The 121,007-nt window shown below is 34.8% G+C and overlaps 8 protein-coding genes and 3 pseudogenes across 8 annotated transcripts; 3 read left to right on the forward strand and 8 right to left on the reverse strand.

Moving 5' to 3' along the window:
* Nucleotides 1–9,993: 9,993 nt before the first annotated feature.
* On the reverse strand, nucleotides 9,994–10,726 carry LOC115976790 (dirigent protein 22-like). Its single transcript, XM_031098313.1, has one exon. It carries the CDS (start codon nucleotides 10,694–10,696, stop codon nucleotides 10,139–10,141), a length of 558 nt encoding a protein of 185 aa, XP_030954173.1. The 5' UTR covers nucleotides 10,697–10,726; the 3' UTR covers nucleotides 9,994–10,138.
* A 13,670-nt stretch (nucleotides 10,727–24,396) lies between these two features.
* LOC115976867 (dirigent protein 19-like) lies at nucleotides 24,397–25,098 on the reverse strand. The gene has a single exon (XM_031098412.1). It carries the CDS (start codon nucleotides 25,095–25,097, stop codon nucleotides 24,540–24,542), a length of 558 nt encoding a protein of 185 aa, XP_030954272.1. The 5' UTR covers nucleotide 25,098; the 3' UTR covers nucleotides 24,397–24,539.
* Nucleotides 25,099–28,874: 3,776 nt separating this feature from the next.
* LOC115978072 (dirigent protein 22-like) lies at nucleotides 28,875–29,776 on the reverse strand. Its single transcript, XM_031100100.1, has one exon. The coding sequence runs from the start codon at nucleotides 29,726–29,728 to the stop codon at nucleotides 29,150–29,152; it is 579 nt and encodes a 192-aa protein (XP_030955960.1). The 5' UTR covers nucleotides 29,729–29,776; the 3' UTR covers nucleotides 28,875–29,149.
* A 4,070-nt stretch (nucleotides 29,777–33,846) lies between these two features.
* Nucleotides 33,847–34,637, reverse strand: LOC115976931 (dirigent protein 22-like). Its single transcript, XM_031098541.1, has one exon. It carries the CDS (start codon nucleotides 34,595–34,597, stop codon nucleotides 34,013–34,015), a length of 585 nt encoding a protein of 194 aa, XP_030954401.1. The 5' UTR covers nucleotides 34,598–34,637; the 3' UTR covers nucleotides 33,847–34,012.
* Nucleotides 34,638–41,229: 6,592 nt separating this feature from the next.
* On the reverse strand, nucleotides 41,230–48,509 carry LOC115994899 (annotated as a pseudogene).
* A 1,892-nt stretch (nucleotides 48,510–50,401) lies between these two features.
* LOC115978083 (transmembrane ascorbate ferrireductase 1-like) lies at nucleotides 50,402–58,014 on the forward strand. Its single transcript, XM_031100112.1, has 4 exons — nucleotides 50,402–50,620; nucleotides 56,043–56,091; nucleotides 56,183–56,382; nucleotides 57,531–58,014. Exons 1-4 carry the CDS (start codon nucleotides 50,477–50,479, stop codon nucleotides 57,855–57,857), a joined length of 720 nt encoding a protein of 239 aa, XP_030955972.1. The 5' UTR covers nucleotides 50,402–50,476; the 3' UTR covers nucleotides 57,858–58,014.
* A 9,212-nt stretch (nucleotides 58,015–67,226) lies between these two features.
* On the reverse strand, nucleotides 67,227–70,156 carry LOC115994911. The gene is made up of 5 exons (XM_031119252.1): nucleotides 69,769–70,156; nucleotides 69,551–69,654; nucleotides 68,718–69,448; nucleotides 67,779–67,995; nucleotides 67,227–67,511 (listed from the first exon to the last, which is right to left on the reverse strand). Exons 1-5 carry the CDS (start codon nucleotides 70,154–70,156, stop codon nucleotides 67,227–67,229), a joined length of 1,725 nt encoding a protein of 574 aa, XP_030975112.1.
* Nucleotides 70,157–72,751: 2,595 nt separating this feature from the next.
* On the reverse strand, nucleotides 72,752–73,354 carry LOC115981773 (annotated as a pseudogene).
* A 3,361-nt stretch (nucleotides 73,355–76,715) lies between these two features.
* On the reverse strand, nucleotides 76,716–79,778 carry LOC115994920 (annotated as a pseudogene).
* A 16,278-nt stretch (nucleotides 79,779–96,056) lies between these two features.
* On the forward strand, nucleotides 96,057–97,520 carry LOC115978094 (transmembrane protein 45B). The gene has a single exon (XM_031100121.1). The coding sequence runs from the start codon at nucleotides 96,234–96,236 to the stop codon at nucleotides 97,173–97,175; it is 942 nt and encodes a 313-aa protein (XP_030955981.1). The 5' UTR covers nucleotides 96,057–96,233; the 3' UTR covers nucleotides 97,176–97,520.
* A 17,277-nt stretch (nucleotides 97,521–114,797) lies between these two features.
* On the forward strand, nucleotides 114,798–119,126 carry LOC115978102. The gene is made up of 7 exons (XM_031100127.1): nucleotides 114,798–115,205; nucleotides 115,341–115,417; nucleotides 115,561–115,695; nucleotides 117,330–117,384; nucleotides 117,559–117,646; nucleotides 118,461–118,559; nucleotides 118,668–119,126. The coding sequence occupies exons 1-7, from the start codon at nucleotides 114,871–114,873 to the stop codon at nucleotides 118,800–118,802; spliced, it is 924 nt and encodes a 307-aa protein (XP_030955987.1). The 5' UTR covers nucleotides 114,798–114,870; the 3' UTR covers nucleotides 118,803–119,126.
* Nucleotides 119,127–121,007: the final 1,881 nt, after the last annotated feature.

The following is a 121,007-nucleotide window of genomic DNA, read 5'->3' on the forward strand; positions in this document are numbered from 1 at the left end:
TGTTTATAAACTATTCGGGTTTGCTAAAAAAAAAAAAAAACTTATTTATATTCGTTTATTAAGCAAATAAGCCAAACTCAGGTTAAAGAAAAAAAAAACATTTATATAATTAAAGGTTATTTACTTTTATATATAAAATGATTTAGAAAAAAAATGATCTAATTAGTGACCATTAATAATGTATCATGTGTTCTCATAATCAATCCCTTTAAAAACTGGAAATAAGGTTGTCTATTAACCAACTCTTTCAAATTTAGTAAAAGTGTGCACCTCATGTGATGCATTGCAAGTTGGAGTTTACAAGTCACTCTCCTAAAAAATTGGAAATAAAATTATCTACCAACAACCTCTCTCAAATGTCACAAAAGTGGGAATGGTGTGTGATATGTCATGTGTTTGAATTTTTGAAATCATATTATCTATTAACCACCTTTCTCCAACTTCATAAAAATAAAAACTTTGTATAAAGAGTTTTGATTTTTTTTTTTATATTAAAAATTTAAATATTTGAAAGTAGTATATTATTCTAATTACAACAAATCATGTCAATAATTATAAAGAAATTATAAAAATTATTATTTTTCATCTCATTAGTTTTTTATTTGTGCATTTGGCCTTTATTATTATTGGCCACAATCTTTCCCACACTATTTCTCACAATCATTCTATGTTGTAAATTGTGAATAATTATTTGTCACTTTTACATTGATTGAATACTTTTTGCTTCAAAACCCAAAAGGTTGTGTCCTAAAATTTTATTATTATTGTATCGAGTACCTCAATGATATGAACATGGGCCGCATGGGCCAAGCTGGAATCGCTCAGAAAGGGCTTATGGTATCCGATGAGCGTCCTTAATAAGTCGTACCAAATTCGCTAGGCGAAAATGGGTAAATACCCATTAAAAACAAACTATTTAGTTAATAGGGTCTGTTTACAAACTATTTATAATTTTAGCAACTCGAGTCTCAGAGACTCGATTTTGGGCCCTTAAATCGACTCTTAAAGGCTCGATTTTCATGGGTTGTTCCTCTCTGATGTGGCAGTTTATCCAGGTGGCGTCTACATGGAAATCGAGTCTCTAAGACTCGATTTCCAACCCAAAAATAAAATATTAATGACCACAACCCAAAATGCAGAACCAGCGGAAAAAAAAGCAGAAAGAAAAAAAAAAAAAAAAAAAAGAGAAGAAGAAGAAGGAATGGCGACACAGACAGATCCAGGTCGCACCGCGACCCAGGTCGCCGCGCGACCCAGGTCGCACCGCGAGACCCAGGTCGCCGCGCGACCCAGGTCGCCGCGCGACCCAGGTCGCACCGCGACCCAGGTCGCGCCGCGAGACCCAGGTCGCGCCGCGAGACCCAGGTCGCCGCGCGACCCAGGTCGCGCCGCGAGACCCAGGTCGCCGCGCGACCCAGGTCGCGCCGCGAGACCCAGGTCGCCGCGAGACCCAGGTCGCCGCGCGACCCAGGTCGCACCGCGATCTGGGTTTTTTTTTTTTTTTTTCTTTCTTCTCTTCGCGATGCGATCTGGTTTTTTTTTTTTTTTTTCTTTCTTCTCTTTGCGATCTGGGTTTTTTTTTTTTTTTTTCTTTCTTCTCTGATGAACGCGTTGCTGTGGATTTCCTGCTGCCCTTGTGGTTTTTTTTTTGTTTTCATTTTAAATGTAAATCGAGTCTCTAAGACTCGATTTTCATGTAGGCGCCACGTGAGAGAGGAACAACCCATGAAAATCGAGCCTTTAAGAGTCGATTTAAGGGCCCAAAATCGAGTTTCTGAGACTCGAGTTGCTAAAATTATAAATAGTTTGTAAACGGATCCTATTAACTAAATAGTTTGTTTTTAACGGGTATTTACCCATTTTCGCCAAATTCGCTAGGTAATGTCTGTGGGCCAAGTCCCTTTCATGGCCAGAGTCAAGTCAGGGGCCCAGGGCATTTAAAAAATTAAAACCTGAACCACCTTCCCAGTTCATGTCATGTCCATAGTTGGATTGGAATACTATATTTATTTATTTATATATATATATATATATATTTTTTTTTTTTTAAGTTTAGGTGAGGGAAGCTACCTTGTATTGGGTTCAAGGCAAGCCACAAGTCTCAGAGGAGATTTACGCTAGGCTTATAGATTGCTCACTAAAGAGGACTGTTAGTAACAGAACTCAAACTTAGGCCTTTTGGGCAAAGAGTTCGAACCTTACCAATTGAACCAACTCCCGTTGGTTGGAATACTATTGCATTCATAGAATTTTTTTTAGGGAGAATTGTATTCTTGTCTTAATTTATTAGAAATTCGAAAATATTACTTGCACAATATCATTTGTGGGTTTTAGTTAGTTCAATTAGTAAAGTTTTTTGTCGTTGAATAAGAGATCTAGAATTCTCTTTATTTACCCTAAAAACCAATTAATATTTTAGTTTGATAATAGAAAGATCTTTTCTAGAGTTTACGGGTATAGGTTAAAGCTGTCTCTCACACACACACACCCCCCCCCCCCCCCCCCCCCCCCCCCCCCCTACCCACACACACACACACACACAAACAAAAAGTACAGTAACAACTACACATGTTACTTTTATAGCATAGAACAACAAAACTTAACCCACCAAACTTTTAAAGTAATCAAATGTGGCCGACATAATATAAAGCCATGATCTCAATTCTCAAAAGAGAGGAGAACCCAAAAAGGGTCACGAGTGAAGATCAATAAAGTAAAACATAGATAGACACGGTTATGTACTCAACTGTAGCTTCACTTGTCCTAGGATTGTGTCTTATAGATAAAGATTATTACAAATCTAAAGTTTTACTTAGTTGTTTGTACTACGTTATTATTAGTATTATTTTATATAAGATAAAAATTTTACTCTAACCTAATCTAAGTGTATACGTGTGTAAAGTTCTTTCTTAAAAACTTGAACTCGACCTTTGCTCTCTACACATTACAAGTTCTTATACTTATAGAGTGATTATCACACTAATAGTGTGTAGATGTTTTTTTTTTTTTTAGAAAGAATAGTGTGCAGATGTTGGTACTACGTTATCTAAATAAAAAAGGACATGTATATTATTAAATATGATAAATAAAATCTTAATGGTAAAATATACTTTCTCAATGTTATTTAAATCTAATTCTCAATGTAACCTATAACAAACTTGAATGCTTCATTGCCTTGGATAACTGAGGGTCTCCCTCATGTTGATGAAAACTTAATTTTGCTATTATTATAATATCCTTCAAAGAATGTAAGGGTACCATTGCACATTTTTGGTACGATAACTCCATTAGTATAAGTGCTTGTGAGGTATGTGGAGGGAATAGCTGAGATTCAAGTCTCTAGGAGGAAGGTTCACACACATATACATTTAAATTAAGCTAGAGTAGAATTTCTATTTTCTAAAAAAAAAAAAAAAAATTGCAAGGGTTGGTAATCAATTAATTAAGGGTCAGACCAATTTCTTGTTGTGAATTCGGATGCATAATGCAAATTGTGGTCTTCCTAAAGGTTGATGCGTTATCAATCAAAGGCCGTTGCCGACGATGTATTGGAGGATGGCACAATTTGGACAGAGTGAGATCACGGGCCACTCATGACTTACAATCATGCCAATAGAAGCATGAGTGGCTGAAGCTTTTTGTTGTTGAAGCCAAGTAACTTCCAATAGGCGCTTTTTACAAAGCCCATGCTCTTCTCCAATACCCTTTTAAGATAATTTGCATCAATCAATACCAAATATCAAAGGCATTCAACCCTTAAAATTACTCACATTAGTCAAATTAAAAATGTGTAAATTTACAAAATTATTACAATTATTGGGTAAATTTATACTGACACTATTCGCTTTGCATATAATTTTTTATTCTTTATTTACGTATCTCAAGATTGAAGGAAGAAAATGGATAGTGATTATTGTGTATAAAAAAAGATAAACAATTAAAAAAATCGTGAAAAATTGATATTTTAATATAATGTAGTGTAAAATAGATAATCTGATATGTGATGTTTTGAAAAATAAATATGTAAAATAAAAAATATAGTTTCTTATACTAAAATAGAAGAGGTGATTTGAATGCTCTAAGTTCAATAGAATTTGTGAGTCTATATCCATGAATTCTTTACTTACCATTAGTCCATTACCAAGTACCAACCCCATTCATTCTCAAAAAAAAAAAAAAAAAGAAATCCCCATATGCAATTGCGACCTCATATTTTTGGTACCTTTATGGTCATTGGTCAATATGTCGAAAAATAGGAGAAAGATCACGTCGGTTACCCTTCTTTTTGGAATGACCAAAATGTTACATCAAGTTAATTAATACATTAGAATAAAAAAAAAGTTAATTAATACATGGCATATGTAATTGCCTAATTGGTGCAGGACAATTCAAAGACAGCAAAAAAGGACAATTCAAAGACTCTCTTTCAAGCCAGGGATCAAATCATCAAAGTCATCTTCCTCCCTTTTACACATCAATAACGACGAAACACATTGAGAGGAACTGATCAGGAAGATAGCGATGGTTTGCACTCGCAAGAGGAACGGAAATGCTGTCTGAATTTTTATTTTACTTTTTCTCATTAAAGAAATGTTGTTTGTTCTAGTGCATTTCTATTTGTATGCTTTAAAAAAAATGGTGATATATTTGAAAGAATTTATTTTCTACTGAAGTAAAAATATGAGTAAATTACAAATTATACCTTTAAAGTTTGAGGATGTTTAGATTTTATATTCTGAAATTTTAGATTTTGGAATTTATTCTTATTCTTGAAGTTTAGGGGTATTTAGATTTTACCTTCTGAAGTTTGGAGGTGTTTAGATTTTACATCTCTAAATTCTGAAACTTTAAGGTATAAAATCCAAACATTTCCAAAATTTAAGGAGTAATATCCAAACATTCTTGAAATTTAAAGGGTAAAATCCAAATTATGTAATTTCAAGGTGTAAAATTCAAACGTCCCTAAATTTTAGGAGTGTAATTTGCACTTTACTCTAAAAATAATGAAGCAAATAAATAGATGAAACTTATAAACAATGATCCTAATCCAAAACCTATCGTTAACCAAATAAAAAATTGCCATTAAAGTAGTCCATTAGCATATCTTTGCCAAATCACATTTTAGACATCTCAGGATATGATTATGAGTAATGAGATGTCGAGCCTGACTCAATGAGTTAGTTTGAGTGCGGTTAGGACTTAGGAGTTGTGACTTGGTTTGAATTTTGTTTTATTTAATGCTTCTATTATAGATTTGAGAAATTTTGGTGGTTTGTAAGTTTTTTTGGTTGTTGGGAAAGTGATTGAAAGTAAGTTGTTTAGGTACTTAGAAAGTGATGCATTTTTTGGTTGTGTATTTGGCTGAATTTAATTTGTGCATAGACTCTTTAGAGATTGATAGAAATTTGGTCCAATTTATGTAGTTGATTTTATGGAAAATTTTGAATAGTATTGTGGGTTTTTTTTTTGTTTTGAGAGAGAGTTTCAACCTATGGCGTCCACTCCAGATAATAGCTCTTTATTATTAAACTAAAACATTAATCAGTTTTTGGTGTAGAATTGAATCCAGATCTCTTATACAACCATCAGAAACTTTACCAGTTGAGCTAACTAGAACCTACAAATAGTATTGTGGTTAGTTTAATTTAGTATTAGATTTTTTTGGGCCACATGGCAATAAATGTGGCAGTTTAGGTGACATAAAAATAATATTTTGATTATTATCGTTAGCTACGTCAATATCTTCAATTCACCATTTAATGATGGAGATTATTTTGATATAATACGAAAAAGTTAAGAATTAAAGTTGCATAATTGAAACATTAAGAACCATTTAAAAACACAGAGTAAATGTTAAGGACCAATTTGATAATTTACCCTAATTTCAATAAGCTCTTGACCCGCAAAAAAGTTTTACCCTATATCTTTGTATGGAAAATGCTAAAGTACAAAATTTTACTATCCTAAAGTTAAAAAAAGTGATTTAACAATGAACATAATTTATAAAAAATTAATCATATATATATATATATTTTTTTTTTTTTTGTAATTAGTGATCCATTATTTTGTACAACATACTTAACAAAATTTGTAATATTTCTAAAATTGCTCCACTAGCATACGATGGCTTTTAGTTTGCTTGTGTAGCAATTAATATCCAATGACTGGCACCTTAAGTTTTAATAAGTCATGCACGTTTGCTAGGCTGGGTTTTCTGGGCAAGTCTCTCCGAGTAGGAACAGGAAACATAAAATCAAGATGCAGTCTGAATATTTAACCAAAAATCAAGAATAATAATAATAAAATGACAATTAACTAAGTTAACCATTGCATGGACTTTTTGGGATTTCTTTTATGACTGAATTTGGTATAAGTATGGCAAATATTACTGAAAATAAACAAAATATTGCAGTACTCTGTATTATTCAATAAAACTAAACCCCCCTAAAAAGCTCAAAGTAATCAAAATTGGCCAACATACTTGAAAGTTATACCTCAAAAAAAAAAAAAAAGCATACATAATATATGTGGGGACCGGCCCAAAATAACAAGTTGGGCCTTGGACCCGTCCGAGGACCCCAGCCCATCCGAGGAGTCAACATGATTCAAGCAATCCATGTTCAGGCGTCACAAGAAACAAAGACGACATGTCCGAGGAGGAATTTCTCCTCGGATACTGAAAATTCAGAGCAAATGAATATTCCAGCCATTGAGACTCCTATCCTGGATACATGAACAGGAGGGAAACACGAAATATCTAAGCAAAAGCTGCCATCGTCACATTGAATGCACTACAGTTACTCTCCTGGCCGCATTAATGTGGAGAAGACTCTTGAACAGTGCTACATTGGCTACCGCAACTCACAAAGAACTGAGAGGGGTGTCTGATGGGACAGGTGCTCAAGTAAGAGTTTAGATGATCGACAAGTGTAAAGCCAAGATGATAAGAAGAGGCCTATATAATGTGTAGAAGTCCCCGTAAGAAGGGGCATGAAAAAAGAAAAGAAAAAATATTATTGTATAAAAAGTAATCCTGCTGCATCTGTTGAGATCCAGAAATCAGGTTGTATCCCTATCATTCTGGGTGATTTTGGAAGAGAATGACTTTTCGTTCTTATTCATATATTCCCTCAATTCATGCAGTATTCCGTTGAACTTATTTAACCCTAGTTCTTAGATCCCTACTCTATAAAAACTCATTGTGTTGGACTTTTTGGACCGGAACTTGAACATCGAGAACTGGGCAACCAAATTGTTCCCTTACAATATACTATAATAAAGCCAAATTACTTCATAAATAAAGAAAGTAGGTTGAAACTACTTACTCTCTTCTAAAAAAGCTAATTACTTCATTGTTCAAAAAAAGAAGAAAAAAGAGAGTTAAATTACTTCTATTAGGTAACATTTTACATATATAATATATTATAATTTAGCTCTCAGCTGTAGGCAATCAATTATAGGTGCAGTTGGTGTGGAAACTGTGGACACCCAGTAGCATAAGTAAGTGCATTTTGGTAATTGTTGTGCCTTTTCTAAAAGCATAGCACTATCTTGCCTCAGTCTTAAATTTAATACCACCACCTCTAATTATACATACCAAATTGTCATTATGCATTGTTTAATCAACATCATCCTCCATCAAATTTTAAACAATAAAGCTAATAAGTATTGAGTAATGACAAAATAAAAATTTACGATAAAAAATTCCTAACATTCTTAAATTAGCTACCTCCTCTTACATTGGACCCTACAATCTCTAATTAATTAATTTTTTTTTCAATAATTCATATATGAAGAGATAAACTAATTTAAAAATATTTTGAATTTTATTATATCCCTAGAAGGACTCAAGGTTAAATCCAACTATCTTCTTTTAAAAGAACAAAAAATTCCATCAGATTACAAAAATTATTGACAACTATCTTGATATATATAGTTGAGAATATGTAAATCCAATTGTAAAAGAAAGGCCATTGTGTGTTTTTCTTTTTCTTTTTTCTTAGAATTTTTTGTTATAGGAGATCTGCCCAAGTTAGTGTTTTGGGGATTGAAAAATTTTCGGTTGATGGGAAAAAAAAGTTTAAAAATGTAAGAATTCTTAATCAAAATTTTAAATATCATAAACCTTTTAAGTAATCATATATGATGTGGATAATCAGTAATATAGAATTGACTCTGTCAATTCAAAATTATGCGCGCACACACACAAAACGACAATAAATATGACAATTAGCCTACGATATAGACTTTTATTTTTTTTTAGCAAATAATTTCCATCCACCGACGCTTTAAAGTTTAAACTTTTAAGTGGTGCCAGTTTGCTAGGCTAGGTTGTCAGTATGGGCAAGTCCATCTCAATTGATGGAGATGAGGCCTGAAATATTTACAGTAATGTTTTTGTCATAACTGATGAATGATCGTCGGTAAATGATAAAAAAAAATGATAGGTTCTTGGAAAATTGTTCATAACATTATTGGCAAATTTAACCAAAAATTAATAAATATAATAACAAAATGACGATTAAGGGTGAATTCGGTTTAATTTTTTGATATTATGCTTTTTGAAAAAGTAAAGGTTTTTAAAAATGTGGTATGAAATTGGGTTTTTTTTTTTTTTTTTGTAAAAATTGAGTGTTTGATAAAAACTATTAAAAAGTACTTTTTGAAGAAGCCGAGTGTTTAGCTAACACTTATAAAAGTGGTAGTTTGAGAGGTATATTATCAAAAATGACAATGTATATATAAAGAGAATTCTTTATTTTAATTACCTCTCTTAATGTAAGTTATGGACACAATATTTTTACAAAAATTTTATAATAAAGTCTAAATGACAAGTTGTTAATAGTGAGAAAAAAAATGTCACTAGTAGATTTAGATGAGAACTAATAACAACTTACTAGGTAAACTTTATTATAAAATTGTTATAAAAATATTTTGTTAATAGTATTATTTTTTTTTTCTAAAGAAAAATAGTACTAATTTAAAAAGTTAAGAGATATAATAAAATGCCACAAGATATTCACAATTCTAATTAAAATTGATCTTTGTAAAATAATCTTTTATTAACATTTATCATTTAAATGAGTTGTTCTAGGATTATACATGTACTCACAAATTTTTCTCTACCATATACTCTATTATAACATCACAGTTATAAAAAAAAAGTTGTGAAATAATCTGTATTCCTACTCTTATATTTTCTTCCACGTTGTTTTACCCAAACCCAAAACCTTTTTTTTTTTTCCCTTTTTTCTTTCACTTTTTTTACATTCACTCATTTGCTTCTTCCTCATCTTTTTTGGATATCTCTTATTTTGCTGAAAACTAAAAATTATTAAAAAAAAATTCCAATTACTGTTTATACTTAAAAACACTGCTGGTAAATAAAAAAAAATGAAACGCAAAAATGTGGACTAGTAGATCCAAACGCGCACTTATTTTCCTTTTTCTTTTACTTTCCTCCACACAAAGCCCCACACATACACGTCTCTCTTTTTCTCTCTCGCTCCCTCTCTCTACTCCATATTTTCTATTTATCAAAAACTCTACCGAATTCAAAAGGTTTTTTTGAGATTAGACATGTAAGACGCAAATAAAATAAAATAAAAATTAGAGAAGAGAAGAAGAAGAAGCAGCACAGAAGAAGAAGAAGAAGAAGAAGAAGACGAGATGTCGCAGCACAGCAGAATAAAGGAGCATAAAGAACTATGGGCAATTTAGGAAAAAGAGAAACCCACAATGGTAATATTCTTGTTTTGAGAAAACGCGTTTGTACGTTTTGCAATTGCTGCTGTGCCTAAACGTAGGAATCCTTTGAGCTGGAAAATGCACTTTTTTATAACGCACATTTGAAAAAAACCAAACACGCGTTTTGAGTTTTGGGTTAGAAAACGCGCATTTTGGCCCCTTAAAGTCAAACCAAACGGGCATTTTGGGATTTCTTTTTTGACTAATTAAAGCAATAAACTGGTATGAAAGTATGGCAAAAATTACTGAAACTAAACAAAATATTTCTCTATTATTGTTATTGAACAAGAGAAACCCTAACCAAGGTGGCCAACATACATGAAATTTACACCTCAAAAAAGAGCATCACAGTTCACAAGAGATTGAAGTTCACAACAAAAGTTGAAGAACATCAATAGTGCAGCACATAGACATTGTACTCAACAATGGCATCTCCAGTCTTGGGATCAAAAGTATGAGTCCTGGCCTGAGCATAACCCCTAGAAAACCTGAAAAGCCCACTGCCTCCAATAACTGGCATCTCTCTCATGTTGTTGAACACTGAGTTCCTGCCTAGCACAGTAATTGTGCTACTATTATATTTGCCTTCAATGAATGCAAAGTTCATCACCATTAATAGACTCACCTCTTCTTGTGAAGCAGAGGCATAGAACCCTTGTGCCCTTCCCACCAATTTGGAGCTCACTTTTGGTCCTAAGGTTAAAGGGTTATCAATCATGCTTACAAAACCAAAGGTTGATGTGTTTTGGGGTGGTCTTACAACTGGGACTGAAGTGGCGTTGCGACCACTAACTATGTCATGCCAATAGAACTGAAAGTGGCTTAGCTTTTCTTCATTTAACCCAAGGAGCTTCCTGTCTAGGATTCTTCCAAAGCCATGATCTTCTCCAATGACCAAAACTGTGGAGAGCGAAAGGATGAGGAAGAAGACGGTGAATTGGGAAGCCATTGGAACTCAACGTTAGTATACAAAATTTGGACTTGGTTAATGTCTCTATTTATAAAGTGAACAAAGGCCTTAGTCTTTACACTGACCAACCACAATATGACACGTAATTTGTACGGAGGACTTTTGTCATCCACATGTTGAAAAACAAGTTTATAATTCTTTTTTCGTCAACCAAATTAGGTGGATGTGGAGGACTTATTAGATATTGGGAAGGGCAGTTGAATTATGGGCCTTAAAAGAGGGGTTATTATTAGCATTGAGCTTCAGCTTGTGGCAGTTGAAGTGGAGCTTGATGCAACCGCTGTTATTTTCCGAGTTTCTAGTAATTTTGATTTATTTGGGGGATCTTTCTGCCCTTGTTGATGATTGTAGGGACCTTTTGGTGCAAATCTCTCATACTAGATTGTTTCACTGCTACAGAGTGAATTTTTGTGCTGATGCCTTGGCTAAATTGGGAGTCTCTTTCAATTCTTAATTTCGTTTTGTTTCTCCTCCCAATTGTTATTCTCCTGCTGTATTTTGATTATTTGGATTTGTATTGTAATAGACGTTGTAATTTAGTGGCTTCAGCCTTTGCTCTTTAGTTTCTTTTATATAAGTTCCTTTTTACCAAAAATAGAAAGAAAAAAAAAGTTTTACTAAGTTGTTTGTAATAAGTTATTTAAATGAAAAATATGTTAATATAATAAATAAAATCTTAATGGTAAAATATACTTTCTCAATTTTATTTATACATAATTCTCAATGTAACCTATATAACAAACTTAAATAGTTCATTGCCTTAGATAACCAAGGTCTCCCTCACGTTGATGAAAACTTAATTTGGCTAACATTATATAATATCCTTCAAAGAATGCAAGGGTTGGTAATCAATTAATTAAGGGTTAGACCAATTTGTTGTTGTGATTCGTATGCATAAGGCTGTTGTTGACGATGTATTGGAGGATGGCACAATTTGGACAGAGTAAGATTCACGGGCCACTCATGCCAATAGAAGCATGAGGAGCTGAAGCTTTTTATTGTTGACGCCGAGTAACTTCTGATAGGCTCTTTAATAAAGCCCATGCTCTTCTCCAATCCCCCTTTTAAGTTCAATAGAATTTGGAAGTCTATTTCCATGAATACTTTACTTACCAATACCAAGTACCAACCCACTATTCAGCAAAAAAGAAGTACCAACCCCACAATTCAATTGCAAGTTTGCAACCTCATATTTTGGTACCTCTATGGTCATTGGTCAATGTGTTAAAAAATAGGAGAATATCACGTCGGTTACCCTACTTCTTGGAATGACCAAAATGTTACATCATGTTATTTAATACATGGCATATGTAATTGGTGCATGACAATTCAAAGACTCTCTCTTTCTCTCTCTCTGTTTTTTTTTTTTTTTTGAGAGGCTCTTTCTATCTCTCTTGAGTGAAGAATAACTTTATTTGAGAATAAAATTCAACCCCAGGGATCAAATCATCAAAGTCATCTTCCTCCCCCACGGTCCACACATCAATGATGAAACACATTGAGAGAGAAACTGATCAGGTAGACAGCGATGGGTCGCACTCGAATGAGGAACAGAAATTGTCTCTTTTATTTAATGATAAAACAAATGGTGATATATTTAAAAGATTTTGTTTTCTACTCAAGTAAAAATAATGGAGCAAATAAATAAGTGAAACTTATAAACAATGATCCTAAACCTATTGTTAAAAATAAAAAATAAAAGTTTTTGCAATTAAAGTAGACCATTAGCATATCTTTGACAAACCACATTCTTGACATCTCATGATATGATTATGAGCAATGAGTTGGTGGGTGGCTAGCTAGTTGGGTGGGAATATGGGATTGTTGAGCTGGATGGAAATGAAGGAAGACATCATATGAGACTCTAACTACATGGCATCATTATAAAAATGTCATGTCAATAATATATAAGCTAAATGGCTAAGCTTTTCTTAATTTCTTAAGCCATTTAAGTTAAGGGTTCACAATGTCAAGATTTTCTTCAATGGCAAAAGTCAAAACTATGCCAAGGAATAAAAGATGAAAAGGTTTATCTCTTACTTAATTATGAAGTGGATTTATTAATTAAGTACCAATTAACCAATTATGTGATCATAGTTTTCACAATTAATGCACCACTAATTAGTAAGTTACCAAATCAAAAAGCAATAAGCATAATGCAATGAATACAACGAATACAATGATGAAGTGAAAAATTAATGAAAAATGACTCAAAAAAAAAAAAAAAAAAAAACCATTATAGAGGCACTCCTAACCCAATAAGGCAATTTACCATAGGAAAATAACTTACAAGTCTAGTTTAAGTCAACTGAAATCTCTAGATCCAAGGTTTTTTTTTTTTTTTTGGTTCTCGTCGAGCCTTACTCAATGAGTTGGTTTGAGCGCTGTTAGGACTAGTGATTTGGTTTGAACTTTGTGTTGGTGCAAACACAATAATAATGGAAATAACACAATGAGAAACTGAATAATACTTCTGAATATTATTAATGTAAAAAAAAGAAATTACACAACACTATTTGGACTGAGGTGTGGCACTCGCTCTCTTTAAGGAGATTCAAGCCCTTGGTTGGCTAAACTTTGTAACCGATGCAGACCTTCTTTGACTTGTCTTCCCCAAGATACAACAGCCTAACAAATGTCGTATGGCTAGAACAACCTCTGCACAAAGTGTTCAAGCCCAAAACTCCACCAGAAAGAACACCCTTCCTTGCCAAGAACTTCTCTATTTTTTTAGTGTATTTTTGCAGTAACTTGGATTGGGTTTGAATGAGTCTATTTATAGGCTCAATGGGCCTCATGAAATTACTACCCAAATTAATCTGATTAATTAGGTACTTTATTCTGATGTAGTGGGTGTTAAAAGATTAATTGTTGGATATTCATTTCCATTTTTGATACCTCCACCCTTCACCTCTTCCTTGTGCACGTATCTAGCCCAATATCTAAGACAATTCATGTTAGCCCATTAAAAAGAACAAAAAAGTCTCTCTCCTTTTCAATGTGGGATTAAACATTTTCACTCCTCATCTTTCATATTCACTCCCACATCTTTACATTTATGTTGTAACATTTATTCATTTTAATTATTTAATATTAAAATGCTCCAACAAGCCTCCACTCATTTTAATATTAAAGTTTTTAGTTAAAGAGAGATTACCAGGCAAAGATGGGTTACTATGCATCATGAAGGTGTGCTCTGCATTGAACCTTCACTTAGTAAAACAACGATCTCAACTCTAGAGTCGTAGTGGTCTCCGACTTGAACTAGGACTGTTTTAGGAAAATTAAGTGTCATTGCTTACACATAACAACCTAGGTGTTGACATGAGTTTTTATAGCTAGCACTTTACGGTTGTGTGTTGATCCCGGTTTCATGAGTGTATTTGAAATTAAGTCCAAATCTCATAGGGAGCGGCCCCACCCCCACACTCGCATAGGTAAAATTTTGTCAAAGGTGCTCCTGTAATTCTAATTCCTCACTCATACGAGCTACAAATTTCATTAAGAGTTTTTTACTCAATCTCTCCACATTACAGGATAAATGCACTTACATCATAGGGATGAACAATTAAAAAATTATTTACAAAATAAATAATTAAAAAAATAAATAGTGCATTTCTTACGACCATCGTATGATTCGTTTTTCCCATTGAACCCAATTCTCAAGATCTCTGGTCCTTGGGTTGGGTATCCTCATACATGGCTCATGATTCTATGGACTTTAGTCTTATCCCCCTCGATGTATTCTAGACTCTATCTTTTGCTAAGGCCTTGGTAAATGGATCTGCAAGATTATTATTAGATTTAATATAATCCACAGTTATGATGCCACTACTCAAATAAGATCGCATGGTATTGTGCTTTCTTCTTATAGGTTTGGATTTACCGTTGTAGTAACGGTTTTTAACTCTACCAATTGCGGTAGTGCTATCACAATGAATTAATATAGGTGAAATTGGCTTTTCCCAAAGTGAAATTTCATATAACAAATCTCTAAGCCAATTTGCCTCTTCACTAGCTGAAACTAATGCTATTAATTCAGCTTCCATTGTTGAATTAGCAATTATTGTTTGCTTTTTAGATTTCCAACAAATAGCACCACTACCTAAGGTAAAAATATAACCAGTGGTAGAGAGAGAATCACCTGACAAAGTATTCCAATTGGCATCACTAAAAGCTTCAATCACAGTAGGGTACTTTTTATAAAATAAGCCATAGTTTTTGGTACCGATTAAATATCTCATGACTCGCTTAATAGCTAGCCAATGATCTTTATTAGGCTTGCTAGTAAATCTGCTAAGAACTCCTATTGAATATGCAATGTCAGGTCTAGTGCAATTAGTAGCATAGCGCAAATTACCAATGATGCTAGCATAATTCTTTTGATTAAAAATCTCATCATCATTATTCACAGGAAATAAATGAACACTAAAATTAAAAGGAGTAGCTACACTTTTGTGATCATGAAAATTATATTTTCTCAATATTTTCTCAACATAATGTGATTGATCAAGAAATATCCCATCACATGTTTTTGTAATTTTCATGCCTAAAATAAAATTAGTTTCACCAAGATCTTTCATATCAAAATGGCTTTTAAGCATATTTTTTGTCTCATTTATAACATACATATTTGAGTCAAAAATCAACATATCATCCACATAGAGGCTAATAATAACATGTAAATTATTCTATGATTTAGAATAAATACATTTATCACATTCATTTGATTTATAACCATTCTCAATCATGCAGGAATCAAACTTTTCATGCCACTATTTTGGTGCTTGTTTTAAGCCATATAAGGATTTAGTTAGCTTACATATCTTGCTTTCTTGTCCAGGCTCTACAAAGCTTTCGGGTTGATCCATATAAATCTCTTCCTCTAGGTCCCCATTTAGAAAAGCAGTTTTTACATCCATTTGATGAATTTTCAAATCAAAAATTGCAGCAATAGCAATTAATAGTCTAATAGATGTTGTGGGGCCCAATAATTCATGGACCAGGCCCATTTGCCCTTAGAGAGTCCAAAGGCCCGAGCCGAGGAGAACTGTGGCCCAAGCTCTACAATACAGAGCACAAAACAATTTTGGGAGGCAGCCGAGGACAGTTCAGTCCTCGGCAGATCCTGAATCCCACCGGAATAAAAGGGTAAAACTGGTATAGAGACGAATTTGTAAGGAGATCCAAAATATCTTGGGGAAGTTATCCTTACTACCCTTCCAGATAAGACCCAACACCTGACAGAGCCGTACTCTGCAGCCTTATCAACCATCCCCAACAATTCTGGGATTAGACTGATGGGACAAATATCAGTCTTGTAAAGATTGACCCTACACGTGGACGAATGACAATTAACGCAGACGAGTATAAAAGAAGAAAGTAAGTAAATCTAGTGGGGGATCCATCCCACCTCCGAAAAAGAAAGACTACATGGGGGAGAACCTCTTAACAACACCGGACCTCACTGAAGAAAGTCCGTCGTTGGGTAAACGGGATAAGGCCTCAATGGTCCTCGGATCAGCTCCGAGGAGTCCCATCCCATAGGGTGCGACGCCTTAGGGCTTAAATGTTCAAGCCTAACTCCTTTTCCTATAGGAATCCCTCCAAAATCAGGATCGGAACATCGCCCCGCGACCAAACCCAAGCTTTTCAAGCCCACTCTCTACAAATCATATTGTGAGGGATCTTTCGTGTGTGAGCCCAAAAATGTTAATGGGCCGCAAAGGAATCGTGTCCCTACAATTGGCGCCGTCTGTGGGAAAGCTTGCGCGTTGGCGCAGGTGGCGGTGGAGTCAGCTCTCTAGCAAGCAGAAATTCCTGGGGCCTCCTCCGACTCCGGCGACATACAGTTGTTGCTCCGGCATAAGCTTCTGCTAGGGGCTACGCCTTACAGTGCCAAGTAAGGCTGTCCAACCCACCCGGCCACCCGCCCAACCCGCCTAACTCGCCCGAGTTCGACCCGCCGCTACCCGATCCGACGTCTCCGGCGGTCGGACGCGGGTCCGAAATCTCTAACCCGATCCCACGCGGGTCGGTTGCCGGTTTTACATTTCAAAACCCGTGACACCCGACCCGAACCGAAACAATCATCCTCTCCGGCGAATATTACGAATTTTGGACCAAATCTAGCGAGATCCTTCGAGATCCGGTGACGTTCTGGTGTTCCTCAGCTCCGATCCGGCCATCCTTGGTCTTCCTTCGCTCAGATCCGGTGTTATTTGCTCAGATTCACTCAAATCTGGCAAGATCTACTCTAATCTTTAGCTCCGATTTGCTCAAATCCGGTGGTATTGGGTTAGATCTGACTTAGATCTACACAAATCCGGCTATTCCTGGTTAGATTGGGCTCCGATTTACTCAAATCCGGCGATAATCCTTTAGATCCGGTCGGCTTCAACTCAGATTGACGAAGAGAGATCTTCTCCTCCGCTCGCCGTCGCTCATCATCAGACTCGACCGACCCGACCGTTCGCTCCCCTGAGCCCGACCGACTCGACCCGTGGTGGTCGGCGGTCGGTTGCGGGTCTGTTTTTGTTCCACCCGACCTGAGCGGGTCGAGTCCGGGTTGAGGCCAAAAGCGACCCGGACCGACCCGTGGACAGCCCTAGTGCCAAGGCCGCGGGCATCTCTAGGGGCTTCCGGCCTCAAGCCAACTTTCCCTGCCCTGGTATAGGGGCTTCTGGTCGAAAAGTAAACCGAATAAAAGAAATTTTACAAGTTTTGGACAGAACCAAGGCCTTGCATGGTCCTCGGACTCAAGCCTATGGGGAAACCAAGTACATTAAAAGATCATAAGTTTTGGACAGAACCAAGGCCTTGCATGGTCCTCGGACTCAAGCCTATGGGGAAACCAAGTACATTAAAAGATCATAAGTTTTGGACGGAACCAAGGCCTTGCATGGTCTACGGACTCAAGCCTATGGGGAAACCAAGTACATTAAAAGATCATAAGTTTTGGACAGAACCAAGGCCTTGCATGGTCCACGGACTCAAGCCTATGGGGAAACCAAGTACATAAAAAGATCATAAGTTTTGGACAGAACCAAGGCCTTGCATGGTCCTCGGACTCAAGCCTATGGGGAAACCAAGTACATAAAAAGATCATAAGTTTTGGACAGAACCAAGGCCTTGCATGGTCCTCGGACTCAAGCCTATGGGGAAACCAAGTACGTAAAAAGATCATAAGTTTTGGACAGAACCAAGGCCTTGCATGGTCCTCGGACTCAAGCCTATGGGGAAACCAAGTACAAAAAAGAAAATCTTATAAGTTTTGGACAGAACCAAGGCCTTGCATGGTCCTCGGACTCAAGCCTATGGGGAAACCAAGTACGTAAAAAGATCATAAGTTTTGGATAGAACCAAGGCCTTGCATGGTCCTCGGACTCAAGCCTATGGGGAAACCAAGTACAAAAAAGAAAATCTTATAAGTTTTGGACAGAACCAAGACCTTGCATGGTCCACGGACTCAAGCCTATGGGGAAACCAAGTACTATGGCACGTAAACCTCAAGATCCATCCGAAAAGAACTCCTCGTTAACAGTTGGGTCAATCCCTTAATTGCACGGGCTCTCCGGTCTACCCTCGGATCCCCCGTACCAAAGGGAATGATGCGCTACGGTACAGCATATTACCCGAAAGCACAAAGTCCTTCGCTACTCGACTATCATCTCAGACGAATTGTTTAGAGTTTATCGTTCTCGGGAATTGGTCTAGCGTGCATCGCGCAGCGCTCAACAGCTATCTCGGTTAGTTCCATGAATTTAATCTATTGAGGATTACCATTGTTATACTTGATAATATTTGCGAGTTTAAACTAATAAGGGTTTGTGTTAAAGTGTTCTTCTGCCCAGAATACTGTTAAAGGCAGGCTTAGACTTAATATTAGACCCAAAGTGGTTGTTGCAAAAAAAAAGTATGTATAAAGAAATAAACACATCTTTTATTAAGACAAAAGAACAGTACAGTGTACAATAAAAGCTGAAACAAGCTTACATTAGAGTTAACTGCGTAAGCAAAAGAAAAGTACAAAAGAGTGAAGATGATGCCGAGGAGATAGCTCAGAGGAGAGATTGGCTACTGTTCCAAGATGTTGTCTAGGGAAACTATTCCTCGACGCTTCTACATGCCCATAACTCAAGCAGCCAAAGAACCTGACCTCAGGCTAACACCATCTACAGAAAAGGTGCAGGAAGCCGGAAGTTGGGAAGCCCCTGCAAAAATTTGCCTGCTACAAGGCAGACGGCGCTGATGGCGGAAATTCCTTCTTCGAACATACCAAAAATCTGGCATGACCAGAGCCTGCTTCGAATTTTGACTAAAAGAGGGAGGAACCCCATTTTCCTCCTGTCAAAATGGAGGACTGGCTCGAATCTGTGCCATCCTTGTCCATACCGTATCCCCTTGAGGATGCGGTGCCTCTGAAGCACGCGGAGACCTTTCACCCCCATCCACGCCTCAAACATCTTGCTTTAAGGCAGTGGCACTAGAAAGAGAGATCGCGGATATGGAAGAAATATGGTTCTGAGGAGAGCAGGAGAGTTTATGTGCAAGTGAAGTGATCCCCTATTCTATTTATACCCAGAAGTTAACCGGTGGCATTTGATTCGTGCAAGTTTCTAAGGAACGCTACGGATGAAGCAGACTTGGCTCAATTTCCAACTTCATCCTCAGCCGTAGGATTTGAAGATCCTCGAGAAGGCGCACCTCGAACACTGGGACGCCAAAAAGTACCGCGTGACCAAAGACTACGGAAATGCCTCTTAATTTCTGGGCCTGGTAAATTCGCGGCCCAGGCCCGTTCTGCATGGAAGCCCACGGACTATGGCCCACACCAAGGAATAACCGTTGCCGAGGACAACTTCCTGCTCGGCAGCTTATGAGACACCTGAGGAAAGAAAAAAAAAAAAAAAAAGGGAGAGCATAAAGTTTTGGACAGAACCAAGGCCTTGTATGGTCCTCGAACTCAAGCCTATGGGGAAACCAAGTACAAAAAATTATTATTATTACAAGTTTTGGACAGAACCAAGGCCTTGCATGGTCCTCGGACCCAAGCCAAAGGGGTAAGTATTACTTTTTATTGGTCTGCCTTATTGTGCCAAGCACTTCTATTAAAGTTATGGCAACATCTTTTTATTATTAAGTATTTTGGTCTTAGTCGTCATTGATTTAGATGCTATATTATTGTGCCGAGCGGCGCTTGCAAATTTATAAAACAGAGACGAAACATGCAAAATGAAATAGAAACAACTTTTATTAATATGAAAAATCATTACAATGTACAAAAAGGGGCTTCAACAAGCCAATACAAAAGAGGGGCTGCCGAAGCAGCACTAACATCCACAGTACAAATAAGTAAACGGTCAAGCGCCTTTTAAACTTGTCTTCAAAGTCTCTCCAATCTCTGCCTCATTGTTGCTCATACTAAGAAAGGAACTCACTTCAAAAAAAAAAAATGAAGAAGAAGGAAATAGTAAGGAAGAAATCAATGAAGAAAATGGAGGAGATGAATGAGGAAGATGGAGGACATGAGTAAGAGAAGGAGGAGAAGAAGAGGGGGAGAGATGAAGAGACAAATGGAGGAGCAAAAGAGGGAGAAGGACAGCACCAGGGCGGAACTGGTGCTGGGAAGACTATAAGAGGAAGGCGGAGGAGGGCACCAGTGAGCAAAGAGAGGGAGAAACAGAAGCACTTCGCCCCTGCCTCAGCCCTGACTCCTAACACACTGGTGCCATGTTAGGTACGCTTGTGAGGAGCCGGGTGGTGCTGATATTGGGTGTTCTCGACTCAGTCACGCCGAGAATTCGACGTGACGAGCTCCTGCTTCGGATTTTGGCTGAAATAGAGGCGGGACAGATCTTAAGTCTGCACCACCCTTGCCCTGATCGAGCCATTTCAAGCTTTATCAGAACATGGTGTTTTGAGGAGGGGCATGGTTCCTTCATCATTCGTTATGGTAGGCGTATACTGATATGGTGTATAACAAACGGGCTAAGCAGACGCTAAAAGAGGCTACGAGTTTCAGATCTCAGAAGGAAGGAAAGGGGTCTGCACGAAAGTGATGGCCTCCTGCTTGCCTTCTTATAGGAAGGGCAAAACGGAGGGTATTAAATGCATTCTAGTTTCCTAAAGAATCTGAAGAAAAAAAAGGCGTCCGTTCCATTTCCCCACCTTATCAGATGAACCGCCGGACATAAATGAGCCTCGTAAAAGGGATTCATTAAGGGCGCGTCTAGGACAGCCAAGCGGCAGGAGTAGATCACGAGCAGATTAAACGGAATCCCTTGAAAACCGGCTAACTTCCTGGACAGGTGGAAAACCGCTCACATAAATGCGGGGTTGAACTAAATAAGCCACGTTAAGGGCCCGGGTTTGCCAAAACCCTCCTTCCCAACCCGGAAGTCGGATAGAAGGGTTTTGAGGGGCTATTGTGGGGCCCAATAATTCATGGACCAGGCTCATTTTCCCTTAGAGAGTCCAAAGGCCCGAGCCGAGGAGAACTGTGGCCCAAGCTCTACAATACAGAGCACAAAACAATTTTGTGCTTACTATCCTGAATCCCATCGGAATAAAAGGGTAAAACTGGTATAGAGACGAATTTGTAAGGAGATCCAAAATATCTTGGGGAAGTTATCCTTACTACCCTTCCAGATAAGACCCAACACCTGACAGAGCCGTACTCTGCAGCCTTATCAACCATCCCCAACAATTCTGGGATTAGACTGATGGGACAAATATCAGTCTTGTAAAGATTGACCCTACACGTGGACGAAGGACAATTATCGCAGACGAGTATAAAAGAAGAAAGTAAGTAAATCTAGTGGGGGATCCATCCCACCTCCGAAAAAGAAAGACTACATGGGGGAGAACCTCTTAACAACACCGGACCTCACTGAAGAAAGTCCGTCGTTGGGTAACTGGGATAAGGCCTCAATGGTCCTCGGATCAGCTCCGAGGAGTCCCATCCCATAGGGTGCGACGCCTTAGGGCTTAAATGTTCAAGCCCAACTCCTTTTCCTATAGGAATCCCTCCAAAATCAGGATCGGAACATCGCCCCGCGACCAAACCCAAGCTTTTCAAGCCCACTCTCTACAAATCATATTGTGAGGGATCTTTCGTGTGTGAGCCCAAAAATGTTAATGGGCCGCAAAGGAACCGTGTCCTTACAGATGTAATTCTTGTTATCGGAGAAAATGTATCAAAGAAATCAAAATCGGCTTTTTGTTTAAAGCCTTTTGCAACAAGTTTAACTTTAAACTTATCTATTGATCCATCCGATTTCAACTTTTTTCAAAGGACCCATTTACAACCTATGGTCTTACAACCCAGTGGAAGATCTACTAATTTCCAAGTTCTATTAGAAATTAGAGATTCCATCTCATCATTTATAGCCTCTTTCCAAAATATAGCATCAGGTGATGTTAAAACTTCTTTTAAATTTTGGGAATTTTCCTCAATGTTGAAAACATAATAATCAGGACCAAAATCCTTTTCAACTTTAGCTCTTTTATTCCTTCTAGGTTCCTTCAAAATTTTCTTAATTTTGTAAATGTGAAGCAGAAGAACTAGGTTGTGACAAAATATTTTCTTCACCTCCATTATTTTTCAATTTAAAAAGAAATTTTTCTTCATGAAAAATTGCATCACCAGATTCAAAATTTTTTTTTTCAAGATCAAAAAATCTATAAGCTGCACTATTAATCACATAACCAAGAAAAGCATAGGTAGTAGTTCTTATACTTAATTTAGGTATTTTAGGGTCAGTTAGCCTTACATAAGCAAGACAACCCCATACTCTCAACTATCCCAAATTTGGCTTATGTCCTTTCCACATCTCAAAAGGTGTGGTATGTGACTTTTTACGTGGCATCCTATTCAAAACATGACATGCAGTTAAAATAGCTTCACCCCAAAAATGTAAAGGTACACCAGATTCAATTAACATGGCATTTGTTAACTCAATTAAAGTTCTATTTTTTCTTTCAGCTGCACAATTAGAAGCAGGTGAATATGGTGCAGTAGTTTCATGGATAATTCCCAAAGACTGAACAAATGAGTTGAATGCACTTGATCCATACTCACGACCTCTATCACTTCTTATGCTTTTTATTTTTCTACCGAATTGATTTTCAACTTCTTTTAAAATATCTTGAAATTTTTCAAAAGCATCACTTTTATTTTTCAATAAATAAATAGTTGTATATTTTGAGAAATCATCAATAAAAGTGATAATATATCTATTTCCTCTACGAGTTAAAACTCCCTCAAATTCACATAAATTGGAATGAATTAACTCAAGCAAATCGGTATTTCTTACAACACTTTTATGAAGCTTTTTTGTAATCTTAGCTTGATTACAAGTTTCACATTTTTCAAAATCTTTTGACAGTTTTTGAATTAATCCTAAACTACTCATGATTTCCACATATCTACTATTTACATGACACAAAGGAGCATGCCAAAAATTAATAGAAGAAAGCATATAAACTGAACCAGTAGATGCTTTATTATTCTCAACATTCAATTTAAACATTCCATCACAAGCATAACCCTTGCCCACAAATAATCCATTTTTAGTGATTATATAATTATCAGATTCCATAGTTTGCTTAAAGCTAGCCTTGTTAAGCAAAAAACTTGACATCAAATTCTTCCTCATGGACGGAGTGTAAAGTACATCTTTCAATGTTAGCACACGTCTAGAAGTGAATTTCAATTCAACCTCACCACTACCAAGAACCTTAGTTTTGCTAAAGTCACCAAGCATAACGGTTTTTTTTTCTTCAAAAGGAGTGTATAACTTGAACCAATTTTTATCATAACAGACGTGCCTATTAGCACTAGAATCTGCCCACCACCCTTCAACATATTGCACCATATTGATGTCTGTAATCATAGCCACTAAAGGCTCTTCGGTTACGTTAGCTTGTAGGACAGATTCACATTTCTGAAATTTGCAAAATCGATCAATTTGCCCACTCTTGCCACAGACAAAACAGGATCTATTAAATTGATCTTGTGAAGGGTGTCCTTGGTTCTTATTGTAATTTTTATTCAGGTTTCCCATTCCTTGAGGTTTATCATTATTTTTAAAGGCTCTCTTTTTAGGCTTCAATTGACCATTTCTAGGAAAACGATTTTTGGGCATATTATTATTGGCTGAAATAAGGTTTACCTTTGTAGTGGAATTACCATTGCTCTCTTGTGTCATGAGTGCATCTTGTCCTCTAGCCTCCTCCTCCACACGGATGCGTGTGATCAAAGTCTCCAAGGATGTCTCATTTTGTTTGTGCCGCAAAGTCTTTTGGAACTCTTTCCAAGATTGTAGTAGTTTATCAATTATGCCAGCTACCATCAAATTGTCTCCAATCTTTATGCCTTCGGATCTCAATTCTGCTACAATAATTTGGAAGTTTGACTTGTCTACCCAGGATACAACAGCCCAACAAGTGTCGTATGGCTAGAACGACCTCTGCACAAAGTGTTCAAGCCCAAAACTTCACCAGAAAGAACACCCTTTCTTGCCAAGAACATCTCAATTTTTTTAGTGTATTTTTGCAGTAACTTGGATTGGGTCTGAATGAGTCTATTTATAGGCTCAATGGGCACTAACTCTTTTAAGTTTTTGGGATTTCTTTTTTGACTAAAGCAATAAACTGGTATGAAAGTGTGGCAAAAATTACTGAAACTAAACAAAATATTTCTCTATTATTGTTATTGAACAAGAGAAACCATAGTGGCCAACATATATGAAATCTACACCTCAGAAAAGAGCATCACAATTCACAAGAGATTGAAGTTCACAACAAAGGTTCAAGAACATCAATAGTGCAACACATAGACATTGTACTCAACAATGGCATTTTTAGTCTTGGGATCAAAAGTATGAGTCCTAGCCTGAGCATAACCCCTAGAAAACCTGAAAAGCCCACTGCCTCCAATAACTGGCATCTCTCTCATGCTGTCGAACACTGAGTCCCTCCCTAGCACAGTAATTGTGCTACTATTATATTTGCCTTCAATGAATGCAAAGTTCATCACCATTAATAGACTCATTTCTTGTTGTGAAGCAGAGGCATAGAACCCTTGCGCCCTTCCCACCAATTTGGAGCTCACTTTTGGTCCTAAGGTTAAAGGGTCATCGATCATGCTTACAAAACCAAAGGTTGATGTGTTTTGGGGTGGTCTTACAACTGGGACTGAAGTGGGATTGCGACCACTAACTATGTCATGCCAATAGAACTGAAAGTGGCTTATCTTTTCTTCCTTTAACCCAAGGAGCTTCCTGTCTAGGATTCTTCCAAAGCCATGATCTTCTCCAATGACCAAAACTGTGGAGAGCGAAAGGATGAGGAAGAAGACGGTGAATTGGGAAGCCATTGGAACTTAACGTTGGTAAACAAAAATTGGACTTGGTTAATGTCTCTATTTATAAAGTGAACAAAGGCCTTAGTCTTTACACTGACCAACCCCAATATGACACGTAATTTGTATGGAGGACTTTTGTCATCCACATTTTGAAAAACAAGTGTATAATTCTTTTTTCGTCAACCTTTATGTGGTATGACCCGCCCTCCCCTTGGAAGACTTGGCTTTAAGTTACAGGCAGCGCCAAATTAGCTGGATGTGGAGGACCTATTAGAAATTGGGAAGGGCAGTTGAATTATGGGCCTTAAGAGAGGGGTTATTATTATTTTTTAGCATTGAGCTTCAGCTTGTGGCAGTTGAAGTGGAGCTTGATGCAACTGCTGTTATTTTCCTAGTTTCTAGTAATTTTTATTTATTTGGGGATCTTTCTGCCCTTGTTGATGATTGTAGGGACCTTTTGGTGCAAATTAAATCTCTCATACTAGATTGTTTCACTGCTACAGAGGAATTGGGAGTCTCTTTCGATTCTTATTTTCGTTTTGTTTCTCCTCCCAATTGTTATTCTCCTGCTGCATTTTGATTATTTGGATTTGTATCGTAATAGACGTTGTAATTTAGTGGCTTTGACCTTTGTTCTTTAGTTTCTTTTATATAAGTTCCTTTTTACCAAAAATAGAAAAAAAAAAAAGTTTTACTAAGTTGTTTGTACTACGTTATTTAAATGAAAAAAGACATATATATATATATAAATATAAATATATATATATATTAATATAATAAATAAAATTTTAATGGTAAAATATACTTTCTCAATTTTATTTAAACCTAATTCTTAGTGTAACCTACATAACAAACTTGAATGGTTCATTGCCTTAGATAACCGAGGTCTCCCTCACGTTGATGAAAACTTAATTTTGCTAACATTATATAATATCCTTCAAAGAATGCAAGGGTTGGTAATCAATTAAGGGTTAGACCAATTTCTTGTTGTAATTCGGATGCATAAAGCAAATTGTGCTCTTCCTAAAGGTTGATGGGTTATCAATCAAAGGCTGTTGCTGATGATGTATTGGAGGATGGCACGATTTGGACAGAGTGAGATCACGGGCCACACATGATTTACACTTTTGCCAATAGAAGCATGAGGAGCTGAAGCTTTTTGTTGTTGAAGCCAAGTAACTTGTGATAGGCTTTTTATATAAAGCCCATGCTCTTCTCCAATCCTCCTTTTAAGTTCAATAGATTTTGGAAGTCTATTTCCATGAATACTTTACTTACCAATACCAAGTACCAACCACACAATGCAATTGGAAGTTTGCAACCTCATATTTTTGGTACCTCTAGCTCTATGGTCTTGGTCAATGTGTTGAAAAATAGGAGAATATCACGTCGGTTACCCTTCTTCTTGGTATGTGTTTAGGAACTGAGTCTGCGTTTCTACGTTTCACGTTTTCCACTATATATATATATTTTTTTTTCCTTGCACGTGAACAGTAACCTCACATGGGTTTACTGTGCAGGACAAAAATTACTGTTCATACACTATTTATTACTGTTCACAGCACTGTTCACATACTAAAAAATATTAAAAATGGGTCCCACGGTACTATTCACACATTTAAAAATTATTTTGCTACAGTGTTTTCAGTTTTCAGTTTCAGCAACAATAAATTCAATCCAAACGGACCCTTGAAATGACCAAAGTGTTCCATCATGTAGTTAATACATGGCATATGTAATTGGTGCATGAGAATTCAAAGACTCTCTTTCTCTCTCTATTGAGCGAAGAATAAGTTTATTTGAGAATAAAATTCAACCCCAGGGATCAAATCATCAATGTCATCTTCCTCCCCCACACATCAATAGTGAAACACATTGAGAGAAACTGATCAGGAAGATAGCGATGGGCACTCGAATGAGGACATATTTAAAAGATTTTGTTTTCTACTCAAGTAAAAATAATGGAGCAAATAAATAAGTGAAATTTAGAAACGATGATCCTAAACCTATTGTTAAAAATAAAAAAATAAAAGTTTTTGCAATTAAAGTAGACCATTAGCATATCTTTGTCAAACCACATTCTTGACATCTCATGATATGATTATGAGTAATGAGTTGGTGGGTGGCTAGTTGGGTGGGAATATGGGATTGTTGAGCTGGATGGAAACGAAGGAAGACATCATATGAGACTCTAACAACATGGCATCATTATAAAAATGTCATGCCAATAATATATAAGCTAAATGGCTAAGCTTTTCTTAATTTCTTAAGCCATTTAAGTTTAGGGTTCACAATGTCAAGATTTTCTTCAATGGCAAAAGTCAAAACTATGCCAAGGAAAAAAAGATGAAAAGGATGATCACTTACTTAATTATGAAGTGGATTTATTAATTAAGTACCAATTAACCAATTATGTGATCATAGTTTTCACAATTAATGCACCACTAATTAGTAAGTTACCAAATCAAAAAGCAATTAGCATAATGCTATGAATACAACGATACAATGATGTGAAAAATGACTCCAAAGAAAAAACCATTATAGAGGCACTCCTAACCCAATAAGGCAATTTACTATTGGAAAAGAACTTACAAATCTAGTTTAAGCCAACTGAAAATGAGACAGAATAGAAAATGAGACAGAATTACAAGATTTTACAAGAACCAAAAAGTATCATAAAAAATAGCAGATATACTCTATTGGGGTCTGAGATCTGGATTGCCTAAAAGTTCAACCACATTCCAAGCATCACTTTCCAGAGTCATGTTTATAAATCCTTCAGCTACTGCTCTCCTGACTACACATAGAGCAGCTTTTGCTTATCCTAGCAAGGGGCTACTTGGATCCGTTTGTTCTTTCTATGCCATTATGATATTCCCATTCTCATTCCTTCTCACCACTACTATTGAAAATTTGTCATCTCTAATGACAGCATCAAAATTTAATTTGATCCAATCCTTAAGAGGTACACATAAATCCAATTGCAAAAGAAAGGTCACATAGTTTTTTTTTTTTTTTTTTTCATAATTGTTTGTGTTTTGGGGATTGAAAATTTCGGTTGAGGGGAAAATTTTAAAAATGTGAGAATTCAATTCAGATTATGGATAATGATTAATATAGAATCGACTATATCAATTCAAATTATGCACACTCAACATAAAAAATGACATTGAAAATGACAATTCAACAATACTACTATTCAAACTTCATAAACAAACAAAAAATAAATCAATTAAATTACAATAAAAGCTAAATAAGTAAAACTAAATTCTTAGATGGTATCTTTACATTGTACGGCGGGTTATAGGCAAATTAGCCAATGATAGGCTGTTTCTTTTAAAGCAAACAGTTACCACACCGTCACTTCTGTTATGGAGTCTGAATATACATATGTATATGTGGGGATTAGTTAACTGAAAAATATATTTTCATGAAAAAAAATTCGAATGGCAGAATTTTAAGAGGAATATCTAAAGAATAGCATCTAAGTATTATACTTAAATTTTGCCCTATATATATTTTGTGTTCCAAAGTAAATGATAATGAAAAGTGATGAATTCACTTACAAAATTGTATTATCAGTTAATGAAAAATGATGAGTTCACTTACAAAGTTGTATTATCAGTTATATTTGTAGTATTATTGAAATATTTAATTAGTAAAGAGTCTTATATTTTAATTCACATTTTTCTATATATATTAAATATTTGGGGGTCTAAGTAGAAAGGGTTTGAGCCATTAACAAATCATAATTATGTATAAAAATATACATAACCAAAAAATTAAGAAAAATAATAACAAAATGTCTATTAAATAGTAAGTTAATCATTACATGGACTTTTCGGATTTCTTACTTGACTGAATTTGGCATGAACGTAGGACAAAAATTACAGAAAATAAACATTATATTGCCCTATATTATTGAACAAAAGAAAGTAAGAAACCGCTAACCAACCCCACTTAGCTTAAAGTAATCCAAGTGGCCAACATACTTGAAATCTACACCTCAAAAAAGAGAGAATCACAAGAGGAATAAAGTTAACAACAGAAAGATCAAGAACACATCAATAATGCAACACATAGACATTGTACTCAACAACGGCATCTCCTGTCTTGGGATCAAAAGTATGAGTCTTGGCCTGAGCATAACCCCTAGAAAACCTGAAAAGCCCACTGCCTCCAATAACTGGCATCTCTCTCACGCTGTGGAACACTGGGTTCCTGCCTAGCACAGTGATTGTGCTTCCATTATATTTACCTTCAATGAATGCAAAGTTCATTACCATTAATAGACTCACCTCTTCTTGTGAAGCACCTGCATAAAACCCTTGTGCTTTACCCACCAGTTTGGAGCTCATATTTGGTCCTAAGGTTAAAGGGTTATCAATCATGGTTAAAAAACCAAAGGTTGATGTGTTTTGGGGTGGTTTTATGACTGGGACTGATGAGGGATTGCGACCGCTAAGGATGTCATGCCAATAGAACTGAAAGTGGCTAAGCTTCTCTTTCTTGTACCCAAGGAGCTTCCTATCTAGGCTTCTTCCAAAGCCATGATCTTCTCCGATGGCCAAAACTGTGGAGAGGGAAAGGATGAGGAAGAAGATGGTGGATAGGGAAGCCAAGATAGGAAGAATTTTAGCCATTGGAACACAATGATGGTACTATGCTCTCAATGGTGGTACATAAATTGGAGTTGGCTGATGTCTGTATTTATGAAGTGAACAAAGGCCTTACTCTTTACATTGGCCAACCCCGATATGACACGTAATTTGAAGGAACGACTTTTTTTATGCAAATGTTGAAAAACAAAGGTGTGTTATTAAGACTATACAAGTCAGTCTTTTTCGTCAACGTTTGTGTGGAATGACCCACCCGCCCCCTCGGTAGACTTGGCTTTAATTGTTGGAAGAAGTTTCTGGACAAGAATTTCTCACAAGATGGTAAATTTGCCAATGACAGATAATAAAATAGTGACTAGTGTTAGACCCATATGTTTGTTATAGCAATAAATTATAAAAATATGATGAAAAAGTTTTAATTCTTTAATTAAGTCTTGTGAATCATGTTTGCCAATTTTTAAGGTTTGATATGTTCTAAAAAGTCGGTTTAGAATATAAATTTTAAATGTGCTAAAATACTCTAAAGACTGGTTTATTTCTATTTTTTTGTAAGGCCTTTATTTTGGTAGAAAGAGGGGGCCAGGTATCAATATTATTTGATATATAGGAAGCTTTAGTATATCCAGAAGCCATCATTTTTTGGTAAAGCTTAGAACAAAAGGGCCTAGATTGCATTCCCTAGGCGCACCTATTTTTTTGGTAAATCTTAATTTGTTAAATTTTACTATGTATGAGATTTTATTATACTTATATTTAGTTCATAAAACTTAATATGTTTCATATGGCAATCAATTTACCATTTTCTTTTTGAAAATTATGTTCAAATCACATTCTTTGAATCACATACTTTTCAAAGAATGTGATTTGAACACAGGACTTTTTGATTTAACGATTTTGGAATAATTTTCATAAAGAAATTTAATATGTGCGAAGTGTCAAACAATATATATAAACCATACCACCGCTCTTGGTGATAGGGTAACCATCCATTTGAAATAGTTTAAATTTATTAACTTATTCAGCTAAATTTTTTTCTCTAAAAGAGCCCCAATAACACAACAGCTATAAATGAGGATTGAGGATTTAAAATATTTAAAAGTTCAAACCCTTGAAAAAGCTTGTTACTATTGAAGGAGACATTAGTATGCGAGTAATTTAACTATTTTACGTGGCAGACTGTAACTGATTACTTGTAACTTTTATATAAACTTCTCATTTTTTTTTTTTCATTATTCACAATTTGTTATTTGAACAGTTGTAACAAAAATTGTGATTTTTTATATGATTTTAAAACTTTTGTTAGTGCGCTATATATCATTCCTATTACAAATACATAAAAAAATCGCCGAATTTTTCACATCTCACTCTTGTAACATTTTAGAAAATAATCAACTGATCCACTTAACACAAATACAAAAGGATATATGGGTGTGAAAAAAACTGGAGAATAATTCGGTGGCTTGAGACTTTTCGCTGTTGTCATTCTTGGTGGGGGCTGTGGAGGCTATTAGAGAATAGAAGACCATAATATATAGACAACAGTTGGACTGGGAGGGGCGGCCTAGCTTGGGAAGGAAGGAAGAAAAGACACCTCTTTTGGTTTTTGCTCCATATGAGATGTCATGATGAGTTGTGACTTGTGAGTTGTTAGTTGTTAGTTAGGGGTCCACTGCGTGTGCCTGCGATTCTGAATTGTCTTTCATGATTATTGATAGCTAGTCACATGTATGGAACCATCTAGAGCATATACTATTATCACGAGGAGTGAATGTGATGTTAGTTTATTTCTTTTTGTATTACATTGATGCATTTCCTTTCCGTCCTTTGGAGGGAAGGAAAACTTCATCTTTACTTCATCTTCATTGCACCTTCATAGTCCATCTCCATGATAGATTAATTATTTTATTTTTATTGGAGGTCCATTGGAGCTAATAAAAGGTGATTTGTTTATTTTAATCCATAAAAAGTTTACTTGTAATTATATTCCAAGCTAATGATCTTCTTTCTTTCATATATATATATATATATATAAATATATATATATATATATATATATTTTTAATTCTCATTTCTTTTTAAGCATATTTCCTTTTGATGTAGACATGATTCGATAGAAGTAATCATAGGTCGATTGAATTCAAGTTGGGCATCAACTCACCACTTGAACAAACCTTGTAAAGAGAAGGATGCCTTGTTTATGGATGGGTGATCAAATGTTGCATAGGTAATTGGATTATGGAAATTTAGTTACGGACTTACGGTACCCAAAAAAAAAAAAAAAAAAAAACTTCCTGCACATTTTTGGGAACCGAATTAGAAGCAGCTCATCATTTTTTTTTTTTTTTTTTTTTTTGGTAAAAGAAAATAGGAGTTAGCCAAGTTATGCCAGCCCTGGGACAAGGTGCTCAGGTTAAGACCTACATGTAAACTCTTATGGATGTCCATCAACGAAGGACTGCTAGTAGCGGGACTCGAATTTAGGTGGGTTAGACAAAATGCCCAAGCCTTTCCAACTAAACCATTCTCGTTGGCAGAAACAACTCATCATTTCCTCATGTATTCAAAGATCTTTGATTCAAATCCCATTATATAACTTTTGTGCCAAAAATATTCAAAGAAGTAACTCACAAAAATTTGCCAACATAAATGATCAAGAAATGAAACAAATGGCAGGATCGAAGAACTAAAAATCCTAAAATGGACAATCCATCCAAAAGGTCTCAAAACCCAATATTTTTCTAAGCTCAAATTCCCTTTCAATGAAACATGTATTTTGGCAAAGGACAAAACTTAAGTACAGTACTTTAGGTGCTATTCCTTAGATTTCTCCCTTAAAATTCAGCCATATGGCTATTTAACTAAAAAAAAACACTTTCATTCAATAAGAAAAAATCCAAATGGCAAAATCTTAAAATATGAACCTAAGAAATAGCATCTAAGTACTATACCTAAGTCTTGCTCTTTGGCAAAACCCTCTATTTGTCATATTTTTAAACAGATTTGCTTGTTTTTCCCCCTTTGTCTAAGTCTGGTACAATAAATGAAGCCACTATTATTGTATGCACATAGATTTACCATTCTTGACTTAGATCAAAGAAATCCCTATCGGTAATTAAGCAAAAGATCGAGCTAGGTATGATCTTCTCTTCCTAACCATGGTTTTCAAACTCAAACTGCTCAAAGAACTAATAAAAAGAGAGGTTCAAAGTTTTTAAGGTTGGATTGGAGTTTGACCAAGGGTGAACCGCGATAATGTCATAATTATTTTAGTAATTAATTTAAACACAAATATAGATATTAAATTTATAAAGTTAAACTATATATAAGGGAATTTAATGATTTTCAAGCTTATTTTTACAAATTAAATAAGAAATTTTATAAAAATAAAATAATAAAGCATGAAAAAAAATTAAAAGTTATGATTAATCTTAGAGTATAAAAGTTGAATATCTTTTGAAGGATTTTAATTATAATTTTTTTATATTCTCTTTTAGAGATGGCTAATTAAAATATATAATCTAATAAAATATTATGAATATTTATTATAGTATAAAATAGAAGCAATAATGAAAATTTATTAATTTAGTAGGATAGAATTCTGTTAAGTTTACTTCAGATATATTTCTTTTCTACGTAAGTGAATCAGCACCCAAGCATAACCTAGTGGTTGGAGTTTAATTTTAAATCAAACCCACTTGTGCCCTATTCTAAACCTATAACAAGTTTATGAACACCCCTGGGATTAGATTCCAGGTCATTTATAATAACAAATGAATTTGTTAACTAAACTACTTTTCACCCACTAAATTAATATGCATAACAACTAAAAAAAATTTTGGGGATTGAAAATTGAGTGATTATAGGGATAACATAAATTTTATTGTATAAGTTTTTACAAAATGATGCATTATTAAGCTTGAAGACCCAACCCAAATAAATAAATAAGCTATGAGACAAAGGGGAATGTTGGACATATTAGAGCTAATTGGGGCCATGCAAATTTTAAAGCCCAAACTTGTACTCAGAGTAAGCAACCTAGTCCCCTTAAATTTTGGAGGAAAAAGTTAGAAGCTAGGCCTGCTAAGCTTGCAATAACACTTTTCTTAATTTATTTTATTTTATATTGTATATTCAGAGAAAAATAAAACATAAAAATTTATATTGTATAGCATAAGCGAACCCAAGCTCTATATTATTCATATCTTCATCTTCTTTTTACCTTTTTTTATTTGAGTGAGTGATAGCTATTATTCTTGCCACAACAGCAAGTAAAAACTAGAGGCAGAGAGCACAAAGAGTTAATGAGAATTAATAATGCAACACATAGACATTATACTCAACTATGGCATCCATTGTTGTGGAATTGAACGTGTAAGTCTTGGCTTGAACATAACCCCTAGCAAATCTGAAAAGCCCGCTGCCTCCAATCACAGGCATCTCTCTCACCTTTGTGAAAACCGAATTCCTCCCTAGCACAGTAATCGTGCTACCATTATACTTGCCTTCAATGAATGCAAAGTTCATAGCCATTAATAGAATAACTTCTTCTTGTGACGACAATGAATAAAACCCTTGAGCCCTTCCTATCAATTTTGAGCTCAATTCAGGTCCTGCAGTCATTTGATCATCGATCATGTATGTTGCACCAAAGAATGTTGCGTTGAAGTTGGAGGCCGGTGGCACTATTTGAATTGCAGTAGCGTTACGGCCACTAACAGTGTCATGCCAATAGAAGTGAATATGGCTATATTTCTCTTTTTTGAGCCCAATGAGCTTCCTGTCTAGGGTTCTAACATAACCGTGATCTTCTCCGGTGGCCAGAATTACGGAAAAGGAAGAGAGAAGAGAGAAAATGAAGAGTTTTGGGATTGAAAGGGGAAGCATTCTAGCCATGGTGGGTACTAAAATATGGTGTCAATGGCTGCTCAAAGTGGTGCACAAGTTCTGAAGTTATCCTAGGTTGATGTCCTTATAAATGGTGTGTATAACTTATCTTGTACAATTATTAGGTTTCTTTTCGTTGTCATTGTAAAATGACTAGGCAATCCTACCATTTCACTATGTATAGTAATATTGAGATTTAAGTGTTTAGCAAGTAAATATGACTGGTTTCCAATATAAAATTTAGAAAGCTTGAATTGATCCTTCTAGAAATATTTTGCACCCTTGACAAAAACAAAATCCAATGTAGTTTGTTGCACCTAACTCTTGCACTAAAATGACGGCACCTCTATCACCAACTTTTGGGCATGCTGTCTTATGTGGTGGGCCTCACAATAACCCCCTACACTGCACACAATCGACCAAAGGGAACAAGTTTTTTTTGCTCCGGTGAGCTTATGAACCAATCAGTTGTAAGCCTGTAAATCAGAGCTTAGAAACAAATGAGTCTTAGCTTAGAAACTGGGATCAAATCATAGTTTGCAAGATGCTACAGTGAGCCACTTTATTTGCTTCATGTGGCATCATCACATCTATTGAAGTAATTGAAGCTGGGAGAGGCAGTCGACAATTACACGCAAAAAAGTGCAGATTTGTCATTTCCTTTATTTTCTTAATATACAAGTAAGCTCGTGACATCCAGGAGGAGGAAGAAGAAGAAGAAGAAGAAGAAGAAGACACCAAGGAATGTGTCTTAGAATGAGTTTTTAATAATCGATCAATTACTCTTCTTTTTTTTTTTTTTTTTTTTTTTTTAATGAAAAATTATCAAGTACTTGAATACAAATTGAAAACTATAACTCTTGAAATAAAAAATCATGTCATTACTCTTGAGAGTAAATACTCATTGTCACGTGAAAAGTAGGTCTAATCATGAATTTATATGTGAATGCTCTGTAAGATAGGAGAGCATTACTTAATTATGTCATTCAAGGAAAAAAAAAAAAAAAAAAACTTCTCAATTGAGTTCTTATTGTGGCTTCAAACTTCTAACCACAGTTATCAAAACTGAACCAATGATTGACCCAGTTCAAAAACTAGTTTATTGGTTCATTGGTTCAACCCGTGATTTATTTGTTGATCTGTAAATTTATTAATTAACTAATTAATGTATTTATAAATTGAAAAAATAAAATAAAAATAGGTCATTCAACTAAATTATAACTATACAAATACATGACAAGACATAAATTTGGAAAATTTCAATAGCTAAATGGATTATTTGTGTAAATTATCCAATATCCAAATCGTATAGTCCAAATTACATATCTCATAGGAGTTCAAAATAAATTAAAACATTTCTAGTAAATATTTATATGGTTAAATTTGTTTCAATAATATGTGAAAATGAAATAATTATATTATATAGATAAATGCTATTAAGTCATCTATTCTTATAAATTACAAGTTGAAGTTTACATTACAATTTTGAAGTAACCCAACAAGTAATAAATTCTAATTGCACAAAGAAATAAATTCCAAAATTAAATAAAATCATATTATAATTTATAAATAATATAATAAAATTATAAAAATAAAAGCTTATAAATGAATGAAGAATATTACCTTGACTTCGTCGATCAATGGTTGAAAGCCTAAAGTATTTGAAAGTTCATATAGATTTTTTTTTCCTCTTTTGGATAAAGTTCAAGTAAATAAATGATGCCAAAAAAATAAAAGAAGACAAAATAATTTAATTGAGAATGGCCCATGTAGTGAGGCAGGCCGCAGGTAGACTGTAACTGTAGAGTAGAACTGGAAGCTTTGGTTTATAAATTAAAAAAGTAACTCTCACAATTGTTTTCTTGTTACTCCTTCATTGTTATTTACTTTTTAGTTTTATTTTTGAACAGAGTTTCAATATATGGGATTCGTTTGTCATGATAGTACTTTATTATTAAACCAAGATATCAATCAGTTTTTAGTGTAGGTGGAGATTGAACCCTATATTTCTTATTCAATCATCAGAGACTTTACCGGTTAAGATAATTAAAACTGTTAGGTTCTAAAGTTTAGGATTTTATGTATTTAGAACTCTAATGTGTATTGTTGGCAAACCATGATCAAAACAATGTGTTTAGAAGTGTTTAAAACTAGCTCAAAGTTGTATGTCAATGTAAAGTTGGAATCGAGTTTAAAATAGGAAGCACTGTGGCTTTCGGCCTGGCTCGATCGATCGAAACTTAGGCTTGACCGATCGAAGCTCGGGCAGATTGCTTTTCTGCAGATTTGTCCAACTCAGCTCTATTTGTTTTAAAACGTTTTTAGGGTTTCTTATTTGTCCTAAGTATAAAAGGCAAACCCTAACCACGTTTTAGTGTTGCTCATATTTTGCGGTTTGTGTAAATCTCTTGTGTGATCTAGAGGAGTTTTCCTTTACACAAACTTAGGGTTTTCAAGGAGGAGATATTTTCTACACATTGATGATCAATTCAGTTGCTGCCATTAAAGCTTAAAGACTACACAAGCGGGTGTGTTTGTAGCTGGTGGGAATCCAAGAAAGAAGGAGTCCGTGGATTCGGAGCTTGCACGTGGTCGTGTCAGTAAGTTCTACTGGTTGGTAGCAATAAGAAGTCGAGCGTGGGGGCTTGTAAGTCTTATTGTATGAATTTCGATTCTTTCAAGATAGTGGATTTAAGTTTACCTTGAGGATAGCTAGGTTAAATCCTCCCCAGGTTTTTACCGGTTTGGTTTCCTGGGTGATCATATCTTGTGTTATTTATTTTCCGCTGCTCTGCATGATTTAATCTTTATTATTGTGATAACCTAGACTTGTTTAATTGGACTAAGTAACAACTTGGCTAATTACCTAGGTTTAATCAATTGTTTAAGGGGTCTAAAAACTGTCAAAAACCTACTAATTATTATTTACTTTATAATGGCACTCAAATTTGTTAAAAAAAAAAAAAAAAAATTTATAAAGGGCACTCACTCAACCAGGGCAAAACTTTATTTATATTTTAATATAAGAATCTAATTAAAATATCAAATTTTCTTGATTTTTCTTCTTCTTTACACACGACAATTATCATCCACTCTCTGTCTTTATCCTCGATATATATAAAGAAAAAGAATAAAAAATTAAATACAAAATAAATAGTGTTAATGTGTATTCATGATGTACATACCTTCTTCCCTGGTCTATAATCTTATCCTCAAAAAAAAAAAAATATATATATATATATATATATATATATATATATATATATATATATATGGGTTAGGTTTTTGGTCCCAAGTATCATCACCTTGTAAGACTATTAATAAGGCAATAGCTAATTTGTTATACAACATGTAGGTTTTTGGTTCCAAGCAATTTTTTTTTTTAATAACTTGTTATAAGATGGTAAATTGTGGGTAATGAATAATCATTTATTTTTCATCAGGCATATTATATATGAAATTGATAATACACTAAAGAAAAGAGTTATATAATTGCAATTTGAATATATTAAAAAAAAATTATAAGCAAAATTTGGTGTTCAATGCCCCTATACCATATGGCATATGTTAGTTTGTTTAGACTCCGGATAAGCAAATTTAGTGTGCGTTTGGCTGCCAATTAAAAAGTTAGCTTATTTTACTATTCAGCTTATTTTTGCTACTTTTCATGGGTTCCATTGCATTTTTTGGTACTATTCATGAGTTCCACTGTACTATTACAGTACTTTCAGCAAAAAGTTTTCAGTTTCAGTAAAATAAGCGGATCCCAAGCAGACCCTAACCCATTTTAAGTTGAGTAATTAATTAATCAAATTATGCATAGGATTTGGTTAATGAAAATAGTACCAATGTTGTGTATATGTGTGTGTCTATATATATATAACCAAAACTTAAAGAAAATCTAATTAGATTTCAATTGGATTATCAATTTTGCACCACGTATCCTATCTAATTGTTAATTTTTGTGTCAAGTGAATTATTGAGTATAAAATCGAAGAGTCTAAATTTAATTAGATTTGAAATTAGATTTCAATTGGAATCCAATTATGCACCACGTGTCCATTTAATTTTTTTCATTTTTTGTGGCAAGTGAATTATTGGGTGAAAAAACCGAAGAGTCTAGATCCAATTAGATTCTAAATCATGCGCCATGGGATTACATAGTAGTCTATATATATATATATATATATATATATATTAATAGGCAAAACTTAGAGAAAATTCAATTAGATTCTACAATTGAAGTCCAATTTTGCGCCATGTGTCCTAAATTATTTATTTTTATAGAGAGATTTTATTTCTTAATTTTGGAGTTAAATGTGAGATCACATCATAAATATCCATCCAAGAGAGTTATTGCGTACAAAAACCAAAAAGTCTAAAATTAATGAACATAAAAAAATTAAAAAATGGATAATTTACATTTTCTATCTAATAATATTCTTCCAAGACTTTTTAAAGAGGTAAAAAAAAATATAAGAATGACTATTAATAATATTTAAATTATATATATAAGAATTATACTATGCATTTTAATGTATATCTTTTAAATATATCCATGCATATGCATGGGGTTACAAGCTAATATATATATATATATATATATATCTATATATATATGTGAAGTTTAGAGAAAGTCAAATTAGAGTTCCAATTTTGCACCATGTGTCTAAATTTATGTAGGGACCGCACCATAATTATCCACTTAAGTTTTTTAATCTTTGTGATAAGCGAGTTAATGAGTGCAAAATACTAAGAATATAATATTAATGAACTATAAAATAAAAATAAAATAAAATAACTAATCACATATACTCAATACAAGTGAATTATTTGGTGAAAAAACTGAAAAGTCTAGATCCAATTAAATTCTAAATCATGCCTAATTTTGTATCATGTGTCTCATCTAATTTTTGTCTCTTATAACAAAATTCATGATATTTTTAAATTAGTTTATCTCTTCATACATGAATTATTAAAAATTAATTTATTAGAGATTGGGGGGGTCCAATGTAAGAGGAGGTAGCTAATTTAAGAATTTTAGAACATTTTTATTGTGTCGTTACTCATTACTTATTAGCTTTATTGTTTAACATTTGATGGAGGATGATGTTGATTAAACAATGCATAATGACAATTTGGTATATATAATTAGAGGTGGTGGCATTAAATTTAAGACTGAGGCAAGAAATGAGAGACCTAGCCAAAAAACTATCATATGTGGGCATTAAATTTTAAAAAAACTATAATACATTTTTTAGAAATATGCCTGGGCCCCAAAAAAAAAAGCTTTACCTATGCTATCATTTAGGCCATGTTTGGTAGATTGTAATAGATACTGTAATGTAATAGATATTCCTATAATATAACTATTCGGTTGTTTGGTTATGTTTTTATTACAATGAATATTTATTCCCTATGAATAACTATTCTTCAAAATGAGGAATAATTATTCCTTATAAAAAATATTGAATATCTATTCCTTTACCTTAGTAATAATTTAAAAAAAAAATTCCTAAAAAGCCATTGGTTGCCACATCTTCAAAAGGAAAGAAAATAAATTTTCCTTGTTGTTAATTATTAGCTTTATTTTGAACATCCTAAAATAAGTGTATTTTAGGAAATTTGACTTAAAAATGATTTCATTACACCTTTTTATACTCTCTAAATTGTGGATACATATTCAGAATTTTATTCATAAATGGTCACCAAACTAATGAACAATAATATTTATTACATTCCAACTTAATGTATTCCTTGTAATACTTAGTATTATTTCTATGTAATAATCATTGCAGTGTACCAAACGTGCCCTTAGTATTGCTGGTCTAAATAAATTATATATGATGCATCCAATGAAATTGAATATTTTCCAATACAATAAAATTTCATTTATTCAACCTTAGTCCTACTTGGTCATTTCCAATGTAGTTACCAGAAAATCTAGTGTTTATGCCTGCTCCAATTTCATGGAAAAAGCTTTTCCTGTCAACCAAAAGCATTTGCATTGTTACAAATGCAACCTGTTGTTCTTTTGAAAACTAATTAATTCAGGTTGTTGCATTTGATGCTTTCAAGTAAGATGTTTATTTAAGGTTTGATATCTTTAATATGTGGGCAAAGTTAGATCCAGTTTTGCATTGCTAATAATTCTTATTTCTATGTCAGTTGACAATACAGGTTCTTACTGCTGGAGCTTTGCGTTGTATCTGTATTTTCACTCCATTTTTTGCTTTTCAAGCATATGGATACTATAATATATGCCTAGGACATGAACTACATGAAATGAGGCCCTGGTGCAAAGCAAAAGTACCTTTGCTGTACAATTTTATTCAAACTCATTATTGGTATGTTCATCTTTAACTAATGCTCGAAGTTCTTAGCTACAAATCCATGTATATAGGTGAAAGATTTTGAATTTTCCTTCTCGTCATTGATAATTGCTTCAAAGCCATCTTAAGGATGAGTGCTTGCTTTGCTTGGTGCATTGCAGTTATTTTTTAAATTTCTTTTAAGCTTATTGATATCGTGTTTGTTATAATTTTCTATTGGATGATGCAAGATTTGTATTTGATCCAGAAAATTTTTTATTGGAGTTCCACAATGAAGCTTTTCATGTAAGGGTTCCACAATGGAGCTTATCATGTAAAAGGATAAAATTTTGAAAAGAGTAAACTACCGAGAAGAATGTACGCGGCAGAGTACGCCCAAATTAGATATGCCCATCTCTTAGAACCAGGATGTACCATTAAATGTGAGGCAAACCAATAAAGGGGAGGGCTGGCTGACAGGAAACGTGTAGCCACCTGTCAAGAATCAGTCATCAAATAACAACATAAGAAAGGAATCCATCATCAGATAAAGTGAAACATGAAGGTATTGGGACATTTAAACCATCTTTAACTAACACAAATTCTTCGAATTAGCAGGAATGTAATTGGAAAAGAAAAGAAACTAGAGAACGGCAAAAGGCTGAACAGAGTACTACTTAACAGCTCTATTGATAAACCAGAGTGAAACACCCTGCTTTTATATCCAAAAGCAGAACATTTTAAGCAAAGTTTATATTTTGATGAGTAAATTTTAAGAAGGGGAGTTTCAAACTTAAGCAAAGAAACAGCAGCCAGCAAATTTTCTAAAAGCTGTATACTTGGATCAGGGTGAATGGAAGAATAAATAAATATATATATATATATATATATATATGTATTGTATAGGTGTGCATGGAAGAATATAATGTGAGCCACATAACCGATCTCGTGAAGCTTTTTTTTTTTCTTTTTTTTTTTCAAAATTAACCAATACAGGTCCTTCCAATGCATGTACATCCAGACACATAAAAACTTACATAGTGAGATAACTTTTAGGAGTTTTTAGGAGCTTTTCAACCCTGAAGTCTTTTGAAAATTGTGTTCAATTTCATCAAAGCCAGGGCCTTATTGATATCAGGGCAGGTGAATGATGTGAATAATGATCTATTCATGGAACTGTACACCCCTTCCCCGCCCCCCAACTCATAAAACTTGTATAATGAGTTTAACTTTTAGGAGCTTTAATCCCTTCAAGACTTTGCAATCCTTTGATACATTTTTTCTTTTCCTCTTAATATTTATTACCTAACAAAAAATTTAGCTTTGATTCCATAAATTTGCTAATTCCCACTGGTGAGTAAAACTTGGTGGGAGTAAATATCAAAATTCCTATCTGTCTAATGAAAATTTTATCGTAAGCCACATGGCCCACAAACGCCTTCAACTTCTTACCAATAGGGTTACCGTTTCCATTCTTAAAATAATAATGATCCAATACAATAGGCAAAGTGACAAAATTTTCACAAAGCTGAAGTTGACGAACTGTATAATCTTCAACAGATTAAGGAATATTACATAAGTTATAGGATGAATGAGTCTACCTGCACATGCATGACAAAAAATGCTGTAGCTGCCATAAATCCCAACTGCAGAACAAATGGGAGAACAGAGACAAGTATCCCAGCTTTGCTAATGGATCATTTTCTATTGGGAGAGCAATGGGATCCACTATATTCGTATGCTTCCTCTGTCTAAGGTTGTGATTTTCTGTTATTAGCAATCATTAGTTGAAAGTGTTATTTGTTTTTGTACTGCAAACAGAGCATAACACCTCCCAAGAAAAAGAGTTAGCTCATGTGCATGATTACAAACACTCAGCAAGAACTATTTATTATATGATGTACCATATCTTCCCTGTCATTTCAATGAAAGTAATACCTTGTATCTTAGAGTAAGATTTCTCTGGCAGGCGAGCTATATTTGATCTTGGAACTGACTCTAGAGAAAAAAACAGAGCTGAAGAATTCTTTTCCTCTATAGAAGCTTGAAACCCCAGGGAGCAAAAAGCGCCTTCAGGCCTCGACTTTGCATAGTAAATAATTGAACAAACCGCCAAAGACAATATAGGGGATGCGAGTAAAAAGTTTGGCAACTGCTTTAATTGAAAATATCTTAAGAAACCTACTCCCCTGGCATCAAAAGAAACAATCAATATTTGCAAAATTTAGACACACGCATCTTTACTTTAATTCTTTCTTGTTTTTAAAAATTAATATCTTACAAGTTACATGATAAGCTTCATTGTGGAACTCCAATAAAAAATTTTCTGGATCAAGTACAAATCTTGCATCATCCAATAGAAAATTATAACAAATACGATATCAATAAACTTAAAAGAAATTTAAAAAATAACGGCAATGCACCAAGCAAAGCAAGCACTCATCCTTAAGATGGCTTTGAAGCAATTATCAATGAGGAAAAGGAAAATTCAAAATCTTTCACCTATATTCATGGATTTGTAGCTAAGAACTTCAAGCATTAGTTAAAGATGAACATACCAATAATGACTTTGAATAAAATTGTACAGCAGAGGTACTCTTGCTTTGCACCAGGGCCTCATTTCATGTAGGTCACGTCCTAGGCATATATTATAGTATCCATATGCTTGAAAAGCAAAAAATGGAGTAAAAATACAGATACAACGCAAAGCTCCAGCAGTAAGAACCTGTATTGTCAACTGACATAGAAATAAGAATTATTAGCAATGCAAAACTAGATCTAACTTTGCCCACATATTAAAGATATCAAACCTTAATAAACATCTTACTTGAAAACATCAAAATGCAACAACCTGAATTAATTAGTTTTCAAAAGAACAACAGGTTGCTTTTGTAACAATGCAAATGCTTTTGGTTTACAGGAACAGTTTTTTCCATGAAATTGGGGCTGGCATAAACACTAGAATTTCTGGTAACTACATTAGAAATGACCAAGTAGGACTAAGGTTGAATAAATGAAATTTTATTGTATTGGAAAATATTCAATTTCATCATATATAATTTATTTAGACCAGCAATATGATAGCATAGGTAAAGCTTTTTTTTTTTTTTGGGCCCAAGCATATTTCTAAAAATTATATTATCATGTGTCTCATCTAATTTTAATCATCTTATAAAAAAATTCATAATATTTTTAAATTAGTTTATCTCTTCATACATGAATTATTAAAAATTAATTTATTAGAGATTGGGGGGTCCAATGTAAGAGGAGGTAGCTAATTTAAGAATTTTAGAAATTTTTTATTGTAGATTTTTATTGTGTTATTACTCATTACTTATTAGCTTTATTGTTTAACATTTGATGGAGGATGATGTTGATTAAACAATGCATAATGACAATTTGGTATATATAATTAGAGGTGGTGGCATTAAATTTAAGACTGAGGCAAGATAGTGCTATGCTTTTAGAAAAGGCATGTCAATTACCAAAATACACTTACTTATGCTCTTGGGTGTCCACAGTTTCCACACCAACTGCACCTATAATTGATTGCCTACTGCTGAGAGCTAAATTATAATATTATATATGTAAAATGTTACCTAATAGAAGTAATTTAACTCTCTTTTTTTTTTAACAATGAAGTAATTAGTTTTTTTAGAAGAGAGTAACTAGTTTCAACCTACTTTGTTTATTTATGAAGTAATTTGGCTTTATTATAGTATATTATGTATGCTCTTTTTTTTTTTTTTTTTTTTTTTTTTTTTTTTAAGGTATAACTTTCAAGTATGTTAGCCAATTTTGATTACTTTGAGCTTTTTACGGGGGGGTTTAGTTTTATTAAATAATACAGAGTACTGCAATATTTTATTTATTTTCGGTAATATTTGCCATACTTATACCAAATTCAGTCATAAAAGAAATCCCAAAAAGTCCATGCAATGGTTAACTTAGTTAATTGTCATTTTATTATTATTTTTCTTGATTTTTTGTAAAATATTCAGACTGCATCTTGATTTTATGTTCCCTGTTCCGACTCGGAGATCCCTGTTCCCACTCGGAGAGACTTGCCCAGATAACCTAGCTTAGCAAACGTGCACGAGTTTGGTTTAGTTTTTTGAAACGGGGCTTTTTGAAAATGTGGGGTTTTTAAAAAGTACAGTATGAAATTGGATTTTTTGAAAAAATTGAGTGTTTAGTAAGAACTGCTAAAAAGTGCTTTTTGAAAAAGTTGAGTGTTTGGCTAACACTTATAAAAGTGGTGGTTTGAGTGGTAAATTTCCAAAAATGACAAAATGTGTATATATATAAAAGAGTTTATTTCATACTTAGTATCAACTTCTTCTTAATAATAATAATAATAATAATAATTACTTCATGTTAATAATAAATGACTATCTTAATAAAAGATTTTGTAAAAAAGGACTTAGCTTTAACGTTTTTCTTTTCAAAAAGTATTATGTTCACTACATTTTCACAATAATTTTTCATAATAATGTAAAATGCCGTTACTCAAATATATTCTATCCTTTTAATATATTTATTGACACCTTGCCCCACACCCAACCCAACCCATTTCCCTTATCTTTTTCTTTTTCCTTCCGTTTTTCCTTAGCCACGAGTGCCAACTTTACACCTTTTGTGACGTCCCAGCTCAATTCAAGAGTAAAGAAGAAAAAAAGAAAAGAAAAAAAGGTCAGATATTTTAAGGACCCACATGTGTGACCCCACCTACCCCACTCCCCTCATAGCATTCTCATTAAGAATGTTAAATATTTTAGCATTTACCACTTCAAAATCCTACTTTATCAATTTTAAAATACCATTTTACAATTTACCAAACATCAAACATTCTATTTTTTTTACAACTTCATTTAAATATTATTATTTTTAATTTACCACTTTCTCTCTCTTTCTACCACTTTCTTCTCAGCCCAAGCAACCCCAATTAGTCACCACCACCATAAACCATCAACATTCAATAGCAAACCCAGACCCATGGCCAACCCACTGCCACCACAATCAGCATCCATCCAAAAATCGACCCCATAGCCACACAAAAAAAAAAAAAAAAAAAAAAAAGTAAACTAAACTAAACTTGAGAGAGAGAAGCCTCACTGTGAGAGGAAGAGAGGGAGGCGGAGGATAGAGTGGTGAACAAAACCCACAAACCCAAGACCCATGGTGACCTGCATCAAACCCAGAGACCCACGCCTCAACCACAACAACCCACCTCAGTCACCACCCACCCAGAGACCCATGAACTCAAACCCACAAACCCAGACCCACAAAATCGCCAGAACACATTAGGGAGAGAAGAGTGGGTTCGGTATGGGTTCACTCAGAGGAAGAAGAGGCTGTGTTTGTGATGTTGGTTCGGTCAGAGGGAGTAGTGAAGCGGAGATGGGTTTGGCGGCGTGGATTGAGGGAAGGGAAGAGCGGCTTGGGTTGAGGGAGAAAAAAAAAGAAAAGAAAAGGAGAGGAGGCAGAGGCAGAGGCGTAGGTGTGGGAGAAAGAGTGAACCCAAAAAAAAAAAAAGAGGGAAAACCAATAGAGATAGGCACAAAAAGGGAAGCGGGTGGGAGGGAAAGTGAGTAAACAAATATATTTTTTTTTACAATCTTGCTACAGTGGGCTGCTAGAGATAGCTGTCCACTGTAGCCGAATTGCAAATTTTATAGGATTTAAAAGTTTTGATAGAGCGTGCTTTTTAACATTTATAGCATTTAGCATGCTAAAATTTAGCATTCTTAATGAGAATGCTCTCAACCACACATCTCACAAGAATCCTCACTCTCTTGGCCGGCCTTTTTTTTTTTTTTTTTTTTTCATACAACAAACACTCCTCTCTATCACTCTCTCATCTCCTTCCATGGTACACACTCCATAACACCACTTCCACCATCATTTTCTGGAAAGGATCACTGGAAAACTCCATAAAAAAAAGGTAAGGTTCACTCATCTCTAAAGGAGTTTATTTTAGATCGGGAAGATTCACCTATTATTTTCTGTGTTTGTCATTTCAGTTTTTAGTGTATTTTGTGGTTAGTGGGATGAGGGTAATTTGGGAAATTTCTTGCATTTCCAACGGTAATATTGATCAAAAGTGCTTTTGCGTTTGCAAAAACTCAAGAAACCTGTCCGCACGTTTTGGATGAATTCTTTGCATTTCAAAATGCAGCTTTTTTGAGAAAGCACATTTTGAAACATTACCAAACGCTTGATTTATTATTTTGGTTTCAAAAAGTGCTTTTTGCCGTCTGAAAGCTGAAACAAATGGGCACTTAAGGTGCTAGTCATTGGATATTATTTGCTACACAAGCAAACTAAAAGCCATTGTATACTAGTGGAGCAATTTTAGAAATATTACAAATTTTATTAAGAATGTTTTACAAAATGATGGATCACTAATTACAAAAAAAAAAAAAAAAAAATTATGATTAATTTTTTATAAATTATGTTCGTTGTTAAATCAATTTTTAAAATTTAGGATAGTAAAATTTTGTACTTTAACATTTTTTATACTAAAATATAGGGTAAACACTCTCGAACTTTAGAGGTGTAATTTGTAATTTATCCATATTTTTACAAGAGTAGAAAACAAAATCTTTTAAATATATCACCATTTTTTTTAAATCATACAAATAGAAAGGCACTAGAACAAACAACATTTCTTTAATGAGAAAAAATAAAATAAAAATTCAGACAGCATTTCTGTTCCTCTTGCGAGTGCAACCCATCGCTATCGTCCTGATCAGTTCCTCTCAATGTGTTTAATCTTTAATCGTTATTGATGTGTAAGGGAGGAAGATAACTTTGATGATTTGATCCCCGGTGTTGAATTTTATTCTCAAATAAAGTTCTTCACTCGAGAGAGAAAGAGAAAGAGAGTCTTTGAATTGTCATGCGCCAATTACGTATGCCATGAATTAATTAACATGATGTAACATTTTGGTCATTCCAACTATCCAAGAAGAAGGGTAACCGACGTGATCTTTCTCCTATTTTTCAACGCATTGACCAATGACCGTAGAGGTACCGAAAATATGAGATGGCAATTGCATAAGCATAGTTGAATATATTCAAAATTTATAATGAATATATCTTATATATATATATATATATATTTATAATTTTTTATAAATTTTATTAAGTTTTTGCATATTTTATAATATACGATACAATATGATACATGATGCAAAAAAATTAAAAATCGATTCACGATATGATTCACGTTTTGACAACTATGACAACAGCTATAAATGAGGATTGAGGATTTAAAATATTTAAAAGTTCAAACCCTTGAAAAAACTTGTTACTATTGAAGGAGACATTAGTATGAGAGTAATTTAACTATGTAACGTGGCAGACTGTAATTGATTACTTATAACTTTTATATAGACTTGTCATTTTTTTTTCATTATTCACAATTTATTATTTGGACAGTTGTAACAAAAATTATGATTATTTATATGGTTTTAAAAATTTTGTTAGACAAAAATTATATGTTGTACCCGACATATATGCCGAGTACTGTGGGACCGCCAGTGTGTGAATGACCCAGCATATATGCCGGGTACACCATATATCTGCTCTTTGTTAGGCGCTACCATTCCTATTACAAATACATAAAAAAAACCAACTAATTTTTCACATCTCACTCTTGTAACATTTGAGAAAATAATCAACTGATGATTTAACATTTGATAAGCCCCCACAACATTTTTAAAAATTATGACGTCACAGATGACATAAGCTGCTAGTCTTTGCGGTCCGAGTTGTGTCTAGGTTCACTATAATCACTATATATATATATATATATATATATATGAAAGTTACCTATCTCCTCCACTTATATTATTAATAAAAAAATTTGGCATTGATGTCTATACCATCTCATATTTGAGACGGTACTGTAGCATGTTGCAAAATTTTGACACATTTGAAACACCTCATGAGGCTTGAATAGTGGTGTTTGGTGTGTCAAATGCCAAAAACACACAAAAAAAAAGTTTGGGATAATTACAGATTACCCACCTGTGGTTTAGCCCGAATTTAACTTACCCACCTGTGGTTTCATTTTTAACACTTTACTCACCTAAGGTTACTTCCATTTAGTCTCTGTTACCCACCTCTGTTAAAAAAGAAGGGTAAATAAGTTTTTTTACTCTCATTTTATGTCTCTCTCATCCCACAAGATCGAAATGGGCTATTTTAAACCTAGGAATATGCATCTCTTTAAACATGGCTCAAATTAAAATTTTTTCAAATCCAGAACACAAGAAGACCACCATAATCACCTTCATTGTGAATGTCAGCCTACAAAACAACGAAGAAAATCCAAATTTTGAAGAACCCAAGGTTTCAAAGGAAAACAACAAACCCACAAGAAAAAAAAAAAAATCTCAATGCTGAGAGCATTAACCCCCCCCCCCCCCTTGCTGCCGCCATAAGGCAACCTTGACCTCTCTAACTACGTTCAACCTTAATCCAACACCTTCCACTGACCAAATTCATAATTCAAAAAACCCATCACCACCAATAACCCACTATCAAACATTCAACACATCAATATCGTCATTTTGAAAAAAAAAAAGGTGAGATTTTCTATGAATTGATTTTGGGTTTTGTTCAAGACCCATACCTTAATCCATGATTCAACCCCCAAGTCAGCCTTTATAAAAGAACATATGAATACCTTAGAGCCTTGGGTTTGAATCATGGTAGGCCAGATCAGAGAGTGAGATAGAGAGAGAAATCCAATCGTGGATTTGGTGGTGCGGTGGCGGCTCAAGTTGGTGATTATATCTTGATAATCGGTGTTGGGCGGAGCTCATGGATCATGGAAAATGGAGGGCAGAGAGTGAGAGAGAGATTGAGGGAATTGGAAAGAGAGAGACTAGTGACTTCTTTTTTCCTTTTTGTTGTTGCGCAAGTTGCCAATTTTGTGGTACATCTTTCAGTTTAGATGTTCTTGACTTTATCATAATTATTGATATGCTAAGATGTTCATATTGTATGTACTCATGATTTTCAAGCAAATTAGTAGATCTACCTCATGTGGATGGGAGTGTGTTTTGGAAGAGAGGAGTGTTTAATCTGTTTTGGGTTTTGTTTTTGATAAAAAATGTGTTAGAGTAATGTCTGAAAGCGAGGTAGGTTACGGAGTAATAACGGAGTGAAACACATGTGGGTAAAATGTAAAAAATGAAACCACGGGTGAGTAAGTTAAATTCGGGCTAAATCTAATATGGATAATCTGTAATTATCCCGAAAAGTTTGTTAGAAGAAGTATTGAATTCTTAGGTATGAGTAGAAACACAATATAGTTTCTCCCATACATCAGAAAGTCGACAGTAATAATAGCACAATAATATCTCAGATGAAATATATGCAAAATATTGAAAGGTAAGTAAACAATGAGTGGTAGAAGAGAAGACACGAAGTTGTGGGGTACACCCTAGACCCCGAACACCAACAGAATATATTTAGCCTTAAGAGATTGCTTTCACTTCCATGTATAGCTACTTTTCAAAGATTTAGGAGACAGAGGGGATAGAGTTTTTTGGTTCAGAGAAACATGGTACTTGGTGTAAGCGCTATTCCTTTCACGTTTGTGGCACACGTGCTGGCAATTTTGGGTCTGGTTTTTGTGTTGGTTTGGACCTTACATTTCAGAGGTGGTTTAGCATGGGAAGCTACCAACAAGAGCCTCATCTTCAATGTAAGTTTTTCTAACTCTCTCTTTCTCTGTCTATCTCTTTTGCTTCTTGGGTCGGTGGTTTTTGTTGGATTTCTTGAAGGGTTTTTAACTTTTTATCACATACATACATATACACTTGTTATGATTTCCAGTACTAGGTTTTGTTTGGTTGTAATTTGTGGGTTTTGTAGAATTGTAGAAGCTCTCTCTCCCTCTCCCTCTCTCTCTTTCCCTCTTCTTGGTTCTATAATTTTCGTTTGGTTTTTGGGTGTTTTCCTGTGAGATTGACCATGTCTATCAAAGGGTTGTGTTTGTTTGTTTTGTTTTGTTTTGTGTGTATGGCTTGGGAAATGACGAAATGTTGTGTTTCTTGGTTTATTTGGGCGCCCCTGATTTTGGATAGTCGTTAACATGTTTAGTATTAAATTTGATTTTTTGATCTTTTTATTGTTAATGAATACTATCTTAATATTTTACTTTTACTTTAAGCTATGGTTTAATGGGTGACCTAGGTTTTATTCCTCATGTTTATTGGCATTTGGAAATTTTTCTTGATTCTCTCTCACTGTGAATATGGTATTGGATGCCACTCCAATTGGCTTGGACTGTTTCAATCTTTTTTAATCATATATATATATATATATATATATATTGTGGTAACAAGCTGTTTAATATCAGTAACTAAATGCACTGGACAGCTAAGCCAAGCACTATTTTTTGTTTTTTTTAGTCTTTAATGTCATTATTTTGAATTTTAGCTAGCTTCTAGTAAAGCGGTTCACACTTAAACAAAGTGTGATAGGTTGATTCTTAATCAGCAATACCAACTCTTTTAGATAATAAAAAATTAGTACGAACTTGATGAAATGAAAAGACTCTTTCTTGAACTAGGGTTATATTTTCTAATACATGGAAAATTACTTAACATTTACCTATAGCTTAAACCAGTTAAAAAAAACAACATCGAAAGTTATACCAATTTGATTAGCGGTATTTTGGATATTAGTCAATACTAGTGTATCGTTTCAAGTTCACCATTATTTTTTACTATTTTATACAATATACAAAGTTAGCTACTTTTTACTAATTTATACAATATACAAAATTATATTTCTAAGAGCATCTCCAATAGATGCTCTATTTCAAATTTGTGAAGAAAAAAAAGCTCACTATTCACGCTCCAGGCATGTCTAAACCCAAAATTTTTCCAATTTTTTTTTTGAAATTGCTACGGTAGTTCTCTTAATCTAGAGAACTAGCAACTCCGAACTATTATTTTATCTTAAAAAAATATCCAGCTGAATAAAAAAAATATTCTTCCTCTTTCCTCCTCTCTTTTTTGTTCATCTGTCTCTCAAACGGTAACACAATCAAAACACAAACACAATCTAAAATCAAAATAGAAACAATAGATCAAGAATAGGGGAAAATACAAATTTAATTAGAACAACAAATCTAAAATCAAAACAAAAACAACAGATCAAGAGCATGAAAGCCTATCTAAGCTCCATCGTAACAACAAAGTGAATGAGAACAAGAAAAGAAGAAAAAAAAGAAAAGAAAAAAAAGATAGACAAAGGCCACGTCGGCTGTGTGTGAAGTGAGCTGAAAAGGAAAGAAAATAAAAGTAGAAATAGAAGTCAAAAGATCATGCTAGAGAGTGTTCTAGAATCAAGTAGAAATAGAAAAAGTAAAAAAAGAGAGCTAGAAAATGAAAGAGAGAGTCCGGACTCTGGAATGAACTAGAAAAAGAAAAAGAAGAGTAGATAGATGAAAGGAGTGGGATACGTGTGTGGTGGAGAAAAAACCAAGAGAAAAAAAAAAAAAAACGTATGGATGACAGATGGTGTGAAGGGAAAAATAATATAAAAAATAAGAAATGGTAATTAAGAAATGTTACCACAATATTTTCACAATAAATTTTAAATAATAGATTGTTATTAGTTAATATTGGTGAGTAAAAAAATAATTTTAGCGGTGGATTCAAATTAGAACTAGTAACAACTTTTCACATAAGATTTTGATTGATTCTTGTGAAAATATTACGAAAAATGTTGTGAATATAACATTTTTTATTGAAAAATATAATTGTTGGGAATGAATATAAGAAGAATAAATGATGATAAAAAAGAATAAAGAATGAATGAAGAAATTATATTTAAATAAGATAGAGAAAAGTATAGAGAATTTATTGAAAAATGTATTTAAAGAAGTAAATAGGTAAAAATTAAATATCATTCTTCAAACAGTACAAAAATATAAAGAATCGGCTTGAGATGTTCTAATAACTCAGTATATTACTTTGCCAACTTTTTATATTTTTTTTTATGGATTTATCAACATAAATATATAAATGTGAAAACTATTAAATAATCAAACACCCATCAAACTCAATAAATGCTAATCCCACGTGTCAAAAGATTAGTTACACCAATTGAAAATATCATTTGATGCTTTGAGAAAATCAAAAGAAGTGTACTCTTTTGACCAAGCATACAAGTTACTCAGCATTTACATTGAAAAAGCAAAACATAAGTCCAGGGAAGAGTGGAGTGTAAAGAACGAAGTTACAAAACAGAAGAAGCAAATCATGTGAAGAATAATGAAGTCAAAGTCTCGAGGAAGAGGTGATTCTAACTTCATTTTTTTAAGTTATTGTGCATTTTTCTCTTTCTTTTTGTTGGGTTTTCTTAACATATTCAGATTTGCACCATCCTACCCTTAAAAAACTGCCAAAATTACCAAAAAAAAAAGCATTTCGTGTTTTGCCCGTATCCATTTATAGGTCGAAACAGCTGGATTTTGTCAGGACGATCAGTATTTTTTCCGTACAAAACAAGAGGTGTATTTGTACCGGTGCAAGCTGTTTGTTTGGTAGTAGTGATAGTTGCCTAGTACTAGCACGTACCTACCCTTACCCTTCAAATAAAACCCACCTTTCTAATTGTCTTTTTTTTAAGAATTAATATATATAAATATATATATTTTTTATGGGAAGAATTAATAATTTTTATTTGAATAAAATGAGTATCACTATCATACGCATGATTTTAAAAATCAGTACTTAAAATTGGGTACGGTAAAAAAACCAAAAAATGAGTTAATTACTGATTTTATGATCGGACCGATAATGTCATAAATAATTTAATTATTTTATATTTAAATTATATAAATAATTAATAATTTTTTAACATACTAAAACTGAACCAATATTAATAAATATGTTTTCTTAAATATATATATATATAACATCTTTTTAAAGAATTTAACATAAAAATGCTACAAAATAATCATCCTTATCATAATAAACTTTCAACAATTTCACTCAACAATTTCAGTCTGGCCAAGGATTGAACCCCAAAAGACTTTACCAATTGAACTGAAATCCACAAAATCTTTATTTCTCAGTTCATTTAAATTTTTTTTTTTTTTTGCTCCCTGGTGTCTCCTCTCAACATACACAGCCACCACAGCCGCCATAGACCACCACCACTATTTACAACCCAAATTTAAATAAATTAATAATTATGTATTACACTTTAAACATATTCAAAATACAAATAAATTGAGAGAATAAATTAAAATGATAAGAAGGTGCTAGGTGGAGAAACGTGGGCTACAAATCAGATAAATGCCTCCAGCTCTAAGTTCTTACACCTTCATTTGCTTTCTCTTCAATTTTTTACCTCTGAAGTTTCCGCTTGAAACTTCAGCATTTTCTAAGCAATATTCATGAGTTTTTTTTTTTTCTCTTGGACAATTTTCGGCCTCCATTCACTTGGTTTTTTAGGTGTACCTGTACAGGTTTGTGCGTGCATTTCCTTTATATTAGTAGTATTTTAGGTGAACTTGTACTGGTTTTCTGGTTTTTCTTTGAGAGAGTGAGAAATACATTCCGGCTGAATTTTGATTTCAGCCGGTATTTGACCGAAACTGTAACGTGAGAGAGAGGACAGACCACCACAGCAAAACCGATTCGACCACGTCGGTTTTTGGTTCTCAAGTTGAACCAGTCGGTTTGCACTATTTTCTGATTTTTAAACTATTTTTGGTTTTTTATCATAACTTAACCGAATTAAAAGCCAATTCCCTATTGACCTAGTCGGATCGACCGGTCCGATCCAATTTTTTAAAACCATGATCATACATATCTAGTGATCATACCTCTCTAGTACAGGTGAAATTTACCTAAAACCTTTGCTATTGTTTTTTAAATAAATAGTAATTTATAAAGTACCCATGTGAGGGTCATTATTATTATTATATTATATATATTTACGACATAAAAAAATTATATAATAATTAGACTTTAAGGGTTTTTTTTACTACTTTGTGGGTATGTTAGGAAATTAATGTAGGACACATAGCAAGCAACCTACCCATATTGGAATCGAAATAATTAATGAGGTTTCGAATTCCTTCTTCACATGAGCTGTGAGTCTTGTGCTTATCCCATTATCTATTTTAGAGTGATTCTGAACACTCATGTGCTATAACATGCGTGTGGTGCCAAATGAATATTTAATTATAGACTTATAGTTACAGCTAGACGTGTATTCGTGATATTCTTTGGAAGTTTTAAAAAATTATTTTGGCTTTTTTTTTTTAATTCACATACCAATACTTTGCATAATTTCATATCCTCCAGAAATTTTGTAGCCGAAAATTTTTATGTTCTTTTTCTCGGTCTATTCGATGGACTGAAAATCATGCACAATCATCATTTTGGTGGTAAATCACAATCAATTATCATAAATATGCATATATATCATTTCCTTCCAGCCAAACAAATACTTAATAAGAAAGGAAAATGGGTAAAGTATCATTTATATATGTTAATATAAGTTAGAGTGCAAAACAGATTCCCAAATTTGAGTTGTCCTGATCTCTCGCAAATACATACATGCATACATACATCTTGAGCATATATATATATATAAACATGTTAAACGCCATGATGGTTAAAATTAAGTATCTTTTCCACATGTTGAATTTCTTGATCTTTTTTATTTTTTGAGAAAAGAATCACTTGATCTTCCCATGATATATATATATATATATATATATGGCAAAACTGAAGTACAGTACTTAGGTGATGTTCTTTAGGTTCCCCTCTTAAGATTCAACCATATGAATTTTTTCTCATGGAATGAAAATGTATTTTTTAGTTAAGTAACCACATGGCTAAATCTTAAAAGGGGAACCTAAGAAACAGCACTTAAAGTATCGTACCTAAGTTTTGTCTATATCTATATATATATATATATATATAAAAGATATATTTGCTAAATCATTGATTATTTCTGTAAAAAATTTGTGGTTGATCAACTAAAACTTTAATTTTATGCAAAGTATACCTTTTTGCTTGACTTGATTTTTATGTACGTTTGCAATTTCTATCAAGCAAAAAAAGCCTCACAAGTCCATTAATTTCTCTCTACAGCTACATCCTTTGCTGATGTTGGTAGGCTTCATTATCATAGGGGGTGAAGGTAATTTACAAATCATTCTATATAGAATAAGGTTACTTTCTAAGATTCTCCTACATGCATAGTAATTAATTTGCCATTAATTAAAATGCAGCCATTATTAGTTACAAGTCACTTCCTTTGAGGAAAGACGTGAAGAAGAAGATACATCTGGTGCTTCATGCCATTACTCTAGTACTTGGTATTTTGGGAATTTATACTGTATTCAAGTATCATAATGAAAGCGGGATTGCCAATCTCTATAGCTTGCATTCCTGGCTTGGAATTGGGATTATTGTTCTCTTTGGTATTCAGGTAAAACTATTTGCCCGGGATAAAAAATATATATAGCACAAATCTTAGGAACTAAAGTGGTAATTACACTTTTATTCTATCATCCATATGTTACGCTGTAGTAAAAATATTGTAGGGAAAAATTAACATATGCCTTAAAGTTATTAATTTATAAAATATTGTTAGAAACTTTTTATGAAAAAATGAAAATAATTAATTAATTTTTTTAAAAGCTTTTTATATTTTTTATGAAAAATGATATTAAAAATTTTCTAAAATAATTTATTAACAATTTCTGTAAAGACATCTGTTAATAAAACCCAATATTGTAAAGCTTCTTGGCTTCTTGCTTAGATTTTATTTTTGGTAAATTACATTTTTGGTCACTAAAATTATTTGTTGGTTTGATTTTGATCCTTTCAATTTAAAAATTTTGGGTTTCAAATGGAATTTTAAAAAGAGAACTTTTGATCAATTCATATAATTTTTTTTGTTTATGTGACTAATGGGAGACTAAGACACCCCCACTTTTTAGGGACCAAATTGAGCAAACTCCATATTTGAAGGATCAAAATCAAACCAACTCCATATTTGAAGGATCAAAATCGAACTATCCTAATTTCAGGAACTAAATTATTTCATTTTTGAAATTTGAAGAACTAAATCTAAAGTTTTTAATATTGAAGAACCAAAATCAAAGTTACAATGATTTCTGAGTGGAGTTGTGGTGTGCTTTTGTGTTAGAATCATTTTCCCTCTTCCTTGTGTGTGTGTGTGTTTGTTTCTCAAAAAAAAAAAAAAAATCAAAATTATCCTCAATTTTAAGACCAAAAGTATAATTTACCGATTTTCTTTTCTGCGAGGAAAAGAGAAAAGATACTTGATAGAATGTGATATACATGTTGTGCCTAAAAGGAAAAGAAATGTGCTTGGGCTTGGAATGTAGGGTCCAGTCTTTAACTTTAATCAGAAGGCCATGTTTTAAGCAAGGCCCATCACAAACTTTGTTGTTAATTGAAGCTCAGTTAAGTGGGCTCACCTGTCCTAATTGTAACACCCAGCATAATATTCAAGTAAAATCTCATACAAATCGAGTTGTTTTTAATGTAAATTTCATTAATTTTCTTCATGAAAACCAGCCTAACAACATTGAGAAAATTAATTTGCAGTGGTTATATGGGTTCCTGGTCTTCTTCTACCCTGGAGGGAGTATTGGGCTTAGGAGCGAGTCTGTTCCTTGGCATGTGGTATTTGGACTGATTCTGTTCACATTGGCAGTGGGCAATGCTGCAATAGGATTCTTACAGAAACTTACTTTCCTTGAAAATTTAGGACTCGCAAAGTATGGCTCAGAGGCCTTACTTGTCAACTTCACTGCAGTTATTACAATATTATTTGGAGCCTTTGTTATATTATCTGTTCTTTCTCAGTCTCCAATAGAAGATGAAAATAACAAAGTCACTAGTTCCTTGAAGTCAATTTCACTAGTTCCTTGAAGTCAATTTTGGGTGTGTTATGTGTGTGAGACTAGCATAGTCATATTGGATGTGTAAATGTAGGTTTCTATTATATGTCTTTTATTTTTGGGCCCATAATATGATGAACCAATATTTTTATTAATACTAGTGAAAGTCTCATGCGTTGCATGCTTTAGTCATAAATTCTCTCTCTCTCTCTCTCTCTCTCTCTCTCTCTCTCTCTCTCTCTCTCTCTCTCTCTATATAGAGAAACAATAGCCAAATGAGTTATTATTACATAATTTTAGAATTCTTGTTTCTAACTAAATGAATGATTATTATTATATAAAATGCATAATTTTGTATATTTGTCTTTATACGTAATATCTCTAATTAAAATGATCAATAAAAATTTTTATAATTAATGAATAGGGTGATTTGAACTCAAGCAATTAAATCTTTTCTGATACTTGCATAAATAAGGTTAACCTAAAATAATTAATTCAAATTTAAGATTAAAAAATCGATTATATTTGTACATGTAAAATAAATTTGATTTTTTAATCTTATTTTGATATTTAAATAATCTGTTTTAGTGTTGATTTTATTCAAATGGTTAACACCTTAACTTATACAACTTGAATAATGGTTAACACCCTAAATCATATGATTTAGTGTTTGATCGCGTGACCCACGTCTTGGAACTTATCAGATAAGGGCTGGAAGTCAAGGATGAGATGGACAGCTCTTAGCTATCTGTCCTCGCTCACAAACACCTCGGACCTCAGCACCTTGTTGAGATTGGGGATGTTGACGAAGTTAAGATTAGGCGCTACGTGCCTTTTATCTGCGAAAACAGTCGAGATGCAAAATCACAGTTTGAGAGATGAACCCTCAATTAGAAAAGAACAAAGTGTTAGAGGAATTTAAAAAAATAAAAATAATAAAATAATTATTAAAAAAAAAAAGAGCGAATCACTAGACTAAGTCTCGTGTAAAAAGACCTAAACCTAGGGCACCTCACCTGGTTCTCCCTCCCAAGTTGGGCAATGAAGACCGTCTTGACATTGACCAGAGGCGATTAGGTAGTCATCCTTCACGCCCTTGTTGGACTTGGGAAGACATGAGACGAGCCTAACAACTGAAGACCTAGACTTAAGGTAGTAATCTGAGTCTACCAATAGATGACACTCGTATATCCAAACGACATTGTGCTAGGTGAGGTTCAACCCCATTTGCTTGTTGAGAGCGTTTACACTACCCAGAATCCTAAATAGGTTAGGTACGCATTGGTGGGGGCACAGCCTATGGGTAATCAAATAATCCCCGATTAGGTTATCCATGGGAAGCCTCATTCCCCATTCTATGAAAGCGATTATGGGAATGATGATCTCCCCTTCATTCCTGTGGGTGAGCTACTCACTTGGAGAGCAGTATTGCAAGGAAACACCCTGGGGAATGTGAAAATAGCCTATGAATAAGGACAAGGGTCACTTCAGGATCTCCTTGAAAGTCTGAAGATTTGGAAGGTCTTGAAAGTTTGAAGGTTTAGGAAGTCTTGAGAGTTTGAAGATTGGGAAAGTGAGAGAAATAAATCCCCCAGGCGCCTTATATAAGAGGCGGGTTTGGGTGGGAGTTATCCCACTCAAAATTTGAGGAGAAATGCCAGCCGTAGGATCTCTATCTCACCGTAAGACGTGGGGAACAAAGCGTTGCCTGGAGCATTTAATGAGAAGTTGTGGACTCTGAAGTGCCATAACGGTTGCGGGGCACGCGAAGTGACGTTCTCACGTGTGGAAGTCAAAGAAATGTGTGGAATTAATTATCCAAGGTCAAAGCCCCACTTTTTTCCTTAGATAAGAGAAAAAACCGAAGTTTTGAGGGGCAATTATGGGGTACATGAATTTGAGTAAGGTAATTGTGCCACATGCCATACCCAAGGCCGAGGGGGCCATTATCGTGCTGATGAGGGTGTTAGTGGCACGTTACCAGAGGAGATCACACTGTAGAAAAAGAGTTTCGGAGAAGGGGTAGTCCTACCATGACTAAAGGGATGGTGGATGCCACCACATTTAATGCATCCCACCAAAGCTCGTGACTGCATTTATGTAAAGAAGACCTCTGAACAGTACTGCCGTAACTCACAAGGGGTTTGGGAAGGTCTCTGATGGGACAAGCACTCAAGTGGTGGCCTGAACAATCAACAAATGAAGGACCAAGATCATCTAAAGGAAGCTATATAATGTAAGAGACCCTTTAGGGGAAGGGGGAGAAAAATCCGTGGAGAAAACATTGTAGCAACAAAAACTGAAATTGTATTCAAGTTTAAAAGAAATATACATTAGGACTACTCTTCTTGGATTTTGCCAAGGAAGGTTTTCTTTGCACAGAGCTAGTCTTCCTTCACTTTCTTATTGTTTTTGATTCATTGTGCGTGTTGATTGATCCATTGGAGCCTAGCTTTTAAACTCACTTTCTACAAATTCATTGTATCAGGCTCTTTAGGGTTTAATCCTTTCATTTTTTGGGCCTAGGAACCAAAACCCACTCCTACAAAATATTATGAATATTTATTATAATATAAAATAAAAGCAATAATGAAAATTTATTTAATTTAGTAGGATAGAATTTTTTTAAGTTTACTTCAGATATATTTCTTGTAGGGATACGTTTCGCAGCCTAAACCCAAAATGTATGAGATCTTAGCTTAGTGAGCCCAGTACAATAAATTTGTAGAGAGTGGGTCGAAGAACTAGGTCCTAATGAATTTGACAACGACTAGTATGGATTTAAAAGATGATCAAGCAAGAACAAAGAAAATAGAGCTGAATGAATTCACTGTCCGAAGAGGTATTTTGTCATACAAATCAATAACAGTTAGGGACAAGTATAATTTTGATTGTTACAATATTCTTTCTCTATTTTTCCAATCCCTTCCTCATGAAGGGTCTCTTACATCATATAACTCCCTTTGGACCATCTTGATCCTACACTTGTTGATCATTTAAGCCCATATTTGAGTACCTGTCCCATCAGACACCCTCTTTGGCTTTCTATGAGTTGTGGTAGCCAAGGCAACACTGTTCAGAGGTCTTCTCCACATAAATGCGGCTAGAAAAGTAGCTGCAGTGCATTCAATGCGATGGTAGCAGTTTTTACTTAGATATTTTTGGATTCCCCTCCTTCTCGTATCTTCATGATGCACGTCCCTATCACTGGAGTTTTATGAAAGGTCACTTTGATCATTGGAATACATATTTGAGCTGTACTTATTGTATTCGAGAAGATATTCCTCCTCGGACAACCTTCCTATTTACATCTTACTCATTAAATCTTGAGCCTAAACTGTCATTTACCATTTGTGCCTCCATGGACCACCCACGCTCTCGAACAAGGCCTAAGGTCCAATATATAATTTGGGCCCTTAATCCTACAATAGCCCCTCAAAACTCCTATTTTTTCCTCTCATCCGAGGAGAAAACAGGGGTTTTGAATTTTTAAGAGCTAATTCTACTCTATTCTTTGATTTACACGTGTGGGAGTGCTGTTTTACGCGCCCCATAATTTCCACTAACACTTCAAAGTCCGCAAGGCGCCATTAATTGCTCTAGGTGGTGCTTTGTTCTCCAGATTTAACGGTGAGGCGTAAATCCAACGATTGATCTTTTTCTTGAAATTTTGAACGGGATAACTCTCACTCATTTTCACCCTCTATATAGAGCCTTGAGGGAAATCATTCTCCCCTCACTTTACAAATTTTCAAGCTCTCCAAAGATCTCAAGCACTCCAACTCACTAAAACTCCACACTCCTAAGTTTTTTTAACTTTTTTCCTTAAGAAATTCCCAAAAGATTTTTCTAAAGGTTCAGGGTTTAATACACTTGTTTTCATAAGTTTCTATCACTTTAAACTTTCTTTTTCTCCTTGGCCAACCTCCTCGTGTCACCTACGTTTGCTTAGATGGGTAGATTTAAACACTTAGTAGACTCTCCAACCGATATGGAGGGATTTAAGGCTAGATACCATATCTCGCAGGGAGTAGCCCTGCAATATTGTGCTCCAAACCAAATTCTTACCAATAGAGAAGTGGGTGAAGTTGTCATTCTCATGATTGCTTTCATAGAGGGAGGAATGACGCTTCCCATGGGTAGGGTAACCAAGGATTACTTGATTAACCACAGACTGACTCCCTATTAGTGCGCTCCTAACCTATTTAAGGTCCTGGGTTGCATAGACGCTCTCAACAAGCAGATGGCTTGGGGCTCACGTGGAATGATGTGGTTCACATGTACGAGTATCACAAGCTTGTCGATGCTAGATATTATCTCAAGTCCTGGTCCGCCATCGTCAGACTGATATCGTGCCTTCCTAAATCAAACAAGGGCATGAAGGATGACTACCTTATTGTCTCCGGGGAGTGGAATGACGGTCCTCACTGCCCAACTCGGGCGAGAGTGCCAGGTGGGGTACGCTAGGATTAGTCCCTTTGGCAGGGGATTTAGCGCTCTTAGTTTTATCCCCTTCCACTTTTAACACTTCATCTTATTTTGATGGTAGTTTTCATTGGTTTGACCATGATTTCCTCCTCGGATATTTTTGCAGATAAAAATCACGTTGCTCTGAGACTTAGTTTCGTCAACGTACCGGGTCTCAACAAATTGTTGAGATCTGAGATATTTATAAGCGAAGATAGACAGCTACAAGTCGCTCATTTAATTTTGGAATACGAACCCTTGTCTCGCTCATTTCAGGATGCAAGCCAGGCAATAAAGGCTAGTGATCCTAGATTGAATTGCATAGATGCTTCTAAGCCAGGGTTTTTGGTTTAGAGAGACCTTCCACTCGTGGTGTTACCACTTCAGCAGGTTTTGTCTGAGGTAGCAGCACCAAGGTCATTCTTGATTTAAAGAAGAAAAGGCCGATTAAGGTGCTTGAAAAAAGGGAGGTGGGCTTTCAAAAGGGGAAAAAATAACAAAAGTGGCCAAAGACGCCCGGGACAAGAGGTCCAACTCTATGGACAGCCGAGAGGAGCAAAACAGGGCTGATGTGCGCATGACGCAACGCACCTAGTCTCCTCAGATATAGGTGGATGGGGCTGCCATCCCCTGGAACACCTCAGTCAGAGACTTCCAAAGGGGGCGTGCAGGATATATTGCTGAAGCTCTGGAGCAACCTCTTTTGCTCCCTAGGGACATGGAGGCTTACAATCACTTCAAGCAAAATGACCTCTTTCTGTCCCTGAAAATGGATCTCACCATGGTAAGCAATCTATCATATCCTTGAAGTTAAACGTTAAGTTGTATTTTCGTTCTTTCTTTACTTGTTAACTCATGTGATTTTTCCGTTGTCTTTGGGCAGATTGCTCAGCAAGTTTTTATGGCCGAGGAATGGGTTCGTGACGCCCGTAATGAGGCTGAGGCTGAGGCCCTCTCCCGTGCTGATGTTGAAAAATCATTGGGAGCCCTTAAACAAGAGCAGGCTGAGCTGTCCAAGAAGCTGAGAGCAGCGGACTAGGCTTGCCTGAGTGCTGAGGCGAGTCTAAAGACCGTGGAAAGACAGGCTGAGGATCAGCGCCAAAAACTACACTTGACCAAGATAGATCTGGCCACCCAAAGGTAATTGGTCATAGATCTTAGGGTTGAGCTGTAGAAGGCCAAGAAGGCAGCTCAACTGGCCAAGGAAGCAGCCGAGGCTGTGAAGCAAGTGTCTTATCTGCTCGGCGTGAAGGAGACGTAAATTAGGCTCGCTGGGGAGCTTTCAGAGATATGTGGGATTACTGCAACGCGACATGGGATAAGGCCCTTAGTGTTACAAGGGTCCTTGCAAACTCTGTTTTGAGGTAGCCTAGGAGCATATACTATCACCCAGATATCCGTGAAGTCCCAGGTGCCATCTCCTCTCCCTCTGTCCTTGCTCCAGAGACTTCTGAGCAGCCCTTGACTATCCAAGCTGCTCTCCCTCTCCCTAAGGCTTTGAAGGGATCCAGCCAAGCTGGTGATTCAGGCCAGGGGGCTGAGGGGGACAAAGATAAGGGTAAGGGCAAGGAGAAAAGGCCCTCCTCAAAAGCCAAGGACACTGCCAAGGACAAGGAAGCTGCAGTAACAGCGAAGGAAGCAGAGGCCAAGACCAAAGAAGCTGATCCTAAGGCCAAGGACGCTCCTACCTCCCAGCCAAGCCAGAAAGAAAACCCTCTGCTCCCAAGGCCAAGGCCTAGGCCTAGCACTTAGGATTTTCTTTGCAATTTCTTTTGTAGAATGATTTTTTTTAAAAAAAAAGACATTTTGTCAATGTATATAATGTATTCCCTTTTTCATTTAATGAGAATGTTTTTCTCTTCATCTCTTGCACTTTCGCTTTATGTGCTTTGAGGAGTATTACTATCATAAATAGCATTGAAATGTTGTTGCTTCATCTTTAGTGAAAATTGATAATAATACACTGCTAACAATTTAATCAATTTAACCAAGTACCAGCAATAGAGAAGTTTACCACATACTTGTACTGTGAATTGACTTTTCTGCAATGAATGTTAGATCTAATAAAGATAAGTAATATACTTTGTAAAGAAAAAAAGGGGCAGATATCCTTCACTCTACCTAATGCTTAGATAAATAGCTAAAGACTTTAATTTGCTCAGAGCCATGAATTTGAGAAGTTGGTTATAATCTTGGATCTGCCTTGACATTTAGAAGGATGCCAGCAAGTATTAACTTAGCCAAAGCGTGTAGTCTATGAAACCAGGCCTGACTAAGGTTTTGTTTAATACTAAAAAAAAAATGAATAAATAGAAGTCTTTGAGTGTTAATTTTACCAAAGTATGTGGTTTGAGGATCCTGACATAACTTAGGTTCTGTTTTCCACTTATAAAAGATGTCAATAAGTATTAATTTGGCCAAAGCATGTGATCTGATGAGCCAGGCATGACTTAGGTTCTGTTTAATACTTATAAAGATGTCATTAAGTGTTAATTTCTCCAAAACATCTGATTCGAGGAGTCAAACATGACTAAGATTCTGTTTAATCATTTATATAAGATGTCATAGAATGTTAATTTCCCTAAAACTTCTGGTCCGAGGATCTAGGCATGACTAAGATTCTGTTTAAACACTTATATAAAGATGTCATAGAGTGTTAATTTCCCAAAAGCATCTGGTCCAAGGAGCTAAGCATGACTAAGGTTCTTTTTAAACACTTATATAAAGATGTCATAGAGTGTTATTTTCCCCAAAGCATCTGGTCCGAAGAGCCAGGCATGACTAAGGTTCTGTTTAAATACTTATATAAAGATGTCATAGTTTTAATTTCCCTAAAGCATCTGGTCCAAGGAATCAGGTATGACTAAGGTTCTATTTAATCACTTATATAGATGTTAGCAAGAATTAATTTGGCCAAAATATGTGGTCTGAGAAGCCAAGCATAACTAAGGTCTTGTTTAATATTAGGAAAGAATGAATAAAGGGAAGTACAATGCCTTTATACAACAAATAAACATATTGACAAGGGAAATTTTCATTAATAATAATATATTTTCAGGTTGTTTACATTCCAAGGGCGCGGTATTACATGCTCATCTAAGTCTTCCAGAAAATATGCTCCTATACCAGCCACCAAGGTGATGCGATATTGTCCTTCCCAATTGGGCCCTACCTTTCCCCACGTCGTGTTCTTTGCTATGCCTAGAATCTTTCTTAACACCAAGTCACCAAGCACTAATGGCCTCAACTTCACATTGGCATCATAACCTTGCTTGAGTTTGTGCTAATAGTATACCAATTGAACCATTGCACTTTCTTTTCTTTCTTTAATAAAGTCTAAACTCTTTTTTAGCATCTCATTGTTACTGCTTAGATTGAATAAGTTCGTCCTTAATGTTGAGAAGCTAGTTTCTAAAGGGATGACAACCTCGACTCCATAAGTCATTGAAAAGGGGATCTCTCTTGTTGACCTGCGAGGCGTAATTCTATACGTCTAGAGGACATGTGACAACTCTTCTACCCATTTTTCCTTCGCGTCACCCAACCTTTTCTTGAGTCCAGTCACTATGACCTTATTTACAGTTTCGGCTTGTCCATTTCCTTGGGGATAAGCTGAAGTGGAATACTTGTTTGTAATTCTAAGATCATAATAATATCTCCTGAAAAATTTGCTGTCGAATTGAAGGTCATTGTTTGAGATGAGGGTACGAGGGACCCCGAATTGTGTGACAATATTTTTCCAAATAAATTTCTTAGCATCCACATCCCTGATATTTGCCAAAAGCTCAACTTTAACCCATTTTGTGAAGTAATCTGTGCCAACCGGCAAATACCTCTTGTTTCCTGCCGCTTTGGGGAAAGGGTTAACGATGTCTAAGCCCCATTGAGCAAATAGCCAAGGGCTGGATAGAGGGTTAAGGACTCCTCCTGGTTAATGTATATTTGGTGCAAATCTTTGGCATTAATCACATTTCTTTACATATTCTTGCACTTTTTTATGCATATTTGGCCACCAATAACCCTGAGTGATGGCTCTGTGAGACAAAGATCTGCCTCCTGTATGGCTTCTACAGATCCCTTCATGTAACTCCTTAAGGAGTAGCTTTGATGTTTCAGGGTGAATGCAGAGTAGATATGGCCCAGAAAAAGAGCGCTTGTACAATTTTTGGTTCTCGGATAGCTAGAAACGAGGCGCCTTACTTTGTACTTTATCAGCTTCTAATTTTTCCTCCGGCAAGATGTCCTCTCTTAAGAATAGTACTATAAGATCCATCCAGCTAGGCCTTACTCTAACTTGGTGAACATGGACCACTTTTCCTTTTACCTCCGTGGGTTTGTACAAGTCTTCTATAAGAATAACTCGAGGTAAAGTCTACGCCGAGGAGGTTGCAAGCGTGGTTAGGCAATTAGCATGTGTGTTTCCACTTCTAGAGATGTGCAATAAGCTGAATGATTCCAAATTTGATTGCAAATGCCTAACTTGACTTAAGTACCCTTGCATTCTCTCATCTCTTGCTTCTAACTCGCCCTTCACTTGGCCAACAACTAGTCTTGAGTCTGAAAACATCTTTACTGCCTTTCCCCTCATTCTTTGAACCATTGACATTCCTTCCAGCAGAGTTTCATATTCAACCTCATTATTTGTAGCCGAGAATCCCAATCTTAGTGACTTTTCAATGGTGATTTGTTCAAGAGAAACCAGAACTAGCCCCACTCTAGAGCCCCTTTGATTTGCCGCACCATCAACGTATACCTTCCAAAATAAAGGTTCTTGCAGGGAGATTGTGCTAACCGATTTTCCATCCATGTTTTGTGTCACTATCACTTCTTCTAATGGGGGTTCAACAAACTCGGCCACTAGGTACATAAGGACTTGGCCCTTGACAGAGGTACGAGGCATGTACTTGATGTCAAAAGCCCCTAGAATTATGCCTTATTTAGCAATCCTCCTTGTGTAATCAGCACTTCGAAGTATAGCTCTGAGTGGACGTTGAGTCAGGACAACAACTGTGTGTGCTTGGAAGTAATGGGGAAGCTTTCGTGTACCATGCACCACCGCCAAGATGGCTTTCTCCAATGGTAGATAACAAACCTTGGCCTCATCTAGTGACTTACTCACATAGTAAACTGACCGTTGTATGCCACTGTTAACTTGTATCACTACCAAACTTACAGCATGAGGGGCCACAGTGATATAGGCAAACAGGACCTCATCCACCTCAGGAATGGACATGATAGGTGATCAAGATAGATATTCCTTAAGTTGCTGAAAAGCCAAAGCACACTCCTCAGTCCACTAAAATCCCTTTCACTTATTCATTAAAAGGAAGAAGGGTCTGCATCTATCCGCTGATCGTGAAATAAACCGGTTTAAGGTAGTAGTCATTCCGATAAGCTTTTGGACCTCTTTAGGATTCCGAGGTGGTTGTAAACTGTTAATGGCTTTGATTTGATTGGGATTGACCTCAATTCCCCTGTGAGTTACCATGTAGCCCAAGAACTTGCCCGATCCTACACCAAATGAGCACTTGGAAGCGTTTAGGCACAACTTATGATTCCTCAAAATTTCAAAGATGTTTTCGAGGTCTCCCATATGCTCAGACACCACCTTGCTCTTCACCACCATGTCGTCTATACACATCTCAATACTCTTGCCCAACTGTGGTTCAAACATTCTCTTATCATCCTTTGATAAGTAGACCCTGCATTCTTCAAACCGAAGGGCATCACTTTGTAGTGGTAGTTTTCAATGGGAGTGACAAAAGCTATCATTTCCTGATCGTCCAAGGCTAGTGGTATTTGATGGTATCCTTGAAAGGCATCTAAGAAGCTCATTCGAGGGTGTCCCACTGTTGTATCCACCAACTGATCTATTTGAGGCATAGGAAAGGGATCTTTTAGGCAATCCTTATTCAGATTTGTGAAGTCTACACACACTCGCCACTTCCCGTTCTTTTTTTTCACCACGACAGTATTGGCTAGCCATTCCTAGTAGAAAACTTCCTTGATTGCCCCTACCTGTTTGAGCTTCATCACCTCATCTTTAACAATATCTACATGTTCCTTGGATGGGCGTCGAGGTGATTGCTTTTTAGGGGTGATGGATGAGTTAACATTTAAATGATGGCAGATGAAGCTTGAGTCCACCCCCTGTGCTTCGTAAGCATTCCATGCAAACATGTTAACATTTTTCCTAAGAAAATATACTAGCTTTTCCATTTCCTAAGGTGGTAGCTGAGTTCCGATCAAAAAGAACTTCTCTGAGTCATCACTGACCATAACCGTTTCTAAATCTTCACTCTTTGCCTCCTCAGTTGGTCCATTTATAGGCAATGCCGGAGCCTTTGATTGCTATAAGCCCCCTCCAGTAGAGGCTGATAACTCAACTTCAGGTTGATGAAAGATGGCAGCCACTAGGCATTACCTGGCTGTGGATTGACTCCCCACAATTTCTTCAATGCGACCCCCTGACGAAAATTTCATCTTTTGGTGCAGAGTGGAAGAGATGGCCTCTAGGGCATGAAGTTGAAGTCTAGCCACAATGGCCGTGTAGGGGGAATAGGCGTCCATCACGATGAAATTTACCTCCACCACTTCTGAACCAACTTGCACAGGTAGTCTTATCATACCCCTTAGAATGACTACCTTCCCATCAAAACTTACCAAAGGAGAATTGTTGGTCGTCAAGTCCTCGGGTCTCAAACTCAACCCCTTATATAGGTTAGGGTACATAATTTTGGCACCACAACCTTGATCCACCATTACCCTCTTCACGTCAAACCCACCAATCTTGAGCGTGACCACCATAGCATCATTATGGGGCTGTATGGTCCCAATCTTATCTTCATCTGAAAAACTTATTGTCGGTTGAATATCCATTATAGCCCTCATCAGCTCTAGATTATCATCCTCGACGGATAGCCGAGCCACAGACATCACTCTGGAGGGACAATAACCGGTCCTCTCGGGAGTAGTAAAAATGACATTAATCGTTCTCAAAGGAGGTCTTGAAGAAGCATCTCTCCGAGGATCCAAGCCTGTGTGGCCCATCTGGCCACTAGAATGGTGTAAAAGCTGCTTTAACTTTCCTTCTTGGACCAATTGGTCTAAATGGTCCCATAAATTTCTACAGTCCTCTGTGGTGTGTCCCTGGTCCTATTGGTATTGGTAATAAAGGCTCTAGTTACGCCACATGGGGTTTCCAATCATCTTATTTGGCCATGTGAAGAACGGATCATTCTTAATCTTCTCTAGAACCTGATGCACCGATTCTCGGAACACCGCATTAACTGCCTGAGTATTAGCAGGCCCTAACTGCCCAGCAAAGTCTCTCCGAGGTCGGTTATTATTGTTGTACCGGTCTGACCTAAAATACTTCCACTCCTAAGGGATAACCTTAACTTTTCCTTTTCCCAGCTATTGGTCTTCCTTGACCCTCTTGTATTTATCAATCTAGTCCATGAGTTGGCACACACTGGTGACAGGTTTGCCAGTTAAAGACTTCCTTAAATCGTGCTCGGTTGGGAGGCCGGCCTTGAGGGTACTGATGGCGACGTCATCAAAGTCACCATCTATCTCATTGTACATATCGCAGTATCTATCCAAATACATTTTCAAGGTCTCTCCCTCTCGCATGGATATGGATAGTAGTGAGTCCAAGGGCCGAGGTACCCTACTGCACGTGATAAAACGAGAGCTAAAGGCACAGGTGAGCTCCTTAAAGGAACTTATGGAATTGGACCTTAGGCCATCGAACCATCTCATCACCACAGGTCCCAAACTGGATGGGAACACCTTGCACATCAAGGTTTCATCCTTAGAATGAACAACCATTCTCTGACTGAAATGGCTCACATACTCCATCAGGTCCGTTCATCCATTGTAGATGGTGAATGTTGGTTGATGGAAATGTTAAGGAAGAGTTGCTCTTTCAATCCTGCGCGTGAAGGATGATTTGGAAATTTGGTTCAACGTTTTGCCCATAGCAACATTTCTTAGTCCTCTGCGAGTTAGGCTTTTGTATCTGCATTCACGATGGTGTTCCTCTTCATATGAGAAAGACTCACTAGGAGGAGTCCTTGACCTACGTCGATAACTACCATCCTTCTCATCATCAGTAGAGGAGTTAGACCGGGAGGGAGTTCGTCTTTGTCGTGCATGACGTAATTCCTTCTTTAGATGGTCAATTTCCCTTTGCATGGCTCTGTTGTTTTGCTCCTGAAAGACGTGACTCCCAACTTGAAAGTGACTTTTACTAGTATGTGTAGTGTGTATACTACCTTTTCGATCTTGCTTGCATTCAAGGTTAAGGAAGTCATCTTGTCTCTAGGAACCCATGGATTCTTGTTGATGGGGACCTGATTCTACCATAATTAAACGTCACACTCACTATTACACAAGTTCTTCCCACAGATGACACCAATTTTAGGGACACATTTTGCAGCCCAAGCCCAAGATGTATGGGATTTTGGCCCAGTGAACCCAGTACAATAAATTTGTAGAGAGTGGGTCGAAGAACTAGGTCCTAATGAATTTGACAACGGCTAGTATGGATTTAAAAGATGATCAAGTAAGAACAGAGAAAATAAAGTTGAATGAATTCACTGTCCGATGAGGTATTTTGTCATACAAATCAATAACAGTTGGATACAAGTATAATTTTAATTGCTACAATATTCTTCCTCTATTTTTCCGATCCCTTCCTCATGGAAGGTCTCTTACATTATATAGCTCCCTTTGAACCATCTTAATCTTGCACTTGTTGATCATCTGAGCTCTTATTTGAGTACTTGTCCCATTAGACATCCTCTTTGACTTTCTGTGAGTTGTGGTAGCCAAGGCAACACTGTTCAGAGGTCTTCTCCATATAAATGCGGCCAGAAAAGTAGCTGTAGTGCATTCAATGCGGTGGTAGCAGCTTTTCCTTAGATATTTTTGGATTCCCCTCCTTCTCGTATGTTCATGATACACGTCCCTATCACTGAAGTTTCATGGAAGGTCACTCTGATCATTGGAATACATATTTAAGCTGTACTTATCGTATCCAAGTAGATATTCCTCCTCGGACAATCTTCCTATTTGCATCTTGCTCATTAAATCCTGAGCCTGAACCGTCCTTTACCATTCGTTCCTCCTCAGACCGCCCACACTCTCAAACAAGGCCCAATGCCCAATATATAATTTAGGCCCTTAATCCTACATTTCTTTTCTATGTAAGAGAATAAGTAACTAAGTATATCGTAGTGGTTAGAGTTTAATTTTAAATCAAACCCACTTGTGCCCATGTTCTAAACCTATAATGAGTTTATGAACACCCCTAGGATTAGATTCCAGGTCATTTATAATAACAAATGAATTTGTTAACGAAGCTACTTTTCACCCACTAAATTAATATGCATAACAACTAAAAAGATATTGTGGATTGAAAATAGAGTGATTACGGGGATAATATAAATTTTATGAGACAGAGGGGAATGTTGGATATATTAGAGCTAATTAGGGCAATACAAATTTTAAAGCCCAAACTTGTACTCAGATTAAGCAACATAGTCCCCTTAAATTTTGGAGGTAAAACTTAGAAGCTAGGGGGCTGTTTGGATTGAGTTTTTTGATAACTCAATTCTCAGTTTCCATAACTCATAACTCAAAAATGGTGGGACCCATAGCAAAAAGGTTGTTTGGCCAAACGATAACTCTGTTTCCATAACTCTGTTTCCATCACTCAATTCTCTGATTTTTGAGTTATGAGTTATGGAAACTGAAAACAACAAAAGGCTGTTTTCAGTTTCCATAACTCATAACTCAATGGCATTTCTGTAAATAAACACACATGAGGGACCCACAGCCGTAACTTTTGACCACCTTTTGACTTTTTTTTTTTTTTTTTGGGTTGGCGTTGGCTGTTTTTTTTTTTTTTTTTTTTCCTTTTTCTTTCTTTTCTGGGGTTGGCGTTGGCTTTTTTTTTGTTGGCGTTGGCTGTCTCTTTTTTTTCTTTTTCTTTTTGGTTGGCGTGGCTTTTTTTTTTTTTTTTTAGTACCTAGACTCACCAAACTTAGTGATAAAAAAAAAAAAAAAAAAAAAAAAAAAAAAAAAAAAAAACCAGACCGAACAGCCAACCCAGGAGGGAAAAAAAAAAAAAAAAGAAGAAGCTGCTAGTGAAAAAAAAAAAAAACACTGTACCGTGACAGGTGTGGGCCCTCCAAATAGTGTGAAAAATAGTGAGTGATGAAAACTGAGTGATGAAGGCAAACGGATGTGAAAAATTGAGTGATGAGTCATGAGTGATGAGTTATGAGTGATGAGTGATGAGTGATGGAAATTGAGTGACGAAAATTCCTTACCCAAACAGGCCCTAGGCTTGTAATAACACTTTTCTTAATTTTTTATTTATTTTATATTGTATATTCACCGAAAAATAAAACATAAAAATTTATATTGTATAGCATAAGCGAACCCAAGATCGATATTATTCATGTCTTCTTTTTCTTTTTACCTTTTTTTATTTGAGTGAGTGATAGCTATTATTCTTGCCACAATAGCAAGTAAAAACTAAAAAAGGCAGAGAGCACAAAGAGTTAATTAGAATTAATATTGCAACACATAGACATTATACTCAACTATGGCATCCATTGTTATGGAATTGAACGTGTAAGTCCTGGCTTGAACATAACCCCTAGCAAATCTGAAAAGCCCGCTGCCTCCAATCACAGGCATCTTCTTGTGAAGACAATGCATAAAACCCTTGAGCCCTTCCTATCAATTTTGAGCTCAATTCAGGTCCTGCAGTCATTTGATCATCGATCATGTATGTTGCACCAAAGAATGTGCGTTGAAGTTGGAGGCCATTGGCACAATTTGAATTGCAGTAGCGTTACGGCCACTAACAGTGTCATGCCAATAGAAGTGAATATGGCTATATTTCTCTTTTTTGAGCCCAATAACCTTCCTGTCTAGGGTTCTAATATAACCGTGATCTTCTCCAGTGGCAAGAATCACGGAAAAGGACGAGAAAGGAGAGAAAATGAAGAGTTTTGTGATTAAAAGGGGAAGCATTCTAGCCATGGTGACAGGGTCGGCTGAACCTATAGGCCACTTAGGCAGTGGCCTAAGGCACCCACTGATAAAGAGGCCCCCAAATAATAATAATATATTATATAATATCCCATTAAAAAAGTATATAGTTTGAAAAAAAATTGTCTTAATCTTGAATATTTTCTCACACATGAAACTTATTCCGATATTGATGGCTTAAATTTATTTTCAGAACTAAAAGTTTTAAAAGAAATTTTGCAAATAAATGAAAACCCTCCAATTAATGTACTAAATTATATAAAGAGGCTAGAATCTTTTCCAAATGCATGTATTGCTTTCAGAATATTACTAACTATACCTGTTACAGTTGCTTCCGCATAAATAAGTTTTTCAAAATTAAAATTAATAAAATCCTATTTAAGATCAACTATATCACAAGAAAGATTAAGTGGATTAGCCATATTACCAATTGAAAAGGAAATGTTAGCGGAACTTGAATGCAAAAATTTAATTAGTAATTTTGCCTCTCAAAAAGCAAGAAAAATAAATTTTAATTGAAAAAAATATATGAATTTATAATTAAATATAATAAAATGCCACATTTAAAGATTTCGTCTAGGGCTCCTAAATTCATTGAGCCGGCCCTGCATGGTGGGTACTAAAATATGGTGTCAATGGCTACTCAAAGTGGTTCACAAGTTCTAAAGTTATCCTAGGTTGATGTCCTTATAAATGGTGTGTATAGCTTATCTTGTACAATTAGGTCTCTTTTCGTTGTCATTGTAAAATGACCAGGCAATCCTACCATTTCACTATGTATAGTAATATTGAGATTTAAGTGTTTAGCAAGTAAATATGACTGGTTTCCAGTATAAAATTTAGAAAGCTTGAATTGATCTTCTAGAAATATTTTGCACCCATGACAAAAACAAAATCCAATGTAGTTTGCTGCGCCTAACTCTTGAACTAAAATGACGGCCCCTCTATCACCAACTTTTGGGCATGCTGTCTTATGTGGTGGGCCTCACTGTCACTCCCTACACTCAACACAATCGACCAAAGGGAACAAGTTTTTTTGCTCCAATCAGTTGTAAGCCTGTAAATCAGAGCTTAGAAACAAATGAGTCTTAGCTTAGAAACTGGGATCAAATCATAGTTTGCAAGATGCTACAGTGAGCCACTTCATTTGCTTCATGTGGCATCATCACATCTATTGAAGTAATTGAAGCTGGGAGAGGCAGTCCACAATTACACACAAAAAAGTGCAGATTTGTCATTTCCTTTATTTTCTTAGTGTATGTTTGGATAGTGCGTTTCACGTCTGCGTCCGCATTTTCCTTTTTTTCTTTTTTTTTTTTCAACCGCATATTGTTGACTTTTCAGCCATGAACAGTGATTTATGTACTGTTCACGGGTCCTACAAACTCCACTTTTTATCAACTTTTTCATTAAAAATGGGTCCCACGGTACTATTTACACATTTAAAAATTATTTTGCTACAGTGTTTTCAGTTTTCAGTTTTCAGTTTCAGCAAAATAAGTTCTATCCAAACAGACCCTTAATATACAAGTAAGCTCATGACATCCCGGAGAGGCAAGAAGAAGAAGAAGAAGACAACAAGGAATGTGTCTTAGAATGAGTTTTTAATAATCGATCAATTATTTTTTTTATGAAAAATTATCAAGTACTTGAATACAAATTGAAAACTATAACTCTTGAAATAAAAAATATGTCATTACTCTTGAGAGTAAATACTCAATTATCATGTGAAAAGTAGGTCTCATCATGCATTTATATGTGAATGCTCTGTAAAATACGAGAGCATTACTTAATTATGTCATTCAAGGAAAAAAAAAAAAAAATCTTCTCAATTGAGTTCATATTGTGGCTTCAAACTTCAAACCACAATTATCAAAACTGAACTAGTGATTGACCCAGTTAAAAAACTAGTTTATTGGTGCTCTAGTTCAACCCGTGATTTATTTGTTGATCCGTAAATTTATTAATTAACTAATTAATGTATTTATAAATTGAAAAAATAAAATAAAAATAGGTCATTCAACTAAATTATAACTATACAAATACATGACAAGAAATAAATTTAGAAAATTTCAATAACTAAATGGATTATTTGTGTAAATTATCCAATATCCAAATCATATAGTCGAAATTACATATCTCATAGGAGTTCATAATAAATTAAAACATTTCTAGCAAATATTTATATGGTTAAATTTGTTTCAATAATATGTGAAAATGAAATAATTATAATATATAGATAAATGCTATTAAGTCATCTATTCTTATAAATTACAAGTTGAAGTTTACATTACAATTTTGAAGTAACCCAACAAGTAATAAATTCTAATTGCACAAAGAAATATACTCCAAAATTAAATAAAATCAGATTATAATTTATAAATAATATAATAAAATTATAAAAATAAAAGCTTATAAATAAATGAAGAATATTACCTTGACTTTGATGATCAATGGTTGAAAGCCTAAAGTATTTGAAAGTTCATACAGATTTTTTTTTTTTTTTTTCTTTTGGATAAAGTTCAAGTAAAAAAAAAAAAGTAAATAAATGATGCCAAAAAAGTAAAAGAAGACAAAATAATTTAGTAGAGAATGGCCCATGTAGTGAGGCAGGCCGCAGGTAGACTGTAATTGTAGGGAAGAACTGGAAGCTTAGGTTTATAAATTTAAAATAAATAAATAAATAAATAAAAGGATAATTACACTTTATCCACATGTGGTTTGCCTCTAATTTGACTTGTCTACCTGTGATTTCAATTTTGACATTTTACCTACCTATGATTTCCTCCATTACTGATCTGTAACCCACCTCTCCTTCAGCCGTTACTCAAACATATAATATGTCAAAAACAAAAACTCAAACAGATCAAAACGCTCCTCACATGAAGAAAATGCACAAACATGAAGAACATACGCCCACAAAACTAATACAAATCAAATCAAGCAATACCATCCAACTTGCTCACCAAACTAAGATCTTAGATCCAAGGCAGTAAATCTACAAAAACAAAACAGACTACAACACCTCAAACTACATTATAGCATCTAGGATTTTTGTTTTTATCTATTTTCTGGGTATTCAAATTTTTCCCAAGAAAATCAAGATTTTCTTTCCAAATAAATACTAAAAAATCAAAAATCAAAACAAAAATCCAAATGAAGCCAAGCACATGGAAACAAGCACAAAAATAAAGAAAAGAACTCAGATAGAAATTTCTTTCCACCATTTTTTTCTTAGTATCCAAATGAAAATCCACCAGTTTTCCAACCATGAAAATCAAGTCCAACTATGAAAACCTAGCCAAGAAAGCACCATGAAAAACCCAACCATGAAACACCGTGAAAAACCGAGCTATGAAAACAAAGACTTAACCAACCCAGCTATGATCTCCGCATACACCTCACTGTTCCACTTCCTCTTCACCAATTGCTCCCTAAGGCGCACTGTAGCTTCAACCACACTTTCCTCACTATCGTGCACTGCCGAGTCCACGATTCCCATCCTCACCGCCTCTTCTCCCTTAACCTTCCTCCCGGTCAACAATATATCACGCCGAGCCAAGGCGGAGCCAATCTTTGACCTCATCAAAGCCGTGAAGTAATCTGGGAAAGTGAGGCCAATATCGACCTTGCTCATGTACAGCACGCCTCGATCGTGCCTCATCAGGACGTAGTCCTGGCTAAGCACGAGGAGGAATCCGGCGACGGCGGCGGTGTGACCGGGGAGGGCGACGATTGTGGGCATAGGGAGGGAGAGGAGAGCAAAGATGACTGGTTTGAAGGAAGCAACCATGTGGTGGAGTCAATCAACGGCACCGGAGGAGGAGCTGACAGATAGGGCCCATGCAAGGTCAAAGCCGTTGGAGAAGAATTTGCCATAGGCGGTGGTGATGAGTGCGGATCCATGGATAGCCTGGGATTTGACATGGGAGAGAGCGAAGATGAGAGTTAGGTTGAAACGGTATTGCTTGATTTGATTTGTATTAGTTTTCTGGGCATATGTTCTTCATGTTTGTGTATGTTCTTCATGTGAGGAGTGTTTTGACTTGTTTAGGCTTTTGTTTTTGACATATTATATCTTAGAGTAACAGCTGAAGGAGAGGTGAGTTACGGATCAGTAATGGAGGAAATCATAGATGGGTACAGTATCAAAATTGAAATCACGGATAGGCAAGTCAAATTAGAGGCAAACCACGGGTTACTCTCACAATTGTTGTCTTCTTACTCCTTCAATGTTAATTACTTTTTTTTTTTTTTTTTTTAGACAGAGTTTCAATATATGGGATTCGATCGTGATGATAGAGCACTTTATTATTAGACCAAGATATCAATCAGTTTTTAGTGTAGACGAAGATTAAATCTCATATCTCTTATTCAATCATCAGAGACTTTACCAGTTAAGTTAACTGAACCCACTAATTATTATTTACTTTATAATGGCATTCAAATTTATAAATAAAAAAACTTTATGAAGGGCATTCACATCAACCAGTGCAAAACTTTATGTATATTTTAATAAAAGAATCTATTTTTTTATTTAACATATTTATTTTTCAAAATATTTCATATTAGATTATTTCTTTTACACCACATTTAATTAAAATATCAAATTTTCTTGATTTTTAAATTTTTAAATTTTCTTCTTCTTTACACACAACAATCATCATCCATTCTTTGTCTTTATCCTTAGTATATATAAAGAAAAAGAATAAAAAATTAAATACAAAATAAATAGTGTTAATGTAAATTTACACAGTTAACCGTAGCAACTGTGTATTTTTGCACAACTTTGCATGACCTGATGTGGGTGAATTTTGAGCTTGGTTGGCTAAAATGTGTTTCTATTTCTATTATACAAGCACGAACGCGAGTGCTCTAAAATTGTGTAAAAATATATTGTAGGGACAAGGGGTCCAAAAGTATATGTTGGGTCTTAGGTTTGACCAAGGTGGCTCAATAATCCTAAAATAGATCAACAGTAAGGAAGATGTAAGATTTTGAACTTTACAAGCAAGCTATGACTGTGAAAGATGGGGAAAGTAAGCCGAAGAATAGTATTTCTTCAGATAACGAGGTGGAGGTCAGAAAGTGTGTTCTATCATCCAGAATGATATTTTAGGAAGTTCTATTGATAGGGGTATGAACTGTGAACATACAGGACAAATGGGAGGTGAGAAATATCCAAGAGAAAGCTGTTACCATCACATTAAATACTCTGCAGCTAATTCTTTAGCTGCATTAATGAGGAAGTGATACCTGAACAGTAACTTTCAGCCTTACAACTACTCCCTAAAGACTTTAGGAGAGGGCTAATATGACAAGGATCAGGATCAACAATCTGATTTACACGTGAAGTGTAGAGATAAAGAAAAGAGGAGAGTATAAAATAGGGAGGAACCTCTAAAATAAGGGGATCGAAAAATTAAGAGAGAAACACTGTAGCAATCCAAAACTGAACTTGTAATCAAACTTGAGAATCAATATATAAGAACTAATCTCAGACTGTGCCGATGACAAATTTCTTTAGATTAAACCAGTCTATCTCCATTTTTTTGTCATCTGAATCCACTTTACTTGTTATTTGATTCATTAAATCTCAGTTTTCCAACCCACTCTCTACAAATTCATTTATCCTTTAGGCTAAGGACTCAAATTGCGTCCTTACATATATGGTTACTATAGTAATCATGTAATTTTATATTAGCATTATTCATTTTGCATTTAATTTTTTATTACTACTTTACGTATGCTGAGGATGAAAGAAGAGAGTGAATGGTGGTTGTTGTGTATGAAGAAAGAGAAACAATTAAAAAAATTAAGGAAAAAAAAAAGATATTTTAGTGAAATTTAGTGTAAAATAGATAATATGATGTATAGTGTTTTGAAAAGTGAATTTGTGAAATAAAAAAAAAAATTATACTAAAATAGACAAAAAATTTTACACAAATTGATACAAATGTTTAGGGAGGTTGAGTCTAGGAGTTCATTATCTACTTATATTTTGAGCTCGTGGCCCAAGTCAAGGACTCAAGTTGTTCGAGGAGAGGAAATCTTGGTTAGAAGAGACTGCGTTATTAAACAAAAAGGTTAGTTTTGGTTATAATGGCTCAAAAGGGTGAACTGAAGATAAATACCTCCTCGGCTAGCCAAAGCTGAGGTCCGAAGAGGTGGTCTATCGCCCAGAGTAACGTTCCAGGAAGTTCCGTTGATACAGATAGGCATTATGAAGATATCAGACAAGAAAGGGTCTCGAAATATCTCAGGGGAAAACTGCTGCCACTGCATTAAATGCACTGCAACTAACTCTCTGGCTGCATTAATGTGGAAGTGATACCTGAAGAGTGGTTATCAGTCTTACAACTACTACACAAGACTTATGGAAGGTGTTGATGGGACAAGTATCAACACCAGACATCTAACATGCACATGGAGTACAAGGATGAGAGGAGAAGGAAGTATAAAAGGAAGAAGAGGTAATAGGAGAAGGAGATCGAGAAAAAGAGAGAAAATTACTGTAGCCTCAAGAACTGATTTTGTAATCAAATCTGAAAGAAATATATAAGAACGAATCTCCTCGGACTTTGCCGAGGGTGATTTTCTTCATTATAAATCTGTTCATTTACATCTCATTGGCATCTAAATCTACTTTTGTGTCTGTTTGATTCATTAGAGCCCAGTTTTCCAATCCATTCTCTACAAATTCATTATTTTGGGCTTTTTGGGCCTCAGTCCATCTATCTGTTGGCCTAGAAATTCAAATCTGATCCTTACAAAATGCTTTAAGGACCACAACAATCTACACACAATTACTTGATCATATGCAGGTCAACTATTATTACTCTCTTTTTCTTGGTATTGCATGGGCTAAAGTAGTACTTCTATTCAAATGGTAGCAAATGCTGACAGATCAAATGTACTTCTTGTTTAACCACCAATTCAGTACGGTTTTTATAACTATGCTTCAATCATACACCTCTACACTTTATTTGACAGAATTTTGAAATATATGTGTTGTGTATATTTTCAAATGGTATCTCTCTTCTCTTTTGAAAAAATAGAAGATGATAACTTCAACACATGGAAGGAGAGGATTCAGATTAGGGTAGAGCATCCATATTGTGTAACGTACGATCTTCATCCATTTGCAAGAGACTCAAAAGGGGGAAAAAAGTCTCAAATCCTGAAATCCTCATTGGTCCAAAAATATGAGTTAAATGCCCATACTATTTGTGTTATTTTTCTGGCTCAAAACAAGAGGCAGTAGAACCACATTTTTGGCCCATTTACTGTTTCTCGTCACATATGGTTGTTGACAGTACTTGCATGTGGAAAAGAGAAAAGCCCACTTTCTGGCCTATGGGCTATGGCTGTCTTTTTGTTATTTGCCATTGATTTTTTTAACCCTCAGTGATCCTTGTTTTTTCTAGCCAAGTTTTCATACCTCAACTGATGGAACCAGGTATCCTTCATTGTTTGGGTTCTAGTTAGTTCAACTAGTATAATTTTTGGTCATTGAATAAGAGATTTGATATTCAATCTTTACCTACGCCAAAAACCAATTAGTGTCTTAGTAAAAAAAAAAAATTTATTAGAAGCTCATTAGTTGAAGGTACTCTTTTTCTCCTCTTAAAACTTCCATTACCAAATGTAAGTTATTTTCTTTCTCCCAAAAAAAAAAAAAAAGTGGAAGTTATTTTGATGTTGTGTTCATAATACTATTTAATTTAGGTGTCCATGCTTCACTACTTTAGCCCATATAAGGCCTGATTCCAATTTCGGCCTATCTTGGTTTAGCCCATCTCAGGAATGCCTTTATTCGTACGGTATGATTGACTATTTGCTTCTTCTTCTTTTTTTCCTTTTTTTTTTTTTTTTTTTTTTTTTTTTGAGGGAGGATTGACTATTTACTTGATTAATTTAAGTCTCTCAGTCTTTTCTTTCACAATTATCATGGACCTATAAATGAAACAATTGGCTATAAATTTGTGACAAATATGTATCAATCAAAACCACAACTATCAAGATCCATTATTATGGATTGCATTTCATGTCCAAGCAGGTAGTCCCTGACATATTTTACACTTTCAAAATAATGCTATATTTTCTCCCAAAAAAAATGCTATAATAATTAATAACTAAACTATAAAAATTTATATTGTTTGAATTAATGTTTTCTCATATGTAGTAAACACTATAATTTTTTTTTTTTTTACCCCTTCACATATATACTATAATAATCTGTGGGGAGACGAGGATCCCAAAACAGGTGAATAGGCAGTTAGGATTATTTCCGAGGAGCTAAAGTTCGAAAAGGTGATTTAGGGCGATGATATCGTGGTTAGAAGGGAGATTGGAGTAACTTACTTGATAAAGACTCTGAAGACATACCTCAGACCTCGGACCTCGGAGGGGCGAGCATTAGTTGTGTAAAGGGGGCAGAGCAAAACCGCCAAAAAGGGAGGAAGGCTGACTTGACACGGAGTACAAGAAAGATGAAGGAAGAAGGATGTAGAAGCCATCCCTTCTGCATTAAATACCGAACAGCAACTTCTCTGGATGCATTAATGAGAAGGTGACCGTGAATAGTGGAAGCACAACTAAGATTTTAGTGTAAATCTTGCTAGTATGTTCTAGATGGGACAAGAAACCTAGGAATCTGATCCCAACCCTCCAAGTGTAGAATCCATATGCATTTGAGCTAGATAATAAAGCAGGAAAAACATTTGGAGAGGAGAGGAGAAAAAAGAGAGCTAAAAAGTAAGGAAGAGAGTTCATACTTTCTGTAATACCTTCCTCAGAATAGACCTGAGGATCCACACTTGTGCTTTTCTTTAATCAACTTTCAAGCTGATCATCAATGAAATCAACAACATTTCTTTCTTAGTTCTATGAAATAAGCTTATTTAATCTTAGCACTTGGAATTATTCAAGTAGACTTGACTTCCCATCTCTCAAGAAATGAATTGTGACAACATATAGCTAAAAAAAAAATCATCTTACTCAATCCATAAGTTTTTCTTTTGCTTTTTGGTTCCTACATAATCAATAACTAAATTATAAAATTATATTATCTGAGTTAAATAAAAATAATGATTTTTTTGGTATCATCTTGTAAAAAGCTAAATTCACCAATCTTGTATTGTTAAAAATTAGATTAAATTACAAGTTACACCTTTAAAATTTTGGGTAATTTTGATTTTACTCCTTAAAGTTTGAAATTAGATCCACCCACCTAATATTACATATCATTTAGATTTAAGTTCTTCCATCCATATCATTTTCTCAACCAAAAAAAAAAAAAGCTCTTCCATAAGTATTCGTGAAATGCCACCTCAACTCAAAATGATATAGATTTATGAATCCAAAACTTGAAACTTTAATAGGCAAAATCAAAATTATCCAAACTTTAAGGGTGTAAATTGCAATTTAATATAAAAAAAATAGTATATGCATAATTGCCAAGAGTCTTATAACTCAACTGATACCTCTTGGTGCTTTCAACGAAAGTACTTAAGGTTCTAATCCCCCATTAAAGCTATTGAATCATCCCAAAATAAATAAATGACATGGCTTTAATAGGGTTCAAGATGATGTAGAAGAAACGGTTTTGTTTAGAGCTTAGTTGGTACTTGACAAACACCTTGTCATAGTGCGTTGACAAAAAGACTTAAAACCAAATGATGGTAACATCAAGGGTATGGATTCAAATTTTGAAATTTTAGGAGTCAAAATCAAAATTAGCGCAAATTCTAAGGGTGCAAGTTGCAATTTAATCTAAAATTTATATACGTGTTTACTATGAAATGGATTGTTTATATTACTAATAAATTAAAAATATATAATTTGATATTTTATGAATTTATTTACAAACTTATACAACCAATCCCAAATCTATATAGGTATATTTTAAACATGTATGCATATAACATTAAATATTCTTTCATTGAGTCTCATATTTGCAAACTTGTTTATAAGTTTTTTTTTTTTTTTAATGAATTGTTTATGAGCATATTATTATGTTTGATCTCTGTATGTTTAATAATCAAGCCTAAATTTAGGCTTAAGCTTAGCTCATAAATAAATGAACATAAAAAACTTGTTTTTTTTTTATTATTATTAGTTTACAACCTTATTTATTACCATATAGGTTTTACTACTTTTTATAACAAAATCAAGCCAACTTAGCCAAGGCCCATATTATTTTTTTTCCTTATTGAGACACACACCACATCCCACAAAAAGAAAAATCTTTATTTGGAAAAGTTGGTGTAACTTTCATTCATTAAAAAAATTAAAAATTAAAAATTAAAAAAAAAAAAAAAAAAAAAAAAAAAAAGAAGAAAAAGAGGACAGAGGGGGTTGTTCGGTGTAACTTTCAATCAAACACCGCCTTTGGGCTTTTTGGGTCATAACTCAACCTTTTTCTACAACATTCTCTTTTCATAAATCAACAACAATCCACAATAGACAACCAAGTTAATCTCCTGCTTTTGATTCCTCAATTTTCCTTTCTTTTCATGAGCAATTTGCAAACTTCTTCGACGTGACCTAAATTTATGTTAGATTCCATTCATTTAGAACATTCGCTGGACCTTTGTGCTTTCCGAGGCATATATAAATATATGCGGTTTTTGACCTTTTGAATGGTCCACGTTGAGAAAGAATATTTGAGAAAATGTAATGAAAATTGAAAATAATGTAGTTACATACATTAATGTTTTATTTGGTAACATTGTTCTAATAATGTTATTTATATTTTTTGAAAATATATGTGGGTGAAAAAATGTATGAAAATACATGTAATATTATTTAAAAACTGAAAAATGTTACTTAAAATACCATACTAAACAACCCCTAAAATTTTCACTTTTTAAAAAAAAAAATTCCCAGACAAATCTTATCAGTGGTCTCTCCTAAAGCTAAAGGCCAAAGCTCTGAATTAATCGATTGATTAATGTCATGTATTACATACACAATGACGCTTTGAATCATAGCGAATCAAAGTGAAAGTTCAGCTCAAAAGCAAGAGTTTAATATATACTACTCATACCATATTAGACAATATATTCAGAAAAATAGGTTTTTTTTTTTTTTTTTTTTAATCTTAATGCATGTTCTGTCAAGGTTGGCAGACGTCACCGCTGACTTAAATCCATTCATCATGAACTATTAACCGACTTATAGTTTTTTAAGAATGACACTAATAATATGATGATGAATTAGATGATCCATGATCCTCTCTCTCTCTCTCTCTCTCTCTCTCTCTCTTCTAGCTTTGAATATCAGATTGTTTGCTTAGCCATTAAAAAAAAAAAGGATCATTTGATTTGTCAACCTTGATGGCAACCATTAATAATGATAATTCTATAAAAAAAACTATTAATAATAATAATAACAATAATGATTTTCTAGATATACTAGTCTCGTTTTGCGCATGTGATGAGACTTTTTTTTTTTTTGGTTTAGTGTCATAATTTTTCTTTTAAAAAAAAAAATTTATATAAGTTTGTTTTAAAAACATGGATTAGTAGAAGAGTATCCTATTTTGTAAATATTTTAAGTAAAATTGAAGATATATTTTTACCGGATTGTTCTATAGTTTTTTCCCTGTTAAACCTACGGTTTAAGGGTATTTTTAAATCACATAGAAGTTCAATCCAAATAAGGGAAGCCCTTTAATTAGTAATATGGATAACTCAAATAGAAGATCTTGACGTTGCCAACACCAAAAGCCTTGTATCTCAATGGTATCATTCACTTTTATTAATGAGAAGAATTTGAATTCGAATGCCTCTTCAACTCTTACCCACTTAATATAAGCACACCAAAAAAAATCAATGACAACTCTTCAAAACAAAATTAAAGTTGAATTCTTGAGCTTTAATCTGTTAAAATAGTCAAAACAAAATTAAATTTGAATTCTTAAACTTTAGCCATTTCTCTCTATCTCTTTAACTGTTTACAGATTTCATATACTCCTTAAATTCAGTTATGAAAATTTTCTATTGTTTCTGTTGTTTTTATCAATAATATTCAAATTCTTAATAATAATAATAATAGTAATAATAAAATAAATTAAAAATAGGACATCAAAGTTATTGAAGGTTTTTAAGAGTATTATCCAACAACATCCATAAGAAGTGATCATTTCCCAAAAATTTGGTTAGCTTGCTAGATTAATTGAGGAGAAAAACTGTTACATATAACCTGGGATTTTTAACCAAACCCCAATTCAATTTTTTTTAATGAGTAATTATAGGTTTACTGTTTACATTGTACTATCAATGTAAATCTTACATTGCTGGCTAGTACAATGTAATTTTTTATTTTTTATTATTATAATAGTCTCTATAATACTTATTTAATTGTTATCTACTAATATAAGGTTTTTAGTACACAGTTTTCTGAATTCAGTCAATGGAAACTTTCCTTTGACGATGGAAAATTTGGAACTTTAGAAATTCTATAATGATGGCCGCTGCGTTGACAAACATTTTTGATGTTGTGCCATTCTATGTTGTTAATAGTTGCACTTACATCTTATTCAAACAAGAGATATATATGCATGAAAATGAATAGAAATACTTTTCTAAAACTAGAGAACAAGCACCCTTGGATAGAAATTTCTGAATGATTTTTTTTAATATTTTTCATTTTAGAATCTTCTCATGTTATTTACTTTAGGTTCTCAATTAAATTCAATCATATAATAATGCAGGACAAACAATATTATTGTTTTTCAAAAACTATAAATTATAGTTTGGTCAACGCAACAACCTCATTTAAAAAAAAAAAACTGTATGCATTTTTTATTTTATTTTTATACTACGTTTTCTGTTGCTTCATGAATTGGCCCTTGTCCCCTTGAGATGACTGGTTATAAGAATTAAGAAGCATTAATCTAGAAAATAACGACAACTTCATTGGTAGCCGTAAAGAAGCTTTGAAATCATCACGAATATGCCTTCAAAAATCTACCTATCCAAGCTAAGCAGAAAGCACAAAATGGCACAAAATTGTACGTATCAATTAATTTAAACCAACTTATTGTTAATCCAATAACATACTTACATCTATACTGCTTAAGAAGTACGCTACTATTAGTTTTCAAAGGCACAAATAATCAAATAGATTGGATGATTATGTACATGGAAAATAGGGCATCCAAAGCGACATTAATTGGTGGGTGATAACTGATAAGCAAACGAAAGTAAATGATAATAACAAGCACTGAATAGAATGGAAAATGACTAATAAAATGGTCATCTCCGTGTGTTGATTGTTGATTAATAGCCTCTCAATTTAAGAGATGGCTGCTCGTGCTTAAGCCATCATAAGATGTAGCATGAAATACAAATCTTTGTCATATTTTTTGTATTCCACTTATCACAACTTATCTTATATTTATTTTATTTTTCTTATAAAATAACTAAAGTTAGAAATGAAAAAATAAAATTCAAACACATATGATGCTATGATTGATGAAACATAAAAAATGGGATAGATAATGTGTATTCATAATGTACATACCTTCTTCCACGGCCTATAATCTTATCCTCAAAAAAATTAAATAAGGGTTAGGTTTGTGGTCCCAAGTATTATCACCTTGTAAGACTATAAATAAGGCAATAGCTAATTTGTTATACAACATGTGGGTTTTTAGTTCTAAGAAATTTTTTTTTTTTAAATAACTCTTTAAGATGATAAATTGTGAGTAATGAACAATAACTTATTTTTCATTAGGCATATTATATATGAAATTGATAATACACTAAAGAAAAGAGTTATATACCTTGCAATTTGAATACATAAAAAAAAAAAAAAAAAAAAAATTATAAGCCAAATTTAGTGATCAATTCCCCTATACCATATGGCATATGTTAGTTCGTTTAGACTCCGGATAAGCAAATTAACCCATTTTAAGTTGAGAAATTAATTAATCAATTATGCATAGCATTTGGTTAATGTGAACAATACCAATGTTGTGTAGTGTGTGTATATACGTTTTTATAATTTTTTTTTTTTATATAATAGAAATTGTGTTTAATTTTAAATGTATCCACACATATGCGTGTGTTACATGCTATTTTTTTTAATAATTTGACTAATTATATATATTTTTATAATAAAAATTGTGTTTAATTTTAAATGCATCCATACATTTGCATGGGTTACATACTATTATTATATAGGAAAATGCCAATGAATGCATTGGTTAACAGTTCAATTAAATTCTAAATTAGAGTCTAATTTTGCACCACGTGTCTCATCTAATTTTTAAATTTGTGTGTCAAGTGAATTTTTAGGTGCAAAAATCAAAGAGTCTAAATTCAATTAGATTCTTAATTGAATTTTAATTAAAGTTTAATTTTGTACCATGTGTCCCATCTAATTTTTAAAATTTTTGTGACAAGTGAATTATTGAGTGAAAAAACCGAAGAATATAGATCCAATTAGATTCTAAATTATGTCTAATTTTGTGCCACGTGTCTTATTTAATTTTTAAATTTATGTGTCAAGTGAATTAATATTAGGAGCAAAAATCAAAGAGTCTAAATTCAATTAGATTCTAAATTGAATTTTAATTGAAATTCAATTTTATGCCATGTATCCCTTTTTCTTTTTTTAAAATTTTTGTGGCAAGTAAATTATTGGGTGCAAAAATCGAAAAGTCTAGATCCAATTAGATTCTAAATCATATATGTGTGTGTGTGTGTGTGTGTGTGTGTGTAAAACTTAGAGAAAGTTCAATTAGAATTTGAAAATAGAATTCAATTTTGTATCATGTGTCTAAATTTATGTGGAGACTGCACCACAATTATCCACTTAAGTTTGTGCCATGTGTCCAATTAAGTTTTTTAATCTTTATGCCAAGTGAATTAATCAGTGCAAAATACAAAGAATCCAATATTAATGAACTAAAAACAAAACCAATTACATATACCCAATAAAAATCACCACATGCTCTATCTTATTAAAAATTAGAAGAAAAAAAAAAGAAAAAAAAATCATAGTTAGTATTAAATCTAGATAAGAATTTTAATATGTGACTAATTACGTTTACTTTTTTTAAAAAAATTTGACTAATAATTTGTATTTTTATAATAAAAATTGTGTTTAATTTTAAATGTATCTATAAGTATGCATGTGTTACATGCTATTTTTAATAAATTTACTAATTATTTATATTTTATAATAAAAATTGTGTTTAATTTTAAATGCATTCATGCGTTTACATGGATTATATACTAGTAAAGAAATTAATGGGGGAAATAACTAAAGCACAATATAGTGAATAAGAGAAAAACCAATGAAAAATTATGCAAAAGAAAAAACCATTATAAGGGCTACACCACCAACCCCATAGGCAAAACAAATCTACCAATGGAGTTGAAATTTTTACAAACTTAATGCCCTTATTCTAGTTTGCTACAACCTAGTGCTAGTACTTAATAATGTTAACTTTATTCTAGTTGTACTTTAACCTCCCATTCATGACTTCAATTACCCACTTTGAAGATTTTGTTCCAATAACTTAATCTTCTAGATAAGGCAACAACTTCTACACCTCAAGAGGCATGAGAACTCTAGATGTATGTAGGGGCCTCTTTTGCGTATTGTGTGTTGGGTTGGGCTGCCTCCTGCGGTAATGGGCCCGACTGTTTCTAAGTAAGGGAGTCGGGACCGGTCCAATTGTAACTCAACTTGGGCCGGTTTGTACACAAACTATGCCTCGTCTGCCAGGAGTAGGCTTACAGCAAGCAGAACTGTTTTAAATGAGTTACGGCAGGCAGATATAATAATAACAAAATAGAGTACTCTGACTATTTGATAAAAATGGCCAAGTAATCCCTACTTATAAAACATGATTACAGTCGTGATAATGTCATTTACAGAAAAAGTAAAGGAGAAAGAAAATAATATAAACTAATCAAGAGCGGGCATAAAGTCAAGTTTTAAGTTTGGTCCGCATAAGCAAAACCAAAGAAGGGAGAACACCTCCTTTCAATGCAAATAATCTTCCAGGAAAAGATTCTGCCGTGGAGATTAATGGCTTTGAGGGAGTCGGACTTTAATGGTTAATACCCAAAAGGAATCTTTATTATGTTTTGAAAGAGAGCAGGATTTGAAGGGGGAGAGAGGGAAATCGACCTACTGATGCATGCCCATTGTGTTATCTCTCCTTTTTCCTCGATTTCCTCTGTTTTCTCTCTTATCTTTTTCCTTTCTTTTTCTTGTTTTCTTTTACTCTGTTTTCTTATTTTTTACTCCGTGAATACACTCTGTTTTTCGATTCCTTTTTCAGGGCACGGCAAGGGTCCTTTTATAGTGCCTGCCGTGGCCAGTTTTTTACCACTTTGCCCCTTAACCGCCTTTGTCTGGTCTGGGCGTATTTGCCGACCACCAAAGGTGTGTGACACTTACCCTTACCAGATAAAGGCAGGTTTGTTTCATTCCTCAGTCCACCGTAGCACTCTTACCTGCCACGGTATAAATGATTTCTCTCTCTTTCCCTCAAGGCATGCATCTAACGGTTCCCCCAAGGCATACATCTAACAGTTCCCCCCTCAACCTTGATTCTTTTGGGTGGTCTGTCATCCCAGCAGGACGTACCTCTCAAAAGGGTTTGGGCAGGAGCCACAAAATAGGTCTTTTTCCCTCTCCCCACCACCAAACCATACTCCATTTACCTCTTACCTTTGGCCCATGGCCCCACCACGTCCCATATTGGCTAGGTATAGGCTGGTGGTGCTTGGGCCTTACGCGTGCTTTCCTTTCAGATATGTCCAAAAATCTGCCTGCTGCTCATGCGTTTGCCGTAATCTGAAGGCTCACCGTCCGTGTTTTTTGACCTCTTATGTGAGCTTTTCTTTGTTTTCCCGCTCCATTTAAGAGCTGGACTGTGTCTGATGATGGGCCTTACATTTATTTGGCCCACTCTTGGTTTTTTTTTATTTCTTGCAATGTTGTACTGTTATTCCTACCATAATAACTTAATCCTGCTTGGCCTTTTTTGGGCCAGCCATTTATTCCTTCTTTCAGTGGCTTGTCATGGCCACTGTTTTGCTTTTACTTATGGGCTCCTATGTCCCTTTGGGCTTTCCTTTGGGCATCCACGGCCCGTTTGCTTTCTTTGGGTTTCCTCGGCCCCTTTGCTAATTCCACACTCCCATGGGCTTTTTTACTAACTTCACTGGGCTTCCCTGGCCCAATAACCTTATTCTCATCCTTGAGGTTCATGGGCCTGTCATAAACCCTTTACTCTCTTAGTTTGCATTGCCTTGGGCCTGCGGCGACCCTTTCTCGCTTTTCTATCTCATACACTGCCCATGGGATGCTATGTCTTTCTTTCCAGGCTTCTTTGAGCCCACTTGCCTCTTCAAAACCCATTTGTCTATTTCTTGGACCTGTGATCCATTATTCCTGCCGCTTGGGCCTAATGGTTTTTTGCTATCTATTTTGTCAATTCCTTGTTGCCCTTATTATTGGGCTTTCTTTCTTCCTGCCTGGGCTCTCACAAATGGCCCTCAACAATGTACAATTAGTAGCTCTTCAAAGTCTTTTTCACATTCTCTAGTAATAAGTTTTAACCATACATGTGATCACTCTCTTGGAATTGGAGCAAACAAAATAATTTCTTGAGAATGTGAAAAAATTTATCACATTCAAAAACTTATTACTATTTTTTTTCTTCTTAATTTCAGGTTTATTCCCAGTCTTACTCCTAGGTGCGTTACTGTTCTTATTTATTCTTTTTTTTTTTTCATTGATATTACTTATAAATATAATAAGTTATTATTAATTTGACAAAAATGTATAATTAGTTACTTAATTTTATTTGTTTAAGCATCCAATGATTGTTGTCTTAACGAACTTTAAACCACTAATAATGATTGTTGGAATATGATTTCAGCAGGGACTAAACCAAGAAAAACAGGAAAAAGAATGAAGACATCAAAATCGATATTTATCTCTAAAAAAGGATTATTATTTACAAAAATTTATTAGTAGAAGAGCAATCCAATCAATCATTTAATCAAGTTGTTTTTTGGATGGACCCTTTAACAATAACTCTATTATGATTAATAAAAGAAACTCTATTATGTAGCACGTACCATAACCATCCGAATCAATCAACAACAGGGAGCACCCAAATCAATATTTATTTTCACTTTTAGTAATTGTGTTTAACAATAATTGAATAATTGACCCCGTTAAGCACGTTGCTAAAGAGAGGTACTTTTTAAACAAAGGTTTGATTCGAATACCTAATCTCCTTAAAAGAAAATAATTTTAATTGTATTTAAAAATAAAAATAATAAAAACTAGATTTGAGAATATATACTGTTAACAGTGTATAATTCTTTTCATACAAATTGACATGCAAAATATGCAATCATGCTTAAGGCATAAAATCAAAAAGGAAAAATTTAATGGATGTAAAAAGGGCATTGGTTTAGAAAATATTTTAGAATTTTTGTTATAAAAAAAAGTAAAAAATAGATAATTTTTTTGACAATTTTTTTTTTTATATTTTTCATGAAAATAATGTCAAAAATTTTCTAAAATTATTTATTAACAAGGATCATATTAACAAATGTCTTTATGGCAATTGTTTTGGCGATAATATTTTCTAGAAAATGAATCATTTTTCAAAAAGTATTTTCTATAAAACTATCTCATTTTCTTATGCTTGGTAGCAACTTTGAATGAGTTAAAAAAACATTATTTAAACTTCCCTTATTTAACTTGCTGTGAGATATAATTGTTTTCCCAAAAAATTTAGTGGAAAACAATCTTTAAAAATAAGTCATACTTTTTCTATTGATCAAAGATAGTTTTCATTTGATTCATTTTTTCGGATGCTATTAAACACTAGAAAACACATAAAACTATCTTTATATAAGGTTTTTTATTGAAACAAATGGAGTATTTATTGGAAATATAAAAAGATGTAATAAAAAATTAATTGCTTTATCATTTTTTTATAAAATGTTTCAAAAAATAATTCCTAAATCAATGTTCTTAGAACATTCATTAATATTTTCCTATTAACAATTACTCTAAGGGTATCCAAGACCCAGGACTCGGAATAATATTTTTCTTTGAAAATTAAATCTTAACTCTTAAATAATTCTAATTATGTAACTCCCCACAACCCCCCCCCCTTCCCAAAAAAAAGAAAAAAAACCGTTTTATCTCCCTTGCACGTGAGTATTGGGAGTGTAAAACGTCATTTACCCATAAGAAGTCGTATAAGCTGATCACATGTGATGTGGAGGAGATGTCGTGCAAGTATCAAATATTTAGAAATAAACATGCGAATCAAACAATATAAAAGTCTAATTTAAAATATAATAACTCGGAAAACCACTGAAGCTAACTCTAAGAAATCAAATCATGACCATTTGGAATAAAACACAAATCTTTAAAAATTATTTTTTTTAGCTATATATATATATATATATATATATATAACCGAAGCCTTTGTTGGCACTACAATTTTCCACGTCAGCACAATATTTAAAAAATAAAAAATATCTATATTTATATATATAAAACCGAAGCCTTTGCTGACACCACAATTTTCCACGTCAGCACAATATTTAAAAAATAAAAAATAAAAATAAAAACATTATAACTCCTCAAAACCCTAACAACCTTACCCCTCTCTCAAGTTAAGAAATATAAAGTTATGGTTTCTGCAAACTCTCAAAATAAAAACATTATAACTCCTCAAAACCCTAGCAACCTTACCCCTCTCTCAAGTTAAGAAATATAAAGCCACGGTTTTTGCAAACTCTCTCTCTCCAGATGTAGGAAGCCTTAAATGCACGGTATAGCATTCAAGATCTACAACTCACGGTATAGATTTTAGCTTATAAAGTTCAGCTTTTGTAAGGTTAGTTTGTTTATATATTTTGGTAGAGAAACATGTTCAATGTGGTACGGCTTAATAATCACATTCATAGCCTATGTTAATACCATTTGCAAATTCAATTCATGGAGTTGCAATTTCATTAAATTGTTCTATGGCTTGAAGCACTTGCATTTTAACAAATTGGACATGTCTTTAAAGTCCTTTTATTTCTTTGGGGAAAAAAATAAAGGAGAGGATATGTTAAAACTTGGCATCATCAACTTATAAGAGATGATATGTTCTTAGATGGTAGGAATAGGACAAAATGGTTACACGTTTGTTACGCCTGACTGCCAAAAATTGCTCATAAAGATGTATGCACATGATCTACTTCCCTTTGCTTTTAGTGAAAGATTAAATGCACGCCAATGTTGAGATCAATCACTCTAAAAAAATAGTCTGTGCAATCATAAAATATTATTATTAGTATGAATTTTATGGAGTTGCGGTGTTCAGGAATTAAATTTTAAGGTTCAGTTGCACAATATGTGTAAATTCTTCAGAAGGCTACTTTAAATAGTAAGTCAATGTGTCTCTTACATTTGGGTATTAGTTAGAATTATTTTCAAATAATTGTACCAATAAAGGTAAATGTATATAAATTTTGTTTAACTATCCCGTGCATCGCACGGGTTAGCGACTAGTTTGGAATAAAACATAAATCTTTAAAAATTATTTTTTTTAGCTGAATAAAAAAGTAGTTTTAAAATTATAATAATTACTAACTAATTATGTCATAAAGAGATAAAGAAAGAGACGCCTAGGGATGGCCCTCAAGCCTCACGTTTTAACTTTTTATGAGTCAAGCTCCACCCGCCGCCGTCAATGACGGCCCATTAAATGTGGACGGCTTTGGTTATGACCATTGACCATAACTCTTCGTAACCAAAGTGATAAAATTATGAGAAAAATATTTACTTTTATTTTTGGATGAAAATATGTCCATTAAATGAGCATGTTCAATAAACTAGTCATTCTTATTTTACAAGACTAAAATTAATATACTCGGATATCAATTATTTTACATAAACTCATGCTTTACCTCTTATCTTTCCAAATAAACAGTACTAACTACCTTAGTTTAATTGAGTGAAGTAAGAGGCTTATTGTACCATGTGTTTGTTAATGCACAAACGTAACCCAACATTTGGTGTGTTTATAAAAATAACAAAGGGAAACTTCTTATTTAGTGGGCTCAACACTCAACTCTCAACAGTTAATAAAAATTGACAATAGAAATTTCCTCTCCGCATCTTTACACCAACCTACAAGTTTCCAGTTTTAGCGAACTTAAGATAGATGTATTTTTTAACAACAATGAGAAGAGTCTTAATCTTATAGACTTAACCCCAAAAACTCCCACATAAAAAAAAAGAAAAAAAAGAAAAAAAAAAGGTTCTAGTAATCCGAAAAGCCAATTGATACTTTTCAAGTCAAGCTAAAGATGCTCAATAAAAGTAAAGGTAACATTTAATTTAAAGATGTTAAAAGTCTTTTATAATTCAATGATATTGACAAACTCTTATGATGGAGAACGTGAAGTCTAAATCCCCAACTCCCATGGTAAGAAAGGAAAAAAAATCATTTAATTTATAGATAGTTCTAACAACTAATAATATAATGATAAAAAGTTACTATCAAAATGTTAGGAAAAAATTGGCTTTTGCCCCTTTCAAAAAAACAATTCAGCATTTTGCCCCATTTTCCAAATTAATTAGAGAAATACCCTTCTTTCAAAACTCGATTTTCTCAAAATCGAGTTAAGCCCTATAGTGACGTTTTTAAGGATCCTATAGTGACGTTTTAAGGACCTATAGTGGCGTTTTGTAATCCAATTTCTATAAAATCGAGTTATAGGGAAAAAAAAGAAAAAAAAATTGCATGTAACTCGACTTCATGAAGATCGGATTACAAAACACCACTATAGGTCCTTAAAACGTCACTATAGGCTCCTTAAAATGCCACTATAGGACTCCAAAATTTTTTTTTTTATAACTCGATTTTGAAAAAATCGAGTTTCAAAAAATTGGCATTTCCCTAATTAGTTTAGGAAATGGAGCAAAATGCTAGATTTTTTTTTTTTTTGAAAGGGGCATTTGCCCATTTTCTCCCAAATGTTATGATCTCCTTGCATAATATAGTAGAAGGTCTTTTGACAGGGCAGGCTATATTTGCATAGCCTATTCTTGTTGCTAAAAAGAAATTTTACTCTTTTTTTTTTTTTTTTAAGATGGAAAAGAAATTAAACTTTAGGTTAGATTTCTGTATCTTCAAGTATATGTGGTGGAACCATGTGAAAGTGCTGAAATCCAACCAGAAATTGACAAACAAATAGGGTGTCTATTTGGGTGTGATAATGGGGTGTCTCTAGATTACTTATCTATTTTAGGCCTATTTTAAGTTTGAGACCTCGAAGTGAATCTAATAAACATGTGTGTGAATAGCCAAAAGATTTAGCTATATCATTACAACAACTTTTATTCTCAGTAATAAAATACCACTCCTTAGTAATCTTCATTACCAAAATTACCCTAAGATCTTACTCTATTAATATTAGTGAAAATAGAAGTTGTTTTTATAATTCTAGAAACCAGGCTGGCTAAGCTCTCCTCATTGCTGAAGGAATCAATCGGTCAATTGTTGTTAATGTTATTCTCGGTCACATTTTTTTTTTTTTTTTGGTCATGGAAAGCCGTATTCCCCAAGTCACAGGAAAACAAGTTCAAACTTGAAACCCCCCTTAGAAGCCTCTAGACCCCTTGGAATTTCAACCCCACATCCATTCTCTTTAAACCCCCCACCTCTCTCCCCCAATTCTTCTTCACCACACTCTCTCTCTCTTTCCCTCTCACTTGCTTTTGTGATTTCCCCCCTCTTCTCCCAACAACAAAACCACACCTCCTTTCTGAGACAACCAAGCAAGAAGTGAAAACTTTGTCTCACAAAAACATGGGCACCTTGGTGGGACATGTGGCACCAGGCTTTGGGTTTTTCATCATTGGCTTATGGCACCTCTATAACCACATCAAGCTCCATGCTCAGTACCCAAATTCTTATACCTCTTTACCATGGTTTCCCACCTCAAAAAGCAGGTACTTTGAGCTCTTCTTGATCATGGGAGGCAGTGTTGCCTCCATAGCCATGGAACTCTTCATAAGCCCTGATAGACACCAACCCTTTGACTCTGATGGAACCATCCCTTCCAACCATCTCCACAACTTTGAACACTCCAACATCTCACTGACTTTCATTGTCTATGCTGCTTTTGCTATAGCTCTTGACAAAGTTGGCCCCAAAGCTCAACATGGGCTAACACAATTGATTGGTGCCATAGCCTTTGCACAAATGTTTCTTCTATTTCGCTTTCACTCAACTGACCACATGGGCCCAGAAGGCCAATACCACTTACTTCTACAATTTGTTATTGCTATTTCTCTAGCCACCACTCTTATGGGAATTGGTAACCCAAAGAGTTTCATAATCAGCTTTGTAAGGTCAGTCAGCATAGTTTTTCAAGGTGTGTGGCTTATGGTCATGGGCTTCATGTTGTGGATACCAGAATTGTTACCTAAAGGTTGCTTTTTGCACCTAGAAGAGGGTCACAAAGTGGCTAGGTGTTCAGGGGATGAAGCACTTTATCGTGCTAAATCATTGATAGTCCTTCAATTTAGCTGGTACGTTGCTGGAATCACCAGTCTAGCAGTGCTCTTCTATTTATTTTTGGTTAAAGCTTATGGAGAGAAGGTGGAGTATGCTTCATTGATAAAAGAAGAGGAACAAGAAGGAGAAGATTTTGATGATATTGAGTCCCAAAAGAAGAGCAAAATTGGCAATTCAACGAGCTTTATTCAAATGGGAAAAGTCTTTGCACCCGTTGACATGGAAAGGTAATAAAAAGGAAGAGGTAGATGTGATTAGGTATGTGTATAAAAAATATTAGGTTGGTGGGATCACACTTCTATTTTTATCAATTTGGCCAGTAATAATGTCATTGGCATTAAAGATAACAATGACATGGGAGAGAAAGTGCATGTGGGGTAGAGAGAAAATTAGTGTGAAATTTGTTTGGTTTACATTGATGGACTTAAAGCTTATTGGAAGTCCATTGTATTTGTGTGTATAGAGAGGAAGAAAAAAAAAAGTTATTTGACTATAATATCTTGAAACCACCAACTTGTATAAATCTTGATGATTTTTGGTTTGATATAAATTATAATGTACTACCTTGTTCTTTAATGGACTCTTTATAATTTCGTTGATTATATATAAGAAAAAAATTTAACTAATTTCTCTACAAAATTGTTCTAAATTGTGTACATTAATTGGCTAACAAAGTTTTCCGGAAAAAAAGGATTTAAAAAGTCATATACTTCTTTGGAGCAAGAGCTTCCGTGTCTGAGGTAACATTTCTTGTACAATCAGAAACTACACTTACCTGTTTCCTCAAGAATATGGTGGCAGTTTCTGTACACCACCTTTGCCTTGCACTCCAAGGTGAAAAAACTACGCAAGATGGACTTTTTTTTTTCCTTTTTTTTTGAGAAGTACGCAATATGTACTTAGAAAATTACTTTTGGCTATAAAATATATACCAAGATCTAGTAATAATAATAATAATATATAGATTTTGATGATATATATGGATGCTTGAGTGGCATGATGAACATTGAACTATATGTGTAGTTGACAAGCAAGTGCTAGATCCCACATCCACGTAATTAGGATAAGATAAATTTAATGTAGGCCCTATATGACCAAATTCTATCTAAAAGTACTTTTCATAATAAGAAATTTCCAAGAGCAATATGAATGATGTGATGAATTAGATACGGATTTTGTGCTGTCCTGAGGTTCTAAAATTATTTGCCTATATATGTCACTGTTTATTCCTTTAGTTTTGTTAAATCAATCCTCGAGCCCTTCTTCGTGCCCTTTTTACGTTTGAGATAATGTCATTCATTTTCTATTCCTCTTGCTTGTGGAGGTGAGAAATTTATTTTAAAGTACTTCTTTTGAGGGTAAGTATTTGAATACTTGTACCATCATAGATAGCTTTCAAAGATGAGAGAAACAGATGAGATAAAACAATTTATAACATTAAAAAGTTAATTTTTAATATATATCATATTCAAAGTAAATTAGAGGAACAAGAAAATGAACTTAATTTTTTTAATTTAAGAAAAGCACCTTGGCCACAACTTATTATTCAAGCTTATACGCTTCTCTTTTCAATAGAATTCAAGCTTTTCTTTTCTTTTCTTTTTTTGAGAATTGAATTCAAGCTTTCATAGAAATACGTCTTGAATGTGACATGTTATATATTATTGGATGCCACAATTTGAGCCCTGCCTCGCTATCAATGGTAGGTTTTTGCATAACACAAATTTGGAGATGCCCTTGAGAAATCACTGGTTTCTGGGCCACTGGTGGGCATGTACGTGTCTTTTCACCCAAAGAGTGCGGTGGGATTGGGATGTTACTGCAGTGTAGTAGGTGCATGTACTTTGGAGCCATGGATACCCCCCTATAATATAGGCGCTCCTGAGCGCTCTGAATAATTAACAAAGTAATAATGACATTTTTCATTTCCTAAAGTTTGCGTATACCATTCCATTTCTCAAGAACAATAGTAATGGCACTAAAGTATAAGTTTTCTCATGAATAATTTATGTATTAGTTTTGCTAACGTTAGTATGCTCTAAGACTATACGTTAACAAACCATTTTTAAAAACTTTTCATGAAAAAAAGTAATTAACTATTTTGACAACTTTTTCAATTTCTTATAAAAACTTCTCTAAAATGAATGATTAATGTATACGCTAAGGGCATACATTAACCAAACTCTTTATATATTAATATAATAGTGTGGCTTGCCCCTAGTTGACTTGACACAATATGGATATATATGTCTAAAAATGGTCATATATCGTTTTCATGTTTTGTTTAATGTGCTAGATACCATAGAAAAAATATTTAGTCTTCATATAATTTTTTTTTTTTTACAGAGTACCAACCTATTGCTTCCGTTTTTAATGATTGTACTCTTAATTATCAAATTAAGATATTAATTAATTTTTTTGTAAACGGGGATTGAACCCTCAAATCTTTTATTCAATTCTCAAAGATTTTACCTATTGAGCTATATTGGAACTCACAATCTTTGTATAATTAATTATTTACTAACTTAAAACCAAGATCTTGATTCATTGCTTGATCTAAAAGTTGCTTCTAGCATTGGAGCAATCGAACATAAATAATTCTATAATATAATTGTAATATTGGAAGAACTAATGAGAGTCTCTTACGGGAAAAAGCTTAATAAATATTCTTTTGAAAAGACATGCTTTACATTTGGTTTACTGTGATGTTGTAGATTCTTTTTTCACTTGTCCGCTAATTAACTTTTAGTGAAAAAGAAGTCATGATTCACGTTGCAGGCTCTGTTTTTCTTGACGGTTAAGATTGTTCTGGTATTCACATTGAAATAGAAAATTGTCCCAAAAAGAGGGATATACCTTTGAGTTGGAAATCAGAAATTATGACTAAGAAGTAAGAACCATGCGTGTCTTCGTACATATATAATAATAAACTAATTAAAGACATATTATTAGTTAAAGTTGGACACTTCTTTTTTTTTTTTTTTTTTGGATGAACGGTTAAAGTTGGACACATATGTGGCATTTGATTCTCATCTTTAACAAATGTATAATTAAAATGAAAATTTTGTGCATAATAAACTTGCAAGTTGACGACAAGATGTGTATCTATCATATATTCTTCAATAAAACTTGAACTTACAATTAATGTATCAATATAGCCTAATGATACTCTTCTATCTTCTACCGCAACAAAGAAGCCACAGTTGGTGTCTAGCTAGGAGGTTTTTTTTAGATTGTGTTATGAAAATAATAATAATTATTATTATTACTGCTATATGTTTTTTTTTTTTTTTTGGAGAAAAAATTAATACTATATGTAAGTTTAGGTTTGTTTTCCTAAAATCTCTAATATAAGTATAAAGATATATAAGAAAATGTTTAGAAAAGAAGTAATTAAGTTTAAGGTTTTTTTTTTTTTTTAATCCTAAAATTTAAATTTCTAAAATATGTCGAAAAAGGTTAACAATAAAGGCTCCCTGTCAATTCATGTTCAAACCAAGGATGTCAATACCGTACCGGAGGCCGTACCGGTTTGGCCACCGGTACGATATATTTCGGATACCGGTCAGTACCAGTGTACCGTTTCGGGTTTACCACTATTTTTTATATTTATAAATATAAATAAATATATATATATATATGTATGTGTAAGGACACAATTCGTGGCGGACCATAGTAGTGTCGGGTTCGCACATGAAAAAGCCCTAACAATATCATTTATAGAGCGTGGGTTCGAAAGGCTAGGCCTTGATCGATAGGCGGTGGGTTTTCGTGGTGTTCATACAAGGTTAAATTTTCATTCACCCCTGGAGTCTTTATCCGGGAGGTGGGCTGGGAGGCTCTACAGTTTGGCCATCTTCTTTTTTTCCAGCCCCTCCCCAAGGTTACTTAGTTTTCCTTTTATACTCGCCTGTGTCCATTATCCTTCATCCACGTGTAGGGTCAATCTTTCCAAGGCTGATACTTGTCCCATCAGTCCATCCCCCAAAGTCGTTGGGGGTAGTTGTAAAAGCCAAAGAATGCGGCCCTGTCGGGTTCAGAACATTAAATGACAATAACAGCAGCTTTCCCCGGATATTTTAGATCTTTCTTCCGAGTTTCAGTCTTATACCGTTTTTACCCTTCTTTATGAGGGGGAACTTTGGGTCTGTCGAGGACTGAGCTGCCCTCGGCAATATCCACAGGCTATCTTGTCGAGCTTGGGCCACAGCCTTCCTCGGCTTGGGCCTTTGGATCCCCCCCCCCCCCCGAGTAGATGGGCCTGGCCCATAAATCATTTGGTCCCCACAATAGCCCCTCAAAACCCGGCTGTCCAACCTCCTGGTTGGACAGGGGGGTTTTGGTAATATCGAGCCCCTTCCTACGGCCCAGTTGATTTGGCCTTTTAATGATACGGGTGGCTATTCTTCTGCCCAAGGAGTGCACCGGTCTGTGAGAAAGTCCTTTGACTTTGTTCCAGACGCGTTCTTATCGCTTGGGTATTCAAGGCGCGCTTTTAATGGCCTCTATTTACGGAACTGTTTTTAATCTGACGGTTTGTTTTGAAGAGGTGGAGAAGTGGAACCGGCGTGTTTATGCTTTGCAGATTCTTTTGGAGACCTGAACCTATTAAATGTCCCCCGCTCCGCCCTCTGTATAAATAGGACAGGAGGAGTTTATCGCTTTTGTAAAGAATCCCTTTTCATCCTTCTAAGATTTGAAATACTTGGTCTCCCCCAGGATTCATTTTACCCACCGGTTTACACACTAAATCGTGATACACTTTACCGTAACAACGAGTGATGCAAGAGCCCAACTCCTCCCATAAACGCCACGTTCCGATAAAACTCCTTATGGCTCGATCGGGACAGGGGTGGCGAAGACTCAAAATCAATCTCACCCTTCTTTCAGTCAAAATCCGAAGCAGGGACTCGTCACGTCAAACTTTCGGCGTGACTGAGTCGAGAACACCCATCATCGGTACCAACCGCTCTCTTATGAGCATACATAGTATGGCCCCAGCGTGTTAGGAGTCAGGACCGAGGCAGAGACTAGGTGTCCCTGCTTCTTCCCCTCTTCGCTCACTGGTGGCTCTCTCCGCCTCCCTTCCCTAGTCTTCCCAGCACCAGATTCATTCTGGTGCTTTCTCTTCTCCCTCTTTTGCTCCTTTTCTTTTTTTTCATCTCTTCTCTCTTCTTCTCCTCCTTCTTTACTCATGTCCTCCATCTTCTTCATTCATCTCCTCCATCTTCTTCATTGATTTCTTCCTTACTATTTCCTTCCCCGTGACTATTATTTTATTAGTATATTTCTCTTTTTTTAAAGAAGGTTACTATCATAACACGAGCAGTATTGAGACCGAGATTGGAGAGACTTTGAAGACGAGTTTAAAAGACGCCTGACAGTTTACTTATCTGTACTACGGATGTAATGATTGCTTAGGTAGTTCACATTTTGTATAGGCTCGTTTGAGCCCCTTTTTGTAAGTTGTAATAGTTTTTCACACTAATAAAAATTGTTGTTAACCTTATTTCGCATGTTATGTCTCCATGTTTTCATAAATTTGTAAGCGCTGCTCGGCGCAACAATATAGCATTTAAATCATTGACGACTAAGACCAAAATATTTGATAATAAAAAGATGTCGCCATAGCTTTAATAGAAGTGCCTGGCACAATAAGGCCGGCCCGTAAAAAATAGTACTTACCCAGAACTAGCCGAGGAGAGAACTGAAGGCTTGATGCCGTGTGAGAAATAGCCATCCGAGGACATATCACCCGCCAAATGAGTAGCCCTTTTATACGACTGAATGCTGGGGCGTTCCATCACTTTCCTTACACCTTTATTGGCCTTAACTTTTTATGGTGTTTAAGCCGTGAACGAAGTGATTTTGACGTTTTTATCAAGTAGCCCATCTTACGAAATTCAAACCTTTTCTTATCTAAGTGTTTGGTTTCTCCATTGGCTTGGGTCCGAGGACCATACACGGCCTTGGTACTGTCCGACACTTGTAACTTTTATTTTTTTGTACTTGGTTCCCCCATAGGCTTGAGTCCGAGGACCATGCAATGCCTTGGCTCTGTCCATGGGCCCCTGTGCTGAATCGGGCCTGGGCCGCGAATTTACTGGGCCCACAATTTAGGGGGTATTTTCGTAATTTTAGGTCACGCGGTATTTTTCGGGCGTCCCGGTGTTCGAGGTGCGCCTTCTCGAGACTCCTTTATCTTCAGAGCTACAGACGACGTTGGAAATCGTGCCAGAGACGTTTTGTCTGTAGCGTTCCTTGAGACGCTGCGTGAATTAAATGCCACCACCTTATCTTTTAACATAAATAGGAGAGAAAGTTGCTCTATCCACACACAAATCCTTCAGATTTCTCCCTTAGTTCATCATGCTTGAGGCAGGGCTTGGGAAAAAGGAGCTCCCTCCGCCACAAAGGCGCCATGTCCCCCCGAGACTCAGAGTAGGGAGGTACGGGCCAAGGAGGCGCAAGTTCAAGGGAGCATTCCGTTTCGTCATAGGGGAGAGGGTCTTTTTCTCTCTTTTAGTCAAAATCCGAAGCAGGTTCTGGTCATGCTAGTTTTTCGGTATGTCCGAAGAAGGAATTTCCACCATCAGCACTGTCTGCCTTGTAGCAGGCAAATTTTTGTGGGGGCTTCCCAACCTCCGGCTCCCCGCACCCTTTCTGTAGATGGTGTTAGCCTGAGGTCAGGTTCTTTGGCTGCCTGAGTTATGGGCATGTAGAAGTGTCGAGGGATAGTCTCCTTTAGACGACATTTGGAACAGTAGCCAATCTCTCCTCTGAGCTACCTCCTCGGCTTTATCTCCGCTTTCTTGTATTTCCCTTTACTTACATAGTTAGCTTTAGCGTAAGCTTGTTTCAACTTTTTTATTGTACACGGCACCATTCCTTTGTCTTAACAAAATATATGCCTATTTCTCTATATATATCTTTCTTCTCCGTAACAACTACTTCATGCATGAATATTAAATGTAAGTTTGACGTTAATGATATTCCAGGCAGAAAAAATGATTTAACACAGATTCCTACTAGTTTAAACTCACAAGTATTATCAAGCATAACAAGGTTAATCCTCAATAATTTTGACTCTTGGAACTAACCGGGATAATCGCCGAGTGCTGCGCGATGCGTACTAGAGCGGTGTCCGAGGATGATAAACTCTAAATAATTCGTCTGAGAGGGTAGCTAAGTAGCGAGAGACTTTGATTGTGCTTATGGGCAATATATTGCACCGTACCTCACCAACCGCTTTGACACTGGGGATCTGAGGGTAGACCGAGGATAAACCGAGGGATCCGTGAGTCAAGGTATTAACCCATCTGTTAACGCGGAGTTCTCTTCGGATGGATTTTGAGGTTTATGTGCCATAGTTTTTTTTTTTTTTTTTTTTTTTTAAGCAGTTGGTTCTTCATCTAAGCAGTTGGTTTCCCCATAGGCTTGAGTCCGAGGACTATGCAATGCCTTGGTTCTGTCCAAAACCTAGTTTTCCACATCCAGGTAGTTGGTTTTCCCATAGGCTTGAATCGAGGACTATGCAATGCCTTGGTTTTGTCCAAAACCTAGTTTTCCACATCCAGGTAGTTGGTTTTCCCATAGGCTTGAGTCCGAGGACTATGCAATGCCTTGGTTCTGTCCAAAACCTAGTTTTTCCACATCAAGTAGGTTTCCCCATAGGCTTGAGTCCGAGGACTATGCAATGCCTTGGTTTGGTCCAAGTAATAAGTCCCTGCAATGCCTTGGTTCTGTCCAAAACCTAGTTTTCCTCATCCAAGTAGTTGGTTTCCCCATAGGCTTGAGTCCGAGGACTATGCAATGCCTTGGTTCTGTCCAAAACCTAGTTTTCCACATCCAGGTAGTTGGTTTCCCCATAGGCTTGAGTCCGAGGACTATGCAATGCCTTGGTTCTGTCCAAAACCTAGTTTTCCACATCCAGGTAGTTGGTTTTCCCATAGGCTTGAGTCCGAGGACTATGCAATGCCTTGGTTCTGTCCAAAACCTAGTTTTCCACATCCAGGTAGTTGGTTTCCCCATAGGCTTGAGTCCGAGGACATGCAATGCCTTGGTTCTGTCCAAAACCTAGTTTTCCACATCCAGGTAGTTGGTTTCCCCATAGGCTTGAGTCCGAGGACTATGCAATGCCTTGGTTCTGTCCAAAACCTAGTTTTCCTCATCCAAGTAGTTGGTTTCCCCATAGGCTTGAGTCCGAGGACCATGCAATGCCTTGGTTCTGTCCAAAACCTAGTTTTCCACAACCAGGTAGTTGGTTTCCCCATATGCTTGAGTCCAAGGACTATGCAATGCTTTGGTTCTGTCCAAAACCTAGTTTTCTCTTTACATGGAACCTTGGCTTTAGGGGAGTTAACTCCTCAGCCAAGCCCCTAGAGTTTATTTATACGGTTAACGTTACCAAGCGCCTAGTTTGCAATTTACGAGGAGCTTTAGCTTTGGGGGAGTTAGCTCCTTAGCGCAGCCCCTAATCCAGCAACGTAGCCCCTAGCAGGACTTTACACTAAAACTCTATAACCAATGGTTAGAAATAACAAAGGAACTACTTCGACATACCACCTATGCCAACACACAAGTCTCCCCACAGACGGCGCCAATTGTAAGGACACGATTCGTGGCGGACCGTAGTAGTGTCGGGTTCGCACATGAAAAACCCCTAACAATATCATTTATAGAGCGTGGGTTCGAAAGGCTAGGCCTTGATTGATAGGCGGTGGGTTTTCGTGGTGTTCATACAAGGTTAAATTTTCATTCACCCCTGGAGTCTTTATCCAGGAGGTGGGCTGAGAGGCTCTACAGTTTGGCCATCTTCTTTTTTTCCAGCCCCTCCCCAAGGTTACTTAGTTTTCCTTTTATACTTGCCTGTGTCCATTATCCTTCACGTGTAGGGTCAATCTTTCCAAGGCTGATACTTGTCCCATCAGTCCATCCCCCAAAGTCGTTGGGGGTGGTTGTAAAAGCCAAAGAATGCGGCCCTGTCGGGTTCAGAACATTAAATGACAATAACAGCAGCTTTCCCCGGATATTTTAGATCTTTCTTCCGAGTTTCAGTCTTATACCGTTTTTACCCTTCTTTATGAGGGGGAACTTTGGGTCTGCCGAGGACTGAGCTGCCCTCGGCAATATCCACAGGCTATCTTGTCGAGCTTGGGCCACAGCCTTCCTCGGCTTGGGCCTTTGGATCCCCCCCCGGGTAGATGGGCCTGGCCCATAAATCATTTGGTCCCCACAGTATGTATGTATGTGTTTGTGTATATATATATTATAATAAATATAAAAGTTTACCATAAAACATTTCCTCAATTTAGAACTAGTTATTCATGGTTTTAGACTTTAGTATCAATTAAAAGGGAAAAAAATAAAATAGAAAGCTTAAAAGTTACCATTGCATTCTAAGAAAATAAATAATACTAATAAGTTAATACAAATAAGTTACCATTTTGTCCTAACAAAAATTCAAAAATTACAAAACTTAAAAATAAAAAAAATAAAAAAAAAAACTTTTTTCCTGTACCGGCCGGTACACCCGGTATCGGCCGGTATTACCCGAAATTGGCCGGTACGGCCGGTATTTTTTTCGGTACGAAACAGGAGGGTCGAGTGTACCAAATTGTTGGCCGGTACGGCCGGTACGGTACGGTATTGACATCCATGGTTCAAACCCACTAACCAAACCTAAGGAACATAAGCAAAAAGGACAGCGAATTGAATTATGGGATTCTGATGATCATTACTTGGCTCAATTCTTTATGCTAGTAGCAACGTCTTAGGCCAGTTTTCACCCAAAATTTTTTTTTTCAAATTTGACCAGTTGGGGGTGCTAAGCTAGCTAATTTAATTAAAATATTAATTTCTTAAACCCTTAACATAAATTATGGGCCCCCATTCCCATATTCCTTCTCCTGTTGTCCTATGTGTTTAATCACTTTCCTCAGACCAAAAACTAAAAAATAATACACTTGCATATAAATAACATTTGATTAAACTAATAATAACCTCTCAACTGTTTGATTCCCCACTCTTTTAACTTATTTTTATATGTGCAATTATTTAAATCTCACTTCTTTTCTTCTTTTAGCATACAACAACTGCACTTTTATCCATTTTCAATAAAATAAGCATATATACCAATCCAAAGTCCAAACACATCTGTCAAGGACTTTCACTATTCACCCAAATCAAAGGTAAAAAAAATTTAAAAACAAAATGTGGTAGGTAGACAAGATCGGAAAACTAGACAAAATATGTCTTCATGCTCTCCAATGTGTCAAAAGTAGGTCAAGTTAGCTCAAACGTTTTTATCTCACTTTAATTTTTTTTTTTTTAATTATCTTATTAGGCCTGTTCCACTTGCATATGTCTATATATATATATATATATATATATATTTTTTTTAAACGGAATCTTATATTACTTTAGTAAAAACAAAATAGACACATGACATACTATAATTAGTAGAATATAGAGTGAAGCAGATAAATTAGGGTAGAAGACTTTGATTCACTTCTCATTTTCAATTCAAATAAAAATCATGTCTCTATGTGTGTTTCATTCTATATTTCACTACTCACAATCTGTTGCACATCATTTTTTCCCCTCATAAAGTAAATAAAATTTTAAAAGTGAGAAAATTATATACTTGATATATTGCAATTAGTGGAACATAAAATGAAACACTTTTAATAGGACAGTAGAATATTTGTAGTATCACTTGTATTACAATACACTTATCAATTTAAGCTAAAATCCTAAAACCATATATATATATATATATATAGTATAGTATTTAAGTGCTATTTTTTAGGTTTCTCTCTAAAGATTTTGTCATATGAATTTTTTCTCATGAAATGAAAGTGTATTTTTTAGTTAAGTAGTCATATAACTGAATCTTATGATATTATTGTACCTAAATTTTGTCCCAAAAAAAAATTGTCAATTATTTGACATGCACACAAGCAAAACTAAATACTTAATTAATGTGATGTGAGGGCTTCTTTACCTTAAACATCGATGTGTCTCAATCACGCGGATTTGGATCCTCATAAGAAACTCGTAAGTCTGAAAAAGAAAAAAAAAGTTGTTGGCTTTGGTTTAAGTTTAACAATGAGTTTGGAGATTTACCTAACTTTTTGAGCTTCGTGCTTTCGCTCTCTCTCTCTCTCTCTTGAAACCCTAGCTACCTTGTGGAATTAGCCACTTTCTTTCTCAAAAGTTTCAAGGCACCAGGGGACGAAACTTCCATATTTTAATCTTCGAAATGTTAATTTCTTATCATCTATTTCTTAACAATGTGCACATGGAGGAAGTGATCGAAGTTCTAAATAGTTTAGCACTATCTAACTAGTTTCTGTTTTTGTCTTCCATTTTCCATGTCGTGATCCATTCTAGCTTTGCTTTGTTTCTAACGTTGTTTTGTTTTTATTATGTTTGTCTTTTAAGAAAAAGAGTCTCAGTTAGTTTATATAGTGGATAATCCTAAAAGAAATAGTACAGTTATTATTGTTGAATATAAAAAGACCTGCTTGTGATAGTGATGCATGCGTTTATACGACCTGGAATATTTGGCTTTTTTTTTTCTTTTGTCGTAGCTAGAAAGTTGAAAGTAGGACTGTAGGAGAATGGAGATGGCAACAACTCTGACAATTAATTTATAAATGTACAGTTTTGCCCTACAATTATGTGGAGGTAATTCTTACAGTGCATAGTTATTTATTTATTTTTTTCTAAATAAAAAAAAAAATGAGGTTTGAACGGATTCATCAATTTCACATCACGTAACAATAAGAATAATACTATGTGTATGTTTGGTTTCCACTTAAAGTTGCGTTGCGTTTCTGAATTGCGTTTTTGTTTTTTTTTTTTTTTTTTTTTTTTTTTTTTTTTTTCACGCGTTTTGTTTTGAAGTAATGAACAGTAACCACAAATGTTGACTTTCTGCAGTGAACAGTGCACATATATACTGTTTATGGACCCACAAATTACACTTTTCAGTAACTTTTTCATTAAAACTGGGTCCCATAGTACTATTCACACATTTAAAAATTATTTTGCTACAGTGTTTTCAGTTTTCAGTTTTCAGTTTCAGTTTTCAGTTTTCAGCAAAATAAGTTCTATCCAAACACACCCTATATATGTGTACCACGATAAATGTAATACACATTAATTATTTGATTATAGGTATAAACTGGGTAATTCTCATAGTATATATTTATTATTTGGTAAAGATGGGTGCATGATTATAATGGTTAAGTGAATAAATTATCATTTTTTTAATCAATTTAACTTATAATTGATCATGATAAAAGTTTGAATCAATCATGTCTCTATCTTTTATATATATATATATATATATATATGTTGGACTGTGAGTTGCGCCACCTCAAAACTAATTGGTGATAAGAAAGATACACTTAAATTTTTTATGGCATTCGACATCATACCACGTGGGCTTGTTTTTAAAGTGGTTGTAGAGAGTCAAATTGTAGTCTCTCCAACAATCCCTCCCTTACAATGATACTTCTGTGACTTGAACTCATAACCTTGGTTTTGATACCATTTATCAGACCGAGAACTATGTCATTCCACCTCAAAATCAATTGGTGATGAGGAAGACACACTCAAATCTTTTATGGCATTTGACATCATACCACGTGAGCCTATTTTTAAAGTGGTTGTAGGGAATCAAATTGTGGTTCCCAACAATATATATATATATATATATAACATTTAAAAAAAAAAATTAGGGTGCATGTCTGCATGACCCTAAGTCCCTAACTAGCTAGGCTCTAATTGGTGATAAGGGTGCGTTTGAATCGACTTCAAACGAATTTCGGAAATCAATTTCTGGAAAATTCTGCGTTTGGCTGTCACGGAAAACATTATTTTCCGGAAATTGATTTCCTGTTGATCGAAATTTTCAGCCTTGACCACGGAAATGAATTTCTGCCTTCATTTTCACTTCAAAGCATTTCCGGAAAAAGAGAGAGAGAGAGAGAGCGCGCGCGGGCGAGAGAGGAGAAGAACATTCCAGTCAGTCCGATGATCGCCGGCGGACTCCGAGCTCCAGGCGGCGCCGATCTCGCGAGCTCCAGTTCGACGCCGCGAAGATCGCGATCGACGGCGCGATCTCACCTTCGCGAGATTGCGCCGTCGCGAGATCGCGCAGTTGATCGCGATCTTGCCTTCGACCAAGATCGCGATCGACGGCGCGATCTCGCGACGCGTCGATCGCGATCTTGCCCGCACCGTTGATCGCGATCGACGGCGCGATCTCGCGAAGCGTCGATCACGAGATCGCGCCGTCGCCGTTGATCGCGAGATCGCGATCGTTGATGATTTTTTCTGGATTTGTGTTTTTCTTCTTCTTTTCCAAACACCAGAAAATATTTTCCGGAAAATTTTTTGAAATGCAACCAAACACATGGAAACATTTTCCTTTTCCAGAAAACGTTTTACAGCAACCAAACACAGCCTTAGTTGCAAATGTAAACAAGATAAAGAGACTTTTATAACAATTGTTTGATAACGCTATTTAAATTAAAAGATATATAGTGTCTAGCAAAAATAAAAAGATATAGTGAAAACTCTATAGTATTGGTGGGCAAGCATGGTGATACATACCTAGATTTGTAACCAAAAAGAGGGGAAAAAATTGTTGTTCCACGGTCCCACACAGATTTGAAAGAAATGTATATTATGAGATCCATTTGAATCATCAAAATTCTTAATAAATAACGTTAATCACATGTTATTAATTCTTGATTTATTTTAACGCATGCATGTGAAACTTATGAAAGTATTAGGTATGTATTGTAGCCAAATGATATATGGGTTACAGCTAGGAGTCTCGTTGGTTTAATAGAATTAATCAATCTCACCCTTTTTTTTTATAATCAATCTCACCCCTGGGAAGAACTTGAATTTGAATTCAAGTACTTGTTTGAGAATAGCACAATTCTATTCTACATATTACTCAAAAACAATATATCATGCAACTTTGTAAATGGTAAACAAATAAAAATAAAACATATATACGAATAAAATCATAATTTATTATGATATATTTTATAGATATATGTATGTGTGCATGAATGCATGTGCACGCATATGTATTTGTTATGAAATTTTATGGACAAATAAAGGAATATATTATATATATGACTCACCAACAAGTAAGCTAGTGAAAGAAAGGAAAGAAAGTACGTACATGTCCGTTTGAAATCAACTTATTTAATTTTTTTTGTTGAAATTAAGTATACTAAAATATACTTATACCTTAAAAAAATTTATAAAAAAAAATGAGAAAAAAGTGAGATTTTAAAAAACTGTACATAAAAACCAAAAACTAAAAGCCGAAACTGATGCCAAACACCTTTTATATATATATATATACACGTGTGTGTGTGTTAGTGTTTTGGAATGATTAAGTAGGTGTGTATGCATGTTGTGGATGAAAATTGAAATACCTTATCTATTGAGGTACGCCACCCATATATAACTAATATAAGTGCTTTAAGGCACCTGAGGACCACAAGGGTACGATTATTAAGCTATCTCCTTCCAGGAAAATGCATGCATGCATTCTAACACAGTCTTCTCGATCGTGAAGAACATGGACCATCAATCATAGTTCATGGACATGGAGGCTAGCTAGGTAGGAGCATGGAGTACTGTTTGTTTACATATGTAATATGTATTTATGTGCGCGAACTTGCATATCATGAGTAGTGACTGACAGTGTTGACTGCTGAACAACAATTATTAGTGGTTACTTACTACACTGAAGACCAAGAAAGCCTTCCATGCAACATCCAGGAAATTTCTTGACATGATCAACAATATATGAGCCATCACAAATCAAAATCAACAATATATAGCACGGTAAGTCCACGAACATTGAAAATTTCACACACTCTCCCGTATAAACTTGGCACCTCACGGGCCTCACTTCACATAGGCCCACTACAACACAAACTGAAGAGAGAGAGAGAGAGATCTTCTACAAATTTTTTGGTGCCCGTAAGCTTATTGTTTATAACATGGACGTTAGGAAGGTGTCACAATCTTACTAACCGTTAAAATTATTGTGTTTAACGATTGAATGATAAACAGAAGTATAAAAGTAACAATATACACAAAAGTGTACATAATTCGGCATGATTATCTACATCTAATGTGTGAAAACTCTTGATAATTACATATTTTTATTAAACTATTGTGTTACAACATATGAACTCAATGCACAGCTTATATACTAAACAATATTTGACTAGCCCTAAACTATTCAAAGATTAACCAAATGTTAAGCTGCTTATTCTACAAACACATAAACCTATAATTGATTTGGACCATTGGGGTTAGTGGGTTACAGTATGTCTAACACTAACAAAATCTCTCCCTTTTTATTAGATAGGTAGATAGTGGGGAGAGGTGGAGTTCGTGTTGGGTGCACATCACATGACACCCTTGGATTCCAACACACACTTTTGTCAAAGCTCATTTATAAGCTTGTTCCAAAAGTTTTCAAAGCTAGCTCTTTCATTTATTGAGAATTGACCAAAGCATGGGAGAGGTCTGACTTCTCTTAATGAGAAGTGATGCAAGGCGTGTGGGACACACTGAATGAAAAGAAAAGAAGAAGAAAAATGAAACAAAGGCCATTCGGCCTCGTGGGAAGTTGAAGCAAACAGAGAGCCATTTTGGCCATTTTGTGTGAGTTCAAGTGAGCAAGAAACACAGAATAGAGAGACATTCAACTTGAGAGGTGCAGTCCGAAGAGATAGAGAGAAACACAGTGAAAGTGTGAGAGATTGAAAAAGAAAAATGAGATATTTTTTTTTTATTCAAGTTATATACAAGGAAGATAAATTAGTGTAGTTCTCATAAAGTTTTTTGAGTGCTACAACCACGAAGAGTTGGAGTATTTAGAAGAAGATTTTGCTACTGGTTTTGTGTAAGATTGTATTTACTCCTTGAGATTTAATTAATTTGTTGTGTATCCAATTTATTGTGGACTCAAGTTTAGCACAAACTTGGTAGTTGTAATCTCTATTTCATCGTGGATATTTTTTTGGAGTTGTCCCGTGGTTTTTTCCTCTACACCGGAGGGTTTTCCACATAAGATTTGGTATTCTTTTATAGATGTGTTTATGTTTTGTTTGCTGGAATTTTTTTTTTTTTTTTTTATTTCCATAATATTGCTATTGCTTGATAGTTATACATTTTAATTCACACATAGACATAGAGGGAATTTAGGATTTTTTCCCAATAGTTTGAACCACAAACATGAGACACAACAAATGAAACTATTATCCCTCGACTATTACTTAAACCCATAATAATTGTTGTTTTATAAAGATTTTGGAACAAATTTTGTCTATATCAAGTAATGAAAACTTTAAAAAATCGAGAGGATGTAAAAGCAAAATATAATCTAATTAGAAAAGCATGTCATCATTTCGGTGAGTATTTTAATAGAACCTAAACTAACTCACTTATACCTACAGCAACTATTAATTAACCCTCATTACCCTAAATATAAAACATCGATCATACTCAAATTCCACTTTTATCTAGCTTTTTGTTTGTTTTGAATAGTAAATTAGACATTGATAAAAGTCGCAATACATTTACATTAATGAGACAACATTACTACAGAATTAGCTCAATGCTGTTTGATTCAGGATTTACGATTTAGGTGGAAAAGTAAGAACTAGAAGAAAAGCCCATGTGCGATGGTTTCTTATTTAATAAGCGTAAACACAGACAGGGAGTAATATCAACACGGCCCATCAATCAAACTTGGCCCAACCCAAGTTAAAATTAATACCTATACAGCTAGATCTTGCTTAACCCATTACAAGCAAAAACCCTTCTAAAAGATATGCAAATGCAATTTAAAAAAAAAAATGAATGCCGAAGTTCACAAATAAGACCTTGAAGTTGTATTCTATATAAATTTATGTTATAGGAGGCAGGAAAATATAAATTTGTTTTTTTTTTGGGGGGGTTTGTGGGGTTGGTTCTGACTTCTGATCAAGTATTTGAGAGGAAGGAACCTCTTGGTTGGGCTTTCTCTAGGTAGATCTAAGAAGAATTGGAGCCCAAATTTGGGCTTAAAATTCTGAACAAACACACCCCGACCAAGCTGATGACCTTAGTCCAATAACAAAGTTAGGGCCCAAGCCTTTTGTTTTTAATTTGGAATTCTGGATACTAAACTCCTACAAGCAAGTAGAAAATTCATTAAAAAAAAAAGTAGATACTTCTAGAAAATTATAACCGGAAGTAACCAAGAATTCTATAGCTCAATTGACACTAACATCCATGGTTCAAATTTCCACCCCCCTCCCCAATTGTAATTATCATATTATCAATCAAATATATATATATATATATATATGTATGTATATTATCATTTGGTCCAGAAATCCATTAAAGCCATTTTATTTTTTTTCAAATGCTAGCTAAGGTGATATTTCACCTTAGTGGACACCTATTGTAAGTGTTATTTAAAACAAACAAGTAGTCAGGTGTGCGTTTACACTTTTTGACTCTAATCAGCATGAGAAAGAGCAGCGTGAATCTTCAGTTCAAACTTCATCATTTGGTATTTTATACCGAAAATAACATGAGGAATCTTCAAAAACATCATCATTTGCGTGGGCTAGCATTGTAATATAATAGTGGGAACTATATATATATAATCTTGTCTCAGCCTTAAAAATTACAAATTTAGCAGAAAAAATATGAAGAAAAAACCCTTAAAAATTATAGCCTTGTTAAAAACTTGTTGAAACGACAACGTTTTGAATAAAATATCCCCTAAAGCTAAACCTCCTCAAAATCTCAAAGCAATAGACGATAACGAAAGAAGCATTATCCTCAAAACGCTCAGGGTGAAGTCACAGCTCCACCAACAATGGAAGCAAGCTCCTTCATTTTCACCTATCCTTCTTCTTCTCCTTCAATTTCAAAAACCCACTTCGAGTTCAGCTTCCCCTACCCTTCTTTCCCACTCTCTTCTTCTTTACGAAGATACCCTTGTAACATTCACAAGAACACAGTCAAATTGTTGTGTACCCGAACCACTCTTCGCAATTCGGCTCTTACCATCGAAGAAGAACAAGCTCAAGCTCAAGCTCTAGAGAAATCTAAGGATGCTCTCTCCACCTCAACCTCTTACAGAGACATGTTGCCCAAGATTGACAAGAGTGGCAGGTTTTGCAGTCCAAGAGCCGCCAGAGAACTCGCTCTGTAAGATTCTTTTCTCATTTTGCTCTTTTTTTATCATCTGGGTTTTCTTTCTTTTTTTGTTTTTAAGGCTGACCCATGTTTGTTTCTCGGGAAAGAAAGGATGATGTTTGATGATTTGGTGCGATTGAATGACAGGTCCATAGTTTATGCAGCCTGTTTAGAAGGTTCAGACCCAGTTCGGCTTTTCGAGAAGCGAATGAATGCACGACGAGGTATCATCTAAGACCAAATATTACTAAGCTTGCAATGTAAATTTTTGATTTTGGAGTTTGATTTTTGGACCAAGTGTATTGTGCTTTTGAGGGGAAAAAAAATGGGGAAATATTGACTGGCTTTGTTAAATATACATGTTCAGAACCTGGTTATGAATTTGATAAGGCTTCGTTATTGGAATACAATCACATGTGCTTTGGAGGGCCACCTGTTACAGTAGAGACAGTGGAAGAAGCAGACGAGCTTCTAAGCAATGATGAAAAGGAAACTGCAATTGGTAATCATGTCAAATTTTTGTTTTGTTTACCTTTTTAAGTTTTATGCGATTGCTAGAAATAAGACTGCATTTTGAGAGCTAATTTAGTGAATTAGTAAGTTGTAAGTGTCATTCTCTATTGCCATATAGCTTAGAATTTTTCAAAAAGCATGTAGTCTCTTTCAAATCATAAGCTTTTAGAGGCCCGTTTCAGACTGCTAGTGTATTTTATAAATGTTCAAACCTCAATATCTGTTTGGTTAATCTGCATCTATATTAAGTGATGGATGTGCTGGAATCGATGTTGACTCAATCAATCAGTGCTTTCAAGTTTCAACTTCAAGGCAGATTAAATAGAAAGATTCAGAACACTTGCTAGTAATTAGGATTTAGAATTCAATCTAGGCTTCTTTTGTGTCTTTTGAATGTTTCTGCCCTCCCTCCCTCACCCCTGGTTATTCACTTTCTTTGTTTAACTTATAGCTATTTGTATTTAGAATGTGTTTTCTGTCTGTTCTAGATTAAATAAATAGTTTTTAGAATGTTTTCTCTGCCCTCCTCACCCCCAATTGTTCGCTGTATTTGTTTAATTTATAGCTATTTATGTGTGGAATGTGCTTCGTTATCGTTCTAGATTGAATAAATAATCTTTAGAATGTTTTCTCTGTCCCCCTCCCCCAACTCTTCACTATCTTTTTTAAATTTTAGCTATCTGCATTCAGGATGTGTTCAATTATCTTTGTAGATTGGCCCTCACCCGGGGTGCCTTAGTTGTTAGGGAGAGTGCCTAGACTAAATTTAAACCCAGAAGTCTTTGGTTTGACTCCTAGCTGAGGCATGTCGTGATTTACTCGATGCCTGCTCAGTGGGGGAGTGTAGGCGTCCAGGGTTTGCCCCCCAGGGGTGCCACTGGCCCATACCTTGAGGGGCTTCCTTGTAGGTTGAAATAATAGTTCTTAGGATTCTTTCTCTTCCCCTCTCTCCAATTGTTCACTATCTTTATATAAATGTTAGCAATCTGTGTTCAGGATGTGTTTAATTTTGTTTTCTAGATTGAAATAATAGTCTGTAGTTCCTCAGGACTTGCACAGGTCATTTCTAAATTACCAGAAAGTCTATCTATTCAAGTTGGAAACACACTTGTTTAGTTACACACATAGCCATGTCCTCAACATACTAAATATTTACATAAACATTACTGAGGACCTGTCCCCATGTTGCAAATCATTAAAATCAAAATTTTGATTATAGTTAGAACTAAGCTTAAGCTTTGTTATTGTGGAGTGACATTCTTCAGTCAATGTGAAATTGTGTTAGCTTGTTCGTTTGCTGTTATTTAGAATAACTTCATAGTGAATATATCTTTAAGTTACCAGGGCATGCACAGAAAATTTTTTAATTCTCAGGTCTCATGAAGTTTTGAGTGCCCTCTATGTTGCTCTAGTTCCATGCTAGAATGACCTTTTCTGTTTATAGGAAGGCTATGCTACTTCAGTAGCTTTGTACTAGTTGAGAAAATGATAGCCTTGTATGTGCAATTATTATTAGCTCTCTGATTTAGTTGCGATTCTATTATATCCATTCATTTTTCAATTTCCCTTTTTCACTAACTTTTCAGTCGCATGAATTGTTTTGTTGTTTTATTTCTACCTCAGAAGCAGAAGTCCTTGCAGCTCCTCCAAAGTTGGTATACAGCAAATTGATTTTGCGGTAAACTCTCTGAGTTTATAGATTAGTTAATTATTACTTTATCTCTGTTGCTACATTTGTTACCTGCTGCAAGTGGAGCATGTCTTTATCCTTTCTTTTTTTTTTTTCTCCTTCATTTGTGCTAGTGCGTGCACATAGAGAGAGAGTTAACTATGTCTCCATGGTTTATTGCAGATTTACTAGGAAAATTTTGGTTGCAGTCATGGAGAGATGGGACAGCCATGTGCTTGTCATTGACAAAGTTGCCCCTGCAAATTGGAAGGTTGAAGCAGTTATTGTATTTAAATATTAAATTCCTGGATTCTTATTTTCTGCTAGCATAATTCTCATTGTTAACAATCGTTGGCACTTCTTGCTAGGTAGTATGCATACTTAAATTTATTTGCAAAACATAGGCTGTAATATATGCATTCGTTTTCCAGTTCCTGTGCCCTTACCTTACCATGATAGATTTGTTTGCCTTTCTTGGATGCCACTCTCCATAATTAAGGTATATGTGCTTATTTGGCATTTAGTGCAACCCTATGACTTGGACAGAGTAAAGATGTCTTTTTTTATTTGTCAAGCATTATCATCTTAACTTAAATGTTAATGTTCTTCCTCTTTTTATTTTTATTATTTTTTTTTTTAAAGCACCATTATCTTTTTGATGTTTTTCCTGTTTTTGAAATTCTGAAATGGACATCTATGCTACATTGCTGATTTTATACTCTTCTTGGGAGGGCATAGCCAAAAGAACTGGCAGCAAAATAGCTGAAGATATGGGTTTTTATAAATTCGTGTGTTTCTTTATGATGTGTCAAATCTAGCTGCACCCAAGAACTTATCTTCTTTTTTGTTCTATTCCATTTTCATTTGCAAATTCTTCTTTCCTGGAAACTTTGGCTATTTACATAATGGTATCTTCCCATCTAGGTCTTAAAAATTTTAACATCTCAAATTAGAGCATAGAGTCCCCCCTACCCCCAATATATATATATGGATGATCACAAAAGAGATTACATATTTGCCAATGTGTTAGTTTCTTCAAATTTACTAATGGAGATGTCTGCATCTTATTCGTTTATATACTGCAGAGTGAGCCAGCAGGCAGAATCTTGGAGCTTTGTATTCTTCATTTGGCAATGTCTGAGATAACAGTGCTAGGGACACGGCACCAAATTGTCATCAACGAAGTAATTTCTTATTTTCCATTCCTTTTTAAGTTTGCTTGTCTTTACTTCGCTGTCCTCCTCTACCAATTTACAATAATCTAATCATATATGGCATGGCTATTTTTGAAGGCTGTTGATCTTGCTAAACGGTTCTGTGATGGAGCAGCACCCCGTATCATCAATGGGTGTCTCAGGACTTTTGTGAAAGACCTTGAAGGAACTGGTGTAGCTCAAGCCTTAGATAAACAGAAAGTGATCCGTTAATGTCTGAATTTTAGTTATTTCAATTACTGCTCCTTGCTTTTGCATTGTTGAAACTTGAAACTCCCATGACCATTAGTGGACTGAAGAGTCTCATTCAGGATATGCTGATGCTGGGAAACCTCAAGGGAAAGTGATTTTTGTCTCTCTTCAGGTGGATTACTGCATTTTTCAGGCTCAAAAGTTAAAATGGAAGGGATGGCTTAGTGGGCAATTTGTTAGTACCACTGTTGTATTTATAATTAAAAAAATTTGAGTATTATAATGTATATGATGATGTTGTAATTGAGATATTCAAATACTATACAATGTTTTAAGTTTTGGCTATCTTCTGCTCATGTCACTCTTCCAAATTCTTGTAGTTGCTTGTTTCTGCATTAGTATTCCCCCTTCCCTCTACCTCCTTTAGTATTGCTGGGTCTCTGTTATTATTTAAGACACTTAGAAATTTTAGGCTCTCTCAATTTGTGCAGTTTTGGAACTGCTATTGCTTTGTAGTAATTTGTAATTTTATATAAATAAAACTGAGAGGGGCTTGTTCTTTTTTTTTCTTTTTTTTCTTTTTTTTTAAAGTGCAGAAACATGCTAATAACGTGTGGAAATTTGTTTTAGAGAATTATTCTTGAAGACAACCTGTTTTCACAACACCAAAATGCTATTTGAAACTGTTTGTTTGCAAGATTTCTTTGTGTTATCTAAAGACAATTTTTAAGATATTTTTAAAAAAACGCTAATCAACACATAGGTGTTTGAGGTTTTTTTTTCAACTAAAATCCATTGTTTTAAATTTTTAATTACGGGTGTGAATGAGTTGGATGAGGTCATTTTTGAGATATTATAACAATTTTAAAACCCAAACCAACCTAATCATCATGAAGCAAATTGGGTCTTCGGCTTGGAGTCATTTTGTTATACATTCAAATTGGGCTTTCACTCCCATCAAAAAAAAATTAGGCTTTCATTGACCTATTTGAGCCCTTTCTCAAAGAAATAATTACAATTTATTGAATATTATATTCTAATTTCATCAAAACTAAATTTCAACTAAAATAAATCAAGCTAAGTCTCAAAAAAAAAAAAAAAAAAAAAACACTTTTAAAACTATCATAATAACTTGGACTGGATTTGGTTACTTTAGATTGAAGAGTTTATCAATTTAAAGTTTTAAACTCAATCCCAACTCAAATTAAAAAAAAAAAAAAAAAAGGATCCAAACCATCTCATGTATATACAAAAACCAATATTAGGCATTTGGAAGGTGGATCAAGTTTGATTTTTGTCCCTTAAAAAAAAAAAAAAAAAAATTGAAAATGTACTTTTGGTCCCTACATTTTAGGCCGATTCCTATTTTGGTTTCTACTTTTTAGACGCACCTCCCTTAGTCCTTGAAAACAAAAAACTATTTCCATTTTGGTTCCTACCATCAACCCATTAAAAGAAAATTTATATGTAGAAAACAAAGTGTCTACATGTCAAGCATATCCATTTAAATATTAATTAACTAATCCTACATGTCCTAAATGAACCCCATGTGACCCTTACGTGACTCACACATCAGCTTCCTATCGCAAAGAGCCCCACGTGACCCCCCCCCACGTGCTCTACTCATTAGTGTAATCCATTCCACTCCAATATTTTAGACACTTTCACCATTTCACATACTAGCAGGGAACATATGAACCACCTTGATCTGTTAATATAACAAACAGAAAAACACCAATAAACAGTCAAACATTATAAATACGAAGTATATAAAAGTATAAGAAACAGTAAAAAGGATTGGTCCCTAATGAATGAGTACAATCAGAGAGAGAGAGAGAGAGAGAGAGAGAGAGATATACATTTTAGAATAATGTATTCCTCAAATCAGTGTCTCAGACCCACTGGTCTAATACTTCAGCCCCCCAAAAAAAAGTTGGCGTGGACTTCCACCAGGGTCATATGTTGGGTTTTATAGCCCAATAGCAAGCAAGTCAGAAAAAAAGGCCGAATAAGCCCAAAACATTAGGGTTTTCTAATACTCTCTCTCATATTCAGCCCAATATTACTTTTTAGTCCACAACAACAACAACAACGCCTCTCAACTCTCTAGGGTTTTCTAATACTCTCTCTCATATTCATCTATAAAAACAGCTCACAACTCTTTCATTCTTCACTTCTGCGGCGACCTCTTACGTTTTCATAAATCAAATCATAGAACTCCCCAAA

Source organism: Quercus lobata, chromosome 1, assembly GCF_001633185.2.
Source record: "Quercus lobata isolate SW786 chromosome 1, ValleyOak3.0 Primary Assembly, whole genome shotgun sequence".
Taxonomy (NCBI): domain Eukaryota; kingdom Viridiplantae; phylum Streptophyta; class Magnoliopsida; order Fagales; family Fagaceae; genus Quercus; species Quercus lobata.

Coding starts and splice junctions, on each gene's coding strand:
- LOC115978094 (XM_031100121.1), top strand. CDS start 96,234: ATGGGCACCTTGGTGGGACATGTGGCACCAGGCTTTGGGTTTTTCATC.
- LOC115978083 (XM_031100112.1), top strand. CDS start 50,477: ATGGTACTTGGTGTAAGCGCTATTCCTTTCACGTTTGTGGCACACGTG. Junction 56,092..56,182: donor CATTATCATAGGGGGTGAAG/GTAATTTACAAA, acceptor ATTAAAATGCAG/CCATTATTAGTTACAAGTCA. Junction 56,383..57,530: donor TTGTTCTCTTTGGTATTCAG/GTAAAACTATTT, acceptor ATTAATTTGCAG/TGGTTATATGGGTTCCTGGT.
- LOC115978072 (XM_031100100.1), bottom strand. CDS start 29,728: ATGGCTAAAATTCTTCCTATCTTGGCTTCCCTATCCACCATCTTCTTC.
- LOC115978102 (XM_031100127.1), top strand. CDS start 114,871: ATGGAAGCAAGCTCCTTCATTTTCACCTATCCTTCTTCTTCTCCTTCA. Junction 115,206..115,340: donor GCCGCCAGAGAACTCGCTCT/GTAAGATTCTTT, acceptor ATTGAATGACAG/GTCCATAGTTTATGCAGCCT. Junction 117,647..118,460: donor TTGCCCCTGCAAATTGGAAG/GTTGAAGCAGTT, acceptor TATATACTGCAG/AGTGAGCCAGCAGGCAGAAT.
- LOC115994911 (XM_031119252.1), bottom strand. CDS start 70,156: ATGGAGTATGTGAGCCATTTCAGTCAGAGAATGGTTGTTCATTCTAAG. Junction 69,655..69,768: donor AACTGGCAAACCTGTCACCA/GTGTGTGCCAAC, acceptor ATTTTAGGTCAG/ACCGGTACAACAATAATAAC. Junction 67,996..68,717: donor GGGAGTCAATCCACAGCCAG/GTAATGCCTAGT, acceptor TGAAGAATGCAG/GGTCTACTTATCAAAGGATG.
- LOC115976790 (XM_031098313.1), bottom strand. CDS start 10,696: ATGGCTTCCCAATTCACCGTCTTCTTCCTCATCCTTTCGCTCTCCACA.
- LOC115976931 (XM_031098541.1), bottom strand. CDS start 34,597: ATGGCTAGAATGCTTCCCCTTTCAATCCCAAAACTCTTCATTTTCTCT.
- LOC115976867 (XM_031098412.1), bottom strand. CDS start 25,097: ATGGCTTCCCAATTCACCGTCTTCTTCCTCATCCTTTCGCTCTCCACA.